Source organism: Cheilinus undulatus, linkage group 9 (assembly GCF_018320785.1).
Source record: "Cheilinus undulatus linkage group 9, ASM1832078v1, whole genome shotgun sequence".
NCBI lineage: Eukaryota > Metazoa > Chordata > Actinopteri > Labriformes > Labridae > Cheilinus > Cheilinus undulatus.
In genome coordinates this window covers 1-109,861 of record NC_054873.1, presented here as the reverse complement: position 1 = coordinate 109,861, position 109,861 = coordinate 1, and the positions used below count along the sequence as shown (strand labels likewise).

General features: G+C 40.7%; 4 protein-coding genes across 6 annotated transcripts; 2 read left to right on the top strand and 2 right to left on the bottom strand.

Annotated features, from left to right (window-relative positions):
* Nucleotides 1-22,345: 22,345 nt before the first annotated feature.
* mphosph6 (M-phase phosphoprotein 6) lies at nucleotides 22,346-40,377 on the top strand. 2 transcript variants are annotated; one of them, XM_041795839.1, is made up of 5 exons: nucleotides 22,346-22,583; nucleotides 32,943-33,055; nucleotides 34,752-34,842; nucleotides 38,667-38,770; nucleotides 40,011-40,377. In XM_041795839.1, exons 1-5 carry the CDS (start codon nucleotides 22,539-22,541, stop codon nucleotides 40,144-40,146), a joined length of 489 nt encoding a protein of 162 aa, XP_041651773.1. In that variant the 5' UTR covers nucleotides 22,346-22,538; the 3' UTR covers nucleotides 40,147-40,377. The 2 variants fall into 2 exon arrangements, with proteins under 2 accessions (XP_041651773.1, XP_041651774.1); XM_041795840.1 differs by lacking the exon at nucleotides 22,346-22,583 and adding an exon at nucleotides 32,560-32,573.
* A 3,090-nt stretch (nucleotides 40,378-43,467) lies between these two features.
* On the bottom strand, nucleotides 43,468-74,126 carry LOC121515149 (glucose-6-phosphate isomerase-like). The gene is made up of 18 exons (XM_041795776.1): nucleotides 73,876-74,126; nucleotides 69,087-69,177; nucleotides 56,429-56,497; nucleotides 55,952-56,071; nucleotides 55,587-55,670; nucleotides 55,331-55,477; nucleotides 54,847-54,918; nucleotides 53,920-53,964; nucleotides 49,245-49,298; nucleotides 48,596-48,656; nucleotides 47,495-47,538; nucleotides 47,035-47,187; nucleotides 46,749-46,878; nucleotides 45,657-45,733; nucleotides 45,245-45,373; nucleotides 44,836-44,911; nucleotides 44,222-44,288; nucleotides 43,468-43,860 (listed from the first exon to the last, which is right to left on the bottom strand). The coding sequence occupies exons 1-18, from the start codon at nucleotides 73,992-73,994 to the stop codon at nucleotides 43,737-43,739; spliced, it is 1,662 nt and encodes a 553-aa protein (XP_041651710.1). The 5' UTR covers nucleotides 73,995-74,126; the 3' UTR covers nucleotides 43,468-43,736.
* Nucleotides 74,127-76,040: 1,914 nt separating this feature from the next.
* On the bottom strand, nucleotides 76,041-91,660 carry lsm14aa (LSM14A mRNA processing body assembly factor a). Of its 2 annotated transcripts, none has more exons than XM_041795405.1 (9): nucleotides 91,366-91,660; nucleotides 87,063-87,226; nucleotides 86,826-86,982; nucleotides 83,703-83,912; nucleotides 82,786-82,968; nucleotides 79,809-79,983; nucleotides 79,577-79,615; nucleotides 77,788-78,028; nucleotides 76,041-76,790 (listed from the first exon to the last, which is right to left on the bottom strand). In XM_041795405.1, exons 1-9 carry the CDS (start codon nucleotides 91,484-91,486, stop codon nucleotides 76,767-76,769), a joined length of 1,314 nt encoding a protein of 437 aa, XP_041651339.1. In that variant the 5' UTR covers nucleotides 91,487-91,660; the 3' UTR covers nucleotides 76,041-76,766. The 2 variants fall into 2 exon arrangements, with proteins under 2 accessions (XP_041651339.1, XP_041651341.1); XM_041795407.1 differs by lacking the exon at nucleotides 91,366-91,660 and adding an exon at nucleotides 89,162-89,183.
* A 1,175-nt stretch (nucleotides 91,661-92,835) lies between these two features.
* On the top strand, nucleotides 92,836-107,140 carry LOC121515561 (transcription initiation factor TFIID subunit 4-like; the record flags this gene model as incomplete). Its single annotated transcript, XM_041796390.1, has 6 exons — nucleotides 92,836-93,367; nucleotides 103,128-103,605; nucleotides 104,408-104,574; nucleotides 105,455-105,529; nucleotides 106,208-106,399; nucleotides 107,001-107,140. Coding segments are annotated over exons 1-6 (1,571 nt in total), but the record flags the coding sequence as incomplete, so codon positions are not given.
* Between the last annotated feature and the right edge of the window lie 2,721 nt (nucleotides 107,141-109,861).

Here is a 109,861-nt window from a genome sequence, read left to right as displayed (position 1 = left end):
CTAACAGGGTGGAAAATTTTACACCAAATTAGAAATTGCTATGTCAGAGAGCAGAGTTATGCTAGCTAACTTTGCATAGATAAACAACATTTTAATTAAAATTGTAGTATACCGGCTGAACTTCAATAACCAGACGAAAGAAGTAGGTGCAACACGTCTTTACTTGGAGACGGCATGGTAACAACAACATCAGGTTACGGTGTGTGTTAGGAGACCCCGTTGCTATGGTTAATATGTTGGCCAACCAAAACCTATCCCTAAACTGCAATAGCATATTTTACCCACAAGGTGGCAAACTACCACTCTACTACAAAAATATTGCACCTAATTTTTTAAAGTGATTTTCTTCCATCATAACTGAGCCTAACAGGACAGATTTAAGGGTAGCACAGACAGATTAGTAGCGTAAAACTTCGGAAAAAGGAAGACAGAAAGTTGCTTCTCACCTCTGTTTTCTTCTACAAATTCCCTCCAAAAAGCCATGTCACTTCCTGAAAGTGAAATCATGGGAAATGTAGGGGTTTTGTACAGTAGGTGAATAATAGGGTGGAACTTGGTTTTTGGGGACACACGTTGAATTATAAAAGAAAATAATAATAATAATAATACAGTTTTTTTTCTATTATTTTATGCATGATTAGAGAGATTATAACTTGATCTATACAATAATAAAGTCCTTTATCTAATTATTTATTTTAATATTACAATGGTGTCACATTGGAACTGAAAAACATGTTCTGGGGACATCATAAAAATGAGCATATGTGTGAAAAAAAGCATTCAAAATAATTGAAAAATAAATTTACATTCATTATTGTGAGTAATTATTATACTGGAGACCTCAGTCTTTTAAAAATCCCATTTGAAAAATACATTTTATTTATACTGAGTAAAGAATTAAGAGTTAAATCCTGGGGACAGAAAAAGCAACCAATAGCTAGGAATGGCTCCAAAAACAGATTAAAGATGACTGGAGCGAGATTTATAATGAATTAATGTGATCAGTATAAATAAGACTGTTCCCAGATGTGCTTTTAAAGATCTCATCACAGAAAATATAAGAGAAATCAGAGCCTAACTCACATTTTTAGATTAAAAGCTGAAATAAAAACTCATAATCTCCTATTTGGAGAAGATTTAAATGTGCAGGTTATATGATGTATCCCTGAACATGTGATGTTATTTCTCTTTCAATATAGATTCATTTTCTTTTTTGTATATTCAAGGCAATGATGTTGTAGCTATAAGTGTGTGACTATTTGTCAAGGATTTGTTTTAATAAAAGTTCACAAAGAAAAAAAAAACTGAAATACTAGAACATTTTAGATCGCTCAGAACAACAATCCTGTCCAGCAGGTGGCGGTAACGGACCAAGAGCTGTTAGCGAACCGCCAATACACCACAGAAGAAGAAGCGGAACCGTACCATTATGGTTGAATCTCAGGGTGCGTTCGAAAAGTCCAAAAAATTACCTCCTAAGTCCTTTCCTATTCACTTTTCCTTAACCCCGACGAGAAACGTCACAGGGTTAAGGAAAGGAGGGAGTAAGAGGATAGGAAAGGAGGGAGTAAGAGGATAGGAAAGGAGGGAGTTAGAGGATAGGAAAGGAGGGAGTAAGAGGATAGGAAAGGAGGGAGTTAGAGGATAGGAAAGGAGGGAGTAAGAGGATAGGAAAGGAGGGAGTTAAGGGATAGGAAAGGAGGGAGTAAGAGGATAGGAAAGGAGAACTGTGGTGAGTAAGGAATCTGACTGTACTTTCTCTAGGTGAATGTTATGGACGTGACGTGTGTTTTTTTATGTAAAAACTACAATTTAACGTTGATGGACTACAAAACTACAGCAACATGCCCACTTCATCGCTTTAGTTGGTTGTGATTTACAAACTTAAAACGTTTACTTTAATATTTCAAAATAGCAAAACAAATACAGTTTAAAATCCTGACTGATCGTTTACTGTTTAAATAAAATGGAAATGAGAAGAAATGAAATGGTGATCATGAGTTGAATGATAAAGTTTTCATGTCTGTAATATTCCTCTGTTCATCCCTACTGCCTTCATTTATCACGTGGATTATACGTTTGACTGGATATTACGGTTTAAATCGGGGTTAGTAAAGTTATTCTAGTTATTCTAGTTGTTCTAGTTGTTCTAGTTGTTCTAGTTATTCTTGTTGTTCTACTTGTTCTAGTTGTTCTAGTTATTCTTGTTGTTCTAGTTGTTCTAGTTGTTCTTGTTGTTCTAGTTGTTCTAGTTGTTCTAGTTGTTCTCGTTAATCTAGTTAATCTAGTTGTTCTAGTTGTTCTTGTTGTTCTTGTTGTTCTAGTTGTTCTTGTTGTTCTAGTTGTTCTCGTTGTTCTCGTTCTTGTTGTTCTAGTTGTTCTAGTTGTTCTCGTTGTTCTCGTTGTTCTCGTTAATATAGTTGATCTCGTTGTTCTCGTTATTCTCGTTGTTCTCATTGTTCTAGTTGTTCTCGTTGTTCTAGTTGTTCTCGTTGTTCTCGTTCTTGTTGTTCTAGTTGTTCTCGTTGTTCTCGTTAATATAGTTGTTCTCGTTCTCGTTGTTCTCGTTGTTCTCGTTGTTTTTGTTGTTCTAGTTGTTCTCGTTGTTCTCGTTGTTCTCGTTAATCTAGTTAATCTAGTTGTTCTTGTTGTTCTAGTTGTTCTAGTTGTTCTCGTTGTTCTCATTGTTCTAGTTGTTCTAGTTATTCTTGTTGTTCTAGTTGTTCTTGTTGGTCTAGTTGTTCTAGTTGTTCTTGTTGTTCTAGTTGTTCTAGTTATTCTAGTTGTTCTAGTTGTTCTAGTTATTCTTCTTGTTCTTGTTGTTCTAGTTGTTCTAATTGTTCTAGTTGTTCTAGTTATTCTTCTTGTTCTTGTTGTTCTAGTTGTTCTAATTGTTCTAGTTGTTCTTGTTGTTCTAGTTGTTCTAGTTATTCTTGTTGTTCTAGTTGTTCTTGTTGTTCTTGTTGTTCTAGTTGTTCTTGTTGTTCTCGTTGCTCTCGTTGTTCTCGTTATTCTCGTTGTTCTAGTTGTTCTAGTTGTTCCTGTTATTCTTGTTTTTCTAGTTGTTCTAGTTGTTCTAGTTATTCCTGTTGTTCTTGTTGTTCTCGTTGTTCTCGTTGTTCTAGTTGTTCTCGTTGTTCTTGTTGTTCTAGTTGTTCTAGTTGTTCTTGTTGTTCTAGTTGTTCTAGTTGTTCTTGTTGTTCTAGTTGTTCTCGTTGTTCTCGTTGTTCTAGTTGTTCTAGTTAATCTAGTTAATCTAGTTGTTCTAGTTGTTGTAGTTATTCATGTTGTTCTAGTTGTTCTAGTTGTTCTTGTTGTTCTAGTTGTTCTAGTTATTCTTGTTGCTCTAGTTGTTCTCGTTGTTCTCATTGTTCTAGTTGTTCTTGTTGTTCTAGTTGTTCTCGTTGTTCTCGTTGTTCTCGTTAATCTAGTTAATCTAGTTGTTCTCGTTGTTCTCGTTGTTCTCGTTGTTCTAGTTGTTCAAGTTGTTCTCGTTGTTCTCGTTGTTCTAGTTAATCTAGTTGTTCTCGTTGTTCTCGTTGTTGTTGTTGTTCTTGTTGTTCTAGTTGTTCTTGTTGTTCTAGTTGTTCTTGTTGTTCTCGTTGTTCTAGTTGTTCTAGTTAATCTAGTTGTTCTCGTTGTTCTCGTCGTTCTAGTTAATCTAGTCGTTCTAGTCGTTCTAGTCGTTCTTGTTGTTCTCGTTGTTCTAGTTAATCTAGTTAATCTAGTTGTTCTAGTTGTTCTAGTTGTTCTAGTTGTTCTCGTTGTTCTCGTTGTTCTAGTTAATCTAGTTGTTCTCGTTGTTCTCGTTGTTCTAGTTATTCTTCTTGTTCTAGTTGTTCTTGTTGTTCTAGTTGTTCTCGTTCTTGTTAATCTAGTTAATCTAGTTGTTCTAGTTGTTCTAGTTGTTCTTGTTGTTCTAGTTGTTCAAGTTGTTCTCGTTGTTCTCGTTATTCTAGTTAATCTAGTTGTTCTCATTGTTCTCGTTGTTCTAGTTAATCTAGTTGTTCTAGTCGTTCTAGTCGTTCTTGTTGTTCTAGTTCTAGTTGTTCTTGTTGTTCTAGTTGTTCTCGTTGTTCTCGTTGTTCTAGTTGTTCTAGTTGTTCTAGTTGTTCTAGTTAATCTAGTTGTTCTTGTTGTTCTAGTTGTTCTAGTTGTTCTTGTTCTCGTTGTTCTAGATGTTCTAGTTGTTCTAGTTGTTCTAGTTGTTCTTGTTGTTCTAGTTGTTCTCGTTGTTCTCATTGTTCTAGTTGTTCTAGTTAATCTAGTTGTTCTCGTTGTTCTCATTGTTCTAGTTGTTCTAGTTGTTCTTGTTGTTCTAGTTGTTCTAGTTAATCATGTTAATCGAGTTGTTCTAGTTGTTCTTGTCGTTCTAGTTGTTCTTGTTGTTCTTGTTGTTCTAGTTGTTCTTGTTGTTCTCGTTGCTCTCGTTGTTCTCGTTATTCTCGTTGTTCTAGTTGTTCTAGTTGTTCCTGTTATTCTTGTTTTTCTAGTTGTTCTAGTTGTTCTAGTTATTCCTGTTGTTCTTGTTGTTCTCGTTGTTCTCGTTGTTCTAGTTGTTCTCGTTGTTCTTGTTGTTCTAGTTGTTCTAGTTGTTCTTGTTGTTCTAGTTGTTCTTGTTGTTCTAGTTGTTCTCGTTGTTCTCGTTGTTCTAGTTGTTCTAGTTAATCTAGTTAATCTAGTTGTTCTAGTTGTTGTAGTTATTCATGTTGTTCTAGTTGTTCTATTTGTTCTCGATGTTCTAGGTGTTATATTTAATCTAGTTGTTCTCGTTGTTCTCTAGTTGTTCTAGTTGTTCTTGTTGTTCTTGTTGTTCTAGTTGTTCTCGTTGTTCTAGTTGTTCTAGTTAATCTAGTTAATCTAGTTGTTCTCGTTGTTCTCGTTGTTCTCGCTGTTCTAGTTGTTCAAGTTGTTCTCGTTGTTCTCGCTGTTCCAGTTAATCTAGTTGTTCTCGTTGTTCCTGCTGTTGTTCTGTTGTTCTTGTTGTTCTAGTTGTTCTTGTTGTTCTAGTTGTTCTCGTTGTTTTTGTTCTAGTTAATCTAGTTGTTCTCGTTGTTCTCGTCGTTCTAGTTAATCTAGTCGTTCTAGTCGTTCTAGTCGTTCTTGTTGTTCTCGTTGTTCTAGTTAATCTAGTTAATCTAGTTGTTCTAGTTGTTCTAGTTGTTCTAGTTGTTCTCGTTGTTCTCGTTGTTCTAGTTAATCTAGTTGTTCTCGTTGTTCTCGTTGTTCTCGTTGTTCTCATTGTTCTAGTTGTTCTTGTTGTTCTAGTTGTTCTCGTTCTTGTTAATCTAGTTAATCTAGTTGTTCTAGTTGTTCTTGTTGTTCTAGTTGTTCAAGTTGTTCTCGTTGTTCTCGTTATTCTAGTTAATCTAGTTGTTCTCATTGTTCTCGTTGTTCTAGTTAATCTAGTTGTTCTAGTCGTTCTAGTCGTTCTTGTTGTTCTAGTTCTAGTTGTTCTTGTTGTTCTAGTTGTTCTCGTTGTTCTCGTTGTTCTAGTTGTTCTAGTTGTTCTAGTTGTTCTAGTTAATCTAGTTGTTCTTGTTGTTCTAGTTGTTCTAGTTGTTCTTGTTCTCGTTGTTCTAGATGTTCTAGTTGTTCTAGTTGTTCTAGTTGTTCTTGTTGTTTTAGTTGTTCTCGTTGTTCTCATTGTTCTAGTTGTTCTAGTTAATCTAGTTGTTCTCGTTGTTCTCATTGTTCTAGTTGTTCTAGTTGTTCTTGTTGTTCTAGTTGTTCTAGTTAATCATGTTAATCGAGTTGTTCTAGTTGTTCTTGTCGTTCTAGTTGTTCTTGTTGTTCTAGTTGTTCTAGTTAATCTAGTTAATCTAGTTGTTCTCGTTGTTCTAGTTGTTCTAGTTGTTCTAGTTAATCTAGTTGTTCTAGTTGTTCTTGTTGTACTAGTTGTTCTAGTTGCTCTAGTTGTTCTAGTTGTTCTCGTTGTTCTCGTTGTTCTAGTTAATCTAGTTGTTCTTGTTGTTCTAGTTGTTCTAGTTGTTCTTGTTCTAGTTGTTCTCGTTCTAGTTGTTCTTGTTGTTCTAGTGGTTCAAGTTGTTCTCGTTGTTCTCGTTGTTCTAGTTAATCTAGTTGTTTTCGTTGTTCTAGTTGTTCTAGTTGTTCTAGTTAATCTAGTTGTTCTCGTTGTTCTAGTTGTTCTCGTTGTTCTTGTTGTTCTAGTTGTTCTAGTTAATCTAGTTAATCTAGTTGTTCTAGTTGTTCTTGTTGTTCGAGTTGTTCTCGTTGTTCTAGTTGTTCTAGTTGTTCTAGTTAATCTAGTTAATCTAGTTGTTCTAGTTGTTCTTGTTGTTGGAGTTGTTCTAGTTGTTCTCGTTAATCTAGTTTTCTAGTTGTTCTTGTTGTTCTAGTTGTTCTTGTTGTTCTAGTTGTTCTAGTTAATCTAGTTGTTCTAGTTGTTCTTGTTGTTCGAGTTGTTCTCGTTGTTCTTGTTGTTCTAGTTGTTCTAGTTAATCTAGTTAATCTAGTTTTCTAGTTGTTCTTGTTGTTCTAGTTGTTCTTGTTGTTCTAGTTGTTCTAGGTAATCTAGTTAATCTAGTTGTTCTAGTTGTTCTTGTTGTTCGAGTTGTTCTAGTTGTTCTCGTTGTTCTTGTTGTTCTAGTTGTTCTAGTTAATCTAGTTAATCTAGTTTTCTAGTTGTTCTCATTGTTCTAGTTGTTCTCGTTGTTTTAGTCGTTCTAGTTAATCTAGTTGTTCTAGTTGTTCTTGTTGTTCGAGTTGTTCTAGTTGTTCTTGTTGTTCTAGTTGTTCTAGTTAATCTAGTTAATCTAGTTTTCTAGTTGTTCTTTTTGTTCTCGTTGTTCTCGTTGTTCTTGTCGTTCTAGTCATTCTAGTCATTCTTGTTGTTCTCGTTGTTCTAGTTAATCTAGTTAATCTAGTTATTCTAGTTGTTCTTGTTGTTCTAGTTGTTCTAGTTGTTCTCCTTGTTCTCGTTGTTCTAGTTAATCTAGTTGTTCTCGTTGTTCTCGTTGTTCTAGTTATTCTTGTTGTCCTATATGTTCTTGTTGTTCTAGTTGTTCTAGTTGTTCTAGTTGTTCTTGTTGTTCTAGTTGTTCTCGTTGTTCTTGTTAATCTAGTTAATCTAGTTCTTCTAGTTGTTCTTGTTAATCTAGTTGTTCTCGTTGTTCTCGTTGTTCTAATTAATCTAGTTGTTCTAGTTGTTCTTGTTGTTCTCGTTGTTCTAGTTGTTCTAGTTAATCTAGTTAATCTAGTTGTTCTAGTTGTTCTAGTTGTTCTCGTTGTTCTAGTTGTTCTCATTGTTCTAGTTGTTCTCGTTGTTCTCGTTGTTCTATTTAATCTAGTTAATCTAGTTGTTCTAGTTGTTCTTGTTGTTCTCGTTGTTCTAGTTGTTCTCGTTGTTCTCGTTGTTCTAGTTAATCTAGTTAATCTAGTTGTTCTCGTTGTTGTCATTGTTCTAGTTGTTCTCGTTGTTCTAGTTGTTCTAGTTAATCTAGTTAATCTAGTTGTTCTCGTTGTTCTCATTGTTCTCGTTGTTCTAGTTGTTCTAGTTAATCTAGTTGTTCTAGTTGTTCTACTTGTTCTTGTTGTTCTAGTTGTTCTAGTTAATCTCGTTGTTCTAGTTGTTCTTGTTGTTCTAGTTGTTCTAGTTAATCCAGTTAATCTAGTTGTTCTCGTGGTTCTCGTTGTTCTAGGTAATCTAGTTGTTCTAGTTGTTCTAGTTGTTCTCGTTGTTCTAGTTGTTCTAGTTAATTTAATTAATCTAGTTGTTCTAGTTGTTCTCGTTGTTCTTGTTCTAGTTGTTCAAGTGGTTCTAGTTAATCTAGTTGTTCTCGTTGTTCTCGTTGTTCTAGTTAATCTTGTTGTTCTAGTTGTTCTCGTTGTTCTAGTTGTTCTAGTGGTTCTAGTTAATCTAGTTAATCTAGTTGTTGTAGTTGTTCTCGTTGTTCTAGTTGTTCTAGTGGTTCTTGTTAATCTAGTTAATTTAGTTGTTCTAGTTGTTCTCGTTGTTCTAGTGGTTCTAGTTAATCTAGTTGTTCTCGTTGTTCTCGTTGTTCTAGTTAATCTAGTTAATCTAGTTGTTCTAGTTGTTCTTGTTGTTCTAGTTGTTCTAGTTGTTCTCGTTGTTCTCGTTGTTCTAGTTAATCTAGTTGTTCTCGTTGTTCTAGTTATTCTTGTTGTCCTATATGTTCTTGTTGTTCTAGTTGTTCTAGTTGTTCTTGTTGTTCTAGTTGTTCTCGTTGTTCTTGTTAATCTAGTTAATCTAGTTCTTCTAGTTGTTCTTGTTAATCTAGTTGTTCTCATTGTTCTCGTTGTTCTAATTAATCTAGTTGTTCTAGTTGTTCTTGTTGTTCTCGTTGTTCTAGTTATTCTAGTTAATCTAGTTAATCTAGTTGTTCTAGTTGTTCTAGTTGTTCTCGTTGTTCTAGTTGTTCTCATTGTTCTAGTTGTTCTCGTTGTTCTCGTTGTTCTATTTAATCTAGTTAATCTAGTTGTTCTAGTTGTTCTTGTTGTTCTCGTTGTTCTAGTTGTTCTCGTTGTTCTCGTTGTTTTAGTTAATCTAGTTAATCTAGTTGTTCTCGTTGTTGTCATTGTTCTAGTTGTTCTCGTTGTTCTAGTTGTTCTAGTTAATCTAGTTAATCTAGTTGTTCTCGTTGTTCTCATTGTTCTCGTTGTTCTAGTTGTTCTAGTTAATCTAGTTGTTCTAGTTGTTCTACTTGTTCTTGTTGTTCTAGTTGTTCTAGTTAATCTCGTTGTTCTAGTTGTTCTTGTTGTTCTAGTTGTTCTAGTTAATCCAGTTAATCTAGTTGTTCTCGTGGTTCTCGTTGTTCTCGTTTGTCTAGGTAATCTAGTTGTTCTAGTTGTTCTAGTTGTTCTCGTTGTTCTAGTTGTTCTAGTTAATTTAGTTAATCTAGTTGTTCTAGTTGTTCTCGTTGTTCTTGTTCTAGTTGTTCAAGTGGTTCTAGTTAATCTAGTTGTTCTCGTTGTTCTCGTTGTTCTAGTTAATCTTGTTGTTCTAGTTGTTCTCGTTGTTCTAGTTGTTCTAGTGGTTCTAGTTAATCTAGTTAATCTAGTTGTTGTAGTTGTTCTCGTTGTTCTAGTTGTTCTAGTGGTTCTAGTTAATCTAGTTAATTTAGTTGTTCTAGTTGTTCTCGTTGTTCTAGTGGTTCTAGTTAATCTAGTTGTTCTCGTTGTTCTCGTTGTTCTAGTTAATCTAGTTGTTCTAGTTGTTCTAGTTGTTCTCGTTGTTCTAGTTGTTCTAGTTAATCTAGTTGTTCTAGTTGTTCTAGTTAATCTAGTTGTTCTAGTGGTTCTAGTTAATCTAGTTGTTCTAGATGTTCTCGTTGTTCTAGTTGTTCTAGTTGTTCTAGTTGTTCTCGTTGTTCTAGTTGTTCTCGTTGTTCTAGTTGTTCTTGTTGTTCTAGTTGTTCTAGTGGTTCTAGTGGTTGTAGTTAATCTAGTTGTTCTAGTTGTTCTAGTTAATCTCGTTGTTCTAGTTGTTCTTGTTGTTCTAGTTGTTCTAGTTATTCTAGTTGTTCTAGTTGTTCTAGTTATTCTTCTTGTTCTTGTTGTTCTAGTTGTTCTAATTGTTCTAGTTGTTCGAGTTACTCTTCTTGTTCTTGTTGTTCTAGTTGTTCTAATTGTTCTAGTTGTTCTTGTTGTTCTAGTTGTTCTAGTTATTCTTGTTGTTCTAGTTGTTCTTGTTGTTCTAGTTGTTCTTGTTGTTCTCGTTGTTCTCGTTATTCTCGTTGTTCTAGTTGTTCTAGTTGTTCCTGTTATTCTTGTTGTTCTAGGTGTTCTAGTTATTCCTGTTGTTCTTGTTGTTCTCGTTGTTCTTGTTGTTCTAGTTGTTCTAGTTGTTCTTGTTCTAGTTGTTCTCGTTGTTCTAGTTGTTCTAGTTGTTCTAGTTAATCTAGTTAATCTAGTTGTTCTAGTTGTTGTAGTTATTCTTGTTGTTCTAGTTGTTCTAGTTGTTCTTGTTGTTCTAGTTGTTCTAGTTATTCTTGTTGCTCTAGTTGTTCTAGTTAATCTCGTTGTTCTAGTTGTTCTTGTTGTTCTAGTTATTCTAGTTAATCCAGTTAATCTAGTTGTTCTCGTGGTTCTCGTTGTTCTCGTTGTTCTAGGTAATCTAGTTGTTCTAGTTGTTCTCGTTGTTCTAGTTGTTCTAGTTAATTTAGTTAATCTAGTTGTTCTAGTTGTTCTCGTTGTTCTTGTTCTAGTTGTTCAAGTGGTTCTAGTTAATCTAGTTGTTCTCGTTGTTCTCGTTGTTCTAGTTAATCTTGTTGTTCTAGTTGTTCTCGTTGTTCTAGTTGTTCTAGTGGTTCTAGTTAATCTAGTTAATCTAGTTGTTGTAGTTGTTCTCGTTGTTCTAGTTGTTCTAGTGGTTCTAGTTAATCTAGTTAATTTAGTTGTTCTAGTTGTTCTCGTTGTTCTAGTGGTTCTAGTTAATCTAGTTGTTCTCGTTGTTCTCGTTGTTCTAGTTAATCTAGTTGTTCTAGTTGTTCTCGTTGTTCTCGTTGTTCTAGTGGTTCTAGTTAATCTAGTTAATCTAGTTGTTCTAGTTGTTCTCGTTGTTCTAGTTGTTCTAGTTAATCTAGTTGTTCTAGTTGTTCTAGTTAATCTAGTTGTTCTAGTGGTTCTAGTTAATCTAGTTGTTCTAGATGTTCTCGTTGTTCTCGTTGTTCTAGTGGTTCTAGTGGTTCTAGTTAATCTAGTTGTTCTAGTTGTTCTCGTTGTTCTAGTTGTTCTCGTTGTTCTAGTTGTTCTTGTTGTTCTAGTTGTTCTAGTGGTTCTAGTGGTTGTAGTTAATCTAGTTGTTCTAGTTGTTCTAGTTGTTCTAGTTAATCTCGTTGTTCTAGTTGTTCTTGTTGTTCTAGTTGTTCTAGTTGTTCTAGTTATTCTAGTTGTTCTAGTTATTCTTCTTGTTCTTGTTGTTCTAGTTGTTCTAATTGTTCTAGTTGTTCGAGTTATTCTTCTTGTTCTTGTTGTTCTAGTTGTTCTAATTGTTCTAGTTGTTCTTGTTGTTCTAGTTGTTCTAGTTATTCTTGTTGTTCTAGTTGTTCTTGTTGTTCTAGTTGTTCTTGTTGTTCTCGTTGTTCTCGTTATTCTCGTTGTTCTAGTTAATCTAGTTGTTCCTGTTATTCTTGTTGTTCTAGTTGTTCTAGTTATTCCTGTTGTTCTTGTTGTTCTCGTTGTTCTTGTTGTTCTAGTTGTTCTAGTTGTTCTTGTTCTAGTTGTTCTCGTTGTTCTAGTTGTTCTAGTTGTTCTAGTTAATCTAGTTAATCTAGTTGTTCTAGTTGTTGTAGTTATTCTTGTTGTTCTAGTTGTTCTAGTTGTTCTTGTTGTTCTAGTTGTTCTAGTTATTCTTGTTGCTCTAGCTGTTCTCGTTGTTCTCATTGTTCTAGTTGTTCTAGTTGTTCTCGTTGTTCTAGTTGTTCTCGTTAATCTAGTTGTTCTAGTTGTTCTAGTTGTTCTTGTTGTTCTAGTTGTTCAAGTTGTTCTCCTTGTTCTCGTTGTTCTAGTTAATCTAGTTGTTCTCGTTGTTCTCGTTGTTCTTGTTATTCTTGTTGTTCTAGTTGTTCTTGTTGTTCTTGTTATTCTTGTTGTTCTAGTTGTTCTAGTTATTCCTGTTGTTCTTGTTGTTCTCGTTGTTCTAGTTAATCTAGTTAATCTAGTTGTTCTAGTTGTTGTAGTTATTCTTGTTGTTCTAGTTGTTCTAGTTGTTCTTGTTGTTCTTGTTGTTCTAGTTGTTCTTGTTGTTCTCGTTGTTCTCGTTATTCTAGTTAATCTAGTTGTTCTTGTTGTTCTAGTTGTTCTAGTTATTTTTGTTGTTCTAGTTGTTCTCGTTGTTCTCGTTGTTCTAGTTAATCTAGTTAATCTAGTTGTTCTTGTTGTTCTAGTTGTTCTTGTTGTTCTAGTTGTTCTAGTTGTTCTAGTTAATCTAGTTAATCTAGTTGTTCTAGTTATTCTTGTTGTTCTAGTTGTTCTCGTTGTTCTCGTTGTTCTAGTTAATCTAGTTGTTCTCGTTGTTCTCGTTGTTCTTGTTATTCTTGTTGTTCTAGTTGTTCTTGTTGTTCTTGTTATTCTTGTTGTTCTAGTTGTTCTAGTTATTCCTGTTGTTCTTGTTGTTCTCGTTGTTCTCGTTGTTCTAGTTAATCTAGTTAATCTAGTTGTTCTAGTTGTTGTAGTTATTCTTGTTGTTCTAGTTGTTCTAGTTGTTCTTGTTGTTCTTGTTGTTCTAGTTGTTCTTGTTGTTCTAGTTGTTCTTGTTGTTCTCGTTGTTCTCGTTATTCTAGTTAATCTAGTTGTTCTTGTTGTTCTAGTTGTTCTAGTTATTTTTGTTGTTCTAGTTGTTCTCGTTGTTCTCGTTGTTCTAGTTAATCTAGTTAATCTAGTTGTTCTTGTTGTTCTAGTTGTTCTTGTTGTTCTAGTTGTTCTAGTTGTTCTAGTTAATCTAGTTAATCTAGTTGTTCTAGTTATTCTTGTTGTTCTAGTTGTTCTCGTTGTTCTCGTTGTTCTAGTTATTCTTGTTGTTCTAGTTGTTCTAGTTATTCTAGTTGTTCTTGTTGTTCTCGTTGTTCTCGTTGTTCTAGTTAATCTAGTTAATCTAGTTGTTCTAGTTGTTGTAGTTATTCTTGTTGTTCTAGTTGTTCTAGTTGTTCTTGTTGTTCTAGTTGTTCTTGTTGTTCTAGTTGTTCTAGTTATTCTTGTTGCTCTAGTTGTTCTCGTTCTAGTTGTTCTAGTTGTTCTAGTTGTTCTCGTTGTTCTCGTTGTTCTAGTTAATCTAGTTAATCTAGTTGTTCTAGTTGTTGTAGTTATTCTTGTTGTTCTAGTTGTTCTAGTTGTTCTTGTTGTTCTAGTTGTTCTCGTTGTTCTCGTTGTTCTAGTTGTTCTAGTTAATCTAGTTGTTCTAGTTGTTCTTGTTGTTCTAGTTGTTCTTGTTGTTCTAGTTGTTCTAGTTGTTCTCGTTGTTCTCGTTATTCTAGTTAATCTAGTTGTTCTCGTTGTTCTTGTTGTTCTAGTTGTTCTAGTTGTTCTAGTTATTTTTGTTGTTCTAGTTGTTCTTGTTGTTCTAGTTGTTCTTGTTGTTCTTGTTGTTCTAGTTGTTCTAGTTGTTCTCGTTGTTCTCGTTGTTCTCGTTGTTCTAGTTAATCTAGTTGTTCTCGTTCTTCTCGTTGTTCTAGTTAATCTAGTTGTTCTAGTTGTTCTTGTTATTCTTGTTCTTCTACTTGTTCCAGTTGTTCTAGTTTTTCTAGTTGTTCTAGTTTTTCTAGTTATTCTTGTTGTTCTAGTTGTTCTAGTTGTTCCAGTTATTCTTGTTGTTCCAGTTGTTCTAGTTATTCTAGTTTTTCTAGTTGTTCTAGTTGTTCTAGTTGTTCTAGTTGTTCTAGTTGTTCTAGTTGTTCTAGTTGTTCTTGTTGTTCTAGTTGTTCTTGTTGTTCTAGTTGTTCTAGTTGTTCTTGTTCTAGTTGTTCTAGTTATTCTAGTTGTTCTACTTGTTCTAGTTGTTCTAGTTGTTCTATTTATTCTAGTTGTTCTTGTTGTTCTAGTTGTTCTCGTTGTTCTAGTTGTTCTCGTTGTTCTAGTTGTTCTAGTTGTTCTAGTTGTTCTTGTTGTTCAAGTTGTTCTAGTTGTTCTAGTTGTTCTAGTTAGTTAATCATGTTAATCGAGTTGTTCTTGTTGTTCTAGTTGTTCTCGTTGTTCTAGTTGTTCTCGTTGTTCTAGTTGTTCTAGTTGTTCTAGTTGTTCTTGTTGTTCAAGTTGTTCTAGTTGTTCTAGTTGTTCTAGTTGTTCTAGTTGTTCTTGTTGTTCTTGTTGTTTTAGTTGTTCTAGTTGTTCAAGTTGTTCTTGTTGTTCTAGTTATTCTAGTTTTTCTAGTTATTCTAGTTGTTCTTGTTGTTCTAGTTGTTCTAGTTGTTCTCGTTGTTCTTGTTGTTCTAGTTGTTCTAGTTGTTCTAGTTGTTCTAGTTGTTCTAGTTGTTCTCGTTGTTCTAGTTATTCTAGTTGTTCTCTTTGTTCTAGTTGTTCTAGTTGTTCTCATTGTTCTAGTTATTCTAGTTGTTCTTGTTGTTCTAGTTGTTCTAGTTATTCTAGTTGTTCTTGTTGTTCTTGTTGTTTTAGTTGTTCTAGTTGTTCAAGTTGTTCTTGTTGTTCTAGTTATTCTAGTTTTTCTAGTTGTTCTAGTTGTTTTAGTTGTTCTTGTTGTTCAAGTTGTTCTAGTTGTTCTAGTTGTTCTAGTTGTTCTAGTTGTTCTAGTTGTTCTAGTTGTTCTAGTTGTTCTCGTTGTTCTAGTTATTCTAGTTGTTCTTGTTGTTCTAGTTGTTCTAGTTGTTCTAGTTGTTCTTGTTGTTCTAGTTGTTCTAGTTAATCTAGTTAATCTAGTTTTCTAGTTGTTCTTGTTGTTCTAGTTGTTCTTGTTGTTCTAGTTGTTCTAGGTAATCTAGTTAATCTAGTTGTTCTAGTTGTTCTTGTTGTTCGAGTTGTTCTAGTTGTTCTCGTTGTTCTTGTTGTTCTAGTTGTTCTAGTTAATCTAGTTTTCTAGTTGTTCTCATTGTTCTAGTTGTTCTCGTTGTTTTAGTTGTTCTAGTTAATCTAGTTGTTCTAGTTGTTCTTGTTGTTCGAGTTGTTCTAGTTGTTCTTGTTGTTCTAGTTGTTCTAGTTAATCTAGTTAATCTAGTTTTCTAGTTGTTCTTTTTGTTCTCGTTGTTCTCGTTGTTCTTGTCGTTCTAGTCAGTCATTCTTGTTGTTCTCGTTGTTCTAGTTAATCTAGTTAATCTAGTTATTCTAGTTGTTCTTGTTGTTCTAGTTGTTCTAGTTGTTCTCGTTGTTCTCGTTGTTCTAGTTAATCTAGTTGTTCTCGTTGTTCTCGTTGTTCTAGTTATTCTTGTTGTCCTATATGTTCTTGTTGTTCTAGTTGTTCTAGTTGTTCTTGTTGTTCTAGTTGTTCTCGTTGTTCTTGTTAATCTAGTTAATCTAGTTGTTCTAGTTGTTCTTGTTAATCTAGTTGTTCTCGTTGTTCTCGTTGTTCTAATTAATCTAGTTGTTCTAGTTGTTCTTGTTGTTCTCGTTGTTCTAGTTAATCTAGTTGTTCTAGTTGTTCTAGTTGTTCTCGTTGTTCTAGTTGTTCTCATTGTTCTAGTTGTTCTATTTAATCTAGTTAATCTAGTTGTTCTAGTTGTTCTTGTTGTTCTCGTTGTTCTGGTTGTTCTCGTTGTTCTAGTTAATCTAGTTAATCTAGTTGTTCTCGTTGTTGTCATTGTTCTAGTTGTTCTCGTTGTTCTAGTTGTTCTTGTTAATCTAGTTAATCTAGTTGTTCTCGTTGTTCTCATTGTTCTCGTTGTTCTAGTTAATCTAGTTGTTCTAGTTGTTCTACTTGTTCTTGTTGTTCTAGTTGTTCTAGTTAATCTCGTTGTTCTAGTTGTTCTTGTTGTTCTAGTTGTTCTAGTTAATCCAGTTAATCTAGTTGTTCTCGTGGTTCTCGTTGTTCTCGTTGTTCTAGGTAATCTAGTTGTTCTAGTTGTTCTCGTTGTTCTAGTTGTTCTTGTTGTTCTAGTTGTTCTAGTGGTTCTAGTGGTTGTAGTTAATCTAGTTGTTCTAGTTGTTCTAGTTGTTCTAGTTAATCTCGTTGTTCTAGTTGTTCTTGTTGTTCTAGTTGTTCTAGTTGTTCTAGTTATTCTAGTTGTTCTAGTTGTTCTAGTTATTCTTCTTGTTCTTGTTGTTCTAGTTGTTCTAATTGTTCTAGTTGTTCGAGTTATTCTTCTTGTTCTTGTTGTTCTAGTTGTTCTAATTGTTCTAGTTGTTCTAGTTGTTCTAGTTATTCTTGTTGTTCTAGTTGTTCTTGTTGTTCTAGTTGTTCTTGTTGTTCTCGTTGTTCTCGTTATTCTCGTTGTTCTAGTTAATCTAGTTGTTCCTGTTATTCTTGTTGTTCTAGTTGTTCTAGTTATTCCTGTTGTTCTTGTTGTTCTCGTTGTTCTTGTTGTTCTAGTTGTTCTAGTTGTTCTTGTTCTAGTTGTTCTCGTTGTTCTAGTTGTTCTAGTTGTTCTAGTTAATCTAGTTAATCTAGTTGTTCTAGTTGTTGTAGTTATTCTTGTTGTTCTAGTTGTTCTAGTTGTTCTTGTTGTTCTAGTTGTTCAAGTTGTTCTCCTTGTTCTCGTTGTTCTAGTTAATCTAGTTGTTCTCGTTGTTCTCGTTGTTCTTGTTATTCTTGTTGTTCTAGTTGTTCTTGTTGTTCTTGTTATTCTTGTTGTTCTAGTTGTTCTAGTTATTCCTGTTGTTCTTGTTGTTCTCGTTGTTCTCGTTGTTCTAGTTAATCTAGTTAATCTAGTTGTTCTAGTTGTTGTAGTTATTCTTGTTGTTCTAGTTGTTCTAGTTGTTCTTGTTGTTCTTGTTGTTCTAGTTGTTCTTGTTGTTCTAGTTGTTCTTGTTATTCTCGTTGTTCTCGTTATTCTAGTTAATCTAGTTGTTCTTGTTGTTCTAGTTGTTCTAGTTATTTTTGTTGTTCTAGTTGTTCTCGTTGTTCTCGTTGTTCTAGTTAATCTAGTTAATCTAGTTGTTCTTGTTGTTCTAGTTGTTCTTGTTGTTCTAGTTGTTCTAGTTGTTCTAGTTAATCTAGTTAATCTAGTTGTTCTAGTTATTCTTGTTGTTCTAGTTGTTCTCGTTGTTCTCGTTGTTCTAGTTATTCTTGTTGTTCTAGTTGTTCTAGTTATTCTAGTTGTTCTTGTTGTTCTCGTTGTTCTCGTTGTTCTAGTTAATCTAGTTAATCTAGTTGTTCTAGTTGTTGTAGTTATTCTTGTTGTTCTAGTTGTTCTAGTTGTTCTTGTTGTTCTAGTTGTTCTTGTTGTTCTAGTTGTTCTAGTTATTCTTGTTGCTCTAGTTGTTCTCGTTCTAGTTGTTCTAGTTGTTCTAGTTGTTCTCGTTGTTCTAGTTAATCTAGTTAATCTAGTTGTTCTAGTTGTTGTAGTTATTCTTGTTGTTCTAGTTGTTCTAGTTGTTCTTGTTGTTCTAGTTGTTCTCGTTGTTCTCGTTGTTCTAGTTGTTCTAGTTAATCTAGTTGTTCTAGTTGTTCTTGTTGTTCTAGTTGTTCTTGTTGTTCTAGTTGTTCTAGTTGTTCTCGTTGTTCTCGTTATTCTAGTTAATCTAGTTGTTCTCGTTGTTCTTGTTGTTCTAGTTGTTCTAGTTGTTCTAGTTATTTTTGTTGTTCTAGTTGTTCTTGTTGTTCTAGTTGTTCTTGTTGTTCTTGTTGTTCTAGTTGTTCTAGTTGTTCTCGTTGTTCTCGTTGTTCTCGTTGTTCTAGTTAATCTAGTTGTTCTCGTTCTTCTCGTTGTTCTAGTTAATCTAGTTGTTCTAGTCGTTCTAGTCGTTCTTGTTGTTCTAGTTCTAGTTGTTCTTGTTGTTCTAGTTAATCTAGTTAATCTAGTTGTTCTCGTTGTTCTAGTTGTTCTAGTTAATCTAGTTGTTCTAGTTGTTCTTGTTGTTCTAGTTGTTCTAGTTGCTCTAGTTGTTCTAGTTGTTCTCGTTGTTCTCGTTGTTCTAGTTGTTCTAGTTGTTCTCGTTGTTCTAGTTAATCTAGTTGTTCTTGTTGTTCTAGTTGTTCTAGTTGTTCTTGTTCTAGTTGTTCTCGTTCTCGTTGTTCTAGATGTTCTAGTTGTTCTAGTTGTTCTTGTTGTTCTAGTTGTTCTTGTTGTTCTAGTTGTTCTCGTTGTTCTCATTGTTCTAGTTGTTCTAGTTAATCTAGTTGTTCTCGTTGTTCTCATTGTTCTAGTTGTTCTTGTTGTTCTAGTTGTTCTAGTTAATCATGTTAATCGAGTTGTTCTAGTTGTTCTTGTCGTTCTAGTTGTTCTTGTTGTTCTAGTTGTTCTAGTTAATCTAGTTAATCTAGTTGTTCTCGTTGTTCTAGTTGTTCTAGTTGTTCTAGTTAATCTAGTTGTTCTAGTTGTTCTTGTTGTACTAGTTGTTCTAGTTGCTCTAGTTGTTCTAGTTGTTCTCGTTGTTCTCGTTGTTCTCGTTGTTCTAGTTAATCTAGTTGTTCTTGTTGTTCTAGTTGTTCTAGTTGTTCTTGTTCTAGTTGTTCTCGTTCTAGTTGTTCTTGTTGTTCTAGTGGTTCAAGTTGTTCTCGTTGTTCTCGTTGTTCTAGTTAATCTAGTTGTTTTCGTTGTTCTAGTTGTTCTAGTTGTTCTAGTTAATCTAGTTGTTCTCGTTGTTCTAGTTGTTCTCGTTGTTCTTGTTGTTCTAGTTGTTCTAGTTAATCTAGTTAATCTAGTTGTTCTAGTTGTTCTTGTTGTTCGAGTTGTTCTCGTTGTTCTCGTTGTTCTAGTTGTTCTAGTTAATCTAGTTAATCTAGTTGTTCTAGTTGTTCTTGTTGTTCGAGTTGTTCTAGTTGTTCTCGTTAATCTAGTTTTCTAGTTGTTCTTGTTGTTCTAGTTGTTCTTGTTGTTCTAGTTGTTCTAGTTAATCTAGTTGTTCTAGTTGTTCTTGTTGTTCGAGTTGTTCTAGTTGTTCTAGTTGTTCTTGTTGTTCTAGTTGTTCTAGTTAATCTAGTTAATCTAGTTTTCTAGTTGTTCTTGTTGTTCTAGTTGTTCTTGTTGTTCTAGTTGTTCTAGGTTATCTAGTTAATCTAGTTGTTCTAGTTGTTCTTGTTGTTCGAGTTGTTCTAGTTGTTCTCGTTGTTCTTGTTGTTCTAGTTGTTCTAGTTAATCTAGTTTTCTAGTTGTTCTCATTGTTCTAGTTGTTCTCGTTGTTTTAGTTGTTCTAGGTAATCTAGTTGTTCTAGTTGTTCTTGTTGTTCGAGTTGTTCTAGTTGTTCTTGTTGTTCTAGTTGTTCTAGTTAATCTAGTTAATCTAGTTTTCTAGTTGTTCTTTTTGTTCTCGTTGTTCTCGTTGTTCTTGTCGTTCTAGTCATTCTAGTCATTCTTGTTGTTCTCGTTGTTCTAGTTAATCTAGTTAATCTAGTTATTCTAGTTGTTCTTGTTGTTCTAGTTGTTCTAGTTGTTCTCGTTGTTCTCGTTGTTCTAGTTAATCTAGTTGTTCTCGTTGTTCTCGTTGTTCTAGTTATTCTTGTTGTCCTATATGTTCTTGTTGTTCTAGTTGTTCTAGTTGTTCTTGTTGTTCTAGTTGTTCTCATTGTTCTTGTTAATCTAGTTAATCTAGTTGTTCTAGTTGTTCTTGTTAATCTAGTTGTTCTCGTTGTTCTCGTTGTTCTAATTAATCTAGTTGTTCTAGTTGTTCTTGTTGTTCTCGTTGTTCTAGTTAATCTAGTTGTTCTAGTTGTTCTAGTTGTTCTCGTTGTTCTAGTTGTTCTCATTGTTCTAGTTGTTCTATTTAATCTAGTTAATCTAGTTGTTCTAGTTGTTCTTGTTGTTCTCGTTGTTCTGGTTGTTCTCGTTGTTCTAGTTAATCTAGTTAATCTAGTTGTTCTCGTTGTTGTCATTGTTCTAGTTGTTCTCGTTGTTCTAGTTGTTCTAGTTAATCTAGTTAATCTAGTTGTTCTCGTTGTTCTCATTGTTCTCGTTGTTCTAGTTAATCTAGTTGTTCTAGCTGTTCTACTTGTTCTTGTTGTTCTAGTTGTTCTAGTTAATCTCGTTGTTCTAGTTGTTCTTGTTGTTCTAGTTGTTCTAGTTAATCCAGTTAATCTAGTTGTTCTCGTGGTTCTCGTTGTTCTCGTTGTTCTAGGTAATCTAGTTGTTCTAGTTGTTCTCGTTGTTCTAGTTGTTCTAGTTAATTTAGTTAATCTAGTTGTTCTAGTTGTTCTCGTTGTTCTTGTTCTAGTTGTTCAAGTGGTTCTAGTTAATCTAGTTGTTCTCGTTGTTCTCGTTGTTCTAGTTAATCTTGTTGTTCTAGTTGTTCTCGTTGTTCTAGTTGTTCTAGTGGTTCTAGTTAATCTAGTTAATCTAGTTGTTGTAGTTGTTCTCGTTGTTCTAGTTGTTCTAGTGGTTCTAGTTAATCTAGTTAATTTAGTTGTTCTAGTTGTTCTCGTTGTTCTAGTGGTTCTAGTTAATCTAGTTGTTCTCGTTGTTCTCGTTGTTCTAGTTAATCTAGTTGTTCTAGTTGTTCTTGTTGTTCTCGTTGTTCTAGTGGTTCTAGTTAATCTAGTTAATCTAGTTGTTCTAGTTGTTCTCGTTGTTCTAGTTGTTCTAGTTAATCTAGTTGTTCTAGTTGTTCTAGTTAATCTAGTTGTTCTAGTGGTTCTAGTTAATCTAGTTGTTCTAGATGTTCTCGTTGTTTTAGTTGTTCTAGTGGTTCTAGTGGTTCTAGTTGTTCTAGTTGTTCTCGTTGTTCTAGTTGTTCTCGTTGTTCTAGTTGTTCTCGTTGTTCTAGTTGTTCTTGTTGTTCTAGTTGTTCTAGTGGTTCTAGTGGTTGTAGTTAATCTAGTTGTTCTAGTTGTTCTAGTTAATCTCGTTGTTCTAGTTGTTCTTGTTGTTCTAGTTGTTCTAGTTAATCTAGTTAATCTAGTTGTTCTCGTTCTCGTTGTTCTAGTTAATCTAGTTGTTCTAGTTGTTCTCGTTGTTCTAGTTGTTCTCGTCGTTCTAGTTGTTCTTGTTGTTCTAGTTGTCCTAGTTGTTCTAGTGGTTCTAGTTAATCTAGTTGTTCTAGTTGTTCTAGTTAATCTCGTTGTTCTAGTTGATCTTGTTGTTCTAGTTGTTCTCGTTGTTCTAGTTGTTCTAGATGTTCTCGTTGTTCTAGTTGTTCTAGTGGTTCTAGTTAATCTAGTTAATCTAGTTGTTGTAGTTGTTCTCGTTGTTCTAGTTGTTCTAGTGGTTCTAGTTAATCTAGTTAATTTAGTTGTTCTAGTTGTTCTCGTTGTTCTAGTGGTTCTAGTTAATCTAGTTGTTCTCGTTGTTCTCGTTGTTCTAGTTAATCTAGTTGTTCTAGTTGTTCTCGTTGTTCTAGTGGTTCTAGTTAATCTAGTTGTTCTAGTTGTTCTCGTTGTTCTAGTTGTTCTAGATGTTCTCGTTGTTCTAGTTGTTCTAGTGGTTCTAGTTAATCTAGTTGTTCTAGTTGTTCTCGTTGTTCTAGTTGTTCTCGTTGTTCTAGTTGTTCTCGTTGTTCTAGTTGTTCTTGTTGTTCTAGTTGTTCTAGTGGTTCTAGTGGTTGTAGTTAATCTAGTTGTTCTAGTTGTTCTAGTTGTTCTAGGTAATCTCGTTGTTCTAGTTAATCTAGTTGTTCTAGTTGTTCTAGTTAATCTAGTTAATCTAGTTGTTCTCGTTCTCGTTGTTCTAGTTAATCTAGTTGTTCTAGTTGTTCTCGTTGTTCTAGTTGTTCTCGTCGTTCTAGTTGTTCTTGTTGTTCTAGTTGTTCTAGTTGTTCTAGTGGTTCTAGTTAATCTAGTTGTTCTAGTTGTTCTAGTTAATCTCGTTGTTCTAGTTGTTCTTGTTGTTCTAGTTGTTCTAGTTAATCTAGTTAATCTAGTTGTTCTCGTTCTCGTTGTTCTAGTTAATCTAGTTGTTCTAGTTATTCACTTGTTCTGATGAGCGGTCAACAGGTGCGTCACTTTAAATGAAGTTTACGCAAAGCATTGTGGGTCGTCTTTTCATCTCTCCTCTGGTAAAGGATGCTCCAGTGTTTCCTAGGCTAAAGGAGATAAGAAAGGAAACAATGAAGCTCCTTTCCTTACCATCTGGAGAATTCCAACAGTCCTTATCATGGCCGACACTTAAATACTTCCGGGTCGTTCCACTCAGTCAGGAACCTTCCTAAGCAAAATGGACTTTTCGAACGCACCCTAAACTCCTCCCTAAACCCTAAACCCTCAACCCTGAGCCCTCACTGACGTCACTGACTGCACCTGGATGGTGACTGAGTGAGTGAGTGAGGCTGCGAGGGCGTGAAGGGTAGAAACAGGAATGGGACAGCCCTTTGTTTGTTTTTGACCGTCGGCCTCTTGTAGAGCTTAAAACAAAGATAAAAACCAGCGTGCCTGACCTACAGGCCTGTTTCCTCCGTGGATGAAGGCTGCTTTAAATAATATACTTACAGGAAAATACTTCTTTTTGCACCGTCCATGTTTTTTGTTTACATTTTCACTCTTTCCACTTCACTTTTATAGAGTTTACCGGCGGGTATCCCACGTGAATCCCTGCCATACGTCACAGTGCAATGAACTATGGGTAACTCCCTCACACTAATCTGCAGAGATGCCCACTCACGGAAAGGGTACACGAAGGGCTCAGAAAGCCAGAGATCCCTCACGCACTCTGTGATCTGACAGCGGGACAGCCCTAAGCCCTCACGGACTTTCCGGGAGCGCGCCTCAAAGTCAGTGAGTGTGTGAGCGCGGACTCTGGGACCTATGAGACGTGAGTGCGGCGTTTAGCCTGACCAGCAGAGGGCAGTAGCACGCGTAGTAGCCTCGACACTGCCTAAAGCACGAGGAGAGGAAGAAGAGATCGATTAGCCGGACTGCTAGCTGCTTCTTAATGCTCGTCAATCAGCTGCTCCTGCCTTATTTTCAGCTCGTGGTCTGAGTGAAAATTAACAATCAGACGCCGAGAAAGATCGATTCTTCAATAATCCGGAGGGGAGTTAAATATTAGAGGGACAGGAGCTGATTAGTCCATAATCTGGAGCTTCTAACGATGGCGGACTCCGTGAAACTGTCTAAAAACCTGCTGAGGATGAAGGTGAGTCTAACAGCTCTGTTAGCACTGATACTACTGTTAATTTCCCAGATTAAACATGGAATAATCTCAGATTAAGGATATTACAGGAGGTCTGACTGTTAGAGCTGAGTCTGTCAAACTGTCTGAAACAGTGAAACTCAACCTGATTCTCCCAGAGAGCCATGTCAGGTAGACAACAGAGCAGCTAATCTGTGGTTGAAATGAAATAAAACAGGGGGTTGGTGGACAATTATGAGGTTAAATGGGACACAAATGTCTATAAAGTGTCAGAAGAACCAATCTGCCACTGAGAATGAACATGTATTTATTTTATCACTGACATCAGGCTAAAACCTTGGATCTCAATTTTTCATGATTTTAATTTGTTTTTATAAATCACTGCTCACCCTTTACATCTGTCATTGGTTTTTAACCAATTTTAAAGAAATAAAATATGTTTAAAGATCCTTTTTTTTTTTCATTTTCTGAAAAGTGGTCATTTTGGAGATACCAGTCTTTGGCCCAGCCCCCGCGTCAGGAAAGTCCACCTGGCCTAAAGACTTTTAAGATATTAGAACGAGCTGAGTCTGAGCTCTGAGAGGCTTTTCAAAGGAAATGATGAATGATGGTTGGATATCTGGGTTTTTATATCTCACACTGAGGCATTTACTGGAGTTATCTGGATTTATTGACATAAAAGAGATGCTTTCTAAATTGTATCCACTCATTATTAATCCTTTAGTAGAAGGGGAGGGGCCATTAGTTAAAGGGGGAGGGGCTTCATATTGGTCTTTGCCCTGGGCCTCCAAATGACTAAAACCAGCCCTGCCTCATTCTGGAGCTTTGGTTTTATATTTGGCAGCATTTATGATGGTTCGTGGATGAAAGATCAGATAAAACACCCACGTTTGGACAGCTTTCACTAGATATTAGATATGACGTTATCTCCACAGATGATCCGTGTGTGTTATGCTCAGTGATGATGGCGCGCATTGGCATAGCTGTCAAAAGATATGCAGGGCTACAGACTCACTTTTTTAACTAGGAGCACAGTGGCCCCTAACTTAAAATTTTAGGGGCGTAAGCAGAAAATTTAGGGGCGCACACTGTAAATCAACTTGCAAAATATTCACATTTCCCTTCATTTTCACTGTATTACTGATAAATACACATTTTATGTTTCCGACTGGCATTGTGTTTGCTCACATTGTCGTGTTTTATTTGTGTAGCCAGTATTATGTCATGTTGTGGGTGTTAGGGCTGCAGTTATCAAGTCTTTTTGTAATTGAGTATTCTGTCGATTCTTCTGACGATTAAGTGAGTACGCGAACAGATGATGCATTCTTTAAATCAGTCCCTTTTGCTTTTTTTCAAGAGAAACAGTACCAGACAAATGATAAATATGGTGGATCCCTGAAATGGATTACTTGTATGTTAAAAATAGGTATTAAAAGGTTATCTAAACAAAATGTTAAATATTTCCATTAGATCAGGCCAAAATTGGGGTTTAGGGATCATCTCCCAGGAAATTCTGGCTGCTAATTCTTTATTTCTTATATTGTAATTTACTTTTATTTTTCACTTTGTCATTAATGTAGAGACACTTAACTATTTTAACTTCCTCTACTTCAAGCATTAGTGTAATATTTCATGTTCTAGCAAGAAATAAATTTCCATTCTCCACACAATGGTCTGATGATTTCTGGACTTTGACACTCCAGAAATTTGATCTATTTCTCAAAGGGTGTTCACTTTTAATTTCTGCAACCACATTTTTGTTTGATCCACCGTCACTTTATAACACCATATCTGGACCTGGGAACAGGTTTTAGGGTAACGCTGCGTCTGTGATCAGTTGAATCCTGTGTGTATGATGGTGAACTCTGACCTCTTTGCTCTCTCTGTCTCAGTCACTGTTAGTAGCAAATACGTTTCTATTTAACTTGCATCTAATCATCAAAATCTAGTCTTATGAAATGCTTCAGGGTGCCAAAGGATTTTGGAAAAAAAAAACGCTATAATAAAGATGTGCGGGCGCTGAATTTGAAATCGTTAATTAAATGCATGACGTGCGCACGCAGAAGAGAGAGAGAGGCACCTGAGGAAGGCTTGAATAATGAAGCGTGTCTCTTCAGTGAAGTTTATAAAATCCCCTGAAGTCTGCAGACATAAACTGACCGCTGTCTCGTATGAGCGCGTGGTGCAGGCTGCTGGTAATCTCAGAGTTCTGCACACTTTCACCCATGAAAGGCTCTTCAATCTCAGAGGAAACTGTTTTTCTTCATTTAAACCTTTTTTACGATAAAATATTGCTACAGTGTTAGCATAGTGCCGCATCTGCCATTATTTCACAGTGCATGTGTAAAAACTAGGGCTGTCAAAGTTAACGCGTTAATATCGTGTTAACTCAAATTACTTTTAACACTGCTAAATTTTTTGTCGCACAATTAACAGATGCACGTTCTGTATGACCCTCGACCCATCCCGTAGTTTGCCAGACCAGGAAGTTGCGCCATTGTGATGCGGTACAAGCGAGCAGAAATGGATAAATGACTAGGGCTGTCACGATATCAGATTTTCACTTCATGATTATCATGGGCAAAAAATGTCAGGATAACGATATTATCACAATATCGATAAAAATATAAATAATAATGGGACAATTCATCAAATTTGTCTTTAACTTTATTTATGTTGTGTTCTCTCTTTTGGCAGATGAATTACACTCTAAATACCTGTCTAAGGAGGTACTGCAGCTGTTGTGTCATTGTGGAGGGTCATATTTCTTAAAAAATGCAGAAATATTAATGGAAGGTTTTTATTTATTCTGTAGCATGTGCTTTTAAGATTTTCAAAGTAAAAAAAAAAAACTATCTGATTTGGGTTTTTTCAGTTTGGTAACAAGAATGAAATTTCCATGTTGTGATCAGCAGGGTCAGTCTGTTATCCAAATCCAAGATATTTCTTTTTACATTCATCAGTAATCAGAGATAACACACTTTCACCAGAGGTAAAGATTCAGGGCTTTAGAGTAAACATTAGGGGCACAGACCTCACAAGACCCCCATGGCTCCCCCTCTGACTGATAAACTTATCCACCACACAGGATTTACATTATCATAATGCCAAAACAGTGTCAGAAACGTAGGGTTATAAACACTTTAGGAAATAATTGATTACAGACATATTTGAAGAGCAGCTGCCGCAGGTTTCAACCAGAATGATCCTGTTAGCTCTGCTGAAAGAACTGAGTTAGAGGGCTGCGTTGGGATCAGGTCTGAATTTAATTTTTGCACTAAAACTGTTGAAGTTAGTAAACAGGTCACAGTCTCATTTCTTTAAATGCGCACAGAAGCTTTAACGCTCCTCATAGCTGCAGACAGTATCAGCGTCTCCACTGCTCTGATGCGCGTCATGAGGAAGAGACTGGCACAGAGACTCTGAGCCATCATGCTGTTATTGGAGGGGAAATTCCTTCTATCCATGAAAATGGCCTCTTTTCATAAAGCGTTTAATTTACGGACAAGGACAGGAACAGAGAGGCAAACAGAGTAAAAACGAAGTCTCAGACAGAGCTGACAGAGCGCCGCGCTCTTTGGCACCCATGAACAACAATCAGGAAAATAATTCTACCAAAAAACAAAGGCTGTAGTCTGTAAATATCACCCTGATGTTACTCTTATCAATATTGCCCAGTTAAATTAGTCCAGGCTGCCAGCTGTCGATGTGAGACTTTTCTTTCGTGCTTCATTCAGAGAGAAAACTTGGTTTAGAACAGTGAACAAACCTGATTTGTCAAGGGCAGTGCTGAGTGGACGCAGTATTATAATTTCTTAACCTGAACACAGCTTCTGTCATTCTGTGTGGAGGGTCAGACTTTAGGAGGAACTGGACATGCATGTGCGTTAAGGTGAGAGAGAGGGATGGCCCACACCGCACCAGCAGGTGTTAATGATCAGGAAATCAGGGGGATGGGCAGGTAGGGTGTTAGCTGTCTGACTCAGGCTCTACCTCTACATCCTGTCTGTTAAGAGCTGTGTGAACGAGGAAAAGAAAACGTGTGTTCTCTAAATGTCTTGCTGAGCTCACAGTGTGTGTATGCTGGAGAGAGAGAGAGAGAGAGAGAGAGAGAGAGAGAGAGAGAGCCGAAGTGAAGCTGGACGGTTTCAGCAGAGGTTAGAGGAGAGCAGGAGTTGAAGATCTGTTACATTGATGGGCTTATTGAAAATGTTGAGGGCTCGTGACGGTGCTGGAGTGGCGCTGGATCATTTACACGATATTATCATATGCACATTTTTAACATGATATTGAAATTTTATTTTTTAATACCACGGTTATCGTCAATACCGGTATACTGCGACAGCCCTATAAAGGACAGAGACTTCTGAATGACAGGTTCGGCTTTCAGATCATGTCAGATAAAACTGAAGTTATTTTCTCATACTGTCGACATGAATGGAGTTGCAGGAAGTTCGTAGAGTTTTGTATAGCCCGCACCACTCACTATCCGGCATACCGAGCATTTCCTGGTGTGCCGACCCACTTTTGGGCCAGTATGATTTCTTCATTTATTTAGGCTGTTATATCTGCCATGAACCGGCACCACAGCTGCGCTATTGACTGCTGACTGGTCCGATCACGTCTCCTAAAGGTCCGCTCTCATCCCCACGCAGCTCCTGCTTGAAAGTGAAAGTATTCGGAAAAAAACGAAACTTACTAAAACAATCGACTGGAACTGTGAATAAACGCCAAATTAAATAACAGCCAATAAAGATGCTGCAAAAGTGTCAAAGACTCTGCAGTCCCTGTAGGAGATTGTCTGATGCTGGTGAATGTACAGCTGCATCATGAGGAGGAGGAGGAGACAGAGCAGCAGAGGCTGGTGTGTGACAGGAGAGCAGAGGTTAGTGAATGAGCTCTGTAGAGTATCAGAATAGAAGCTGAAAGCATTATTAGACTGTGGCTCTCCTTTATTTAGGAAGAAAAAATGGTTTTAGATTAAATCTGTAGCTCTTCTATGATCTGAAGAATGAAGAGATGGTTCAGTCCTCTTACTACACCTTCAAAGTTCTCCACTCAGACTTTAACTTTGTGTGTTCATGAGTTTTGAAAAGCAGCTTCACTTGTGTGTTTATTATTATTCCAGTAAATCTACTGGACTGATGACAGTAGTTTATTACTGTCAGCATTTATTTTACATTTGGACTACATTTTTTAGTTTGAAAGTAAAAATCTGATAAATAATAGCAGACATTTTTAAGTAATGACTTGCTTTTTGTCTTGAGCAGGGCAGATGTGTCCACCTTACTCACATCAGAACAGTGAAACACCATTAGATGTGTCTGTGCCTTACTGCTGAGCTCTCAGCAGAGACTTGACTTCCTTATGTCCATGTGTGATGATGAGATCTGTTGTTCTGTGTTCAGCTGCTGAGAACAGAGGAGGTAACTTCTAGAAGTCTAAAGTTTGACTCTACATTGTGGTATTATTCAGTAATGTTACATTAAGGTCAGTATCTCCATCTGTTGGTCTTGAGTTTACCATGTTATGCTCTCAGCAGATTTTTGCAGCGTTCAGTATCTTTGAGCTCAGACTAGAGAATGTTCTGGACTTTATCTGTTGTTGTTTTGGGTTGTTGAACAAACATTTGCATGAAGAAAGCATTTTTGTCCACTTGTGTTGATAAGGGTATTTAAATCTTGAGAAATAGCACTGTAAGGTACATTTAGAACAGACAGAAAAAGTGTGATTAATTTGCGATTAATCGCAAGTTAACTATAGAATTTGTGAGATTAATCGCGATTGAAAATTTTAATCTATTGACAGCCCTAGTAAAAACGCAGCAGGATGAGTGTCTGTCAACATGAATGCATCGTCTTCTTTCTCTTCCTTCATGATTTTCACACAGCGCAGCGCAACAAATACGTTGTGCCACACAAATAACCATCCCTGTGAAACACAGCACACCGTGCGCCACAGCGCAATGTCAAGCTTATACCACAGCATATATGGATACATGACGGATGTAAGCGAAGCCTCGAGGCAGATAATGCCTTCTTCTTTTGGAGTTAATGTCGGTTGGCAAACCAGCTCATTTGTGCATTATCGCCAACAACTGGGCTGAAGTGTGGAGCAGAAGTTTGTCAGCAACAAGAATATTTAATAATGATTTTAAAAATCAGCAAATTTAATGGTCGCACATGCGCAAGTAGATGAAAAATTTACTTGCACTGTCTCAAATTTTAGGGGCAAAATGCAACCATTTAGGGGCAGTCTGGAGCCCTGATATGGGTGTGAGAGAGCATCGGCAGGAAGTGGCTGGAGAAGAAGTTAAAAAGAGGGCATAGAAAGCTTCAGTTTGAACACAAGACAGCACACCTCGATTAATGAGCTTATTGAAGAGATGCACCACCTGCGGACTTCCTCTGCTCTCATCTCTTACACACGCTCCTCCATCGAGCGCATCCGTCAGGTATAATAATATACGGATTTGAAATAATACACGTTTAAATTTGGAAGTTAACTCTCGGATCCTACTATGTCCATTTTGAGGACATTCATCATTTTTATCATCATTTTTTTGAGTTGATAGTCACATTTTTATAGATTAAGGCATCAGATTTGGCCAAAGTTATTATTTTTCTTCATGTTTAAAAAAAAAACGTGTCACCCATAGAACTCGATTGACGCGAAATAGCTCCATCCAACCTTGTTTGTCCGAAATCACACACATAGACTTCCATTAAAAACAGTTTTTTTGACTGTGTGTCTGTGGCACCAAAACAACTTAAAACAACTGTATTTTTGCGGTCAGTCGATCTCCAGGGATCTAAATTTCACCCTTCCACAGTGATCCCATTATTTTAACTCCTTCAGTAACTCAGACATTGTTTTCCTTCCATGCACTCAGGCCGTTTGAAGCGCTATTTCACCTGCTAAACATCATCAGAATTAAATGAACTGATTCATGCCACTAGATAAGGATGTCTGAGAGTGGGCTACATGTGTAAGGAAAAGTGTGTGTGCTCCTACGTGTGTGTTTGGGTGCGAATCTGCGTCTATGTTTACAAGCGGACATGCCGTAAGGGGAGTGTTTACAGTAGGAAATGTTACCTCTGGATTCTGCAGTCTGGGACTAAGAAAGAGGGACATTTGGACAATTTCAACTTTGCCCTCACTTTATAGCAAATAGATGGATATGCATGAGGATGCACGGGTGCTTTCCATCAGTAGGAAAGAATATATCAGATCCCAAATATGCAGTCAATTTGTATATGCGTGTTATTGGCATATTCGTGGTCACATTTTGGTTAGAGGTGGAAATGCGGGTGTTGGTGATTCATATCCTACATATTTCCTCTGATTCGTTATGCCTGTACATAAAATAAACCTAACATGCAGGGGTGGACTGGGACAAAAATTCAGCCCTGGCATTTTCTGTCCAGACCAACCCACTACATTATCAGCAGACACCACGTAGAAGTCCACAAATCTCATGGCGTCTTCTCTCATGCAAACTACAAAGGAGAGTCATATTTCTTGATAGCAGTTAACAAATAAAGCACCTAACTATGAACTTAAGGACTAAAATTGACAGCCATAGCAATCAATCAATCAATCTTTATTCATTATAGTGTCAAATCACAACAGAAGTTATGTAATGACTAGGGGTGAGACGAGACTAACAGAAAGAACCCTTTGTTAAAGTGTAACTAAGCCCCCAGGTTTTGGCTGAAGTGCCTCTGTAGTCAAAATTTAAAAATGCCTCATTGTGGGCGGGCTGGGAGGAGGAGCAAAGACCTGCCTGTCACTCTCTGCAGCCTCCACCCACACCGCCAACCAGACCGCCCTTCCACACACAAACCAAACAAGCACACATTTAGCTAACGCAAACCCCGCTTATCAAGCTAATAATGAGCGACAAATTTCTCACATCACTGTTAACATTTGCACAACAGCTGGTGCATTTCTAAAAACAATTAGTACAAACTGCAAAACCTCATTGATAACCTGCAAAAGCAGGTCACATGCTCAAAATGGAAAGGCCATTCCTCAAAAGCAAGTATTCATGACAATGAAAGTGTGCGTTTCATAAAAAAGTCCTGACACCATCATCTATGAACAAGATAGTCAAATGGCTTTGTCATGTTTTCATCATGACACTTTACTCGTGTTTTCCGATGAAAAAAGTCAGATCTTTGTGACACTACCTGAAAATGCTCAAGACAGCACTATTCGCACAGCCATTTGAAAACTACAGCAAAAATGACAAATTACTGCCTTTAATGAGGTAACTGATACATACGACTCACATTTTTACTGCATAATGCTCCTTGCAATTTTAATTTCTTTACAGCATTGTGCTAAAGAAAAATACAACCTTTGGATAGAGCTGTGCACAAACAACATTATAGTCTATCAGAACTGTTCAATTTAGGCAACATTGTCTGGAAAAAAAGTGATAAAGAAATGTGTAAAATTTGCTTGACAGATTTTGACAACTAGTTGAACATTTTTGTATGTAATGACTCGAGCAACTAAATGAGGACTATTAGTTTTATAGGGAATGACTATTCAGCATTCAGAAGTATAGTTCATTTTGACTGACATGACATAAGCAAATGATAATGTTACAAAACAGCAGAGGATTATATGAAAGCAATTGATGCATGCCCAAAAGCATTTGCAATTTGTTAGAAGGAATGACGAACTGCTGCTATGATGTTCACACATGACTCAATGTTGTGGAGGTTGAACTAACAGTTTCAAGACTTTTAATTCTGATCAGAGAAATGCACCAAAACAACTGAGAAAAATATATTTGAGAGCTTTAGAATAGCCTGAGCAATTTTATTGAAGCCTCAAATTGGACAATCTGTGACAATAACCATCCTTTCTTATCCGATCTCTCCTCGTCTTGTACTCCAGATCAAAATATATATCCTTTATAAGCATTTTCTGTGCAGCCATTATACTTTTAAGGTGTTTGACCCTCAATAATTCAAAATCAGGTAAAAGTAATGCTTTAGTCTTTACATCTAAAACAGTTCATGTTTTTTCTGGCTTTATGTAACTGGATACTTTACTGAATGGTTGTAAATGTATTTCTCCATTAACAAGAGTAAGAACAGACTAAATACTACACTCTGTTCTCAGAAAGCTTCATGGGCCACTTTGCAGGTAAAGCATTGCATCAAGAAATGATTGCTTGACTTTATCAATAAAGGAAACATCACATTCAATGTAAAAACGTTTCTTCCTTTGTTCTGGACATGTCTCAAAAACGAAGCCTAGCCAGCCCCAGGCTAACGTTACTTACCATGCCTGCCTCCGCTTGCTCATCTTCGCCGATCACGAACTTTATCACCACCTGCTCCCGCTGCTGCTGGGGTGGTGACAATGGCATCAAACAACGGCTTTTTGGTCCACTGTTTCTCAGCGCCACCCGGGCGTTTGTTCTTCTGTCCATTTTGATTTTTCCTGGCTAGTTAGCAACGTTAGTGAACAGTTTGTCCGTCTGCCCATGAGGTCCCGCCCAAGCCTATTTTTTCTAGATCATTTTATTGGGGAATTATGGTGTTTTTGTGTTTTTTACCATAAAAAATAGCAGTGACATGGTGTACAATAACTGACATAAAAAGGGTGTAACATTGAATTTAATTTTTTTTTTCTTTCTTATTTTAGTGGTCAGGGTTAAGTTGTTGAAGAGTTTTGAAGCAGTGAAAGTAAAGAAAAAAAGGTTGAAAAATGAGTATTTTATTAACACCTTTCTGCATGTCTGCTTTCTGGACAAACAAGGACAGATGGGAGCGAGGGTTAAAGCCTGTCTTCTTGTGTGGGTAACAGATTTATTGACGTGACCTACCATGAATCTTTACTGATGGCAGTGTTTGCCTTCATAAAGATTTTTAGGAGGGTTTTTTTTTTTTCCAAGTAAGCCTTAATAGAGCCGCATGTGGTTCGAGAGCCGCGGGTTGAGTATCACTGGTCTAAAACCTGCTGAGGATGAAGGTGAGAGAGTCTGACAGCACTGTGAGCACTGATACTACTGTTAATATTCCAGATTAAGCCATGGAATAATCTCAGATTAAGGATATTACAGGAGGTCTGTTTTTACTGACTGCATAGACGAGAGGCTTGAACAGTCACTTCCATATCAGCTGGACCTTCTCATGGCTGCTGCTGCCCTGCATCCATGCAGCCTTTGGATTTGACCGGACAGTTTAGCTCTGAGGACGTTTTAGTCACAGCCATAATCCACAGTTTCCACTTCATGTAGAAGCTGTTGGTTATGGCTGTGACTAAAAGGCCATCCTAACCCTAGCATCGCACCGTGGCAATCCTCTCTTACATGTGATCATGTTTTTGTTTTTTTCTCAGTTTATGCAGAGAGGTCTGGATGAGGAGACGAAGAAGCAGCTTGAAGAAGACGAGAAGAGAATCATCAGTGATGAACACTGGTACCTGGACCTCCCTGAGCTCAAAGCTAAAGAGTACGTGTTTGGAGACCAGACTGTCTAAAAGGAATGGGTGGTAATATGGTAATACCATATACCGGGGTATTAAAAAATGGCCACGGTATTGCTTCAGTTACTGTCAATAAGACAGTGCCATGTAATGAATGCAGCTTTTTAAATAATTACCTTAAAATATGTGTCCCTCTCCACCAGCAGCTGTGTGAAGATGCTTTAACATGATAAATGAAATCCTGCTTATGATTTCATTTCAATTTGGCCAATGATGAAGGCGCTCAGAGCTATACTGGAGTAAACTCGTGTGCTGCGCGCAATGGCCTGGCTCCTTGGCATAGCGCTGGTCCAGCGGGGCTGTCCTTTCTAAAGTCAGAGTGTTCAAGTGCACTGCTGGCTGTAATGTGATCCACGGTATCGTGAGTTTAAAACACACGCTAAATCTTCTTTCTGTATGTAGATCAGTGATGAGAAACGTTAACGTTTAGGCTATTAATAACCACAGCTGCTGTGTGCTGCAGCAGCAGAGTGGAGCATAATCATCCCATCAACATATTCTAACAACGCCTGAACTTTTTAAAGCCCTTTTCTGGGAAATGTAGTTAAAGTTTATCAATATCTGGAAGTTATTTCAAGCTCTAAAGTAGTCAGTAACTTTTTTATAAGCTTACTATAATGTAAATTCGTGGGGACAGAGCTCACCAGGCTGTACAGCATGGATATTAATAATTAAGGTAGATCTTCATCTGTTTGAAGCACACGGGGCATTGCTTCACACTCATAGATGCTGTATAATAACAGTTGTGGATTTTTATTTTAATTTATCCTTGTACACTCGGGTAAAGATGTCATATAGATAAGCTATTACGCACAGAAACACGGAGAGAAAGAGAGGGAGACGAGGGATGATTTCATCCTGACATATCTCTGCTTACCTGTAAGGTGTGAAAACAGAGGCTTCAACTTAAAATCACTTCCAGCTAGGAATGAGCTATAATATTATCTGCCGGGGTATTTATAAATAGCCACGTTATTGCTTGATTACAGTCATGCAGACAAGTACTGCGTAAAAAAACACGCATGTTTATAAAAAAAATACCTTGAGAGTCTGTGTCCATTCCAACAGTAGCACCACTGTGTCTGTGCGTGGAGATGCTTCAGAGGTGAAGAAAGAATTTCTGTCAATGATGTCGGGCCAATTTGGCAAACGATGAACACGGACATACATACCGGTGCATAGAAACGCGTGCGCCATAGCAAGGCAAAGGCGCTAATGGCACCACGGTCCTCTGTAAAGGTAAACTGTTAAATGGGGGGGCGGCAATACCGTATACCCTGGTAAATTTTGGGGAGGGTATGACAGTGTTAAAAAGTGGATACCATCCATACCATCCATTTTATTTGAAGCTGCTCTGGTGGATCTGCTGCGGCTCGGTAGTCTCCTTATTTCTGAGCAGAAAGGTGGAGGATTAGGTCCATTTAAGCATTTAAACACAAAATTACATTGTGGAAATTAATAAAATTACCAGTTTTTAATCCGTTTACATGGAATAAGCTGCAGTGGTTTCATGTCTGAGCTATGTGTTGAAGTACTCAGGACCAAGACCGGTCTCAAGACCACATTGTGAATGTCTTGGTCTTGGACTGGCTGGACTGTCAATAGATAAGCCTTCCACCGTGGTGTCTGCTTTCCCTCTCTTTTATTTTATTGTCGTTTCAGAAACCTGATCATTGAGGAGAAGAGTTTTGTGCCCTGTGAGGATCTTCGGTATGGTCGTTTCTCCTTTAAAGGATTTAATCCAGAAGTGGAGGTTAGTTTAATTTTGTCTCTTTAATACTGTAAACCTTTACCTTCCTGCCATCAGATGTTTTATACTTGGTGTTGTAACTTCATGCAGACTTTAAGCCAACCTCATTAGGGTTGGATATAAAGACATTAAAGACAGATCTGGTAAACGGTTCAAGGTTCACTTTATTATCCCTGTGAAGGGCAATTTGTTTTGCAGCCAGCAGTCAAGACATACATTCAGATCAATCATAAAAAGCAGCATTGACAACACAATAAATAGAAGCACAAGAGACTGTGTGCAATACAACAATAAAAATTAAGAAATAACACAGGCTTCGGCTAACTAATTAGAAAGCCGATGGCAGCAGGGACAAAAGAGCTTTTTAGCCTTTTTGTCCTGCATGCTGGCAGGCTGAATCTGCGACCGGATGGTAGCAGCTTAGACTCTGAAAATAAAGGGTGGCTGTGATCAGCCAGGATAGACTGGGCCTTTTTTACCCTGAATTTCATATACAGCGTGTGCGCCGCGGAACGCCGGCGAATCGAACTGCGGAGCGCTTCGCTCCCTCTCTAGCCTATCAGAGCATTTCCATAGCCGGCGCTCCAGACCGGCAGCGGCGCGTGCCCGAAGCGCCACTCCGCTCCGCTTGGTTTCAAATCCGCTGCAGGTCTATTTCAGCGCCGGCCGCTGCCAAACCTCATAAATTAACCGTCGTTCAGAAAGCACCAACCATGGAAGTCACAAGAGTAGAACATCCGGTTCTTTCAAAATAAAACACAATGCACGGACTCCCGAACGCAAATCATCACTTTATCGACATTACGTCTCATCCTGCAGCGAGAGCAAAGGGTCACCGAGAGGTCAGTGGGTCACAGAGCTACAGTGGCACCTTTGACGAGGAAAAGTTAAGTTTTGGGAATATTTATCCAAAGAATTTTGCATAAAACCACAGATCCTTTAAGCAAACATGAACCTTTTGACTTCCTAATGTACTCACTCAACGGAGGAAGCAATAATATCGTGGACCTATACTGGAAAGGCTGATAAATTAAGCCCAAAAGGTAAAATAGTCCGCTGTTGACATGCTATTTCTGCGTGAACTCGCAGTTCTCCCGTGATCTCTTCCTGCTGATCAGGGCTGCGCGCCGCGGCGCTGCGCTCTAGACTCGCTTCCAGTGGGCGAGGTCGCTGGCCTTTTGGTCGAAGCAAACCCGCGGCGCTTCGGTGCGCGGCGCACACACTGTACATGGAAATTCGGGGTAACTCTGAACAACTGAGTTAGGTCAGTAAGGGTCAAACCTGAAATTCAACTGCAGATTTTTGAAATGCCCTGCAATCTGTTACGATTTCTGATACTGAGGGACCTGTACCAAATGATAAAAGAGAAAGTTAAAACAGATTCAATGGGCCGCGCCTGTAGTCGAGATGTTGAGGCGTGCGTCATGTACACAGGCGACCCGGGCTCGAATCCGGCCCGTGGCACCATCTCCTGCATGTCTCTCCCCGGTCTCCTCCCTGTTTCTGACTCTATCCACTGTCCCATCTAATAAAGGCCAAAAATAAATCTTAAAAAAAAAAAAAACAGATTCAGTAAAGCAAGAGTAAAACATTTTCATAAAAGTGCAATCAACAGTAAAGTTCCTCAGCTTCCTCAAGAAGTGCAAATGTTGATGTGCCTTTTTACAGACAGCATCCACCTGGGATTCAAAAGTCAGTTTGTTATCAATGACTGTGCCAAGATATTTATAGTTCTGTACCTCCTCAACAGCCTGGTTGTTGATAAAAACAGGAGAGAGAACATTTGAATTTTTCTCTCATGTTTTTATGGTGTCAGAATATGAGGATTATTCCACCATGGATTGAGTTTATCAGTGAAGAGTAAGATGTTTTTAAATCCAGAATCAGCTGTTAGCAGACGACTCGAATAAAATCAGGATTTGAAATCTCAGGAGAAAGCAGCTGTTGGTTCTGCTGCTCTTTGCATCAGTAATGGATTGATTACAGATTATTGAGTAGATTATTTATCACTGTGTTTAATCTGATATCGATGCAAACATGTCCACTGGTCCAGATGGAAGGAACCAAATAAAAGAGGACTTTCAGAAAATGAAAACTCAAAAACAGTGCTGTGAAGTAAAACGGGATTTTAGATATTAGACATTTACATCAGGGTCAGGTCCACGGGCCTGATGATGTTCTCTGTAGGGTCAGCAGGGCCGTTTCTGGGCCTAGGGCGCCACGGTGAGGGGGGCGCCATCACGAGCCCTGAACATTTTTAATAAGTCAAAAATGCTGGTGTGTGTAAGTCTTCCCTCCCTCCCACCTGCACCCACAACATGCACGTCCAGTTCCTCCTAAAGTCTGACCATCCACGTAAAACACGGAATGGCAGAAGCTGCGTTTAGGTTAAGAAATTATAATTTTGTGTTCACTTAAGCACTGCCCTTGACAAATACATTTTTTCACTGTTCTAATCAAAGTTTTCTCACTGAATGAAGTACCAAAGAAAACACATCCTCGTCAGCTATAATGCTCCAAAAACATCGGCAGCTGGCAGGCTGGACTAATTTAACTGGACAGTATTGATAAGAGTAACATCAGGGTGATATTTACAGACTACAGCCTTTGTTTTTTGGTAGAATTATTTTCCTGATCATTGTTCGCGAGTGCCAAAAAGCGCAGCGCTCCGTCAGCTCTCTCTGAGAGTTTGTTTTTACTCTGTTTCCCCCTCTCTGTTCCTGTCCTTGTCCGTAAGTTAAACACTTTATAAAAAGAGGCCAGTTTTTATGGAAGGAATTTCCCCTCAAATAACAGAACGATGGCTCAGTGTCTCTGTGCCAGTGTCTTCCTGTGCGTCATGAGGTGCATCAGAGCAGTGGAGATGCTGATACTGTATGTCTGCAGTACTATGAGGAGCGTTAAAGCTTCTGTGCACATTTAAGGAATTGGACTGTGCCTAGTTTACTATCTTAAACAGTTTTAGTGCCAGCAAAATTAAAGTTCAGACCTGATCCCAACACAGACTTTTAACTGTTTTTTTTTTAGTAGATCTAACAGGATAATTCTCATTAAAAAAACTGCTGCAGGTGCTCCTGAAATATGTCTGTAATTAATTGTTTCTTAATGTGTTAATAACCCTGCGTTTGTGACACTGTTTTGGCATTATGATGTTTAAACCCTGTGTGGTGGATAAGTTTATCAGTCAGAGGTGGAGCCATGGGGGTCTTGTGGGGTCTGTGCCCCTAATGTTTACTCTAAAGCCCTGAATCTTTACCTCTGGTAAAAGTGCGTTATCTCTGATTACTGATGAATGTAAAAAGAAATATCTTGGATTTTGATAAACAGCCTGACCCTGCTGATCACAACATGGAAATTTCATTCTTGTTGCCAAACTGAAAAAAAGCCAAATCAGATGTTTTTTTGTTTTTTTGTTTTACTTTGAAAAGCTTAAAAGCACATGCTACAGAATAAATGAAAACCTTACTATTAATATTTCTGCATTTTTTAAGAAATATGCATCTGTAACCACATTTGGCGGGAGGGGGCACAAAATGTAAGTTCGCAGAGGTCTCCAAAATGGCTACAAACGGCCCTGGGGTCAGGGTCAGGTCTGTGGTCCTGATGATGTTCTCTGTAGGGTCAGGGTCAGGGTCCTGATGATGTTGTCTGTAGGGTCAGGGTCAGGTCTGTGGTCCTGATGATATCCTCTGTAGGGTCAGGGTCAGGGTCAGGGTCCTGATGATGTTGTCTGTAGGGTCAGGGTCAGGTCTGTGGTCCTGATGATGATCCTCTCTGTAGGGTCAGGGTCAGGTCCAGGGTCCTGATGATGTTCTCCTCATTTACAGAAGCTGATGTCCCTGATGAATCCAAAAGATGAAAGCCACATTAAAGAGGAGGAAGACGTGAGCCGGATGCAAACTGACGTGACGGACGAAGAAATGGCTCTAAGGTAAAAACACCAACATCTTAGTGGTGCTGTAGATCAGCGGGAACCGGTTCCTGGAGGTCCGACTTGAGTTATGCTGCTAACCCTAACCCTAACAGGTTCTAGTAAGAGTACCTGGATGCAGCCGAGGACCTCCACTTCACACCGGAAGTCGGAAAACCGCCACCATATCTGGTCTTCTAATACTGGAAGTCACTTGAACTAACGTCGTCTTTGTTGTTTTCTCCGTGTGTTGCCGCCATATTAAAAGAGAAAAGTCCGCCACATAAGGAAATACAGGTAGAGGAAAAATATGAGTTTTCAGCTTAACAAGCACAGCAATAACGTTACATAAATTTTAATGAATCGATTTATGATCCAAATTCACGTATCACTGAGCACAGACATGCGAAGGGAGATTGGCTGGATGTCGGCATTGCTGCCATGTTGCCAGAGGCAAGTCACTACATCATTCAATACAGTAGACAAGAATTGTGCACGTTTTTCGGAATAAAAAGCTCAAATGACGAGATTACATGGATTTTAATTGATCATTTGTAATAAATGATCCATATTAAAATAATAACTGACAGTGGAATATAAAAGTAGAATCCATTTGTATTTTCTCAGTTAAATAATGATGATGACAGATGTACTCCATGATTTAAAATATTTTTTTTTAGATATAATGGTTTTATACATGTATAGATATTTTTATTTTGAATTTATATATTCATAAATATTTGTTAATCTGATCGTTTGAGCTTTTTATTCCAGAAACATGCACAGTCCTTTTCTACTGTATTGAATGACAGCGGCAGCGTATTATGTCTGTACAAAGTGATACTTGAATTTTGATAATACATTGATTTACTAATATAATTATAATAATAATATAATAATTATTATGTAATCGCTGTGCTTGTTAGTCTCATGTAATTTTCCTCTACTTGTATTTCCTTATGTGGCAGACTTTCCTCTTTTAATATGGCGGCGATGCACAAAGAAAAAACAAAAAAAGACATCCAGTTTAAGTGACTTCCAGTATTAGAACACCAGATATGGCAGCGGTTTTCTGACTTCCAGTATAAAGCGGAGGTCCTCGGCTGCATCCAGGTCCCTGTCAGTTCTAGTGAACATGAGAAGAACTGTAGGTTTTCAGTACTTCCATTGTGGGTTAGGGATACTGGGGGTGGCTGTGGATGCTCTGCCGTTTCTGCATGTGAAGGAAATAACTGTTAACCTCTGTCCTCTTTGGTCTCAGGTACGAGAGTTTAGTCGGCAGCATGAAGAAAAAGTTTGCAAAGAAGCGAGAGCGAGTAGCGATGGAAGAGGAAGACTTGAACCAAAACGTGATGGAAACAACCACAAAAAGAACATTCCTGAAGCCTCAGGACTGAAGGCCAGCTGTGATGGACTTGAGATATTTTTATGGAAACCACCTTTTTTTTTTTTTTTTTATTCTACATCCCGGTCTGGATTCACGCTAGGCTCTGAGGTTTAAAGCAGAGCAGGATCCAATTGCTGAGTGGATGTTATACATCCTGTTTTTTACATGTAACTTTAAGATGCTGATTTCTAAAAAATGTTTGTACAGTGTGATGAGACGTTGATTAAACCGGATCCGTGGACTCCTGTGTCTGTCATTTATCAGGTAAAACACACATGTAGAGGAACATTTCAACTTTTACAGAAAGAAGCTGAATCTGCAGTGACCTCTGACCTCAGGATCTGATTCAGTAAGATGGATCTCTGATGCTTATATCAGATTCTTTATCACCATCTCAGTGTTTTCTGGGTCCGATTGACAAAGAACTGCAGCGATCTTCACCCACAGACCGCTGAATAAAATGGAGCATCAGTTAGCTCTTCTTTGGTAACTGAATGAGGAGCAGGAGCTGAGCACTCTGCAGCTTTATTCAACACCAAATACCTCTCACCATTAGAGCATCACTCTCACACCATTGGAGTATAACTCTAACACCGTTGGATTGTCACTCTCGCACTGTTGGAGCGTCACTCTCGCACTGTTGGAGCGTCACCCTCACACTGTTGAGTGTCACTCTAACACCGTTGGATTGTCACTCTCGCACTGTTGGAGTGTCACCCTCACACTGTTGAGTGTCACTCTAACACCGTTGGATTGTCACTCTCGCACTGTTGGAGTGTCACTCTCGCACTGTTGGATTGTCACTCTCGCACTGTTGGAGTGTCACTCTCACACTGTTGGATTGTCACTCTCGCACTGTTGGATTGCCACTCTCACACTGTTGAGTGTCACTCTAACACCATTGGATTGTCCCTCTCGCACTGTTGGAGTGTCACCCTTACACTGTTGGAGTGTCACTATCGCACTGTTGGAGTATCACTCTCGCAAGGTTGGAGTATCACTCTCACACTGTTGGAGTGTCACTCTCGCAAGGTTGGAGTATCACTCTCACACTGTTGGAGTATCACTCTCGCACTGTTGGAGTGTCACTCTCGCACTGTTGGACTGTCACTCTCGCACGGTTTGGTGTCACTCTCGCACTGTTGAATTTTCACTCTCGCACTGTTGGAGTGTCACTCTCACACTGTTGAATTGTCACTCTCGCACTGTTGGAGTGTCACTCTCTCGCACTGTTAGTCAGATCTTCTACTGTCGTATCCTCTACAGTCAGATCTTCTTCAGTCGTATTTGCTACAGTCATATCCTCTACAGTCAGATCTTCTACTGTCGTATCCTCTACAGTCAGATCTTCTACTGTCGTATCCTCTACAGTCAGATCTTCTACTGTCGTATCCTCTACAGTCAGATCTTCGGTCGTATCCTCTACAGTCAGATCTTCTACTGTCGTATCCTCTACAGTCAGATCTTCGGTCGTATCCTCTACAGTCAGATCTTCTTCAGTCGTATTTGCTACAGTCATATCCTCTACAGTCAGATCTTCTACTGTCGTATCCTCTACAGTCAGATCTTCTACAGTCATATCCTCTACAGTCAGATCTTCTACTGTCGTATCCTCTACAGTCAGATCTTCTACAGTCATATCCTCTACAGTCAGATCTTCTACTGTCGTATCCTCTACAGTCAGATCTTCTACAGTCATATCCTCTACAGTCAGATCTTCTACTGTCGTATCCTCTACAGTCAGATCTTCGGTCGTATCCTCTACAGTCAGATCTTCTTCAGTCGTATTTGCTACAGTCATATCCTCTACAGTCAGATCTTCTACTGTCGTATCCTCTACAGTCAGATCTTCTACTGTCGTATCCTCTACAGTCAGATCTTCTACTGTCGTATCCTCTACAGTCAGATCTTCTTCGGTCGTATCCTCTAAGGTCAGATCTTCTTCAGTCGTATCCTCTACAGTCAGATCTTCTTCAGTCGTATCCTCTACAGTCAGATCTTCTTCAGTCGTATTTGCTACAGTCATATCCTCTACAGTCAGATCTTCTAGTCGTATCCACTACAGTCAGATCTTCTTCAGTCGTAACCTCTACAGTCAGATCTTCTTCAGTCGTATCCTCTACAGTCAGATCTTCTACTGTCGTATCCTCTACAGTCAGATCTTCTTCAGTCATATCCTCTACAGTCAGATCTTCTTCAGTCGTATCCTCTACAGCCAGATCTTCTTCAGTCGTATTTGCTACAGTCATATCATCTACAGTCAGATCTTCTACTGTCGTATCCTCTACAGTCAGATCTTCTACTGTTGTATCCTCTACAGTCAGATCTTCTTCGGTCGTATCCTCTACAGTCAGATCTTCATCAGTCGTATCCTCTACAGTCAGATCTTCTTCAGTCATATCCGCTACAGTTGTATCCTCTACAGTCAGATCTTCTTCAGTCGTATCCTCTATAGTCAGAATTCTTCAGTCGTAACCTCTACAGTCAGATCTTCTTCAGTCGTATCCTCTACAGTCAGATCTTCTACAGTCATATTCTCTACAGTCAGATCTTCTTCAGTCGTATCCTCTACAGTCAGATCTTCTTCAGTCCTTTCCTCTACAGTCAGATCTTCTACAGTCGTATCCTCTACAGTCAGATCTTCTTCAGTCGTATCCTCTACAGTCAGATCTTCCAGTCGTATCCTCTACAGTCGGATCTTCTACAGTCGTATCCTCTACAGTCGGATCTTCTTCAGTCGTATCCTCTACAGTCGGATCTTCTTCAGTCGTATCCTCTACAGTCGGATCTTCTTCAGTCGTATCCTCTACAGTCAGATCTTCTACAGTCGTATCCTCTACAGTCGGATCTTCTTCAGTCGAATCCTCTACAGTCAGATCTTCCAGTCGTATCCTCTAGTCGGATCTTCTTCAGTCGTATCCTCTACAGTCAGACCTTCTACAGTCGTATCCCCTACAGTCAGATCTTTTACAGTTGTATCCACTACAGTCTCTTCAGCTGTCCTTTTAAAATAAATGCAAAAAGCCCAAAAATCAATTATATAATTTAAGGTACATTTCATGTACATATTATAATGATCAATAATATTGATAAAGTAGCTGAAATAGAACACCATTATTTCACAGACAAGAAGTGAAATAAATCCAGCTCACCTAGGAAACTACAGAAATACAAGAAACCTAAAATTATGGTACTTTGAAGGATGATGTAATGATGGGAGTCTATGACATCTAACTGTTAATAAACAGGGATAAACAGTTCAATTTCTACTGCAGTCATTTCAAAGATCTGAAATCTGGGTTTTAGGAGTACAAAAGACCAAACGCCATGATGCAGTGACAACAGGGCTTTATTTTGAAAGGCAGTGCTGACTACGTCGTCACCTACAGTAACATCTGCACATATTTATTTTCTCTTTATAATCTCCCTTTTCAAGTTTACACGCTACATGTGACGTCTCACATCAACAAATAGGAAGTGCACAATCAGACTGACACAGAGCCTCAGCCAATCAGAGAGAAGGACAGAACTTCAGCCAATCAGAAAGGGGTACAGAGCTTCAGCCAATCAGAGAGGGGTACAGAGCTGGGGGGGGGGGGCTCAAGCGAAGTTCTTCTTCAGAAAGTTGATGAGTCCATTTGTGGATGAGTCGTGAGATGTGACCTCTGAGTCGTCTTTCAGTTCTGGCTCAATCTTCTTCGCCAGCTGTTTGCCCAACTCCACTCTGAGGAAACAATAGAACGCAAAATTTAAGGTTTTTAACACCTTAAAATAACTAAATAAAACTAAAAAACTAGACCAGCGCCACTCTGAGGAAGCAAAGAAACAATAAAACAATAAATTTAATGCTTTAAGACCTTAAATAAAACTAATAAAACAAACAAAAAACCACTAGAACTGTACCACCCTTAATCATAAACACCAGAAACTTGAATATTTAAAGCCTGAATAAAAATCCAAAGAAATAAAAATTAACCAAATCAACTAGACTAGTTTAGTCCTGAGCACACTGAACAGGACTTGGACCACAGAAGAAGTCCATCCAGGTGAGTCAGGTGTGGTTGATGCTGATTGGTCGAACTCACCCCCACTGGTCGTAGCTGTTGATGTCCCACATGATGCCCTGCACAAAGATCTTGTGTTCGTACATGGCTGAAAGAAAAAACAGATTTAACTCACTGGAGGGAACAGAGAGGATCCGGGAAATCAGACTTTAAAGGATTTTACTTTGAAAAAACAGTCTTTATTCCTGTGTCTCTAGTCCAGGTCTCTGGTCTTCATCTCTAGTCCAGGTCTCAGGTGTTTAGCTCTAGTCCTGGCCTGAGGTCCAGGTCGGTTGTCTTTATCGCTAGTCCAGTTCTCTGTTTTTTATCTCTAGTCCAGGTCTCAGGTTCATGTCTCTGGTCTTTATCTGTACTCCGGGTCTCATATCCAGGTCTGTGGTCTTTGGTCCTGGATGTGGTCTGTCAGGGGTTTTCAGTCTAATCTGAACTGTGTTGAAGGAGTTCTGTGGCTGCAGGCTGAAGAGCATGAGACTCATCCTCACTCTGGGGGATAATAAAGTTAGTTTTATGTTTACCTGTGGGGAGAGCGCCCTCTGGTGACCATCAGCTGACATTACTCAGCACAGCAGCAGATCAGCAGACCGACTGTTTAGGCATTTATGAAGTTTTTTATTTAGTCTGAAGAAGAAACTCACCGACCAGAGCTCCCAGCATGAACGGGGTCAGCTTCTTAAAGACGATCGAGTTACTCGGCTTATTTCCTTCAAACACCTACAGATAAAGCCAGAAGATATCACACATGAAGAGCTAATTTTATGGGTATTTAAATATCTAAAATAATAACAAATCACACATGAAGAGCTACTTTTATAGGTATTTAAATATCTAAAATAATAATCACACATGAAGAGCTACTTTTCTGGTTAAAAAAATTCTTATAAAATGAATAAATTAGAATGAATGATCTCTTTTTTGGCCTCTCTTTCTCCTCTCCAGATGGTGCTGAGGTAAACTTGTCTCTCCTGTAAGCAGCTGCAGCTCAGACAGCGTGACCATGGAGCTGACTGTGCACATGGACAGCGATGTCACCGATGATGAGCTCACTTTATGAGGCAGCAGCTTCTCCAGAGCATCTCCCTGCAGACCGGCCGCCTCCAGCTCTCTCCGAGCCTCGTCAGGAGTTTTCCCTTTCATCAGAGCCTCAGTCTGAGCCAGGAAGTTCGCCACCAGGATCTAGACCGGCAGGAAGGAGAGAAGATGAGAATTAAATTTATATAAAAATGTATACATAGCCAACAGAGAAGGACAAGAAGAATACTATTAAGATAAATAAATAAAAATATAAAGAAATATATGACAGACAGGTAAAGACTAGACTGACTGAAAATGTGATAACACCTGGGACAGGTGAGGACGTACAGGTAAAGGGAACCCAGATTGGGATCAAACAGGTAAATCCAGGTGAACAGGAAGTGTTCTTATGAGATTAAAAAACAGGCAGGTCAGTGGGCGGTACCTTGTGGTGGAGGTTGTTTCTGATTGGATGCTGAGACTGGGCAGGAATGAGGAAGTCAGCAGGAATCATCCGAGTTCCTGGTGAATAAGGGAATCAGTGAATTTCCCTCGAGATTGATAAAAAATCTATCAGTTAACCAACCAACCTACCTACCCACCCATCTACCTACCTACCCACCCATCTACCTACCTACCCACCCATCTACCTAACTACCCACCCATCTATCTACCTACCCACCCATCTACCTACCTACCCACCCATCTACCTACCTACCCACCCATCTACCTACCTACCTACCCACCCATCTATCTACCTACCTACCCACCCACCCATCTATCTACCTACCCACCCATCTACCTACCTACCCACCCATCTACCTACCTACCTACCCACCCATCTACCTACCTACCCACCCATCTACCTACCTACCTACCCACCCATCTATCTACCTACCCAACCATCTACCTACCTACCTACCCACCCATCTACCTACCTACCTACCCACCCATCTACCTACCTACCCACCCATCTACCTACCTACCCACCCATCTACCTACCTACCTACCCACCCATCTACCTACCTACCCACCCATCTACCTACCTACCTACCCACCCATCTACCTACCTACCCACCCATCTACCTACCTACCCACCCATCTACCTACCTACCTACCCACCCATCTACCTACCTACCTACTTACCTACCTGTCTACTTACCTACCCACCCATCCTACCTACCTACCCACCCACCCATCCTATCTATCTACCTACCTACTCACCCATCTAACTACTTACTTCCCACCCACCCACCCACCTACCTACCTACCCACCCATCTACCTACCGACCTACCCACCCACCTGACCTACCCACCCACCTACCTACCTACCCCCACCCATCTAACTACCTACCCACCCACCCAACGAACTACCTACCCACCCACCCATCTATCTACCTACCTATCCACCCACCCACCCATCTAACTACCTATTTAACTACCTACCTACCAACCTACCTACCTGTCTATCTGTGGTGGTTGTTATCGTTATAATGTTGTTTTTATATGTATCATATATAATAGTCATTTTTGTTACCCTGGTGTATCAGCTGGTAGAAGGCGTGTTGTCCGTTGGTCCCTGGTTCACCCCACACGATTGGTCCTGTGTGATAGTCGACTCGTTTTCCGTCTTTAGTGATGTACTTCCCGTTGGACTCCATGTCTCCCTGCACATTTAAAAAGAGGTTGCTTTATTTTGAAAGGTTGTCGCTGTAGCACAAACTCTCTGATCTCAAAGCAGTGGTTGTGGTGAGGTCAGCAACCTTTGAAACTTTAATGAAATAGAAAAATAAACAATGGTGACAAAGGCCACGCCCCCAGACCTGCTGGAAATAGGCAGCGAAGCGGTGCATGTACTGGTCATAGGGCAGCATGGCATGAGTCTCAGCCTGGAAGAAGTTGATGTACCAGACACCGAGAACAGCGAGGAGAACTGGAACATTCTGGTCAAGGAGGGTGCTTTGGAAATGATTGTCCTACAGAGAGAACAGACGGGTTCGTAAAGAACCTCTTTCTGGGTTTATTTGTGCTAGACATTCCATCAATCATTAAAATGAAACAGTTAATGAAATATAAAAACTATTCTTTTTGATTTTCCTGGTCCATTTTAAATATTTTATTTTATCTCTGGTAAAAAACTCAGTCTTTAAACACACACAGAAACATTCATCGTTTCTGTTTAGTTATGGTGTCAGAAACTGTGGAGGTTTCATTTTTCGTTGAAGTTTAATCTTGTCACTTCCAGCTGATCAGACTTATATCACTAATTCAGTATTTTCTTACCATCCAGTGAGCTCCAGACAGAAGCTGCTCAAAGTTTTCAAAACCTGAAAAACAAAAAGATCAGTAGAGTTTGGACTGTGAAATCCATCCAAAAATATGAAAACTAAAATTTTAAATATTGAGGAGGCAGTAAAATCAGAAGAGGAGGCTGTTTTGACTAAAGAGTTAAAGGTAAAGACAACATCATCTATGATTACAGGGCAAAGGTCTAAATAACATCAGAACTTTAACTTTACTATGAAAGCATGAGCTACTGTTAAACATGAGCCTGGTTTCATCTATATTTGATCATTTATGACTTCATTTAAACAAAGTGAAAAACACGACCCTCTGAGGAGGATATGAATAGAATATAACCAAGCGTTCCTTTATTTAATCATTCATTTTAACGTAAAAAACACAGTTCTTTGTTCCTGCTGGTTTGTCTGCAGATTTATGTAAAGCACCACCTTCAGTCGTCTCAATGTTTGACCCCGTGAAGAAGTTTCTGAGTTCACCAGCCTCCATAATCGGATCTTTTTTAGTTTTAGTTTCACTTTTAGAAACAGGAGAGTTGAGTCATGCAGGGAAGGCTGACCAATCAAAAACTGACCGGATCCATCAGTAATCAGGGCATTTTCATCCTCAATCTAAAGATCAATGTATAGATGTGTTTGTGATTCTGCTCAGTGCATCCTGTCATGTTTCTCTGAGTGGATCAGGACGAAGTTTGCCCCATAAAACGACCAAATCAGAACAGTTCTATGTTCTCATCATGAATATTCCGGGTTAGAGCACAGGTTAGGATTAGAACAGACGTACCTAATCAGAACAGTTCTATGTTCTCATCATGAATATTCCGGGTTAGAGCACAGGTTAGGATTAGAACAGACGTACCTAATCAGAACAGTTCTATGTTCTCATCATTAATATTCCGGGTTAGAGCACAGGTTAGGATTAGAACAGACGTACCTAATCAGAACAGTTCTATGTTCTCATCATTAATATTCCGGGTTAGAGCACAGGTTAGGATTAGAACAGACGTACCTAATCAGAACAGTACTATGTTCTCATCATTAATATTCCGGGTTAGAGCACAGGTAAGGATTAGAGCAGACATACCTACATGCAGAGCGATGGACAAACCGATGGCTGACCAGAGAGAGTAACGACCTCCAACCCACTGAGGAGGAGCAGCAAACGTGACATCACACAATAAATTAGCACAGCACAGGCAGAGCCTTAAGATAAAAACATTCAATTCAGAGGAGTATTCCATGAGAAGATTCCAGAGCTAGCCTGCTCCAGAGCAGGTTAACTGTCCAGCCAAGTCTAGCTGAGTAACCATGGTTACTGAGACTTCAGAGAGATACAACCGCCAAAGTTGCACAAATACATTGGCAAAATCTGGGAAGCAGTTAGCTCCACTCATTGCCAACACGTTTGTGCAAATTAGACAGTGTGCAGGAGTTCATACCGAAGACAATATAATGTCCAGTACTTAGGGTCTCAGACTTCATTTACTGATCAATGGTACTGAAAGGGTATGATTATTGATTAATTTACTCGCACCAATTCAAAGTTCATCCAGGTATCAGGACAGCCCCAGCCCAGAGTCCTCTCATGTTTGACACAGTGACGTTAGACCTCATCAGACCTTAATCGATACTGATTGATCAGGATAAGTGATAAAGCACATGTTTAGTGTGTGATGAGGTTTAGATGTCTCCCTGGTCCCCCAGTCTCTCTAAAATATCAGAGTCAGACTCACATCCCAGAACTCGAACATGTTAGCGGGGTCAATGCCGAAATCCTGGACTTTGGCCTAAAGAGGAGAGAGAGAGGATGAAAGGATGAAAATCAGAGTTAGAGAGGGGAGAGAGAGGAAGAAAGGATGAACATTAGAGAGGAGAGAGAGAGGAAGAAAGGATGAGTATCAGAGTTAGAAAGGAGAGAGAGAGGAAGAAAGGATGAACATTAGAGTTAGAGAGGGGAGAGAGTGGAAGAAAGGATGAATATTAGAGAGGAGAGAGAGAGGAAGAAAGGATGAATATCAAAGTAAGAAAGGAGAGAGAGAGAGGAAGAAATGATGAACATCGGAGTTAAAGAGGGGAGAGAGAGAAAGGATGGACATCAGAGTTAGAAAGGAGAGAGAAGGAGGGGAAGAAAGGATGAACATCAGAGTAAGAGAGAAGGGAGAGAAGAAGAAAGGATGAACATTAGAGTTAGAAAGGAGAGAGAGAGGAAGAAAAGGATGAATAACAGAGTTAGAGAGGAGAGAGAGAGGAAGAAAAGGATGAACATTAGAGTTAGAGAGGAGAGAGAGGAAGAAAGGAAGAACATTAGAGTTAGAGAGGAGAGAGAGGAAGAAAGGATGAACATAAGAGTTAGAGAGGAGAGAAAGGAAGAAAGGATGAACATTAGAGTTAGAGAGGAGGGAGAGAGGAAGAAAGGAAAAACAGAGTTAGAGAGGAGAGAGAGGGAGAAAGGATTAACATTAGAGTTAGAGAGGAGAGAGAAGGGAAGAAAGGATGAACATTAGAGTTAGAGAGGAGAGAGAGAGGAAGAAAGGATGAACATTAGAGTTAGAGAGGAGAGAGAGGGAGAAAGCATGAACATTAGAGTTAGAGAGGAGAGAGAGAGGGAGAAAGGATCAACATTAGAGTCAGGGAGGAGAGAGAGAGGAAGAAAGGATGAACATTAGAGTTAGAGAGGAGAGAGAGAGGAAGAAAGGATAAACATTAGAGTTAGAGAGGAGAGAGAAGAAGAAAGGAAGAACATTAGAGTTAGAGAGGAGAGAGAGGAAGAAAGGATGAACATTAGAGTTAGAAAGGAGAGAGAGAGGAAGAAAGGATGAACATAAGAATGAGATAGAAGAGAAAGAGGTAGAAAGGAGAGACATAAGAGTTAGAGAGGAGAGCGAGAGAGGTAGAAAGGATGAACATTAGAGTTAGAGGGGAGAGAGAGAGGAAGAAAGGATGAACATTAGAGTGAGAAAGGAGCGACAGGAAGAAAGGATGAACATTAGAGTTCGAAAGGAGAGATAGGAAGAAAGGATGAACATTAGAGTAAGAAAGAAGAGAGAGGAAGAAAGGAAGAATATTAGAGTTAGAGAAGAGAGAGAAGGAGGGGAAGAAAGGATGAACATTAGAGTTAGAGAGGAGAGCGAGAGAGGTAGAAAGGATGAACATTAGAGTTAGAGAGGAGGGAGAGAGGAAGAAAGGAAAAACAGAGTTAGAGAGGAGAGAAAGGGAGAAAGGATGAAAATTAGAGTTAGAAAGGAAAGAGAGGAAGAAAGGATTAACATTAGAGTTAGAGAGGAGAGAGAAGGGAAGAAAGGATGAATATTAGAGTTAGAGAGGAGAGAGAGAGGAAGAAAGGATGAACATTAGAGTTAGAGAGGAGAGAGAGGGAGAAAGCATGAACATTAGAGTTAGAGAGGAGAGAGAGAGGGAGAAAGGATCAACATTAGAGTCAGGGAGGAGAGAGAGAGGAAGAAAGGATGAACATTAGAGTTAGAGAGGAGAGAGAGAGGAAGAAAGGATAAACATTAGAGTTAGAGAGGAGAGAGAGGAAGAAAGGATGAACATTAGAGTTAGAGAGGAGAGAGAGAGGGAGAAAGGATCAACATTAGAGTCAGGGAGGAGAGAGAGGAATAAAAGGATGAACATAAGAGTAGGAGAGGAGAGAGAAGAAGAAAGGATGGGCATTAGAGTGAGAGAGAAGAGAGTGGTACAAAGGATGAACATCAGAGTTAGAGAGGAGAGAGAGGAAGAAAGGATGAAAATTAGAGTTAGAAAGGAAAGAGAGGAAGAAAGGATGAACATTAGAGTTAGAAAGGAGAGAGAGGAATAAAAGGATGAACATAAGAGTAGGAGAGGAGAGAGATGAAGAAAGGAAAAACAGAGTGAGAGAGAAGAGAGTGGTAGAAAGGATGAACATTAGAGTTAGAGAGGAGAGAGAGGAAGAAAGGAAGAACATTAGAGTTAGAGAGGAGAGAGAGAGGAAGAAAGGATGAACATAAGAGTTAGAGAGGAGAGAGAGGAAGAAAGGATGAACATTAGAGTTAGAAAGGAGAGAGAAAGGAAGAAAGGATGATCATAAGAATGAGATAGAAGAGAAAGAGGTAGAAAGGATGAACATTAGAGTGAGAGAGAAGAGAGTGGTAGAAAGGATGAACATCAGAGTTAGAAAGGGAGAGAGAGGAAGAAAGGATGAACATTAGAGTGAGAAAGGAGAGAGAGGAAGAAAGGATGAACATTAGAGTTAGAAAGGAGAGAGATGAAGAAAGGATGAACATTAGAGTAAGAAAGGAGAGAGGAAGAAAGGAAGAACATTAGAGTTAGAGAAGAGAAAGAAGGAGGGGAAGAAAGGATGAACATTAGAGTTAGAGAGGAGAGTGAGAGAGGTAGAAAGGATGAACATTAGAGTTAGAGAGGAGAGCGAGAGAGGTAGAAAGGATGAACATTAGAGTAAGAGGGGAGAGAGAGAGGAAGAAAGGATGAACATTAGAGTGAGGAAGGAGCGACAGGAAGAAAGAATGAACATTAGAGTTAGAGAGGAGAGCGAGAGAGGTAGAAAGGATGAACATAAGAGTAAGAGGGGAGAGAGAGAGGAAGAAAGGATGAACATTAGAGTGAGGAAGGAGAGAGAGTAAGAAAGGAAGAACATTAAAGTTAGAAAGGAGAGAGAGGGGAAGGAAGGATGAACATAAGAATGAGATAGAAGAGAAAGAGGTAGAAAGGATGAACATTAGAGTGAGAGAGAAGAGAGTGGTAGAAAGGATGAACATCAGAGTTAGAGAGGAGAGAGAGGGAGAAAGGATTAATATTAGAGTTAGAGAGGAGAGAGAGAGGAAGAAAGGATGAACATCAGAGTTAGAGAGGAGAGAGAGGGAGAAAGGATTAATATTAGAGTTAGAAAGGAGAGAGAGAGGAAGAAAGGATGAACATAAGAATGAGATAGAAGAGAAAGAGGTAGAAAGGATGAACATTAGAGTGAGAGAGAAGAGAGTGGTAGAAAGGATGAACATCAGAGTTAGAGAGGAGAGAGAGGGAGAAAGGATTAATATTAGAGTTAGAGAGAAGAGAAAGAGGAAGAAAGGATGAACATTAGAGTTAGAGAGGAGAGAGAAGGGAAGAAAGGATGAACATTAGAGTTAGAGAGGAGAGTGGAAGAAAGGATGAACATTAGAGTTAGAGAAGAGAGAGAAAGAAAGGATGATAATTAGAGTTAGAGAGGAGAGAGAGAGGGAGAAAGGATGAACATTAGAGTTAGAGAGGAGAGAGGTAGAAAGGATGAACATTAGAGTTAGGGAGGAGAGAAGGAGGGGAAGAAAGGATAAACATTAGAGTTAGAGAGGAGAGAGAGAGGGAGAATGGATAAACATTAGAGTTAGAGAGGAGAGAGAGAGGAAGAAAGGATGAACATTAGAGTAAGAGAGGAGAGAGAGGGAGAAAGCATGAACATTAGAGTTAGAGAGGAGAGAGAGGGAGAAAGGATCAACATTAGAGTCAGGGAGGAGAGAGAGGAATAAAAGGATGAACATAAGAGTAGGAGAGGAGAGAGAAGAAGAAAGGATGAACATCAGATTTAGAGAGGAGAGAGAGGAAGAAAGGATGAACATTAGAGTTAGAAAGGAGAGAGAGAGGAAGAAAGGATGAACATTAGAGTTAGAAAGGAGAGATAGGAAGAAAGGAAAAACATTAGAGTTAGAGAAGAGAGAGAAGGAGGGGAAGAAAGAATGAACATTAGAGTTAGAGAGGGGGGGAGAGGAAGAAAGGATGAACATTAGAGTTAGAGAGGAGAGAGAGAGGAAGAAAGGATGAACATTAGAGTTAGAGAGGAGAGAGAAGGAGGGGAAGAAAGGATGAACATTAGAGGTAGAGAGGAGAGAAAAAGAAAACAAGGATGAACATTAGAGTTAGAGGAGGGAGAGAGGAAGAAAGGATGAACATTAGAGTGAGAAAGGAGAGAGAGAGAGGAAGAAATGATGAACACAAGAGTTAGAGAGGAGAGAGAGGAAGAAAGGAAGAACATTAGAGTTAGAAAGGAGAGAGAGAGGAAGAAAGGATGAACATTAGAGTGAGATAGGAGAGAACGAGGTAGAAAGGATTAACATCAGAGTTAGAAAGGAGAGAGGAAGAAAGGATGAACATTAGAGTTAGAAAGGAGAGGGAGAGGAAGTAAGGATGAACATTAGAGTGAGATAGGAGAGAAAGAGGTATAAAGGATGAACATCAGAGTTAGAAAGGAGAGAGAGGAAGAAAGAATGAACGTAAGAGTTAGAGAGGAGAGAGAGAGGAAGAAAGGATGGGCATTAGAGTTAGCAAGAAAAAACAGAAATAAAACACAAATAAAACTAAAGACTTCATTATTATTCAGATAGAGGAGCAGGATTTCATTAATCAGAAAAAAAAAACATGAATAAAAAGCCGTTTCCTCACCGCGTTGGTGGACAGAGCCACGAAGTGTTTGGCGACAGCAGATCTCTGAAAAAATAGAGAAAATGACATTAAACAGACACAGGGGACCAGCTGATCGATAATCAATCAAGCATGACATCATTGTTTCTGTTTCTCACATACTTTATTATCATAAACAGGTCTCATTGATCTATCCTCTCTAATCTGAGTACTTTAGAAAATCCATCCATCCATCTTCTTCCGCTTATCCGAGATCGGGTCGTGGGGGCAGCAGCCTAAGCTTTAGAAAATAATCCATCTATAATTATTGCCTTTGTTCTTCTTCTTCTGAAACTAAAAAAATCAAATTTTTTTGCCACTTCTTTTTCAACTTGATTGTAAATTTAGGATTTAATTCTTGTAAAATAATGACTTGAATCTCAAAATCTAAGATCAATTTATTTGGAATTCTTACTCTGTCACTCTTAGTCAAACTGTAATGATTGATGGAAGCAGAGAGGACTGGAGCTGTAAAGCTCCAGATTAAAATGTAAAAACTCCAGATTAAGATTTAAAACTCCAGATTAACATTTCAAAACTACAGATGAAGATTTAAAATGTCTAGATGAAGATTTAAAACTCCAGATTAGGATATAAAACTCCAGATTAAGATTTAAAACTCTAGATTAAGATTTATAAACTCCAGATTAAGATTTTAAAACTCCAGATTAAGATTCAAAAACTACAGATTATAAAGGAAAAGAGAGAAGCCCTCTCTCATCTCCATCAATCTTTCCAAATAATGACAATGTGGGTTGTGATCAGGACAGTGAGTCATTTGGATTCTTTAAATTAAAAATCCATAAATGTTTAATCTGGATTTAATTTAATCTGAATCACATCCAACTTTACAATGTTGTTACCATGACAACCCTCTGTAAGTGAAACAGATGATCTTTGTTGACTCACGTCATTGGCGCTCTTCAGGAACCAATCTTTGGCTGACTCTGCGTTAGTGATGGTTTCCTGCGTGGTGAACGTCTGGAAAAAACACGCCAAATCATCAAAGAAGAGGGAATGTGGTGTGGGAATGTGGTGCGGGAATGTTGTCTAGAATTATGGTGTGAGAATGTGGAGTGTGAATGTGGTGCGGGAATGTGGTGCGACTATGTGGAGCAGGTATGTGATGTGAGAATGTGGCAGGGGAAGGTGGAGTGGGAGTGGTGTTTTGGAATTTTGCGTGGAAATGTTGTGTGGGATTATGGTGTGGAAATGTGGTGTGGGAATGTGGTGCGGGAATGTGGTGTGGGAATGTGGTGCGGGAATGTTGTCTGGGATTATGGTGTGGAAATGTGGTGTGGGAATGTGGTGCGGGAATGTTGTCTGGGATTATGGTGTGGGATTATGGTGTGGAAATGTGTTGTGGGAATGTGGTCTGTAAAGTGGGCATTACCTTGGAGGCGATGATGAACAGCGTGGTCTCTGGGTTCAGCTGGGCCAGAGTTTTAGCGATGTGAGTCCCATCGATATTCGAGACGAACCAGACAGCTGGACCGCCAGCAGAGTATGACTTCAGCGCCTCGGTGACCATCAGAGGACCCTGAATACAACACTGACACCTTTAGAGGACCTTGAACTCATCACTGACACTGATCTTTACCACAAACATCATAGGACCATGAACTCATCACTCAGTATACTGAACTCACCAGGTCAGAGCCTCCTATTCCAATGTTGACCACATCAGTGATGGATTTACCGCTGTAACCTTTCCACTCGCCACTACGGACCCTCTGTAAAAACACAACGGTTAAAATACTTTAACACTGGAAAAAAATCGGGTAAAACTACTTCATGAACAAAGGCCACACTATACAAAAAAATAAAAAATGAGCTGACACTGTAAAAAATAAAGGAATAAAGCTGACTTAGAAACACAGAGTAATCATAGCTATCAATGATTAAAAAAGGACTCATAAACACATGATTCAAAGTTTTCTGACAGGAGTTAACACGGTTAAAAGAACTAGTTAAAAATACAAACTGTAAAAAATGATCAAACATGAATACTGACCTGACAGAATGCCTTCATCTTGTCCAATACTCGGTTCACCTCTGGCATCACGTCTTTTCCATCCACCATGATCGGCCTGTTGGAGCGGTTACGCAGAGCGATGTGGAGCACTGCACGACCCTGCAAACACACGAGAACCACACATGTAAAGCACATTTACCTGTTCCTTGGTTTTGTTTTCAGACTGAAAAATTATAAAGTGACCAAAGGTCACACTGACAATGAACTGTCCTTAGGTTACTACATCAGCCTGATATGAACTCTGAATAGGGACAAACACTACCTACTTAACCTAGTGAAATGTCTCAGTGACATTTGGACAGATTAACAGGCCAGGTTATACAGAATCATAAAATTCAGATTTACAGATTTATATTAAAAAAAGCAAAAATAAAGAACATATTCAGAGCATGAATAAGTGGGACCACTAAAGCCCTGCTGGTGTTTTATACGTCTCAGTCATGTCTGAGTTTTTACCTCAGTGAAGTTGATTTTTTCTCCAGAGAACATCTTCTCTCTGGCCTCCTCAACGCCACGGGACCTAGCCTGAAAACACACAGATGAACACACATTAACACACGGATGGTAACCTAGTGTATACAGGTGTAGGTCTGGTGTATACAGGTGTAGGTCTGGTGTATACAGGTATAGGTCTGGTGAATACAGGTATAGGTCTGGTGAATACAGGTATAGGTCTGGTGAATACAGGTATAGGTCTGGTGAATACAGGTATAGGTCTGGTGAATACAGGTATAGGTCTGGTGAATACAGGTATAGGTCTGGTGAATACAGGTATAGGTCTGGTGTATACAGGTGTAGGTCTGGTGTATACAGGTGTAGGTCTGGTGTATACAGGTATAGGTCTGGTGTATACAGGTATAGGTCTGGTGTATACAGGTGTAGGTCTGGTGTATACAGGTGTAGGTCTGGTGTATACAGGTATAGGTCTGGTGTATACAGGTATAGGTCTGGTGTATACAGGTGTAGGTCTGGTGTATACAGGTGTAGGTCTGGTGTATACAGGTATAGGTCTGGTGTATACAGGTGTAGGTCTGGTGTATACAGGTATAGGTCTGGTGTATACAGGTGTAGGTCTAGTGTATACAGGTGTATGTCAAGTGTATATAGGCGTAGGTCGGGGTTCCAGAATGTCTGGATTAGAGGGCTTCATGCATTGTTAGGGGGCCTCCTACCAGAGTCTGCTTAGGGCCTCACTAGTGACCAAAGTCTGTGTTATCTCAGAGTCTGAACAAATGTGTGCAGAGGAGGAAGTACCTGACTGCCTGTTTCCTCATTCCTCCTGATGTTAAAACACAGTGAGTCTTTGTAAGAGATGGTGAAACAATCTGAGCTTTCAAAATAAAACCCAGTAATCTTCCTGTTTCATTGTTCCTGTCTATGGTGAAATCAGAGCACAGAGAAGAAAATCAGGTCTGACCTCCTCGCTTCAGTTAGATCATTGTTCCACAGGATAGACCAAACGTGTTCTACAGTCAGATCATTGTTCCACAGGATAGACCAAACGTGTTCTACAGTCAGATCATTGTTCCACAGGATAGACCAAACGTGTTCTACAGTCAGATCATTGTTCCACAGGATAGACCAAACGTGTTCTACAGTCAGATCATTGTTCCACAGGATAGACCAAACGTGTTCTACAGTCAGATCATTATTTCGCAGGATTAGGGCTGCAACAAAGAATCGATAAAATTGATAAAAATCAAGCTTGGTTTAGTTTTTCTCCGATTATATTCTGATGATTAACAGAAAAATGAAGTAGACATATTCATCATCAGCTGTGTCGCATGATGGAGATGAGACATCAGCGATGTAAAAATAGCTCGTTGTCATAAAAACTCTGGCGGAACATTAGCTTAGTTTCTGTTACCATATGAGACTGGATAAAAACAGCGCTGGACTGTCAGGCGTTCATCTAATCCAGAATGTTTACCTCACTTTGTTCTAAATGTCTGCTAAAACAGGAGAGAGGAAGGAGAAGCGTGAGCTGCAGTCACAGGGTGACAGGAACGGTTGGGGTTGTGTGTGTGCGTGTGTGATAGAGTTTTAGCTTGTTGAATACGTATTAATAAGTTATTATAATATCAATAACTTTAAGAGGCTGAGGCTGACCTGTGGCTCCTCTGGGATGAAATACACTGATTTAACGGATTTAACTAAGCAAATAGGTACGAGCCTCCTATTGGATAATTACTGCATGGGTGATTATCTTTCAGCTGGCAACAAGTTATTTAAGCCCAGCTGATGCAATGAGTAACTTCTCATTTCTTAAACAACCATGTCGAAAGACACATCCTGTGGTCGTGGAAAAGATGTTAGTCTGTTTAAGAAGGGTCAAATCATTGGCATGCAAAAAAGGCTTCAGTTTGCTAGGGAGCATAAAGACTGGACTCTGGAGGAATGGAAGAAGGTCATGTGGTCTGATGAGTCCAGATTGACCCTGTTCCAGAGTGATGGGCGCATCAGGGTAAGAAGAGAGGCAGGTGAAGTGATGCTCCCATCATGCCTCGTGCCTACTGTACAAGCCTGTGGGGGTGGGGCTATGATCTGGGGTTGCTGCAGTTGGTCAGGTCTAGGTTCAGCAACATTATGTGGCCACAGAGTCCAGACCTTAACCCCATTGAGAATTTTTGGGATGTGCTGGAGAAGGCTTTGCGCAGTGGTCAGACTCTCCCATCATCAATATTAAAATTAATGCAACACTGGATGGAAATAAATCTGTGACATTGCAGAAGCTTACTGAAACAATACCACAGCGAATGCGTGCTGTAATCAAAGCTAAAGGTGGTCCAACCAAATATTAGAGTGACCTTTTTTGGTGGCGACTTTTTTTTTTTTTTTTTTTTGGCCAGGCAGTGTATATTCAAGAGGACGTAATAAAGCAGAATCGCACCATAAGAGTCTTTCATTCAAATCGTATCAGGCTGTTGTCATTAGTATGATCTTAAAGTGTTCATGTATGTTTGTAAGGAGGAAGGCAAAGTAATAACAAAAAATATAATTTTCAGTTTTTTAAATATTTTTTGTGTTTATTCTGAGGCATGTTCAAGTTATTTAATTTATCAGAACTCAAAAAATGTTTTCTTTTAGTTTAAAGAATATAGACATTTAAACTCTAACATTATTTTAACAGCTTTGGAATATCCATGTTAAATTTTGATTAGGGATCCACCCTAATTAAGTCACGTGATTAGGTGAGGTTGTTGGCAGGTCTGTGGTCTCCCACGTTTTTAAAATTGTTTAAGATTTCAAAATCGTCTAGTGTGTGGCCAGCCTTAGAGTAAATATTTATCCTGCTGAGGGAGAACCTGAGAGAGCCAGTGTGGGTGAAGAGTTCAACATCAACACTGTGTTCAGTTAGACAAGCTACTAAGTAACACCACCAGGGGGTGCTCTATCAAAACCAGAGGTGAAGACCACCAGACTATAATACACAGCAGTGTTCAGAAACTCTGGTTAGAATTTACTCAGTAGAAAAAAAGGAAACCTTTATAAATCTGAACCAGTTTAAAACATGTAAAGTTCAGTCAGAGTCGAAGAAGGAATGAAAACCTGATATTTCCTGATATGAGAATGAAATTACATACCACATTACGTATGATATTTGCAGCTGATGTAGACTGATATTTACAGCTGATGTAGACTGATATTAACAGCTGATATAGACTGATATTTACAGCTGATATAGACTGATATTAACAGCTGATATAGACTGATATTTACAGCTGATGTAGACTGATATTTACAGCTGATGTAGACTGATATTAACAGCTGATAGAGACTGATATTTACAGCTGATGTAGACTGATATTTACAGCTGATGTAGACTGATATTAACAGCTGATATAGACTGATATTTACAGCTGATATAGACTGATATTAACAGCTGATATAGACTGATATTTACAGCTGATGTAGACTGATATTTACAGCTGATGTAGACTGATATTTACAGCTGATGTAGACTGATATTAACAGCTGATGTAGACTGATATTTACAGCTGATGTAGACTGATATTTACAGCTGATATAGACTGATATTTACAGCTGATGTAGACTGATATTTACAGCTGATGTAGACTGATATTTACAGCTGATGTAGACTGATATTAACAGCTGATATAGACTGATATTTACAGCTGATGTAGACTGATATTTACAGCTGATGTAGACTGATATTTACAGCTGATGTAGACTGATATTTGCAGCTGATGTAGACTGATATTTACAGCTGATGTAGACTGATATTTACAGCTGATGTAGACTGATATTTACAGCTGATATAGACTGATATTTACAGCTGATGTAGACTGATATTTACAGCTGTTATAGACTGATATTTACAGCTGTTATAGACTGATATTAACAGCTGATATAGACTGATATTTACAGCTGATATAGACTGATATTAACAGCTGATATAGACTGATATTTACAGCTGATATAGACTGATATTTACAGCTGATATAGACTGATATTAACAGCTGATATAGACTGATATTTACAGCTGTTATAGACTGATATTAACAGCTGATATAGACTGATATTTACAGCTGATATAGACTGATATTTACAGCTGATATAGAATGATATTAACAGCTGATATAGACTGATATTTACAGCCGATATAGACTGATATTTACAGCTGTTATAGACTGATATTAACAGCTGATATAGACTGATATTTACAGCTGATATAGACTGATATTAACAGCTGATATAGACTGATATTTACAGCTGATGTAGACTGATATTTACAGCTGATGTAGACTGATATTTACAGCTGATATAGACTGATATTTACAGCTGATATAGACTGATATTAACAGCTGATATAGACTGATATTTACAGCTGATGTAGACTGATATTTACAGCTGATGTAGACTGATATTTACAGCTGATATAGACTGATATTTACAGCTGATATAGACTGATATTAACAGCTGATATAGACTGATATTTACAGCTGTTATAGACTGATATTAACAGCTGATATAGAATGATATTAACAGCTGATATAGACTGATATTTACAGCTGATATAGACTGATATTAACAGCTGATATAGACTGATATTTACAGCTGTTATAGACTGATATTAACAGCTGATATAGACTGATATTTACAGCTGACATAGACTGATATTTACAGCTGTTATAGACTGATATTAACAGCTGATATAGACTGATATTTGCAGCTGATATAGACTGATATTTACAGCTGTTATAGACTGATATTTACAGCTGATATAGACTGATATTAACAGCTGATATAGACTGATATTTACAGCTGATATAGACTGATATTTACAGCTGATATAGACTGATATTAACAGCTGATATAGACTGATATTAACAGCTGATATAGACTGATATTTACAGCTGATGTAGACTGATATTTACAGCTGATATAGACTGATATTAACAGCTGATATAGACTGATATTTACAGCTGTTATAGACTGATATTAACAGCTGTTATAGACTGATATTTACAGCTGTTATAGACTGATATTAACAGCTGATATAGACTGATATTTACAGCTGATATAGACCGATATTTACAGCTGTTATAGACTGATATTTACAGCTGTTATAGACTGATATTTACAGCTGATATAGACTGATATTAACAGCTGATATAGACTGATATTTACAGCTGATATAGACTGATATTTACAGCTGTTATAGACTGATATTTACAGCTGTTATAGACTGATATTAACAGCTGATATAGACTGATATTTACAGCTGATATAGACTGATATTTACAGCTGTTATAGACTGATATTTACAGCTGTTATAGACTGATATTAACAGCTGATATAGACTGATATTTACAGCTGATGTAGACTGATATTTACAGCTGATGTAGACTGATATTTACAGCTGATATAGACTGATATATACAGCTGATATAGACTGATATTTACAGCTGATATAGAATGATATTAACAGCTGATATAGACTGATATTTACAGCTGATATAGAATGATATTAACAGCTGATGTAGACTGATATTTACAGCTGATATAGACTGATATTTACAGCTGATATAGACTGATATTAACAGCTGATATAGACTGATATATACAGCTGATATAGACTGATATTTACAGCTGTTATAGACTGATATTAACAGCTGATATAGACTGATATTTACAGCTGATATAGACTGATATTTACAGCTGATATAGACTGATATTAACAGCTGATATAGACTGATATTAACAGCTGATATAGACTGATATTTACAGCTGATGTAGACTGATATTTACAGCTGATATAGACTGATATTAACAGCTGATATAGACTGATATTTACAGCTGTTATAGACTGATATTAACAGCTGTTATAGACTGATATTTACAGCTGTTATAGACTGATATTAACAGCTGATATAGACTGATATTTACAGCTGATATAGACTGATATTTACAGCTGTTATAGACTGATATTTACAGCTGTTATAGACTGATATTTACAGCTGTTATAGACTGATATTAACAGCTGATATAGACTGATATTTACAGCTGATATAGACTGATATTTACAGCTGTTATAGACTGATATTTACAGCTGTTATAGACTGATATTAACAGCTGATATAGACTGATATTTACAGCTGATATAGACTGATATTTACAGCTTATATAGACTGATATTTACAGCTGATGTAGACTGATATTTACAGCTGATGTAGACTGATATTTACAGCTGATATAGACTGATATTTACAGCTGATATAGACTGATATTTACAGCTGACATTGCTGTAGATTACCATTTGCAGCCTCTTTAGGGGGCACCAACCAATAGCAGTTTTAAAAGTGCTGACTCATTTTTTTGACCTGAGACACAGCAGAGGAGTTGACAGTTAGGTGGGGTCAGAGAAACAGGCCAGTGATGTCACATTAATACCCCCGTTCTCAATCTGGACACTCTGATTAGATTAAGGTATCTTAGGCTGTATCCACACTGATGGCCTTATTGATCCCCTCTGAAAACTCTCTGGGATCTGATTGGTTATTTGTTACCACCATGCTCGAGCAGAGGTCGTGGCGGTCGGGACCCCCATGGGGGTCGCTAGAGGCCTAAAAAATGAAAAATTTTTATAGATGATTTCAATCTGTATAGTTCATCAGTGTTTTTATGAAAAAAAAGTCTGAAATTTGTTAAATATAAAACAAAATATGGTCATTTGGTGAGATTAAAGCTGAAACTAAAGTAGTGTTCAAAAAAGCTTTCCACTAAGTCTGCACACAGGCCTACCTGCAGATTTGGCTGGGACCCTGATAAACCCAGAGAATGGACCCCCACAAACCCAATGGAACCCCATAAACCCAGAGAATGGCCCATGATAAACCTGAGAATGGACCCTGATAGACCCAGAGAATGGACCCTGATAAACCCAGAGAATGGACCCTGATAAACCAGAGAATGGACCCCCACAAACCCAGAGAATGGACCCCCACAAACCCAGAGAATGGACCCCGATAAACCCAGAGAATAGACCCCCATAAACCCAGAGAATGGACCCTGATAAACCCAGAGAATGGACCCTGATAAACCAGAGAATGGACCCCCACAAACCCAGAGAATGGACCCCCACAAACCCAGAGAATGGACCCCCATAAACCCAGAGAATAGACCCCCATAAACCCAGAGAATGGATCCCCATAAACCCAGAGAATTGACCCTGATAAACCCAGAGAATGGACCCTGATAAACCCAGAGAATGGACCCCCATAAACCCAGAGAATGGACCCCCATAAACCCAGAGAATTGACCCTGATAAACCCAGAGAATGGACCCTGATAAACCCAGAGAATGGACCCCGATAAACCCAGAGAATAGACCCCCATAAACCCAGAGAATGGACCCCCATAAACCCAGAGAATTGACCCTGATAAACCCAGAGAATGGACCCTGATAAACCCAGAGAATGGACCCCGATAAACCCAGAGAATAGACCCCCATAAACCCAGAGAATGGACCCCCATAAACCCAGAGAATTGACCCTGATAAACCCAAAGAATGGACCCTGATAAACCCAGAGAATAGACCCTGATAAACCCAGAGAATGGACCCCCATAAACCCAGAGAATGGACTCTGTTGCCTCTGCTGACCCATTATAGTCACCATAACCCCTCTCTACCACCATTTATGTCCATTTTTCTGCCTCAGTTAACGAGTGTCAGGAACACCTTATATTTATAAACTTAGCATAAAAGTTAATGAAATGTGTGTTTGGTAGATTATTTCTTTGTTGGAACAATGCTTCTTGGTGATGAATCTAATACCATAGTAAAGCCTGTTTATTTCTCTTTTAAATGATGCCACATTTGTAAGGATCATGCATTTGTGAGATGAGCAGCAGAGCTGAGTGTTTGGGTTGGTCCATAAAGAATTTGCCAGATTTTCTCTGCCAATGCCAAACAGCTTATTCTGCCATTGACTCTTGTTTGGTGTTTGGATGACTGAAGTTTGAAGAAACAAGAAAGATTAACAATTTAACAATGTATTCATTTAACAATCAGGAGCCTCAGTAAAAGATCCAATCACAACTACAACACTGGCTCCTCCCTCTCATGTTGGTCACCAGTCTGACTCCTCCTCCTCACAAGTGTTAAGTGGTTGAGGTCAGGACTGCTAGCAGAACGTTCCATCCTCTCCACTCCCAGATTCTGGAGGTCTTCTCTGATAAACCCCGCTCTGTGGGGGCGAGCGTTGCCATCTTGTAGGACAGAGTTTGGTCCCTGACTGTGGAGATATGGGATTGTCACTGGTTGTAGAATCATCTCCATATCTCTCTGCATTGAGTGTTCCTCCAATGATGACCAGCCTGGTTGTTCCAGTGAGGGAGATGCCGCCCCACACCATCACACTGCCTCCACCTAAATATGTTACTCTATCAGTGCAGCAATCAGCATCAGTCTTCTCCACACTTTGACCCTATGATCCAACTGCTGCAGGAAGAATCTGGACTCATAGCTGAATATAACGTTCCTCCACATGTTCAGGATCCAGCTTAAAAGGGGCTGACGGTGAAGGGCAGTCATGGCCGGCCTCCTGGCAGCCCTATGAGACGGGAGATTGGCTGTTTAGTCTGTTCAGGATAGTCTGGGCAGAGAGCTGTCGGCCATATCGTCCTGTAAACCTTGACTGTAAATCTGTAGAAGACAGCCCACGGTACCTCAGTGCTGACAGGGGGAGGAAATGGTCTTCTTGGGGTGTGGTCTTCTTGGGACACCCACTTAGCAGCCTGACTCTGACATTCCCCGTTATATGGGACTTGGCCTTCAGGTTGGAGATGGTACTAGGGTTCACTCCAAACAATGACAAAACTTTGTTTTGTGGAACACCAGATGGAAGTTGTCCTATCACACGGGTCTATCCAGATCAGTCAAACATGGCATGATTCTTGGAGCAGACACCTACTGACCACTGTAGCCCCGCCCATGCTCACTTGGGGTACCAGAAGCTCAAAACAAGAGTCAATGGCCGAATCAGCTGTTTGGCATTGGCAGAGAAAATTTGGCACATTTTTCATGGGCGCAACCTACATACTCAGCTCTGCTGCTCATCCCACAAATGCATGATCCCTACAAATGTGGCATCATTTAAAAGGGTAATAAACAGGCTTTCCCTTCCCTGAGCTGCCACCTTAACGTGGTGGAGGGGTTTGCGTGTCTCAATGACCCTAGGAGCTATGTTGTCGGGGGCTTTGTGACCCTGGTAGGGTCTCCCAAGGCAAACAGGTCCTAGGTGAGGGACCAGACAAAGTGCAGCTCACAGACCTCATATGGCGGAGCGGCAGGACAGGAATCGATCTCCCTCGCCCGGACGTGGGTCACCGGGGCCCCCTCCTGAAGCCAGGCCTGGGAGTGGGGCTCGATGGCGAGCGCCTGGTGGCTGGGCCTGCACCCATGGGGCTCGGCCGGGCAAAGCCCGAAGAAGTAACATGGGCCCCCCCTCCAATGGACTCACCACCCGTAGGAGGGGCCATAGAGGTCGGGTGCGTTGTGTGCCGGGCGGCGGCCGAAGGCGGGGACCCTGGCGGTCTGATCCTCGGCTGCAGAAGCTGGCTCTGGGGACGTGGAACGTCACCTCTCTGGTGGGGAAGGAGCCTGAGCTTGTGCGTGAGGCTGAGCGGTACCAGCTAGATATAGTTGGTCTCACCTCGACGCACAGCTTGGGCTCCGGAACCAGTCCTCTTGAGAGGGGTTGGACTCTTTTCCACTCTGGAGTTGCCCTTGGTGAGAGGCGTCGAGCAGGTGTGGGCATACTGATTGCCCCTGGGCTGGCAGCCTGTACACTGGAGTTTACCCCGATGGACGAGAGGGTAGCCTCCCTCCGCCTTCGGGTGGGGGGACGGATCCTGACTGTTGTTTGTGCGTATGCACCGCACAGCAGTTCAGAGTACCCACCCTTTTTGGAGTCGCTGGAGGGGGTGCTGGAGAGCGCTCCCTGTGGGGACTCCTTCGTTCTGCTGGGGGACTTCAATGCTCACGTGGGCAATGACAGTGAGACTTGGAAGGGGGTGATTGGGAGGAACGGCCCCCCTGATCTGAACCCGAGTGGTGTTCTGTTGCTGGACTTTTGTGCTCGTCATGGAATGTCTATAATGAACACCATGTTCAGGCATAAGGGTGTCCACATGTGCACTTGGCACCAGGACACCCTAGGTCGCAGTTCGATGATCGATTTTGTAGTCGTATCATCGGACCTGCGGCCGCATGTCCTGGACACTCGGGTGAAGAGAGGGGCGGAGCTGTCAACTGATCACCACCTGGTGGTGAGTTGGCTCCGCTGGTGGGGAAGGATGCTGGTCAGACCTGGCAGGCCCAAGCGTAACGTAACGTTTGCGGCTTCAGAGGTTGCCAAGGCAAAAACCCAGACGTGGGAGGAGTTCGGGGAGGCCATGGAGAACGACTTCCGTACGGCTTCAAGAAGATTCTGGACCACCATCTGGCGTCTCAGGAGGGGGAAGCAGTATGCTGTCAACACCTTGTACGGTGGAGATGGTGCGCTGTTGACCTCAACTCGGGACGTGGTGGGTCGGTGGAAGGAATACTTCGAAGACCTCCTCAATCCCATCGACACGCCTTCCGATGGGGAAGCAGAGCCTGGGGACTCGGGTGTGGGCTCTTCTATCTCTGGGACTGAGGTCACTGAGGTGGTCAAAAAGCTCTTCGGTGGCAGGGCCCCAGGGGTGGATGAGATCCGCCCTGAGTTCCTCAAGGCTCTGGATGTTGTAGGGCTGTCTTGGTTGACACACCTTTGCAACATCGCGTGGACATCAGGGACAGTGCCCCTGGACTGGCAGACTGGAGTGGTGGTCCCCCTCTTTAAGAAGGGGGACCAGAGGATGTGTTCCAATTATAGGGGGATCACACTTCTCAGCCTCCCCGGTAAGGTCTCTTCAGGGGTCCTGGAGAGGAGGGTCCGTCAGATAGTCGATCCTCAGATCCAGGAGGAGCAATGTGGTTTTCGTCCTGGTCGTGGAACAGTGGACCAGCTCTACACTCTTGGCAGGGTCCTAGAGGGTGCATGGGAGTTTGCCCAACCAGTCTACATGTGTTTTGTGGACCTGGAGAAGGCATTCGACCATGTCCCTCGGGGAATCCTGTGGGGGGTGCTCCGGGAATATGGGGTACCGGACCCCCTGATAAGGGCGGTTCGGTCACTGTATGACCGGTGTCAGAGCTTGGTCCGCATTGCCGGAAGTAAGTCGGACTCGTTTCCGGTGCGGGTTGGACTCCGCCAGGGCTGCCCTTTATCACCGGTTCTGTTCATAACTTTCATGGACAGAATTTCTAGCCGCAGCCAGGGCGTTGAGGGCATCCGGTTTGGTGGCCTCAGGATTGGGTCTCTGCTTTTTGCGGATGATGTGGTTCTGTTGGCTTCATCAGGCCATGACCTTCAGCTCTCACTCGAACAGTTCGCAACCGAGTGTGAAGCGGCTGGGATGAGAATCAGCACCTCCAAATCTGAGGTCATGATCCTCAGTCAGAAAAGGGTGGAATGCCCTCTCCGGGTTGGGAATGAGACCCTGCCCCAAGTGGAGGAGTTCAAGTACCTCGGGGTCTTGTTCACGAGTGAGGGAAGAATGGAGCGAGAGATCGATAGGCGGATCGGCGCGGCGTCTGCAGTGATGCGGTCTCTGCACCGGTCCATCGTGGTGAAGAAAGAGCTGAGTCGAAAGGCAAAGCTCTCGATTTACCGGTCGATCTACGTTCCCACCCTCACCTATGGTCATGAGTGGTGGGTCGTGACCGAAAGAACAAGATCACGGATACAAGCAGCTGAAATGAGTTTCCTTCGCAGGGTGTCTCGGCTCTCCCTCAGAGATAGAGAAGCTCGGCCATTCGGGAGAGACTCGGAGTAGAGCCGCTGCTCCTCTGCGTTGAGAGGAGCCAGATGAGGTGGCTCGGGCATCAGGTCCGGATGCCTCCTGGACGCCTCCCGGGTGAGGTGTTCCGGGCAAGTCCCACTGGGAGGAAACCCTGGGGAAGACCTAGGACACGCTGGAGGGACTATGTCGCTCGGGTGGCCTGGGAACGCCTTGGGATCCCACAGGAAGAGCTGGACGAAGTGGCTGGGGAGAGGGAAGTCTGGGTCTCCCTGCTTAGGCTGCTGCCCCCGCGACCCGATCTCGGATAAGCGGAAGAAGATGGATGGATAAACAGGCTTTACTACGGTATTAGATTTATCAACAAGAAGCATTGTAACCACAAAGAAATAATCTACCCTAACCCATAAACTTTTGTGATAAGTTTAAAAATATCTATTAGTCAGTATCAGTAACAGCTACAGTTGGGGGGGTTACTTTCTAAGGACACTGTGGGTGAACTTTGACTCCACATGGTTCAAACACAGGGTTGGGTTTAATTTAAGTATACCTGCATAGGTGTTTTTGACTTATTTTACCCAGAATGCTACAGGGTTATCTCTACATGAACATACAGATGCTGTTGTCATGGTTACAGATGTTGTGTGGTTGTAGAGTTTCAGGGATGATATAGGAACGACTGAGAGGGTTAGAGACATCCAGGCTGAGTCAGCGGGACTGTTATTGATTATTGATTACTGATGAAAGCTGCAACACTAAGTTACCATGGCGAGGAGCATGTCCATGACCTCCTGGTTGATCAGGTTCTTGGAGTAATCGATCAGGATTTCTCCATCGTCCATCTGCAGAGTGGTGCTGTGACACAGAAAACAGAAGACTTCAACTGATGAAACAGGATGATCAATCACACTCATCAGATTACTGATCAATATATCTGATCAGACTACCGGTCAATACCTCTAATCAGACTACCGATCAATACGTCCAATCAGACTACCGGTCAATACCTCTGATTAGACTACTGATCAATACCTCCGATCAGACTAAACTATTTTTAGTATTTAAGGGAATGATCATTTTTACATCATTCTCATCTCTGAGAAAAACAGAGAAAAATTAAGAAAAACAGAGCTGTGAATGATTGAGTGTAGACGAGAACCTTCCTGCTGCAGAGAGTTTCTATCTGCTGTTTAAACTCAACGCTCATGTTTAGGAAATCTGACTGTGATTTAAAAACTGCAGTAGAACATTTCACTTTAATCTACATTCACATTAAAACCCAGAACTGAAGACAAACATGGAATGTTACTCCAGATAGCTTTAGTCTGGATGTTTGAAACATTCAATCTAAAATAAAATAATCTAAACTTTAATAGAAATGTGTCAATTAATTATTGATTAACTGGTTAACCCATGATATGGGCGTGGCTCCAATAAGGACTGATTAAATAAATGACTGATTGATAAATTGAAGATTTATTGATCTGCACACTAGTAGATGAGGTCTCCATGTGAGATCCATCAGAGAACACTGAGTCCTCTCAGTCTGAGTGAAACTACAGCAGCTCTGTTCACAAGGTTGGAAAGGTTTACCTCATCATTCTGGTGGTTTTCACTACTACTATTCTTTTATTCCTCTATTATTGTTCTTTTATTCCTCTATCATTATTCTTTTATTCCTCTATCATTGTTCTTTTATTCCTCTATTATTGTTCTTTTATTCCTCTATCATTGTTCTTTTATTCCTCTATCAATATTCTTTTATTCCTCTATCATTATTCTTTTATTCCTCTATCATTGTTCTTTTATTCCTCTATTATTATTCTTTTATTCCTCTATCATTGTTCTTTTATTCCTCTATCATTGTTCTTTTATTCCTCTACCATTATTCTTTTATTCCTCTATCATTATTCTTTTATTCCTCTATCATTATTCTTTTATTCCTCTATTATTGTTCTTTTATTCCTCTATCAATATTCTTTTATTCCTCTATCATTATTCTTTTATTCCTCTATCATTGTTCTTTTATTCCTCTATCATTATTCTTTTATTCCTCTATCATTGTTCTTTTATTCCTCTATCATTATTCTTTTATTCCTCTATTATTGTTCTTTTATTCCTCTATCAATATTCTTTTATTCCTCTATCATTGTTCTTTTATTCCTCTATCATTATTCTTTTATTCCTCTATCATTATTCTTTTATTCCTCTATTATTGTTCTTTTATTCCTCTATCAATATTCTTTTATTCCTCTATCATTATTCTTTTATTCCTCTATCATTGTTCTTTTATTCCTCTATTATTGTTCTTTTATTCCTCTATTATTGTTCTTTTATTCCTCTATCATTGTTCTTTTATTCCTCTATCATTGTTCTTTTATTCCTCTATTATTGTTCTTTTATTCCTCTATCATTATTCTTTTATTCCTCTATCATTATTCTTTTATTCCTCTATTATTGTTCTTTTATTCCTCTATCAATATTCTTTTATTCCTCTATCATTGTTCTTTTATTCCTCTATTATTGTTCTTTTATTCCTCTATCATTGTTCTTTTATTCCTCTATTATTGTTCTTTTATTCCTCTATCATTGTTCTTTTATTCCTCTATTATTGTTCTTTTATTCCTCTATCATTATTCTTTTATTCCTCTATCATTATTCTTTTATTCCTCTATTATTGTTCTTTTATTCCTCTATCAATATTCTTTTATTCCTCTATCATTGTTCTTTTATTCCTCTATCATTGTTCTTTTATTCCTCTATCATTGTTCTTTTATTCCTCTATCATTATTCTTTTATTCCTCTATCATTGTTCTTTTATTCCTCTATCATTGTTCTTTTATTCCTCTATCATTGTTCTTTTATTCCTCTATCATTGTTCTTTTATTCCTCTATTATTGTTCTTTTATTCCTCTATCAATATTCTTTTATTCCTCTATCATTGTTCTTTTATTCCTCTATCAATATTCTTTTATTCCTCTATCATTGTTCTTTTATTCCTCTATCATTGTTCTTTTATTCCTCTATCATTGTTCTTTTATTCCTCTATTATTGTTCTTTTATTCCTCTATCAATATTCTTTTATTCCTCTATCATTGTTCTTTTATTCCTCTATTATTGTTCTTTTATTCCTCTATCATTGTTCTTTTATTCCTCTATCATTATTCTTTTATTCCTCTATTATTGTTCTTTTATTCCTCTATCAATATTCTTTTATTCCTCTATCATTGTTCTTTTATTCCTCTATCATTATTCTTTTATTCCTCTATCATTGTTCTTTTATTCCTCTATCATTGTTCTTTTATTCCTCTATCATTGTTCTTTTATTCCTCTATCATTGTTCTTTTATTCCTCTATCATTGTTCTTTTATTCCTCTATCATTATTCTTTTATTCCTCTATCATTGTTCTTTTATTCCTCTATCATTATTCTTTTATTCCTCTATCATTGTTCTTTTATTCCTCTATCATTATTCTTTTATTCCTCTATCATTGTTCTTTTATTCCTCTATCATTATTCTTTTATTCCTCTGCTGTTCTCTGTTGGTCTGGACCTCCTGAAGGATGTGCTCCAGCGCACGTAGACGACCCCCCCCCCCCCCCCCCCACACACACACACACACACACACACACAAGGGAGAACTCCACCTTCCCTAACCCTCTCTCTAATCCTCACAGCTCTGTCTCTGAGGTTTATCATTTAGTGATCTCGTTAGATTTATTTATTGATGTTTAATCTCATCATTGACACGGTCTAAACACTGTTTAACCCGCTGCTTCCATCATCGGACGGCCCATGCTAACAGGTGGAGTCTGCTCCTCTACAGCTTCGACCTCACTCATCACAGCTGCCGACATGATTTCTAACAGCCTTTCTCTGTCTGTAGGTTAGAGTTAAATAATCTGCGGTAATGATGAGATTATTATTTAATAGAATAACAGATAATGAACGTTAACCCCGTTAGGCCTGATTCATTTATCAGGAAGAAGATCAACAGGTCCGTCACATTTCGGACTTTTCTCCTGTTTTCATCTTTTTAGCAGCTTCTGCTCCAACTGTTGATCACATTAAACCGGATCAATAACTGATTTTAGTGATGGATCTTTATTATTTAACGGACTCAGTCCACAGCTAGCTTAGCATTAGCACGGTTCAATCTTCATTATCTCATTAAAGACTAGAGAGAGACTCGAACTACCGAGTCATGGTCCGACTTGGAGCCTTTATTCCACATTTATAACCTTCAGATATAAATCGGGACGCGGAAATAGCACGTTAAGATCTGGGTGTTACGATTTAAAGCGGGACCGTGTTATTTGGAGACTTCAGCCGGAAACATACATGGTTGTCGCGGCAGCAGGAGTTCTCGGTTGTTCTGTTTCAAATTGTTACCGTGCTATCTGGTGACTCTTGTTCGTAGACGTTGAGAGACAAACCGAAGGCCTTCCTGCTGAGAATCCGAAGCTTCCATTTAAAATGTATTTCATTTATAAAGAGAAACTGTTAGCGGCGCTAGCTCGGTGTTACGGTCCAGCAGGTCCCCGTGTTGTCTGGTGACGTCTAGCGAGTCTAAAGGGCTCCTACTTGAGTATCAGATATGACGTTTAGACGTATCTTTGATGAAATAAGTTATAAAGGTATAGATGTGTTTTTATCTATAGCTATTATCGGGAATATTGTTTTCCACGGCGCCTATCGCTGCTGACGCATCCGGCGGAGGTCACTAGTTAACACGGTCACGGATTGCAGTGCAACACTGGCAACACTGTCCGATAACGGGCGCAGTGAATATAGCATTTAGCTACAGAGGGTTAGCGGTGTTATTTAACCCCTAGTGAGGCCTGTCGGGGCCTGCTGACGGTTCAGATCCAGGTTTGATCTGACAGGTAAGAACATCTCACCTGAGAGGGTCTGACGTCAGGGCCAGACCTCTGAGAGGTGCAGATGTTAGCATGACCTTGTCTAGGAGACTGTTCACTCATAGATAGTGGTCTTTATCGGGGCAGGTCTGAACTTCAGAGACACTACCAGGACCAGAGTCAGGTCTAAGGATTTTATTGATCTGGGATAATTAGATACTAGTCCAATCTCACAGAACCAGAACCAGAACCAGGAACTCAATATTAGGGCAGTTCTTGTTTTAATCACTAAAAAAGACGAACTCCTGAACAGCCACATGCACAAGTAGAGAGGAGAGAGGTTCCTGCTGATGATCAGACATTATCACGGTCTAATTTAGCACTTTAAACCGCTAATTAGACCGTGTTAATGTCTAATAATCAGAGACAGTTAAAAGTGTTTTAACCTCTAAATTAGACCGTGTTAATGTCTAATAATCAGAGACAGGTAAAACACCTTTACCTGTCTGTAATTAATAGACATTATCTCAGGCTGACTGAGTAGTTTAGACACCTCTTTGTGTTTTTAGACATTAACGCGGGTTATTTGTGCAGATTTAAAACAAAAACAAGAAAACTCTGTTCAAACAGCCTCCGTCCTCCCTGATCAGATCGATACCTTCATTGATCACCCCTTTGCCCACCTGTCCCCTACCTGAACTTGCTGAACCGGTCCTGGTCGGACTCGAACATGTCCCTCATGTTCAGCTTTCCCGCGTTCGTCTTGTACCACTGCTCCAGCTTCTTGTAGTTCGGGTCACTGCTGAGCGCCATGTTGGATGTGTTGGACGGTGTTTCAGGCGGAGGTTCCCCGGGTTTTAGCTGCTCTGACGCGGTGTGGTGTCAGTGCGGAGATCCGGAGGAGATGACCGAGCAGAGTCACAGCTGACAGCGGGGACGGAGGTGGTGACACCCGGGGAACCAATCACAGTGGACCCCGCCCTGTTCACATGTACTGAGTCAGGCCGATGTATGGAGGTAGATCAGTGCCAATAATACAGCCTGAATGTATGGAGGCAGATCAGTGCCAATAATACAGCCTGGAAGTATGCAGGCAGATCAGTGCCAATAATACAGCCTGAGTGTATGGTGGGAGATCGGTGCCGATAATACAGCCTGAGTGTACGGTGGCAGATCAGTGCCAATAATACAGCCTGGAAGTATGCAGGCAGATCAGTGCCAATAATACAGCCTGAGTGTATGGAGGCAGATCAGTGCCAATAATACAGCCTGAGTGTATGGTGGGAGATCGGTGCCAATAATACAGTACTGAGGTATGGAGGCAGATCAGTGCCAATAATACAGCCTGAGTGTACGGTGGCAGATCAGTGCCAATAATACCGCCTGGAAGTATGCAGGCAGATCGGTGCCAATAATACAGCCTGAGTGTATGGAGGCAGATCAGTGCCAATAATACAGCCTGAGTGTATGGAGGCAGATCAGTGCCAATAATACAGCCTGAGTGTATGGTGGGAGATCGGTGCCAATAATACAGTACTGAGGTATGGAGGCAGATCAGTGCCAATAATACAGCCTGAGTGTACGGTGGCAGATCAGTGCCAATAATACCGCCTGAGTGTATGGAGGCAGATCGGTGCCAATAATACAGCCTGAGTGTATGGAGGCAGATCAGTGCCAATAATACAGCCTGAGTGTACGGTGGCAGATCAGTGCCAATAATACAGCCTGGAAGTATGCAGGAAGATCAGTGCCAATAATACAGCCTGAGTGTACGGTGGCAGATCAGTGCCAATAATACAGCCTGGAAGTATGCAGGCAGATCGGTGCCAATAATACAGCCTGAGTGTATGGTGGGAGATCGGTGCCAATAATACAGCACTGAGGTATGGAGGCAGATCAGTGCCAATAACACAGCCTGAGTGTATGGAGGCAGATCAGTACCAATAATACAGCCTGAGTGTACGGTGGCAGATCAGTGCCAATAACACAGCCTGGAGGTATGGCGGCAGATCAGTGCCAATAATACAGCCTGGACGTATGGCGGCAGATCAGTGCCAATAACACAGCCTGAGTGTATGGAGGCAGATCAGTGCCAATAATACAGCCTGAGTGTACGGTGGCAGATCAGTGCCAATAATACAGCCTGGAGGTATGGCGGCAGATCAGTGCCAATAATACAGCCTGAGTGTACGGTGGTAGATGAATGCCTAAACCCTTGCAGAGAGACATGATCGTACTAATCAGAAAAAAACTGAAAAATCAGAGAAAGTCCTGAAGTCTCACAGAGCTGACAAAGCTCTACACCTGGTCAGCTGACTCTAACCTCAGTCTGCACCTGGTCAGCTGACTCTAACCTCAGTCTACACCTGGTCAGCTGACTCTAACCTCAGTCTACACCTGGTCAGCTGACTCTAACCTCAGTCTGCACCTGGTCACCTGACTTTAACCTCAGTCTGCATCTGGTCAGCTGACTCTAACCTCAGTCTACACCTGGTCAGCTGACTCTAACCTCAGTCTAAACCTGATCACCTGACTCTAACCTCAGTCTGCATCTGGTCAGCTGACTTTAACCTCAGTCTACACCTGGTCAGCTGACTCTAACCTCAGTCTAAACCTGATCACCTGACTTTAACCTCAGTCTGCATCTGGTCAGCTGACTCTAACCTCAGTCTACACCTGGTCAGCTGACTCTAACCTCAGTCTGCATCTGGTCAGCTGACTTTAACCTCAGTCTACACCTGGTCAGCTGACTTTAACCTCAGTCTACACCTGGTCAGCTATAGAGGATTTAAAGACCCTAAGATCCAGAGAAACTGGTGTATATTATCCATGGTCTATTAAACAAAGCCGTCAATCAGATCTCATTAAAACGTCTTTATTATCAGTGGAAGTGTTGATGCTGCCCCCTGCTGGACAACACTGATGTACAGAAACTCTCCTCTGATTTCTCATGTCAGTAAAAACAGAAACCTTGATGTGGTCATTCATGTCAGTATGATTACCTCAGATTAGAAATTTAAAAGTACCAAATCTTTCATCCTTCTTGTTTCTATTTAAATATTTATTTATATTCCAGACTCTTCATCTCTGTGGTGGTAGCTCTCGTCTCGTCCTGATGCTGAGAATAAATCCTGAATTAATCCCACAGGTGTGGGAGCTTTAGAAACTACGCGTGTCCACAGGTGGCATCCTCCAGCAGCGCTACACTAACGTTTAACCTCTGAATGTTTTAACATGACGGCGAGGAGGCGGCGAGGAGACGGCTCTACGCTTACGGCAGACTGAGAACAGAAAGGTGAGAAAGACGAGCACAGGAGGAGACCACACCGTTTCTAAGTGAGAGTAGAAAAATACAGACAGCCTGTGATCTAGGAGAGGATAAATAAAGCTATGAGTGAGTCTACGCCAACGTCCTTTAGCCTCCAGGATCCAGACGGTCCTGGTCCGAGACCAGACGGTCCTGGTCCGAGACCAGCTGCCGGTCTGGGTCCTTCTCTGTGGGAGCAGTCCACCTCAGTGCTGGTGACAAAAACTAGAGACGACCGTAGAACTACCGCTGCTCCTCTGGACCGGCCCGCCACGGGACTACGCCGCCACCTTGTTGTCCTTCTGGAAGACAGGACACAGAGAAGGGGCGGGGTTTATACTGGTTTCACTGGGAGGCAACTGATTATACTGGGAGTAAACTAATTATACTGGGAGTAAACTGGTTATACTGGGAGGCAACTGGTTATACTGGGAGGCAACTAGTTATACTGGGAGGCAACTAGTTATACTGGGAGTAAACTGATTATACTGGGAGGCAACTAGTTATGCTAGGAGTAAACTGGTTACACTGTGCCTTAACTGGTTATACTGGGAGTTAACTGGTTACACTGTGCGTTAACTGGTTATACCGGGAGTTAACTGGTTACACTGTGCGTTAACTGGTTATACTGGGAGTTAACTGGTTACACTGTTAACTGGTTATACTGGGAGTTAACTGGTTACACTGTGCGTTAACTGGTTATACTGGGAGTTAACTGGTTACACTGTGCGTTAACTGGTTATACTGGGAGTTAACTGGTTACACTGTGCGTTAACTGGTTATACTGGGAGTTAACTGGTTACACTGTGCGTTAACTGGTTATACTGGGAGTTAACTGGTTACACTGTGCGTTAACTGGTTATACTGGGAGTTAACTGGTTACACTGTGCGTTAACGGGTTATACTGGGAGTTAACTGGTTACACTGTGCGTTAACTGGTTATACTGGGAGTTAACTGGTTACACTGTGCCTTAACTGGTTATACTGGGAGTTAACTGGTTACACTGTGCGTTAACTGGTTATACCGGGAGTTAACTGGTTACACTGTGCCTTAACTGGTTATACTGGGAGTTAACTGGTTACACTGTGCGTTAACTGGTTATACTGGGAGTTAACTGGTTACACTGTGCCTTAACTGGTTATACTGGGAGTTAACTGGTTACACTGTGCCTTAACTGGTTATACTGGGAGTTAACTGGTTACACTGTGCGTTAACTGGTTATACTGGGAGTAAACTGGTCAGACTGGTAGCATAAATTCTAAACCCTGCTCCTGTTAAGGCCCTAAATAATCCCTTACCCTGTATGCTGAGAGGTCGGCGAACTCGCGGCCGGCCTGGTTTCCTCTGTATCCTCCCCTGAAACCGCTGCCTCCCTGTGGCGGCCCGAAGGACCCTCGGCTGCTTGAGCGACCCCGCCCTCCACGGAAGCCCATCCCGCCGCGTCCACGATAACCACCACGGCCTCGTCCCTGACGGAGTGGGATGCCGAATGTCTCTGCGTTCATCCTCCTCTCCTCCGCCCAGGTCTGCCTCCGCTCCCTGCAGGACCAGGACCAGGACCAGGAGGAGGGGTTTAGAAAAACAATCATCTTTAAACATCCAGGTATTTCTGCTTTGAGGTCAAACCTTTAAAGTTTTTAATCCCACTGATATTCTGAGATCTGGAGACATTCAGCCATGATACTGACCCAGACTAAGACCACGTCTTGATCTAACGGTTCTGGGACTGAAGAGCTTCAGAACCTTCTGTCTAATAAAACTCTAACACAGAGGAGACGGTAGGGGTGTGTACTGACAAGAATCTGCTGATACAGGGGTGCCGATATTTCTGGAAATATATATAATAAATATGTACAATAAGAAAAATGTATTCAGATTAAATGTTAAGTATATAAATAAAAAAAATTAAGTACTACTAAATAAATGTTCCTGGATCATCTTGAATTTTAACTCTGTGTGATCTGAAGATAAGGATTTTTTTCATGTGTTGTAATAAATTAAAATAAAAGAAAAGTGGAAAAATAAATCAATCTAGAGTAAATGTACTCGGATCTTTTATATTTCCTGGTTTATCAGCTTGTACGTCTTTACTCTTAGAGACTAGCTGATGCTCATGTCCAGCTTTGAGGACCGATGGACTGTCATGAGGACGACATGACGGGACGGGACGGTGTTTTGATCGTATTATGGAAGCCGCCATTCTTAACGACACTACAACAGAGCAGGTCCTTACAAATAAACTAAATATTAAACTAAATATTGACTGTAATTATGGTGACATGAGTAAAACCCAGCAGTAGCTTCAGCAGGCTCCTATGGTGTTAGCCGTTAGCTGTAATGCTGTCGTTACGATGTCTAGCTCTCAGGTTCTTCATGTCGTCTGAGTATTTCACTCTGGCGTGGCGTATCTTGTCTAAGTTCTGACTCCTGTCTAAGTCTGTACCGTCTTTAATGTTCTGGAAGCCAAAATTAGTCCACATATCTGCTATGAATGCAGCAGAAGCTGCACTGGCTCAGGCAACCACCTCACTCAGACCGGAAGTCTCGCGTGATCTCGTTGTCTAAGCAGAGGAGAAGAGGAAGGAGTCAACTGCTTGCTGCCAACTAGTGGTCAGGAGGTGAAATTACACCCCAAACTACCACACCAACAAAGTAAATTAATAATTAACAAAATATCAATACTGCATTTTAAAATATCGATACAGTATTGCACTGTGAAATATCGCAATATTTCAGTTCATCAGTATTTCCTAACACCCCTTGGAAATGGTCTAAACTGCACAGAAATGCTGGAACTGCTAGGGATGGGTGGAGAGAGGCTCTGAAGCACTGATTTAAAGCGGTTTAAGTGATTTTATAAAGCTGCTGTAATGATTCAGGAGCTGCAGCTGCTCTAAAATGTTGGCCACATCTCAGCCCTACATACGTGTGATACAGACCAACTCCTCTGACAGCCAGGACTTCCCCCGTGGATGTCCTGGCATCAAACAGCATCTGATAAGGTTGTCATATCAGAGTCTAAACTGGGACGTCCCGACTGTAGATCAGCCTTTAATCTAATCTCCCTTTCACCAGTCTGACACTCACCGTGGGAATCCTGCTCCTCCAGACTTCTCGTTGGCTTTCCTGAGGACAAATCAGAATCAGAGCCGTTATTTATCTGTCCGAGCAGACGCAGAAGGCTGCGGAGCGTCCCATGAATCACTTCAGAGATAATAAATGAGAAATAATCAGCCCAGCGGGTCAGCATGTCCTCTCTGTCTACTTCCTCTGAACTATCAGCCAATCATCATCCACCTCCAGAGCTGCTGCTTCCTACCTGCTGTCGTCACAGGAGATGTTGTCGAAGAATGACTTGGACTTGTCGTAGTAACAGTTGGGGCCGAGTGGGTCACACTCGTCGTCGGCGTTCCCCTCGCTGTTCTGAGTCTCAACGCCAGAGTCACCTTTATCCTCGCCGTTCACCGCCTTCTCAGACTTCTCCGTCTTCTCATCTGTGAACACAGCGAGAATATTTTATAGAGCATGACTGAAATCCCCAAAAATGAGTGGAGAAGGCAGAACAAGGGCCTTCTTTAGGTGGCAATATTACCGTAATATTACTATTATTTGCTCAGTCTTGATTCACAATACTACCGTAATATTACTAATATTCTCTCAGTCTATATTCACAATATTACTGTAATATTACTAATATTCTCTCAGTCTTTATTCACAATATTACCGTAATATTACTAATATTCTCTCAGTCTATATTCACAATATTACTGTAATATTACTAATATTCTCTCAGTCTTTATTCACAATATTACTGTAATATTACTAATATTCTCTCAGTCTTTATTCACAATATTACCGTAATATTACTAATATTCTCTCAGTCTTTATTCACAATATTACCGTAATATTACTAATATTCTCTCAGTCTTTATGAACAATGTTACCGTAATATTACTAATATTCTCTCAGTTTTTACTTCAAGATATTACCGTAATATTACTAATATTATCTTGGTCTTTATTAACAGTATTACTATAATATTACTAATATTCTCTCAGTTTTTACTTCAAGATATTACTGTAATATTACTAATATTATCTTGGTCTTTATTAACAGTGTTACTATAATATTACTAATATTCTCTCAGTCTTCATTAACAATGTTACCGTAATGTTATTAATATTCGCTCAGTCTTTATCAACAATATTTCCGTAATGCTACTAATATTCGCTCAGTCTTAATTCCCAATATTACTGTAATATTGCTAATATTCTCTGTCTTTATTAACAATATTTCCGTAATGTTACTAATATTCGCTCAGTCCTTATCAACAATATTACCGTAATATTACTAATATTCTCTCAGTCTTTATTCACAATATTACCGTAATATTACTAATATTCTCTCAGTCTTTATTCACAATATTACCGTAATATTACTAATATTCTCTCAGTCTTTATTAACAATGTTACCGTAATATTACTAATATTCTCTCAGTTTTTACTTCAAGATATTACCGTAATATTACTAATATTATCTTGGTCTTTATTAACAGTATTACTATAATATTACTAATATTCTCTCAGTTTTTACTTCAAGATATTACCGTAATATTACTAATATTATCTTGGTCTTTATTAACAGTGTTACTATAATATTACTAATATTCTCTCAGTCTTCATTAACAATGTTACCGTAATGTTATTAATATTCGCTCAGTCTTTATCAACAATATTTCTGTAATGCTACTAATATTCGCTCAGTCTTAATTCCCAATATTACTGTAATATTACTAATATTCTCTGTCTTTATTAACAATATTTCCGTAATGTTACTAATATTCGCTCAGTCCTTATCAACAATATTACCGTAACATTACTAATATTCTCTCAGTCTTTATTAACAATGTTACCGTAATATTACTAATATTCTCTCGGTTTTTATTCAAGATACTACCGTAATATTACTAATATTCTCTCAGTCTTTATTAATAATATTACCGTAATATTACTGATATTCTCTCAGTCTTTATTAATAATATTACCGTAATATTACTGATATTCTCTCAGTCTTTATTGACAATATTTCCGTAATATGTGACCAAAGCCAGATAAAGTCGACATTCCGGTGGTTGAGAAAAATGGATACAAAGCTGTTTTCTTCAAAATGATCATTTTTTTGTTTTTTTCTCATTTTATGCAAGTCCGACATTTAAACTACTCATTTGATGAAAAAAGTAACACAAATGTGGTATTTAAAAGCATTAATTTTGTGTTTAAAAATGCCCTCTTTTTGTAGTTCCTGCGGGGAGATTGAGGGGAGGGGAAGGCGAAACTGCTGGGTGATAATTGGCCACTCAGCCTGCCATTGTTCCCAATTTCGCCCATTGAGATGGACAATAACAAACAGCGCATGTCTCAAACTCCAACCCCTGTCGGCACGTATACAGCTGTTTCTAGTTATCACCTTTATCAATAAGCCTCAAGATGCACCCTGCAGCCAAGAAATAAGAAGAGACAATAAAGAAGCAGCAAGAATTATCAACAGACTTGGGATGACTTCAGGATCATTTGACAGTGAAAGTTTGATGAAGGCAGATTTCCTATGGGAATATTTTGATGAGCGTCACCAGTCCGATCCAGAAGCTTGGTTTGGGTGGACTTTATGTAAATGTGGCCCTGTTGTTCACGCCCATTACCTGGCCTGCCTGAAGGTAGGAAAAGTCCTGAAACTTTGAGTCTGGTTTTCTAAGAACAAACAGGAACTAGGAGTTGAAATTCAAATGAGCATATCGTTGTAAAATATGCTCAGATTAAGGTGTGTGATACACCATTAGAAAGCCTGGAATCTACGCTTTCATAATGTGTAAAAAACTCAAAAATGACCACGGACGACTTGCAGGAGTTTTTACCAGCTTTGGTCACATATTACTAATATTCTCTCAGTTTTTATTCAACATATGACCTTAATATTACTAATATTCTCCCGCTCTTTATTAACAATATTACTGTAATAATACTAATATTCTCTCAGTCTTTATTAACAATATTACCGTAACATTACTGATATTCTCTCAGTCTTTATTAACAAATTTACAGTAATATTACTACTATTCTTTAACCTGGTAATACTCTGTCTCCTGTTACCTGGCTACTTTCCCATACCAGAGATAAACAGACTGATGTGTCAGACTTTTACCTACCACTGTGATGGTCCTGTGTCAGACCTCTTGTGTTCTCCACAACAGTAAAATAATATCAATAATTCTTGTTAACATTATCCAGAGCAGACACTACCTTTGAGCTTCAGCTTGCTCTGAAACTCCCTGTCGATCTCCTCCTTGTTGAACTGGGCATTGGCGCTCTCAAAGTCAAAGTCTTTCTCAAACTTCATTGGTCCGTCTCGGCGAACGTTGAAGCGCCCTCTGCCGCGGTGTCCACCTCCTCGTCCACGCCGGTTAGCCGGCCCCCCTGGGCCCACTGAAGGAGAATAAAGGAAAAATCTGTTGTTAAATCAAAGGATCAAAAACCAGGATTAACACGAACACATCACACAGAAACATGAGGAAGAAAACTAAAGCACACGTCCACGATGGCAGCAGGGACATTAGCAGAAACCAAACGTGGAGGAAATGGAGGAAATCATTCAGGAAGCTCTGGTCTGAGTCAGCATGGCCGCCATTGACATGAGCAGCATGTCAATAGGAAAACACGTCACTAGCAGAGAAAAACGGGTCCGCTGGCATGCAGAGTGGATGGACGACGACTTTAACCTGAGGAACGTTTACAGGACTCCCTGCCTTCACCTCCAGTCTGATCACTCTCTGATTTCAGCAGTCTGGGGCCGTCAGTGCCTGGAACAGCAGAGTCTTTCAGTCTCCACACCACACTCAAACAGAACACAGACCTGCTGCCATCAAGCACCTTCAGACATCAAATAAAGCAGATTTAATATTCACTCAGAGAACCAGGGTGCCCCTGGACCAGTGCAGCTGAGCTGGGATGCAAAAACCACTTCTACCTCAGGACAGACGCTTAGGAGAACCATGAACCCAATGAAGATGCACAAAAATCCTGTATAACTAGGGCCTGGTCCCCCCAATCAATGGTACTGACCTCCTCACTAGTTTTTGTTTTTCTTAAAGCTTTGGCTCCATGAGTTTGATGTCGTTTCAGGGCCAATGAACTTCAGATTTTAGTCACATCAGTCTCACCTCTCCTTGTGTCCACGCCATCATGCTGCTGCGTCTTCTGACCCCCCTGACCCACCATCAAGGGGGCCGTGCGTCCATGGGCGGGGCTCCTGCGTCCGTGTCCGGGGGCCGGAGCGGAGGGGGCCGTGGTCGAGGCTGACTGAGAGGTTTGGATCACTTGGTCCAGAGTGGGGCTCTTCCTCAGAGGGTCAAGACTCGGGCTGCTGCGTCCTGAGGAGAGAGGGCAGGTGAGAAAAGTGAGTGACCAATCAGAGTGATTGATGTGATCAGAGGGTTAATCAGCATTGATCATATGAACAGCGTCACAGGCTGTTTGATGGAAACTAGTCCATGGATGGGGAAAGTTCATGTCTACTGATAATGATAACACAACTAAGATCAATATGTAATAATACCTCTGTCAATACCTCAGTGATCAATACCTCTGTTAAAACTTCAATGATCAATACCTCTGTCAATACCTCAGTGATCAATACCTCTGTCAATACCTCAGTGATCAATACCTCTGTTAAAACTACAATGATCAATACCTCTGTCAATACCTCAGTGATCAATACATCTGTCAATACCTCAGGGATCAATACCTCTGTCAATACCTCAGGGATCAATACATCTGTCAATACCTCAGTGATCAATACATCTGTCAATACCTCAGGGATCAATACCTCTGTCAATACCTCAGTGATCAATACATCTGTCAATACTTCAATGATCAATACCTCTGTCAATACCTCAGGGATCAATACATCTGTCAATACCTCAGTGATCAATACCTCTGTCAATACCTCAGGGATCAATACCTCTGTCAATACTTCAATGATCAATACCTCTGTCAATACCTCAGGGATCAATACATCTGTCAATACCTCAGTGATCAATACCTCTGTCAATACCTCAGGGATCAATACCTCTGTTAAAACTTCAATGATCAATACCTCTGTCAATACCTCAGTGATCAATACATCTGTCAATACCTCAGTGATCAATACCTCTGTTAAAACTTCAATGATCAATACCTCTGTCAATACCTCAGTGATCAATACATCTGTCAATACTTCAATGATCAATACATCTGTCAATACCTCAGTGATCAATACATCTGTCAATACCTCAGTGATCAATACCTCTGTCAATACCTCAGGGATCAATACCTCTGTTAAAACTTCAATGATCAATACCTCTGTCAATACCTCAGTGATCAATACATCTGTCAATACCTCAGTGATCAATACCTCTGTCAATACCTCAGGGATCAATACCTCTGTTAAAACTTCAATGATCAATACCTCTGTCAATACCTCAGTGATCAATACATCTGTCAATACTTCAATGATCAATACATCTGTCAATACCTCAGTGATCAATACCTCTGTCAATACCTCAGGGATCAATACCTCTGTTAAAACTTCAATGATCAATACCTCTGTCAATACCTCAGTGATCAATACCTCCCAACAGTGCTACAGTAACATTTACCTGTCTGTAGCCAACAGTGCTACAGTAACATTTACCTGTCTGTAGCTTACAGTGCTACAGTAACATTTACCTGTCTGTAGCTTACAGTGCTACAGTAACATTTACCTGTCTGTAGCTAACAGTGCTACAGTAACATTTACCTGTCTGTAGCTTACAGTGCTACAGTAACATTTACCTGTCTGTAGCTTACAGTGCTACAGTAACATTTACCTGTCTGTAGCTAACAGTGCTACAGTAACATTTACCTGTCTGTAGCTTACAGTGCTACAGTAACATTTACCTGTCTGTAGCTAACAGTGCTACAGTAACATTTACCTGTCTATAGCTTACAGTGCTACAGTAACATTTACCTGTCTGTAGCTAACAGTGCTACAGTAACATTTACCTGTCTGTAGCTTACAGTGCTACAGTAACATTTACCTGTCTGTAGCTTACAGTGCTACAGTAACATTTACCTGTCTGTAGCTAACAGTGCTACAGTAACATTTACCTGTCTGTAGCTTACAGTGCTACAGTAACATTTACCTGTCTGTAGCTAACAGTGCTACAGCAACATTTACCTGTCTGTAGCTAACAGTGCTACAGTAACATTAACCTGTCTGTAGCATACAGTGCTACAGTAACATTTACCTGTCTGTAGCTTACAGTGCTACAGTAACATTTACCTGTCTGTAGCTAACAGTGCTACAGTAACATTTACCTGTCTGTAGCCTTCAGTGCTACAGTAACATTTACCTGTCTGTAGCTTACAGTGCTACAGTAACATTTACCTGTCTGTAGCTAACAGTGCTACAGTAACATTTACCTGTCTGTAGCTAACAGTGCTACAGTAACATTTACCTGTCTGTAGCCTTCAGTGCTACAGTAACATTTACCTGTCTGTAGCTTACAGTGCTACAGTAACATTTACCTGTCTGTAGCTAACAGTGCTACAGTAACATTTACCTGTCTGTAGCTTACAGTGCTACAGTAACATTTACCTGTCTGTAGCTAACAGTGCTACAGTAACATTTACCTGTCTGTAGCTAACAGTGCTACAGTAACATTTACCTGTCTGTAGCTAACAGTGCTACAGTAACATTTACCTGTCTGTAGCTTACAGTGCTACAGTAACATTTACCTGTCTGTAGCTAACAGTGCTACAGTAACATTTACCTGTCTGTAGCTTACAGTGCTACAGTAACATTTACCTGTCTGTAGCTAACAGTGCTACAGTAACATTTACCTGTCTGTAGCTAACAGTGCTACAGTAACATTTACCTGTCTGTAGCCTTCAGTGCTACAGTAACATTTACCTGTCTGTAGCTTACAGTGCTACAGTAACATTTACCTGTCTGTAGCTAACAGTGCTACAGTAACATTTACCTGTCTGTAGCCTTCAGTGCTACAGTAACATTTACCTGTCTGTAGCTTACAGTGCTACAGTAACATTTACCCGTCTGTAGCTAACTGTGCTACAGTAGCATCTATGTAGGGAAAGGGTGGGAGACCTGGACTGATAGCCGTCACAGTGATGCCATGATCAGCCCCTTCTCTCTTTCTTTAGCATGATTTACGTGGTGCAGGAGCCACTCACAGACCCCGAACCCTTGGACATCATGCCCTCTGACCTCCTGTTCTCACTGTCACTTCTTAGAGGAAGCTTACCAACACCAACTGGTCCAAACTGGGGGGACACCAGGGGGCTGGAGGTGAACTGGTTGTAGGCAGGTACAGGAGCCCGGTTAAAGAGGCCGTAAGAACCTGCAGACTGGAAGGGTGTCGGAGCGGCGGCAGCAGAAGACGAGCTGGAGCTCATTGACGACTGAGGAGGAGGAGAAAGAGGGAGACGAGGTTAAAGGCACATCATGGATCAGTCCACAGTTCACCTGGCTCTGAGCTTACCTGGACGATGGCCGGGTCCTGGGGCAGAGAGCAGGTGGGTTTGGGCGGCTCACACACTGTCAGGTCCTTAATGTCGCTGCCTCTGAAGATGATGTACTCAAACGTATCATCCCGAGGGGGGATGGGCCGGTCGGTGGGCCGGTCCTCGGTACCGAAGGAGCGGACTGCAGAGAGGACACGGAGCACAGTTTGAATCACATGCTGATTTAAGGGTGAGCATCAGCGCTACGGTAACACCAGTGAACAAACTGGGAAGCAGAAATACGGTATGAAACAGGTCCAATACTTGCTCTAAGACCAGACCAGATCCTGAACCATCACTCTTGTAAACATCACAGAGCCCTCCAAAACACCCACCGGGGGACTGGTAGGAAACAGTTGGCATAGTCGGGGTTAAACGTACAGCTGTTTAAGCCAGCTCAACCTGAAAATATCAGTGATTTTAGGAGCTCACTCACCATCCCAAATATTTATAACAACAACAGTCTGAGAGCATTTCAGGGACAGTTGAAAGAGTGTGAACTGAGCCACTGCAGCTCTAACTAGGCTGACGGCGTTGGCTGTGATTCAGTTCGCCAAGTCACCTACAGCTGGTCTCAGAACGTAAGGCACATCACATCTATCAGCTTGTTCACTGACTTCATAGAATGATTCCAGTCCCTCTAAACAGCCAAAATACTGCTGAAAGGACCAGGAGAAACAGACAAAAGAAGGGATATCTGAAGCTCACAGGATAAACTAGAGCTACCTGGGCTGCTGAAGCACCTGTGAATGACTATGCTAAAGCTAACTAGCTCAGTTCCCCACATTCTCTTCTCATTCAGGTCCATTCTGCTTCTTCTCTGATTTTTTTACACAACTTTCTGGACTGTAAACACAATTCTGCCCTTTGATGAACCAACCAATAGGAAACAGAAACAGGTTGGACCAATCACACTAGCTCTGCCTGTTGTTGCTATACTGTTCTCCAGGAGACATTAGCTTTGACCTCACTGAGAGAGTCCCAACATTCCATCTCACACACACACACACACACACAGTAAAAGTCTGAGAGCCAAAAATCATCATCAAACTTAAACATAATATTAAAAATCTGCCAAAGATAGCAAACAAGTGAATTCTGCATAGAAACCTGAATTGTCTCTTTTTTAAGCCACAATGAAGTCTGTAGGAGGAATTAAGGTGGAGCTGTAGGGCTTGGAAGTCAGCTGAGATGTGTGTGTGTGTGTGTGTGTGTGTGTGTGTGGGTGTGTGTGTGTGTGAGAGATGGAATGTTGGGACTCTCTCAGTGGGTTAGGGTCAGAGAAAAACCAGAGTGTCAGTTTGACAAACAATCAGTACAAACCTGACTGAGACAAGAATGGAAATCTGATCATCAAGTAAAGATCTGAGAACAAGCAGACACCCAGAGCACAGACACAGAAACCCTGAGGAGGACGTTTAGATCACAGAGAAGGTTTGAATCAAAGACTGAAGACCAATGGCAGACCAAAATCAGTACGTCAGGATCTCAGACCGTTAAAATGCACTGTAGCAGGACCAATGACGGGATAAACCTGGTCAAAGAGTGAGGACGATCAACTTAAAACACACAGAGAAATACAGCAAAGCCAAAGGTAAATTCATCCACAATCATCACAGAAATAAGCAGAAACTGCAGGGAGCAAATGTGTGAGGATCAGTGGCTGTTAGACGTGAACCTGCCAACTGACAGAGCTGACTCAGGATGAACGCCAGCATGTTCAGCGGCGAGCAGAGCGCCACTAACCTCCCTGAGAGAGTTTCTGTCAGCTAACTCTCTGTTTCAGGACCACAGCAGCTAGTCTACTAGCCACCGGGCTAATGTTTCTAATCAGTTCATGTTTGTTTGGACCGAATTACTGCGACCTGAGGGACTGGGATCCACCTGGATACCGACTTTTACCAACCTACATCTGAGGACAAGCCACAGGACAACAACTGTTAGCAGATGTAGCTGGTAGCATTAGCAGGCTAGCTAGTTTAACTTTACATAAAGCCACAGTAGAATTCTGTTAGCATAGGCCTAGCTACCTTTAGCCAAAGCCCCGGTAGAGTCATGTTAGCACTAGCCTAGCTACCTTTAGCCAAAGCCACAGTAGAGTCATGTTAGCACTAGCCTAGCTACCTTTAGCCAAAGCCACAGTAGAGTCATGTTAGCACTAGCCTAGCTACCTTAGTAGAGTCATGTTAGCACTAGCCTAGCTACCTTTAGCCAAAGCCACAGTAGAGTCATGTTAGCACTAGCCTAGCTACCTTTAGCCAAAGCCACAGTAGAGTCATGTTAGCACTAGCCTAGCTACCTTTAGCCAAAGCCACAGTAGAGTCATGTTAGCACTAGCCTAGCTACCTTTAGCCAAAGCCCCAGTAGAGTCATGTTAGCACTAGCCACCTGATACCGACCTTTAGCCAAAGCCACAGTCTGAGAGTCATGTTAGCACTAGCCTACAACAACTTTAGCCAAAGCCCCAGTAGAGTCATGTTAGCAGTAGCCTAGCTACCTTTAGCCAAAGCCACAGTAGAGTCATGTTAGCACTAGCCTAGCTACCTTTAGCCAAAGCCCCAGTAGAGTCATGTTAGCACTAGCCTAGCTACCTTTAGCCAAAGCCACAGTAGAGTCATGTTAGCACTAGCCTAGCTACCTTTAGCCAAAGCCACAGTAGAGTCATGTTAGCACTAGCCTAGCTACCTTTAGCCAAAGCCCCAGTAGAGTCATGTTAGCACTAGCCTAGCTACCTTTAGCCAAAGCCACAGTAGAGTCATGTTAGCACTAGCCTAGCTACCTTTAGCCAAAGCCCCAGTAGAGTCATTAGCACTAGCCTAGCTACCTTTAGCCAAAGCCACAGTAGAGTCATGTTAGCACTAGCCTAGCTACCTTTAGCCAAAGCCACAGTAGAGTCATGTTAGCACTAGCCTAGCTACCTTTAGCCAAAGCCACAGTAGAGTCATGTTAGCACTAGCCTAGCTACCTTTAGCCAAAGCCACAGTAGAGTCATGTTAGCACTAGCCTAGCTACCTTTAGCCAAAGCCACAGTAGAGTCATGTTAGCACTAGCCTAGCTACCTTTAGCCAAAGCCACAGTAGAGTCATGTTAGCACTAGCCTAGCTACCTTTAGCCAAAGCCACAGTAGAGTCATGTTAGCACTAGCCTAGCTACCTTTAGCCAAAGCCACAGTAGAGTCATGTTAGCACTAGCCTAGCTACCTTTAGCCAAAGCCCCAGTAGAGTCATGTTAGCACTAGCCTAGCTACCTTTAGCCAAAGCCCCAGTAGAGTCATGTTAGCACTAGCCTAGCTACCTTTAGCCAAAGCCACAGTAGAGTCATGTTAGCACTAGCCTAGCTACCTTTAGCCAAAGCCACAGTAGAGTCATGTTAGCACTAGCCTAGCTACCTTTAGCCAAAGCCACAGTAGAGTCATGTTAGCACTAGCCTAGCTACCTTTAGCCAAAGCCACAGTAGAGTCATGTTAGCACTAGCCTAGCTACCTTTAGCCAAAGCCACAGTAGAGTCATGTTAGCACTAGCCTAGCTACCTTTAGCCAAAGCCCCAGTAGAGTCATGTTAGCACTAGCCTAGCTACCTTTAGCCAAAGCCACAGTAGAGTCATGTTAGCACTAGCCTAGCTACCTTTAGCCAAAGCCACAGTAGAGTCATGTTAGCACTAGCCTAGCTACCTTTAGCCAAAGCCACAGTAGAGTCATGTTAGCACTAGCCTAGCTACCTTTAGCCAAAGCCACAGTAGAGTCATGTTAGCACTAGCCTAGCTACCTTTAGCCAAAGCCACAGTAGAGTCATGTTAGCACTAGCCTAGCTACCTTTAGCCAAAGCCACAGTAGAGTCATGTTAGCACTAGCCTAGCTACCTTTAGCCAAAGCCACAGTAGAGTCATGTTAGCACTAGCCTAGCTACCTTTAGCCAAAGCCACAGTAGAGTCATGTTAGCACTAGCCTAGCTACCTTTAGCCAAAGCCACAGTAGAGTCATGTTAGCACTAGCCTAGCTACCTTTAGCCAAAGCCACAGTAGAGTCATGTTAGCACTAGCCTAGCTACCTTTAGCCAAAGCCACAGTAGAGTCATGTTAGCACTAGCCTAGCTACCTTTAGCCAAAGCCACAGTAGAGTCATGTTAGCACTAGCCTAGCTACCTTTAGCCAAAGCCACAGTAGAGTCATGTTAGCACTAGCCTAGCTACCTTTAGCCAAAGCCACAGTAGAGTCATGTTAGCACTAGCCTAGCTACCTTTAGCCAAAGCCACAGTAGAGTCATGTTAGCACTAGCCTAGCTACCTTTAGCCAAAGCCACAGTAGAGTTCTCGGTGTCGATGGTGTACAGGATTCCTTCGTAGCGGATCTCGGCCTTGGATATCAGGCTGATCTTACTGCCCAGGTAAGGCGTTCCGCCGCTCATGGTGCCTTCTAGAAGGTTCTAGTCCGATAAGGGAACAGAGAGGACGGTCCCTCCGAACTGCGAGGCTGTCTGAACCGGTTCTACTCCGAATTTATCCGCTTTGTGCTTGGACACAAACTCTATCTCTTCACTGCTACAACATGGCTACCTCATCCTCCATCGAATGGCTCTGCGCGCGGGGGCTAACGGGAAATCATAATCTCGCGCGATTACGTTAGGCTAGGCGATCTAGATCTGTGGTAGATAGAACGGGTTATTTTCTTTTCTTCTCTCTCTTTCTTTTTTTTCTTTTTAATAAAGAAGAGGTTTGCTTTATTCAGCATCACGTCAGTCATTTTCTTTAAAATCTGAATTCTAAGGTTAAAGAAAGAAATCTGAGATCACAGCAAGAATTCTAAGATTTAAGTTATAATGTTGAGCTAAATGTCAGAATTTCTCTAAACCCCAAATTCTGTCTTTATACCCTGGATAAAAGTGTCTAAAAAGTTCTGTGTCTCCTATCACCCCTATCTTCCACTTCATAACGTTACCATGCCAAAAAGTAAACATAAAAAAATTACTGTATAAATATAGTTTGGAAAGTTCAACAATCATTAAAAAAATAAAATAAAATAGTAGTAGTAGTAGTAGTAGTAGTAGTAATAATGATAATAATAATAATAATAATAATAATAATAATAATAATAAAGTGGATATTACTAATACTATTATTATCGTTGTTGTTATTACCATCACTGTGTGATAAGATAAAATGAGGTCAGAGAACACAGGAGACACGTGACTTGGGGATATATTGGATTTTGACAGACATGATTTAGTTATTTTTGATTTTAGGGCATGTTCTTTTTATCTTAGACCCACTGAAAGGTTGGATCTCGTATTTCTTTCCTTTTTTTAAGTCTCTATAAACTCTCTAAGGGTGGACAGAGTACCCACTGTGTGAACAAGCATTAATTATTTACATTAGACACATTTTATTATTTAATACAGATGTCTATTATTTATTGTCATAAAAGCTCACACTATTATAATTATAAAATTCTGTGTATGTCTCTTTTAAAACCCTTCAGGTGCATTTGCTAAAGTGTCTAAATCATATTTAAAACTACCTCCGGAAAGTCCTTTAAGAGTTGTTCTAATAGAAACCCAAACTATCAGTCATTCTTAGACTGGATGGCTACAGCCAATAGAAAGACTGTTTCCACTGAGTTTTACCTACAGAGTTTACCTGCATCTACACCTGTTCAACCCTCGGCTCACAGTTAAATCTAGCTCTTCTAGTTCTCTGCTCGAAAACAACACGGGTCCTCCGCGCATGCGTACATTCTAAAATACGATTTGCACAACGGTCTAAGATCAAAGATGGCGGGAGCCTCCGACCCACTGGAGGACATGCTCTTCAATGAGGTGGATGAGAAAGCGGTTAGTGACTTAGTGGGCTCTCTGGAGTCTCAGCTGGGCGATAGGAAGACTCCCGGGGCCTCCTTTACCGACGGGAAACGGGACCCAGCTTCGACGACGGCCACTCACTTCTCAGGGAAAGACCGAGAGCTCCCGGGCTCTGTGGAGCCGCAACAAGGGCAGCAGAGAGCGGGTTTACCCGGGGAACATAGAGCCACCGAGCCGCTGTCCGCTAAATCTACCTCCTCCTCCGGGACCAACCCCACCGGGACTGCTCCCGCCATCAGCCCCGCAGAGACCCTCCGTACAGCGGGCTCTACCCCGGGACAAAGTTTGAACGGTAGCCCCGCAGCCCCCCCAGCGGCCGGGACCAGCTCCGTTATCAACACCGTCAGTCCAGGGGGGTCCACGCTCAGTCCCGGGGTCCCCACGGTCACTGCCCCCATGACCTCCCAGCCAGACTTCCCGGGACACCCCCAGGTAAGAGGACCATAGTGGTCTAAGTCTTGTACTACTAACCAGAGAGACTAAAAGTATTATTAATGGACCGTTTACTATGTAGAGTCCTCATAGAGTCTACAGAGACCACATAGAGTCTACAGAGACTACATAGAGTCTACAGAGACCACATAGGGTATACAGAGTCCACATAGAGTCCACATAGAGTCTACAGAGGTCACATGGTCTCTACAGAGACTACATAGAGTCTACAGAGACCACATAGAGTCTACAGAGACCACATAGGGTCTATAGAGACTACATAGAGTCTACAGAGACCACATAGGGTATACAGAGTCCACATAGAGTCTACAGAGGTCACATGGTCTCTACAGAGACTACATAGAGTCTACAGAGACCACATAGGGTCTACAGAGACCACATAGGGTCTACAGAGACCACATAGAGTCTACAGAGACCACATAGAGTCTACAGAGACTACATAGAGTCTACAGAGACCACATAGGGTCTACAGAGACCACATAGGGTATACAGAGTCCACATAGAGTCTACAGAGGTCACATGGTCTCTACAGAGACTACATAGAGTCTACAGAGACCACATAGAGTCTACAGAGACTACATAGAGTCTACAGAGACCACATAGGGTATACAGAGTCCACACAGAGTCTACAGAGGTCACATGGTCTCTACAGAGACTACATAGAGTCTACAGAGACCACATAGGGTCTACAGAGACCACATAGAGTCTACAGAGACTACATAGAGTCTACAGAGACCACATAGGGTATACAGAGTCCACATAGAGTCTACAGAGGTCACATGGTCTCTACAGAGACTACATAGAGTCTACAGAGACCACATAGAGTCTACAGAGACCACATAGAGTCTACAGAGACCACATAGAGTCTACAGAGACTACATAGAGTCTACAGAGACCACATAAGGTATACAGAGTCCACATAGAGTCTACAGAGGTCACATGGTCTCTACAGAGACTACATAGAGTCTACAGAGACCACATAGGGTCTACAGAGACCACATAGAGTCTACAGAGACCACATAGAGTCTACAGAGATTACATAGAGTCTACAGAGACCACATAGGGTCTACAGAGACCACATAGAGTCTACAGAGACCACATAGAGTCTACAGAGACTACATAGAGTCTACAGAGACCACATAGGGTATACAGAGTCCACATAGAGTCTACAGAGGTCACATGGTCTCTACAGAGACCACATAGAGTCTACAGAGACCACATAGAGTCTACAGAGACTACATAAGGTATACAGAGTCCACATAGAGTCTACAGAGGTCACATGGTCTCTACAGAGACTACATAGAGTCTACAGCGACCACATAGAGTCTACAGAGACCACATAGAGTCCGCAAAGACCACATAGAGTCTGCAGAGACCACATAGAGTCTGCAGAGACCACATAGAGTCTGCAAAGACCACATAGAGTCAACAGAGACTACATAGAGTCTACAGAGACCACATAGGGTATACAGAGTCCACATAGAGTCTACAAAGGTCACATGGTCTCTACAGAGACCACATAGAGTCTACAGAGTCCACATAGAGTCTACAGAGGTCACATGGTCTCTACAGAGACCACATAGAGTCTACAGAGACCACATAGAGTCTACAGAGACTACATAGAGTCTACAGAGACCACATAGGGTATACAGAGTCCACATAGAGTCTACAGAGACCACATAGAGTCTACAGAGACCACATAGAGTCTGCAAAGACCACATAGAGTCTGCAGAGACCACATAGAGTCAACAGAGACTGCATAGGGTATACAGAGTCCACATAGAGTCTACAGAGACTACATAGAGTCTACAGAGACCACATAGGGTCTGCAGAGACCAGATAGAGTCTCTCAGAGACCACATAGAGTCTGCAGAGACCCGATGGGGTATACAAAGTCCACATAGAGTCTGCAGAGACCGCATAGGGTATACAGAGTCCACATAGAGTCTACAGAGGTCACATGGTCTCTACAGAGACCAAATAGAGTCTGCAGAGACCACATAGAGTCTACAGAGACCACATAGAGTCAACAGAGACCACATAGAGTCTACAGAGACCACATAGGGTATACAGAGTCCACATAGAGTCTACAGAGGTCACATGGTCTCTACAGAGACCACATAGAGTCTGCAGAGACCAGATAGGGTATACAGATTCCACATAGAGTCTACAGAGACCACATAGAGTCTACAGAGACTATATAGAGTCTACAGAGACCACATAGGGTATACAGAGTCCACATAGAGTCTGCAGAGGTCACATGGTCTCTACAGAGACTACATAGAGTCTACAGAGACCACATAGAGTCTACAGAGACTACATAAGGTATACAGAGTCCACATAGAGTCTACAGAGGTCACATGGTCTCTACAGAGACTACATAGAGTCTACAGAGACCACATAGAGTCTACAGAGACCACATAGAGTCCGCAAAGACCACATAGAGTCTGCAGAGACCACATAGAGTCTGCAGAGACCACATAGAGTCTGCAGAGACCATATAGAGTCTGCAAAGACCACATAGAGTCAACAGAGACTACATAGAGTCTACAGAGACCACATATGGTATACAGAGTCCAAATAGAGTCTACAGAGGTCACATGGTCTCTACAGAGACCAAATAGAGTCTGCAGAGACCAGATAGAGTCTCTCAGAGACCACATAGAGTCTCTCAGAGACCACATAGAGTCTGCAGAGACCAGATATTGTATACAGAGTCCACATAGAGTCTGCAGAGACCACATAGGGTATACAGAGTCCACATAGAGTCTATAGAGGTCACATGGTCTCTACAGAGACCAAATAGAGTCTACAGAGACTACATAGAGTCTACAGAGACCACATAGGGTCTACAGTGACCACATAGACTCTGCAGAGACTACATAGGGTATACAGATTCCACATAGAGTCCACAGAGGTCACATAGTCTCTACAGAGACCACATAGAGTCTGCAGAGACCACATAGAGTCTACAGAGACCACATAGAGTCAACAGAGACCACATAGAGTCAACAGAGACCACATAGGGTATATTCAGAGTCCACATAGAGTCTACAGAGACCACATAGAGTCTACAGAGACCACATAGAGTCCACAGAGACCACATAGAGTCTACAGAGACCACATAGAGTCAACAGAGACCACATAGGGTATACAGAGTCCATATAGAATCTACAGAGACCACATAGAGTCTCTACAGAGACCACATAGAGTCTGCAGAGACCACATAGGGTCTACAGAGACCACATAGAGTCTGCAGAGACCACATAGAGTCTGCAGAGACCACATAGGGTCTACAGAGACCACATAGGGTCTACAGAGACCACATAGAGTCTGCAGAGAGCAAATAGAGTCTGCAGAGACCACAAAGAGTCTACAGAGACCACATAGAGTCTACAGAGACCACATAGAGTCTACAGAGACCACATAGAGTCTGCAGAGACCACATAGGGTCTACAGAGACCACATAGAGTCTGCAGAGACCACATAGAGTCTACAGAGACCACATAGGGTCTGCAGAGACCACATAGAGTCTACAGAGACCACATAGAGTCTGCAGAGAGCAAATAGAGTCTGCAGAGACCACAAAGAGTCTACAGAGACCACATAGAGTCTACAGAGACCACATAGGGTATACAGGGACCACATAGAGTCTGCAGAGACCACATAGAGTCTACAGAGACCACATAGAATCAACAGAGACCAAATAGGGTATACAGAGTCCACATAGAGTCTGCAGAGACGACATAGAGTCTACAGAGACCACATAGAGTCTGCAGAGACCAGATAGGGTATACAGAGTCCACATAGAGTCTGCAGAGACCACATAGGGTATACAGACTCCACATAGAGTCTGCAGAGACCACATAGAGTCTGCAGAGACCACATAGGGTATACAGAGACCACATAGAGTCTACAGAGACCACATAGAGTCTACAGAGGTCACATGGTCTCTACAGAGCCCACATAGAGCCTGCAGAGACCACATAGGGTCTACAGAGACCACATAGGGTATACAGAGTCCACATAGAGTCTACAGAGACCACATAGAGTCTGCAGAGACCACATAGATTCTACAGAGTCCACATAGAATCTACAGAGACCACATAGAGTCTGCAGAGACCACATGGGGTATACAGAGTCCACATAGAGTCTACAGAGGTCACATGGTCTCTACAGAGACCACATAGAGTCTGCAGAGACCACATAGAGTCTGCAGAGACCACATAGTCACTACAGAGACCACATAGTCACTACAGAGACCACTTAGTCACTACAGAGACTACATAGTCACTACAGAGACCACACAGAGTCTACAGAGACCACACAGAGTCTACAGAGACCACATAGTCACTACAGAGACCACATAGTCACTACAGAGACTACATAGTCACTACATAGACCACATAGAGCTTACAGAGACCACACAGAGTCTACAGAGACCACATAGTCACTACAGAGACCACAGAGTCACTACAGAGACTACATAGTCACCTCAGAGACCACACAGAGTCTACAGAGACCACACAGAGTCTACAGAGACCATAAAGAGTCTACAGAGTCTACAGGGACCGCGTAGTCTATACAGAGACCACATAGAGTCTACAGAGACCACCTAGAGTCTACAGAGACCACATAGTCTCTACAGAGACCACATAGTCTACAGAGACCACATAGCCTCTACAGAGACCACATAGAGTCTGCAGGGACCACATAGAGCCTACAGAGACCATATAGTCTCTACAGAGACCATATAGTCTCTACAGAGACCACATAGAGTCTGCAGAGCCCACATAGAGCCTACAGAGACCACATAGGGTCTACAGAGACCACATAGAGTCTACAGAGACCACATAGAGTCTGCAGAGACCACATAGGGTCTACAGAGACCACATAGAGTCTGCAGAGACCACATAGAGTCTACAGAGACCACATAGAGTCTACAGAGACCACATAGAGTCTGCAGAGACCACATAGGGTCTACAGAGACCACATAGAGTCTGCAGAGACCACATAGAGTCTACAGAGACCACATAGGGTCTGCAGAGACCACATAGAGTCTACAGAGACCACATAGAGTCTGCAGAGAGCAAATAGAGTCTGCAGAGACCACAAAGAGTCTACAGAGACCACATAGAGTCTGCAAAGTCCAGATAGGGTATACAGAGTCCACATAGAGTCTGCAGAGACCACATAGGGTATACAGACTCCACATAGAGTCTGCAGAGACCACATAGAGTCTACAGAGACCACATAGAGTCTACAGAGACCACATAGAGTCTGCAGAGACCACATAGAGTCTACAGAGACCACATAGAATCAACAGAGACCAAATAGGGTATACAGAGTCCACATAGAGTCTGCAGAGACCACATAGAGTCTACAGAGACCACATAGAGTCTGCAAAGTCCAGATAGGGTATACAGAGTCCACATAGAGTCTGCAGAGACCACATAGGGTATACAGACTCCACATAGAGTCTGCAGAGACCACATAGAGTCTACAGAGACCACATAGGGTATACAGAGACCACATAGAGTCTGCAGAGACCACAAAGAGTCTGCAGAGACCACATAGAGTCTACAGAGACCACATAGTCACTACAGAGACCACATAGTCACTACAGAGACTACATAGTCACTACATAGACCACATAGAGCTTACAGAGACCACACAGAGTCTACAGAGACCACATAGTCACTACAGAGACCACATAGTCACTACAGAGACTACATAGTCACCTCAGAGACCACACAGAGTCTACAGAGACCACACAGAGTCTACAGAGACCATAAAGAGTCTACAGAGTCTACAGGGACCGCGTAGTCTATACAGAGACCACATAGAGTCTACAGAGACCACATAGTCTCTACAGAGACCACATAGTCTACAGAGACCACATAGCCTCTACAGAGACCACATAGCCTCTACAGAGACCACATAGAGTCTGCAGGGACCACATAGAGCCTACAGAGACCATATAGTCTCTACAGAGACCATATAGTCTCTACAGAGACCACATAGAGTCTACAGAGCCCACATAGAGCCTACAGAGACCACATAGGGTCTACAGAGACCACATAGAGTCTACAGAGACCACATAGAGTCTGCAGAGACCACATAGGGTCTACAGAGACCACATAGAGTCTGCAGAGACCACATAGAGTCTACAGAGACCACATAGAGTCTACAGAGACCACATAGAGTCTGCAGAGACCACATAGGGTCTACAGAGACCACATAGAGTCTGCAGAGACCACATAGAGTCTACAGAGACCACATAGGGTCTGCAGAGACCACATAGAGTCTACAGAGACCACATAGAGTCTGCAGAGAGCAAATAGAGTCTGCAGAGACCACAAAGAGTCTACAGAGACCACATAGAGTCTTCAGAGACCACATAGGGTATACAGAGACCACATAGAGTCTGCAGAGACCACATAGAGTCTACAGAGACCACATAGAATCAACAGAGACCAAATAGGGTATACAGAGTCCACATAGAGTCTGCAGAGACCACATAGAGTCTACAGAGACCACATAGAGTCTGCAAAGTCCAGATAGGGTATACAGAGTCCACATAGAGTCTGCAGAGACCACATAGGGTATACAGACTCCACATAGAGTCTGCAGAGACCACATAGAGTCTACAGAGACCACATAGGGTATACAGAGACCACATAGAGTCTGCAGAGACCACAAAGAGTCTGCAGAGACCACATAGAGTCTGCAGAGACCACATAGTCACTACATAGACCACATAGAGCTTACAGAGACCACACAGAGTCTACAGAGACCACATAGTCACTACAGAGACCACATAGTCACTACAGAGACTACATAGTCACTACAGAGACCACACAGAGTCTACAGAGACCACACAGAGTCTACAGAGACCACACAGAGTCTACAGAGACCATAAAGAGTCTACAGAGTCTACAGGGACCGCGTAGTCTATACAGAGACCACATAGAGTCTACAGAGACCACCTAGAGTCTACAGAGACCACATAGTCTCTACAGAGACCACATAGTCTACAGAGACCACATAGCCTCTACAGAGACCACATAGAGTCTGCAGGGGCCACATCGAGCCTACAGAGACCATATAGTCTCTACAGAGACCACATAGGGTCTACAGAGACCACCTAGAGTCTACAGAGACCACATAGAGTCTGCAGGGACCACATAGAGCCTACAGAGACCACATAGTCACTACAGAGACCATAAAGAGTCTAAAGAGTCCACATAGAGTCTACAGAGAACATGAAGAGCCTACAGAGTCCACATAGTCTCTGCAGAGACCACATAGAGTCTGCAGAGACCACGTAGTCACTACAGAGACCATATAGTCTCTACAGAGACCACATAGAGTCTACAGAGACCACATAGAGCCTACAGAGACCACATCGTCTCTACAGAGACCACATAGAGTCTACAGAGACCACATAGGGTCAACAGAGACCACATAGAGTCTACAGAGACTGCATAGAATCTGCAGAGACCACATAGGGTATCCAGAGTCCACATAGAGTCTACAGAGGTCACATGGTCTCTACAGAGACCACATAGGGTCAACAGAGACCACATAGAGCCTACAGAGACCACATAGAGCCTACAGAGACCAAATAGAGTCTACAGAGACAATAAAGAGTCTTCAGAGTCCACGTAGAGTCTACAGAGACCACATAGTCTCTACAGACACCACATAGAAACTACAGAGACCACATAGCGTCCCTATAGACTCTCTAAGAGAGTTTGTCAGAGCAGAGACCAGGACAGAGGACCTGGAAAGGATCACAATTGGAATTTATCAGGAAAGAGACTAGGACAGAGACCAGGCCCAGCAGAGAGTCCGGTCTAAGGTGTCAGTCTTGTTTGCATTGGTTTTTAGGTTTATTTTCTGCCTCGCTGGTCTAGATTAAGGCTTGGTCTAGCCAACGGGACAAGTGAACTGACCCTAACCCTGGATCAGGTCTAAGGTAAACCCATCTATCATGTAGAGTCAGAGAGTGAAGTATTTCAGCCTTTAAGTCTCTAAATGTTGGTGATTGTGGCTGACGGATGAGAAAACGCTCAGAAAATCAGAATCTTGTGAAAAAGTTGAATATTGTAAAGTCATGGAGTCACACCCTAACCAGCTGATGAACTCCAAACACCTGCAGAGGTTCCTGAGCCTTTAGATGGTCTCAGTCTGGGTCAGTAGGATCCACAATCATGGGGAAGACTGCAGACTGGACAGATGTCCAGAAGACAGTCACTGACACCCTCCACAAGGAGGGGAAGGTCAAAGGTCATTGCTAAAGAAGCTGCTTGTTCACAGAGTGCTGTATCCAAGACCTGGACTACAGACCAGTCCTGGACCTGGACTACAGACCAATTCTAGACATTGACTACAGACCAATCCTGGACCTGGACTACAGACCAATTCTAGACATTGACTACAGACCAATCCTGGACCTGGACTACAGACCAATTCTAGACATTGACTACAGACCAATCCTGGACCTGGACTACAGACCAATTCTAGACATTGACTACAGACCAATCCTTGACCTGGACTACAGACCAATTCTAGACATTGACTACAGACCAATCCTTGACCTGGACTACAGACCAGTCCTGGACCTGGACTACAGACCAATTCTAGACATGGACTACAGACCAATCCTAGAACTGGACTACAGACCAGTCCTAGACATGGACTACAAATGTTGCATTCCTCGTGTCAGTCCACTCCTGAACCAGAGACCACGTCAGAAGAGTCTTACCTGGGCTGTGGAGAAAAAGAACTGGACTGTTGTGGTCTCAGTGGTCCAAAGTCCTCTTCTCAGATGAAAGTACATTTTGCATGTCATTTGGAAATCCAGGTCCCAGAGTCTGGAGGAAGAGTGGAGAGGACCAGAATCCACACTGATGAAGTCCAGTGTGAAGTCTCCACAGTCAGTGATGATTTGGGCTGCCATGGCATCTGCTGGTGTTGGTCCACTGTGTATTATTGGGTCAAAGGTCAGCGCAGCCATCTACCAGGACATTTCAGAGACCTTCATGCTTCCTTCTGCTGACCAGCACCATGGAGATGCTGATTTCATTCTCCAGCAGGACTTGGCACCTGCCCACACTGCCAAAGGTACCAAAAGCTGCTTCAGTGACCATGGAGTTACTGTGACTCTGACCTGAACCCCATAGAGAATCTATGGAAGATGAGAGACACCAGACCCAACAATGCAGATGACCTGAAGGCCGCTATCAAAGCAACCTGGGCTTCATTACACCTGAGCAGTGCCACAGGCTGATCGCCTCCATGCCACGCCGCATTGATGCAGTAATTCATGCAGAAGGAGGCCCAACCAAGTATTGATGCATAGAAATGAACAGACTTTTCAGAAGCCTGACATTTCTGTTTAAAACATCCTTTTATTGATCTTATTAATATTCTCATTTTGAATTTTGGGTTTTCTTATCTGTAGCCATAATCATCAACATTTCAAGAAATAAAGGCTGAAATATTTCACTCTGTTTGTAATGAGTCTGTATAATATATGGGTTTACCTTTCAGACATGAGGGACAGAATTATTGAACTTTTTCATGATAGTCTCATTTTTTTAGTTGTACCTGTAGACCTGTCCTGAGCTGGATCTGGATTCTTGGGGGTTGAATGTTAGATCCTGGTCTGTGTTGGTCCCCCTTCACCCTGTTGTCCATATCAAACTCTGATTTCTTCCTTTTGTGTCCTTAGGCCTCGGTTGTGGCCCCAGGTGGACCCCTGCAGAGACTCCCAGGCCCGGTGACCCAGAATGGAGTGGATCCCAAAGGAGCCCCTGTTGTGGTCCAGGGCGGTCCCTCCTCTCAGGTCCTGAACCACAGCGCCCCCCCTCCGGCAACCAAGGTGCTGCTGCCCAGTCAGCCGGCCTCTGGGAGCTCTGTCATCCTGACCGGCACCCCGCCTCCTCCCGCCCAGTCCCCCATCGGTCAGATCCAGACCGGGACCAGTCCGGCCTCCGGTGGGGTGAAGTCCGCTGTAAACGGGGTGGCTTCACCGACGGTGGCCCCGCTGAGACCCCCAGGCGCTCCGGTGGTGGCCACCTCTGTCCAGCAGCAGAGACCTGGGCTGGTGGCCCCCCCCACCAGGGCGGCGGCCCCTCAGCCCCCCCTGGCAGTCCGACCTCAGCAGCAGACCACAATCCAGCTGCCCCCCGGCTTCACCATGCCGCCAGGTGAAACTTGCGGGGGGCGGAGTCTTTGGTGATGTCAAAGCATCATTGAAGCTTTGATTTGAACAATTATAATAATATTAATGTTATTATTAATATTATTAAAACTAACAATTATGTTACTATTAATGCAATAATTTATAATAATAATAATAATAACAATTACATTAATATTGATGTTATTATTAATATTAATAATAAAAAACAATTATACAAAATATCAATGATATTATTATTAATAATAATAATACTAATTATATTAATATTAATATTATTAAAAACAACAATTATGTTACTACTAATGCAATCATTAATAATAATAATAATAACAATTACATTAATATTGATGTTATTATTATTATTAATGATAAAAAAACAACTATATAAATATTAATGATATTATTATTATTAATAATAATAATAATTATATTAATATTAATGTTATCAATATTATTAAAAATAACAATTATGTTACTATTAATGCAATAATTAATAATAATAATAATAATAGCAATTACATTAATATTAATGTTATTATTAATATTAATGTTATTATTATTATTAATAATAACAGTAATATTAATGATATAAACAATTATGTGAATATTAATGTTATTAATAATAAGAACATCATATTTTTTATGTTGATATTTATAATATGAAATTAATCTTAGTGATATTGACATTAATATGATTATTAATAACATGAATAATAATAACAATAATATTAATGATATAAACATTAATGACATCACTATCTCTGACACAGCCTCTCTTCATGTCCCATCACCATCTCCTCCTCCAGGTATGGTTCTGGTCCGGACAGAGACGGGTCAGCTGGTCATGGTCCCTCAGCAGATTCTGGCTCAGGCTCAAGCTAAGACGCAGCAGGGCCAGACGGTCGCCAATATTACCCAGAGGCCGACCACGCCCACTGCAGGGGCCGCCATCCGGGTCTCGACCGCCTCCCCTGTGAGTTTGATTTAGAACACTGGGACAAAACCAGTTAAAGTCCAGCTGTGGTAACAGCTCCATGAGAGGTCCAACCGGACCCCATCCTGGTGGTCTGGTGTCTGTATTTGTGTTGAATATGCGTCTGGATCTAAACCTCCTGAGACCATCAGTCTCTCTAAAGTCAAACTACTAACCTCCAATTTTCACATACAGCTAACCGCCGCCAACCGCCGGCGAATCGTACTGTGGAGCTCATCGCTCCCTCTCTAGTCTATCTCCCTCTCTAGCGTGCCTGGACCGCCACTCCGCTCCGCTTCGTTGGAGATCAGAACGTTCCAGAAGAGGAAGTCACAAATGTAGAACCTCTGGTTCTTTCAAAATAAAACACAACGCACCGACTCCTGATCGTAAATCATCACCATATCAACGTCTCATCCTGCAGCGAGAGCAAGGGTTACCGAGAGGTCAGAGGGTCACAGAGCTACAACGGCGCCTTTAGAGGACAAAGTCTTTAGAGGACATTTAGCCAAGAATTTAACATAAACCACAGATCCTTTAACCAAACATTAACCCTTTAACTTCCTAATGAACTCACTGATGACAGGAGCAGTAATATCATGGACTGATACCAGGAAGGGTGATAGATTAACCCTAAAGGTTAAATAGTCCAAGGACCGGCGTGGAGCAGGTCTGATGATTTCAGCGGAGGTCATGTGTAGCTGCAGCAGAACACGATGGAGTCACAGACCTAGACCAGATCCCCGGTTTTAGGGACTGCATGGATGTTTCTCAGCAGGTCATCTATGAAAAAACGGTGTACTAACACAGGCCGCTCTGATTCAGTCTGCTGTGAATTTGTCTTTTCTAATCATTATTTCTCCCTCTCTGTCGTCTTCAGGCTCCTCAGACCGTCCGCCTGGCCACGCCTGCTCACACCAGAATGGTTCAGTCTCCGCCCACCACCACCGTGCAGGTGTGTTTCCTGTTTCATTCTCTGAGCACACACACCTGGGAGTGACGGTCTGAATCGAAAAGCAGCAGGATGTCATTCCCATGATCATGGCATGTTTTATGGTGAAGGACGCCCCCTGGTGGCAGAATGAAAGACTGATCAGACACCCAGAGTGAGACTGACCAATAGGGTTAGGGTTAGTTTACTGTTCCAAACCGTAGTCCAGGCTCCGGTCCACATCTGGTAGCCCACCAGGTAGCCCCCCCCGACTAAAAGCATCATTCTGGTTCTCATAGGTCACCGTTTAGAATCAGCTGATCAGATGTGTGATGGTCAATATTCCCACAGGAACAGGAATGAGGCTGTAAATGTTCCAGAATCATTACATTTGGGCGTTTATGGCCAGAACCCTTTCTCTGTTTTAAACCACGGGACTTTCATGAACAGAATATCAAATCAGAGAATTCAGTCCTGGTCCAGGGTACTCAGAAATCTCACGTCTTTCACTTTCGACTGTTTCCCATAATTCTCTGATGTCTCTCTGTTCAGCTCTGAAAATCTTAAACTAGATTTTCTGACATTTGTAGGAACGCTGGTTAGCTCTGATACCGTTGTTGATGGATCTACAGATGTGTCTGTTAAATTATCATCTCCCTTTGGCGCCATTTCCTCTTCTGATGGCGTTTATTGTTTTCCCAGAAGGCCATCACGGTGACCCCGGGGGGAGCGGCGCTGTCGGTGAAGATGGCGCCCCCTCAGAAGACCCAGACCGTCATCACGGCAGGAGGGACACCTGTGGCCAAACCCACCGGAGTCCCGCCCACTCCACTAACCAGCACCCCGCCCACCGCCACCACCCCGGCTGCTAACAGAGTGACAGTGGTGTCCCAGGTCAGCTCTATACAGATTTTTATTTTTAATTCTATTCACGTGTAGATTGGAGTCATACCTTTATATTTTTATTTAGATTATTTCAGATTATATGATCATTTATACTTTAATATTTATAGGTTTAATTTTAAATAATAGTATAGACTAACTCATTCTTTAATATTTATAGGTTTAATTTTAAATAATAGTATAGACTAACTCATTCTTTAATATTTATAGGTTTAATTTTAAATAATAGTATAGACTAACTCATTCTTTAATATTTATAGGTTTAATTTTAACTAATAGTATAGATTAACTCATTCTTTTATATTTATAGGTTTTATTTTAAATCATTTTTTTTGCTAATTTAAACTTCTACATTTGTAGGTTTTATTCACATTTGCATTGTTTATTTTTTATATTTAGATTTATGTTTTTATATTTTGATGAAAACGTATAAATTTTAGTTTCTAGTTGTGTTTATGTGTGGATTCTGATTCATGCTGGCAGTATTTGTATCTCTAACAGTGAAGGAGGCGTGAGAGCTGATGGCTCTTTAATCCCTGTCATGATGGATTATTTTTGTTTTTGTTTGTTTTCTTGCCGTTGTCACAAACAGGAAATGCAGGAAAACGTGAAGAAATGCAAGAACTTCCTCGCCACGCTCATCAAGCTGGCGTCCCACAACTCCCCGTCCCCTGATACCTCCAAGAATGTGAAGGCCCTGGTCCAGGACCTGCTGGTAAGCCACATAGTCCAGTATCTACTATCATACTGGGATTACACTTGATTTAAACTGGGATTATACTGGAGTTATAATGGGATTATGCTGGAGTTATACTGGGATTACACTGAAGTTATACAGGGATTACACTGAAGTTATACTGGGATTATACTGGAGTTATACTGGGATTACACTGAAGTTATACAGGGATTACACTGAAGTTATACTGGGATTATACTGGAGTTATAATGGGATTATACTGGAGTTATAATGGGATTATACTGGAGTTATAATGGGATTATACTGGAGTTATAATGGGATTATACTGGAGTTATACTGGGATTACACTGAAGTTATACTGGGATTATACTGGAGTTATACTGGGATTACACTGAAGTTATACAGGGATTACACTGAAGTTATACTGGGATTATACTGGAGTTATACTGGGATTACACTGAAGTTATACTGGGATTATACTGGAGTTATACTGGGATTACACTGAAGTTATACAGGGATTACACTGAAGTTATACTGGGATAATACTGGAGTTATACTGGGATTACACTTACTTTACACTGGGATTATATTGGAGTTATACTGGGATTACACTGAAGTTATACTGGGATTACACTGAAGTTATACTGGGATTACACTGAAGTTATACTGGGATTACACTGAAGTTATACTGGGATTACACTGAAGTTATACTGGGATTACACTGAAGTTATACTGGGATTACACTGAAGTTATACTGGGATTATACTGGAGTTATACTGGGATTACACTGAAGTTATACAGGGATTACACTGAAGTTATACTGGGATTATACTGGAGTTATACTGGGATTACACTGAAGTTATACAGGGATTACACTGAAGTTATACTGGGATTATACTGGAGTTATACTGGGATTACACTGAAGTTATACAGGGATTACACTGAAGTTATACTGGGATTATACTGGAGTTATACTGGGATTACACTGAAGTTATACAGGGATTACACTGAAGTTATACTGGGATTATACTGGAGTTATACTGGGATTATACTGGAGTTATACTGGGATTACACTGAAGTTATACAGGGATTACACTGAAGTTATACTGGGATTATACTGGAGTTATACTGGGATTACACTGAAGTTATACAGGGATTACACTGAAGTTATACTGGGATTATACTGGAGTTATACTGGGATTACACTGAAGTTATACAGGGATTACACTGAAGTTATACTGGGATTATACTGGAGTTATACTGGGATTACACTGAAGTTATACAGGGATTACACTGAAGTTATACTGGGATTATACTGGAGTTATACTGGGATTACACTTACTTTACACTGGGATTATATTGGAGTTATACTGGGATTATACTGGAGTTATACTGGGTATACACTGAAGTTATACTGGGATTACACTTATTTTACACTGGGATTATATTGGAGTTATACTGGAGTTATACTGGGTATACATTGAGGTTATACTGGGATTACACTTATTTTACACTGGGATTACACTTAATTTACACTGGGATTATACTGGAGTTATACTGGGATTATACTGGAGTTATACTGGGATTACACTGAGGTTATACAGGGATTACACTGAAGTTATACTGGGATTATACTGGAGTTATACTGGGATTACACTGAAGTTATACAGGGATTACGCTGAAGTTATACTGGGATTATACTGGAGTTATACTGGGATTACACTGAAGTTATACAGGGATTACACTGAAGTTATACTGGGATTATACTGGAGTTATACTGGGATTACACTGAGGTTATACAGGGATTACACTGAAGTTATACTGGGATTACACTGAAGTTATACTGGGATTACACTAAAGTTATATTGGGATTACACTGATGTTACACTGGGATTATACTTAATTTACACTGGGATTATACTGGAGTTATACTGGGATTATACTGGAGTTATACTGGGTATACACTGAAGTTATACTGGGATTACACTTACTTTACACTGGGATTATATTGGAGTCATACTGGGATTATACTGGAGTTATACTGGGTATACACTGAAGTTACACTGGAATTATACTTAATTTACACTGGGATTATACTGGAGTTATACTGGGATTATACTAGAGTTATACTGGGTATACACTGAAGTTATACTGGGATTACAATTATTTTACACTGGGATTATATTGGAGTTATACTGGAGTTATACTGGGTATACACTGAAGTTACACTGGAATTATACTTAATTTACACTGGGATTATACTGGAGTTATACTGGGATTATACTAGAGTTATACTGGGTATACACTGAAGTTATACTGGGATTACACTTACTTTACACTGGGATTATACTGGGATTATACTGGAGTTATACTGCGGTTACACTAAAGTTATACTGGGATTACATTTATTTTACACTGGGATTATACTGGAGTTATACTGGGATTATACTGTAGTTATACTGGGATTACACTTAATTTTACACTGGGATTATACTGGAGTTATACTTGGATTATACTGGAGTTACACTGGGATTGTACTGGAGTTAGACTTGGATTACACTGAAGTTATACAGGGATTACACTGAAGTTATACTGCTGTTATTGTGAAGTTATACTGGAATTACACTGAAGTTATACAGGGATTACACTGAAGTTATACTGCTGTTATTGTGAAGTTATACTGGAATTACACTGAAGTTATACTGGGATTACACTGAATTTACACTGGGATTACACTGAAGTTATACTGGGATTAC

Bases quoted from the DNA above. Each gene is read 5' to 3' on its own strand.
- LOC121515149 (XM_041795776.1), bottom strand. From the start codon at position 73,994: ATGGCGCTCAGCAGTGACCCGAACTACAAGAAGCTGGAGCAGTGGTAC. The intron at 55,671-55,951 runs GTCAGTATTCAT...GTGTTTTTACAG, and splicing joins AGATGAAGGCATTCTGTCAG to AGGGTCCGTAGTGGCGAGTG. The intron at 54,919-55,330 runs GTAATGCCCACT...TGTTTTTTCCAG, and splicing joins TGTTCATCATCGCCTCCAAG to ACGTTCACCACGCAGGAAAC.
- lsm14aa (XM_041795405.1), bottom strand. From the start codon at position 91,486: ATGAGCGGCGGAACGCCTTACCTGGGCAGTAAGATCAGCCTGATATCC. The intron at 87,227-91,365 runs GTAGCTAGGCTA...TCCTCTCTGCAG, and splicing joins TACTGTGGCTTTGGCTAAAG to TCCGCTCCTTCGGTACCGAG. The intron at 79,984-82,785 runs GTAGTGTCTGCT...CTGTGTTCACAG, and splicing joins GAGCAAGCTGAAGCTCAAAG to ATGAGAAGACGGAGAAGTCT.
- mphosph6 (XM_041795839.1), top strand. From the start codon at position 22,539: ATGGCGGACTCCGTGAAACTGTCTAAAAACCTGCTGAGGATGAAG. The intron at 33,056-34,751 runs GTACGTGTTTGG...TTGTCGTTTCAG, and splicing joins CCTGAGCTCAAAGCTAAAGA to AAACCTGATCATTGAGGAGA. The intron at 34,843-38,666 runs GTTAGTTTAATT...CCTCATTTACAG, and splicing joins GATTTAATCCAGAAGTGGAG to AAGCTGATGTCCCTGATGAA.